Source organism: Megalops cyprinoides, chromosome 20 (genome assembly GCF_013368585.1).
Source record: "Megalops cyprinoides isolate fMegCyp1 chromosome 20, fMegCyp1.pri, whole genome shotgun sequence".
In the NCBI taxonomy this organism is placed as follows: Eukaryota; Metazoa; Chordata; class Actinopteri; order Elopiformes; family Megalopidae; genus Megalops; species Megalops cyprinoides.
In genome coordinates, this window is record NC_050602.1 from 25,873,815 (window position 1) to 26,012,786 (window position 138,972).

The following is a 138,972-nucleotide window of genomic DNA, read 5'->3' on the forward strand; positions in this document are numbered from 1 at the left end:
CAAAGCACTGCATCAGTTGTATTGTTTAAGTTTCCATGGGAATAAGATTTTATTGTGTTTATGAATTACTCATGATTAACTCTAAACTACATAACTGCCGTGTTTGTGGGCTGATAGTGTTTTTTGTTGCGCTTAAAGAGGAAATGGCTGCAAAGACATTCAGATCTCACTGGACAGTTGTAGCCATTCCCTCCCACACTTACCCAGCGTTGGACCACCTAAACACACCAGGGGAGTAATACATGGTTCACCAGTATATGTAAGAAGTTCCCCATCAGTAACTGCTCTTCCTCTGGCTCACGGCAGGAGTCAGGGATTCCGGAATGAACCCTTCACAATGGCTTGTTTGTGAGGTCATCACAGTGGGCCCGGAGAGGGCAGGCCAAATTGCTTTGCATACTGATTTTTTATTACTGAAAAAAAAAAAAAAAATTCTCATAGTCGCAATATTAACTAGGACAGGTCCATACTGCGATTAAGGATAAAATTGAATGGCTTTGGAAATGGTATTTATCATCTTTTTTTTTTTGTTTTTCAGCTTTGTACAGCCATCTTGAAAACCTTGAACCTAAATCAGGCTTTTTTTTTTTTAAATCATGCTCGTTATGAGGAGTCATCTGTTCGCTTTCTCTCCAGCAGAATCAGGATATTCATAAAGATAACACATTGATGGAGGTGTCTGGTGAGTGGGGTATGTGTGAAAGCGGCTGGTTCCTACTCGTTTGCACAGATAAGCGGCCCAATTTACAGCACTGTCACCATGTGCCATGTTTAGCTTCTCCATGCCAATCCAGGCCTTAAAACGGAGCGTTGCATTTGCGCCATCTCTCGAAAGTGAGGCCTATCAAATCTATCACCGTGTCTTTGCTCTGTCTTTATAGTATTGTATGTACACCACCAACTCAATTATCTTAATTGTAGAGTGAGAAAATTGACAGACGTACAAACTCAACTGCCCTTTTTCTCTCTTTTCTGCCTTCTTGACCCTGTCAGAGCTCCACGATCAGCTACAGTCTCCAAGGATATAGCCTACAGATATTTCTCAGTACACTCAAAAGTCTCAGGATCTTGTGTATATCTACTCCTGATGGCAGGGTGACATGTTGTAATGGTCTGATTTTTTCTTTTGTAGTGTGAGAGTTTTGAAAAATATCTAAATATCTGTTTAGAGAGTGACGCAAAATGCATAGAGTTCTGGGAGAGGTACTTTCTATTTAAGGGAAAAAAATCTATCATCTTTCATGACGCTTTGTTTTTTTGATATGTGTACCAACCCATGACAGCACCTGCAAAGTGGGCATTAATCTGGAGTTTAACTACTTAACTTTGGCCACCCTTGCAGCCAATGAAAGCTGCCACAGGGTGTATCAGGGAAGAGGTAGGGTTTGACAGATCGGTCGTGACCATAGTTAAACCCCCTCCTACCCCCGTCCCCTGCCCTGTAAAATAATGCATTAGCAACGTGGATCACTTACAGAGAGTAATGCTTAAATTTTCCATCTGGTGCTCCTCAGCTAACAGAAACAAGCTCTCCCTGATGCGTTTAAACTCTCGGAATGTGTGAACTCATTTCCTCTTGTCAGAATGCTTTGAAATCCCCCACTGCAGGGTTTTTGTCGAGGATATGAAGTGTGAGCGGTAATGTTCTCACATGGCAGACCTGGCGGTGGCAGAGAGGCATTCGATAGCATCGGTAGGATGCAGAACATCGTTTCTCTCATGTTACACGTACATCAACCTCCCCATATGAGGTGTGAAGCCACAACTATAAATCAAGAACCTGCAAAGAGCATTTTAGATCACACAGCCATGTAATTCCTGTGCTTCAGATGCTCATCACGTAAACATGCATAAAGCACGTTACTTCAGGTGCCTGAGTTCACTGTAGCATCCTAATCACAAGATAGATTTTTTTTAACTTGTGCGTCTTTCTATACAGTAGAAATTAAATTCTCAGTGCTGCAATATTCCTAGCTATTCCCTTCATATTACATTATGTTACAAGCATTTAGCAGATGCTCTTACCCAGACCAACTTATATGGGTTACAATTTTTACGTTATCCATGTATACACCTGGATATTTACCGAGACAGTTGTGGGGTAAGTGCCTTGCCCTGGGGTACAGCAGCAGTGCCCCAGCAGGGAATTGAACCAGCAACATTTCAGTTACAAGTTCTCCTCCTTACCACTATAACACACTGCTGTCCTTTAATATGGATATCTTGTATAACATCTGAGCAAATGGTTTTTGTTCTTATTTTCAACGGAACCTACAGAATCATTTATTTGTATTTATCATTTTGCTAGCAATCATTCATATCCATAGTAGGGTATATAGCTCACAGGTTTTACACACTGTCGTGCATGCTTGTGCAGGAACAGGTTAACTGAAATCACTCAAGTTAAATACCTTGCTCAGGGGTACAGCACCTGTTACAGCTGGGTTTCATCTCAAATTCACACCTGCAAACCTCCACTCACAAGCCAAAATCACCTGCCACCACTTCACAATGCCAAGCTGGCCCCGTCTCTCTCTTTCACCACTATACCTTACTGACTATTATACACTACTTAAAACTGATATCTTACAACACTAGCAGAACATACATTTCCCTTAACTTAAGGATGGAATTCCTGACTCGATGTAGGGAGCTGAAAGCACAAAGGAGCATTTTCCTGCACTGCAGTGAACTAGAGCCTATATAACAGGAAAAAAAGAGAAAATCTCAGCAGAGAAGATGGCTCCTTTCGGTTGCCCCGTCTACAGAGCCAGAGAGTAATGACTTGTAAGTGGCATGAGTTTAATTTTCCGCTTTAGAGACTTCTTGGCTGCCGAACTTCGGCTGCTGGCGGTGCGCTGTTGGCTTGTCCAGATGCAGAGAGGATACATTCGGGCTGATGAAGTGATTGCAGCCGGTTTGTGATAAACGCGCTTGTGTGTCTCTGAGGGAGAACTCAGCCCCTGCGGCCCCATGGTGGAGGGTGGGAGGGGTGTGAGGGGTAGGAGGAGCGTGACAGGCAGGGCGCGGGATGGAACTGGGGATCTGTGTGTGCTCAATCACAAGTTTCAAAAATGCACAGTTAGAGTCCACCACACCCTAACTGTCATTCTGCTTAATGACCAGACCCCTTGTGTATTATCCTACCTCTGCTTAGCAGATGCTCTTATGCAGAGGAACTTACAGAGCTCACAGTTTATACACAGTTTATGGATATTATCTGTTTGTATAGGCAATCCATGTTAATTACTATGTTCAAGGGTAAAACGGCGTTCGCCTTCTAGGGAAATGAACCAGTAACCTTTGGGTTACAAACCCTGCTCCTTATGATCACCTCACACCAGTGCCCGTACACTGAAGTGCTCTCCTCTTGATCAGTCATGGTTAAGGAACTGGACTTGCAACTCAAGGGTTGCAGACTTGAATCTCAGGTAGGGCACTGCTGCTGTTGTGACTTTGAGCAAGGCACTTGACCTGAATTACTCCTGCAAGAATCCCACTGTTTAAGCAGGTATGTAAAAAGTAAACCCTACAAACTGGCTGGGATTATGGCATCTCTTATGTAAATGAATGCCGCAACGGTAAGGCAAATCTGATGGTAATAAAAAGAGAAACGCTCAGTTGTGCCTGTGGGCCCGCTAACTGTTCCACGTTAGGGACGCCGCGCAATTTGTCATGAACTCCCTCATTTGCTGTATCCTCAAAAAGCAGATTATGCTTATTTTTCATCTGGACAGAAGAAGATCAAGCCAGGTGTTTGGCAGCAGCGGAGTGTTCAGGTGTAACTGTGGCGATGACGGGACATTACGAGCGGCGCAGATGAAGGATGAGGCGTGGAGGATTCGGGGGGGAAGAGAGGCACCCCCACGGGCCGCTCTCTCAAGGGCGCCCCCACCGATCAGACAGGTGCGGCCCCTCCGAGTAACAGACGCAAACTTTCTCTGTCAGCCCGCCTGCTCTCTCTGATTCCGCGGGAAAGAGAGTCGTTCTCTGCAAGGGGATGCCATTTCCGTCCGCTGTACATGAGGGCCGACGTTATGGGGGTGCTTGGGGGTGTGGACGGACCTCAGTGCACCCCCAATTGTATCATCACATCCCGATGGCTACATAATATTTATCACGTTTTTTTAAGATATGACGTGTTGTTTCTGTTTGCTGTTTTTTTACAGCTAAAGGAATCGTGTTCACGTGCAAAACGCATGCCGTAAATCTGCTGTGATTTCCAAACGGCCATTGCTCCTTGATCGTTTTTGTCCTCGGGTTTGTTAGATGGCTGCCGCCGGACATCTAAAGGCAATCAAGCGTATTAGTCCCGGGTTATTTCATCACGTCAAAACAATCAGCCCGCTGAGCGTTCTCTGTCATCACTTGAATTTAAATACCAATCAGATGGTATTCAGGTAAGGGCATCATTTTTGTTTGATCCGCCCACACAAATGATAAATGAATCAATCCCAAATTTCAATACCGGTTTGGGTAGTAAGTACAGCTCTTTTCCAGACACCTGTATTGGCAGGGTCAACGTTTTGAATTAATTCTGACCACAGACCTGCCATTAATCTGATTACGAGAGATATGAGCTGAGTAGTATGCTGTACACCAACGTCACAGCTAGTTGAATAGGAGCCAGGGGCATTCTGAGACTGAGGCTGGTACAGGATGATACAGAGTATTATCTGTTTCCTGCTCAATCAATATATCTGAGTAAATGGAAGCAATCTGTTTCAGAGTTATAGACGTTAACGGAAAGAGCAACAAAATAATTATAAATATGCAATCCCTCGATCATGAAATGTGCTGCTAGAGAGTGGAAGTGTTTGAATTTCTTGGGCAGAGCTTCACTTATCAATTTGCTTAGACACCCTTATCCACTGTGACCTCTGTACGTTATCCATTTGTACAGCTGGATATTTACAGAAGCAGTCTGGATTAAGTACCGTGCTCAGAAGAGTATTAGCAGTGCCCCTCCAGATATTCCAACCTACAACCTTCCGGTAGCAAGTTCTGCTTTATAACCAGTGTGGGCAGCACCGTGGTGTAATGGTAAGGAGCAGGGCTCATAAAGAAAAAGGTTGCTGGTTCGATTCCCTGCTGGGGCACTGCTGCTGTACCGTTGGGCAAGGTACTTAACCCAGTATTGCCTCAGTTAATATCCAGCTGCATAAATGGGTAACATGTACGAAATGTACCCTATGTAAGTTGCTCTGGATGAGAGTGTCTGCTAAATGACAATAATGTAATGTAATGTAGCCACTGCGCCAAGACGCAAACATCCCATTTTTTCCCAGCCACTGTCTCTGTCCCGATGAAGGTTCAGAGAATTTCAGTAGCTTTTCAGATGTCAGTACAGCCTTACCTGAGCTTCCTGAAAGTCCTGGAAAATGAATCTCAGCACCTGTCAAAGCTGATCAGAAGGTGCAATATATTCGTGATTCAAACCCCTGCTGTAGCGTTCCGGCTGCTTAAATGACCATGGCCGTTGTTGGAAGCTATCTCTTAACACCAATATTTCACTCCCAGTTCTTACTTCATGTAACTGTCAGTCATCCTTTCCTGGCACTCTCTTCTCTGGCAGTTGGTTTCCTTTCAATCAGTCTTCCTCTGATCCGAATACTTTGCATGGTTGTCTTCAGTCGTATCAACATTTCTGTCAAAAAAAAAAAAAAAAAAATTTGGTCCTTCTGTACATTTTGTGGTTGTCTCATAAGGTAGACTAAGAGCTCAAAACATGACACATTGACCCATAGATATTTATCTGGTGTTGGGAAAAGAGTCTTTGGTCTCCATAGTTACAAGGGATTGGGATAAAACATTAATATCTCTAATGGTTTCATTTATAAAACAGAACCAAATGCTATTGATTATAATTATGTCTCTTTTCTGTTGTGCTAGCGGCTCAGTGGAGATACTGTTGACTTAAAATATCGACTTTTATATCTCGTTTGAGAAATTTGCGAATTCCTTGATGGCAAATCCATATTCAATTTAGCCGAATGTCATTCAAATATGCAGGACGCACGGAGCCACCGTCCGTGCTTCTGGAAAGGAATTTCGCCGTCTTTTTATAAGCGTCTGGAAAGCAAGCAGACGTAGCCCATTCGTAAATGAAGGCCTGTTAAGCGAGTTCTTATTCTTCCACCTCTGGCTGCATTTCAAAGTGCAAGACACTGCAGTAAGTAACAATAAGCCCTAATGAATTTCGCTCTCTGAAAGGAGCTCGTGTTCCTTTCCGCGCGTGTGCGTGACGGTTCACAGATGTTCCCATCAGTGGACCGGATGCTTTTTTTGTTTGTTGTTTTGCCTCTGATTCAGTCTCCCATTTGCATTAAAGTCTCTTAATAGCATTATAATGGAAACATGACATTGGATAATGACTGCAATAAAAAGGGAGCCGGACAGCATGGAGGCGTGTGGGTGGGTGGAGGAAACTTTAAAGCAACGGCTCGTTGTAATTAGATTTTCTAAAGTTAGTCACAATCAAAAGGTTCCTTTAGGGAAACGGTTTGAGGTTAAGAGCGACAGGCTTTTAGAGAAAGGATTTTTTCTCAGTTGGAGAAAGGAAGAAGAAAAGACGGGAAAAAGCTAAAACCAACACTGCGCTAATAGATCCATATTTGCCTTTAGTAATTTAGAGGCATTTTGCCTCTGCGTATTGATCACGTTAGAAAAGGTAAACTGCATTAACATTTAGGGCTAAAGTGCTGTCTGAAAGTGCTCTATTACAGCCACACTCCATTTCAGTAATGGCGGGGATTAGAAGTACTGAGCGGAAAGGTCCCCCCTGCCATCACCATCAAAGTCATGCTGTTTTCATTTCAGATAGCAGTCAGCAGTATTTATTTCATTTGAAGTGACAGGAATCCATTGTCAGTGCCTGGCTGAATGCGGCTGGGTCCTTTGATTTTTCATACTTTCTGTTATGAACTTTCTTTCACCTGTGCTGTGTGATGGCAAAGGATTTATGAAATTAATATTATTTTATTTATTTTATTATAATAATTAAAAAGCTGGCTAATGAAAGTCATCCTTCCTCTGTCCTACACTCCTCTGCACAGGAGAGAGAGGAGTATCACCACACAGCTTTTCAGGCAAAAGGGGTCTCCATCATTTCTGTGATGTATTAATATTATGTCTTATAGTATGTTGTGTCTTTCTTGGAGAAGAGAATGCTCTAAATAGTATTATTTGTTGTGTGTTCTTCACTGAAGTTTCTTTTCTCAACAACCATAGCACATTAGTCCAAATTGTGTAATGTAAGTGTTTTTGCAATGTTACCCATTTATTTTCACAGTATTAGCTCACCGTTGTATCTGAGGCATGTGGAGTAGGTTATCAGAAAGACGCTGAAGTTCTAATGAAGATGTTACTGTAGTAAGGAGACAGAGAGATCAGAGAAGAAGAAGAAATGAAAAAAAAAATCCTCCTGAGTAGTCCTAGAAAAATACCATCTCAGATGTGATATAGAGTTACCCATATCATCCTGTAATGTTGTAGGTATAGTGTATGATGTATTTACAAAACCTCCATTGTTTCTTACCCTTTTCAGATCTCTTTTTACCCATAGCATATGGAAGTTGATTGTCCTTATTTTAGATGTGGCCACACAGCTGTATTTAAAACTGTGTTGCTGGAAAACTGCTAAATGTGTCCTGCGTATGATCTTTTCTATTTTCTGTGTGACGGGGCTAACATTGATTTGGTGGGAAATCAAAGAGGAGCATTTCCCAGTGCTGGGTTTGCAGCAGAGTTTTGACACGGAGGGGAAGGAGTGAGGATAGTTAATAAGACAGGAGTTCATCCAGGACCTATCTGTGAACTGTAAAAAATGTCTGTCCTGCCCGAAGAGCGAATGCCCTCCGTGTTTGCCTTGGCTCAGGTTACCACTCTCCTTATCTGCGTGACAAATGCTTTTTATTTTGCGAAACACGACCAATTCCTGCAGGGCCTCGCGCTTAAGTCAAGCCTAGATTTAACCGTTCCCCTGACCTCCCGGCTGGAATTTGGAAATCACTGGGATTTATAAACCTCGAGGAGAGGAAATTGGAGACGCTTATCAGCCGAAATCTTTGAGGACAGCATGGGTGGGGATAGCTTATCTGCGCGTCCGCTTGTGTAGGGTGGCTGAGTTGGTGTGTTTCAAGGGAAGGAGCAAGAGGAGATCAGGGCTGGTTAGGCCCGCGTAGGATGTATGCTATGGGGAAAAAATGTGCAAATGTTTTAAAAAAAAAGGTACACTGATCATAGAACAGTAATAGCTTTTCCTTGCACACAGATCTCTGCTAGGGGACAGTGGTACACTGGGAAGGATAAGCAGGAGCAGACCCTGCTGTCATACCCCTGGGCCTCTCACGCGACCCAAAGCTGCCTTCTACGGGGAGCCCCCCCCCCAGCACCCAATGTTCTTTTCTGTAACCTTGAATAAGGAATTAAAACAAGTTAGTTTTTCGCTGCTTATACAACAGTATGTGACAAAAAGCATTACTTCCAAAAAATTCTGGTATTTGCTTAAAATTCCTTATATTCTTATGGTTGCCATTATGTGAAGCACAAATTTTACACTAGAATAGGTTGTAGACGGCTACAAACCAGTTAGAATCAAGGCCTTCTGGTGTCACATATTGTTCTTCATTCTCAGGGTGAAAGAATAAAAATAATATTCGGGCTCATGCCGCACATTGAAATATTTTGCTCTTTGGCCTCAATAAAAATCCCACCAATCTTCTTCCAATTCTCAAGGAGTTACAGAAGTATCAATTAGCATGCTATGGGCACACATCGGAGGATAGAACTGCAATACTCCATTTACCCCTTTTTTTTTCTTCTTCTCTTTGCGTGCAATTTATTAATAGAAGCGGCTTGATTCGAGAGTGCTTCTGGGTGGCATTCTAATTTATTAACACCCCCCCCCCCCATTTCATTACACTAATGAAATCCTGATATTTTTTTTCGGCTTCTGCTTGGCACCGAGATCAGCTGTCAGTTTCGCACCTACACGGCTCTGTATTCCGGAGTGTCATGCTCTCTGCGTGAGCACAGCTCCGCCGTTCCGGGTCCTGCCACCTCAGGCTGCGGGGACAGCGGCGGAAAGCAACCGGCGCTCGAGACTTTGACTTTGCTGTGCTTTGATACTTGAGGACCTCCGGCTCTTCTCCCTGCTGGGCGTGAAGGAAGAAAGTTATGTTACCTTCCTCGTCTGCTCAGTGGACATTCTCTTTTTACAGCAAGTAAGGAGACCGGTGTTTTAAACGTTTGTACAGGTGGATGTCTGCTCGAGCAGCACAGCTCTAAGGAACGACAGCAGAATGCAGCACAGGAATGTAATCTGCAACCTTCTGGCAACAAGCCCAGCTCTCTAATTTGTGTTATTGGTGTGAGCTGGCTGTGGGCGGATTGGCTGTGCAGTGAGGGTCAAAACTTATTTAATAGGTCACATGACTATTCTAGGCTTGTTTGTGATTCATCCCAATAGGCAAAGCAGGCGCCATTTAGTACAGGCTCCTGCCCACGATCAGACTTATTATTAAATAACCAAAATATTTTTCTTCCATTATCATGGGCTTTCACGTGATATGCCATATGCATGCACTGTAAATCATCTCTGCAAGAGGTCAAGGGGGCTAAGTCTTACGTTCAACAGTGATGTAATAATGACGTTCCATTTTTAATATTTCACAACGCAAAACAGGAAATAGGGTGTCATTTTTACCGTGTATAAGGACACAAAGAGGGTGTCTGCTGTCCTCTTCTTCCTCAACCCTTTCCCAGGGCAGGGTCCTACGGGGGTCTAGGAGGTATCAGTCTTTAGTTCGGAGCATCTGTGCTTTTTGGGAAGGGCATCTCCAAATGATCTTACCCGCTATGTTAGCAGCATGGTTTCACTATCACAGGGCAGGTCAGAGGCAATTAGCTTCTCTTTTTTAGGCTGCTTAATTGTGGCTCATTTTCCTGGGGAGAGACCGCCTATTCATCACTCACTCGTCGGCGTCTGCGGCGGTCGCCAGGCCAGACTTTTCCTTTTGTCTGTTTCTGTTGTTTCTTTTCTCCGTTTCGCCGTTCCGTCGGGCTGTGAGCAGCGGCCGGGCGATCCATTATCGCGACCGGTGCTTCTTCCTCATGTATAAGTTATTGTAAACGCTGCGACCTACAGCTGCCGGTTTGCTTCACACGTTCAGTTTCTCAGCGCCTCATTAATATTGCATGGCTCTGTCACCGCTACTAACGCCCCCCCCCCCTCACCCTCTGTCCCCCCCCCATGGCCGAAAAGGAGGGGGACACCAGAGCACCGCTGAAACCCTTCCACCATGTCACCATCAGTCCCTCACTAGCGTGGGGATTGGGGTACTAGTGACCGGCTATCTCTCCACTGATACTAATTTGCCCCCCCAGGCACCCCCCACCCCCCTCCCCTAAAACTAATTACAAATATCTGTCTGCAGATGTGTGATGGGTGCCTCCCTTCCCCGGAAAATGCATTTTATGTACAATTTTCGACTTAATAAGCCAGGGTCCAGATGAATAGCTTCTTGACAGTTATGAATGAGGGGCCCGGCTACATTAAGGCAATGAGGGAGGAAACTGCAGGTTTTAAACCGTAGTTGAATAAATCATCATCAGGATGCGTAGTGGTTCCACAACTGCGGGCTCGGACCCCGTGGCCATGTGACCTCTTGTTGCCCTGGCAACCCGCTCCCCGACATTCTCCGGGAGGATGAAAATAATATCGTTGGCGATAAGTTTTTGAGCACGGGGCAAACTGGAGCCCCTGGACGACGAGCCTCTCTCACGTTAGGGGGAGTTCACCCTGTGTCCCCCCGGTGTTGACACCCTGCAGATGTGAGGAGAGCGGGAGGTGGGGGGTGGGGGTGGGGGGGGGGGCAGAGGAAGCAGGCGGACAGGGCAAAGGGAGGAGGAATGTCGCTACGCAGGCCGAGCATTGAAAATAGTTTCAATTTTCTGGATTATTAATTCAAATTCGCATTTGCGGACGCGTTCCGAGAGCGCACTCGAACTCCGGCGGTTTAAATTGAACATTATACTCCGCTTGAGGAGTTTGAATTAGACAGCTCACTCGGTGCCAGCTTTTGCCTCCGAGCCCATTAAGAGTAAGACGTGGCAAGCCCTGCGTCCCCTGGAAACTGGAAGGCTCCAAAACAGCTACACCTGTTTCGCTTGGGAGCTGGTTTATTATTGTTACAGAACTCACCTTTCAGTCGCGCGCGGAGAAATATGTCAGGAACAGGAACCCCTTTGTTTTGTCAGGAAAAAAAAAATTGCAGCAAATGACAGCTGGTGGAGCTCTAGGTGTGAAACACCGCAGCAAAAAATTAACTGCAATGGTAATTACTCTAATTTTACACCAACATGTGCCCTGGAAATTCATGAATAGTTTAAGAAAGTAATATTAGTGTTGACATAAAGTGGCTTGCATCGTGGAGCTTAACTGAACTGTTTTAATTACATTTAAAATTGAAGAGAGGTAAGTGTCAATTGACGTTAGCGGAGGGTTCCTGAATGACTAACATTAAGTGTTGTTGGAACAGTGTGACTCTCTTGATTTTATTTCCATTAAAAATAACAGCCTTTTTCCTCAGCGCCTGTTTGTCATAAAAGCTGCCCTTTAAAAGGAGCACTTAGTGAACTATTATGGTACAAATGTGATGTATTACCCTCAGTTTAAAAAAAAAAAAAAACTTTCCCCTTGTTGCTGTGACAATGAGAATTTACAATGTCATGAATATGGTTTTTGCTTGCTTGTGACCTGAGACCATAGGCACTCTAGAGATTAAATTGTATGAGATTTATAGATCCATTATCCTTAAAGCTTAACATTTAATGATAGGAGCCTTGTTTAGCATTTTAGATCTCTCCCTTTCAGCGGGACTGCAGTGTTTTCTGATTCTCTGTTGTCTACCTGTTTTTCCTCATATTTGGTTTCTTGAAACGACTCTCTTGCCCTTTCACAATTGCAATGCTAGCCTCCCTGACTGTCACCAGACCCATTGTGGAAATGTTGTGAATACATTATGCTTGGGGTCTTTTTGCTTGTTTGTCCCTGGTTCACACCTTTATCAGGTTTCTGTCATTGTCCAGTATGTGCCTCGGTCTCATACTATTACGTCACCTGAAACGCAGACACTGGCTGTCCTTTTGAGGTGACTTCTGTAGATCTGACAGAAGCCCTGAGGACCTTTTCCTCCCCCGCCATTTAGAATCAGCTCTGAATACTACAAGAAGTAGAAACATCTAACCAAATGCTACAGGACACAGCAACCTCTAACGGCATACTACAGGACACAGCAACCTCTAACGGCATACTACAGGACACAGCAACCTCTAACGGCATACTACAGGACACAGACACAGACCTTAGTCTGTTAAGAGGCCTTGGTGGATGGATAGTCAGTATCAATAGATGACAAGCAGGTGGAGCTGTGAGCAAAGCTAAACCCCAGGAAAAGATGACGGTAGTCCCACTCCTGTCTACAAACAGGACAGCATCCTGTACACTCCCACCTCATGCCAGGTCCTCACTAACAAGAGATGTGCCGGTCTCATAGCCGCATAGTGACAAACGCCTTGGGTAGGGATTTTCCTAATAATGCTCTCCATGGTGCAGTGATGCTTTCTGAAATATCATTCATAGATTAACTTATAATTATCATTTCACATGTATGTTCAGTTGTAGCTTTGATTGTATTCAGCTTTGTCTGGAAAAGCTCAAAGTAAAAAAAAAAGTTTGAAAATGAATTGTAGGGGGAAGTGTGTAATTACCCTAATTAGGAAAATCTGCACCAAGTGTGTCCAATCAAGTGCTTTCCCTGGGTTTTTTTCCACCAGTGTTACTTTTGCTATTCTTCTTTGCTGGTGCTGCAGTGACCTCCTTGCCATGTGTGAGGTTTTCAGGGGATGGCACTGCCTTCGTAATGACAGCATGGACCAATAACGGTCATTGAGACAATAATCATAACAGTTTGCACAACGTGTGTGTTATGCATGGCCCGGTATGTATGGCCTGTCATTTTTTCAATTACTTTGGCTATGGTTTAATGCTTGTGTACCGCAGTTAGCCGTGAGCTAAAGCACTGAGCCCATTATGATCCCTCCGCAGCTGTCCTGTCATTAGCTGCCCAGTTAGAGGAGGGGAGGCATAGGGCACTCTCAGGTAGAGCCCTGGTGTGCCTTCATAAAGGTGACAGGGAGGGCTGTTGGCGGTTGGCCCCTGGTAAAAACATTATGAACTCCCCCCTGCCTTCCTCTCAGAGAGTGCTTTGTGAAGCCTCTCTGTGGAGAGACTGGACCTAACTGACTCAAGGGTGCCTGACATCTTTAAAGGAGGAAATGCATTAGTCACGCTACTCAACCAGCAACAATGGGAAGGTTACAAATGAAAATGGAATTTCAGGTTCTTGTGGTCATCTGGCGAGCTATGTGGCATGTTTTTTTTAGGAAAATTAACTTCTAACTAGAGGCCTGCAAGTTTAAATTTCATGTGGGACACTTATTGAGCAAGGTACTGAACAAGGTGCAAGGTACAATTCACTTTAGTGAATGTCCAGCTGTAGGAATGGTTAATATGTGATGTGATGTAAGTCATTCTGGGCAAGTGTGTCTTCTAAGCACATCAATAATGTGATGCAATATGAGGTCTTTCAGATGAATTGCGTTCTCCAAGTGACCTTTTACTTTGGCTGTGCTTCCCTGGTGCCAAATACTGTGGGGATCTGTGATTGGTTGGAGTGATCATTTTCTCCCAGCATGCAGCAGCACAAACATAGAACTTTCTGGACAGGCAAAGGAGGTGAATGGCAATATTTAGTAGACTGCTGTCCTCTGATTGGTCCAGACCTTTTCGGCACACAGCTGCTGCAGCTTCCCCAGCCAAATGAAGGTCACGAGGAGGATGTCATCCATTACTAAGGCGTTCAATTCAAATGTCACTTGCCTACCAGTTGTTCATTTCCTTATGAGTGCTTTGTTTCTGTTCAGAATTTCTCATTGCAAACAGTGAAAGCATAGCATGTTCTGGTGGCCCTACCCGGTTAGGGCCTGTGACACTGTGGGTCATCCAATCAAACGGGATGAGCACAAGGTGGGAACGAACGCAAGGTGACACTCGGCCGCGTCTGCTGGGTTTGCGCTGCGCTCGGCCGCCATTGTGCTCTCTCTCTCCAGCCTTTTCCACCAACGAGTATCCTCTGGAGCTCCAGTCGCTAAAACAAGACTGATTGTGGCTATTTATCATCCGGCTTCCGCCAACATGAGCGTGATGTGTAATAATGTCTGTTTGGGGATTTCCTCAAGCAGAAAGCGGCAGGCGGCGGGGACGTCGCTGTGGCGACCCGCTCCGCGCTCAGACTCCATCACTTCCCATCCGCGGCGAGGGCAGGGCCCAGGTCCGGCCGCGAGACCCTCGAGACTCGAGCGCCCGGGGGTCACGTGACGCAGCATGGGCCGAGGGAACGTCCGACACCCCGTTACTCCTGCTCCTCTGCATCAGAGCACCGGCGCGAAATGCACCGTGAGAGGCACGCATTCCGCGAGGCGCACCTCCGCCCGGGAGCCGCGGAGAGGCACGCGGTCACCACGGGCTCGGACCGCCGTCCCCTCGGTTCCCTCCTGTCACCGCGACTCAGTTCCGCCATCCCTCAACCCCCTTTAAATTAACAAGTCATTTGTAAATGTCACTTTTTGTTAGGCGGCTCATTTTGTTTCTACACCACCCGTCCAGAGCCGGCAACTAATTTTTCTTGTCTTCTTTTTAATAAGATTTTCATTTATAAATAGAATTATGCTCTGCAAAATAAATGGAGGTAAGTGATGCGCAGAGATGGAGGCGACGTTCGTGTTGAGAGAACTCCAAACACCTCCACATCACGCGAGATTAATAAAAACACTTCAAAGGACAAATTTCATTTCAGCTGCAGACAGCTTTTGGTTAATATTTAATTTGAGTCCTGGAGATTATGGTCAGAAATGTATTTTTTAATATCTGAATTAATTTCGGCAGCAGAACCATTAATGTGACTTGATAGGTTCTGTGTTTCAGGAGTGTAACTAATTACTTGGCCAGGCATTAAAAAGAAGAGGTGCAAAAGCAGGAAGGTAATTTGTCTTACCTTTCATTTGCAAATCATCAAAGATAATTAAGTTAATTCAATTTGAATATGATCAGCCTTATTACTACGGGCAGTCTTAATGACTTGTTTCAGTTTTGCCCTCCTGTTTCATTTTATATTCCGAGGATACTGCAGAAATGAAATAGAAACTTTGTGTGAGGAAAAAGAAGCCTTGTTGACCCAGTTAATATTACATAATCAGCACCTGTGAGATTTGCAGACCTGGTTAAAAGAGTATTTGTTTTTTTAGGGGGGTGTTGCTTCCAAATTCTGAAATGCAGTCTAAATGATGAAAAATAAGACATTGCACTCCCAGTGTTTTGATCTTCTTACTTCAGCAAGTGGAGAGCTTGTCTATTGAGAGATTGCACTGTTTGAGTATTCATCTGCTGTGCCACCATGCAGTTCTCATCCTCCACTCTCTTAAAGGGTGCATAAGAATGTCCTTTGAGGAAATAAAACCCAGGGAAGATTCTTGGTTGGACATGCCATGCATTCGTTGACAAGCCTCATAAGGACTACTGACTTTGGGGCGAGCTCATCTCCTCCAGTTTAACCCTTTCATGTGGATTAATTTTCTAATACACACGGACTTCTCTCCTGAAAACATAATTTCATGCTCTTCTTAGTTATACCTGTTAAATGATTAGTGTAAGCCTTACTTATAAACATGCAGGAAAAAAAAAAAACTCTTGCATGCCCTATACAGGTTTGGATGGTCAAAACATTTTCACCCTGTTGCATCATCTGTTAAGGAGGTATCGCTGAGAGACTGTTGGTACTCAGAGTGTCTGCCTCATAAGCCTGGCATTATTGGAATCAATAGACACTGGCATACCAGCTGGGGGTATGTCCATTATTCTGATGAAAAGAGAAAGATTTACGTGCCCAAGCACACACACACACACACACACACTTAAAACTTAAAGAGCATGTTTATGTAAAAGAATACACACTATTTGAAAACCTAGAAAACGTCACTCTATATAGCATTCAACAGTATTAAACCCCTAGAAGTCATGTGTCTTGCCAATGACTTTTCAAGGCAACCAAAGCACGATTTCACTTCATTTTCTCTTTGCATTGTGCGGAGAAGGTGGAGTGGGATTCATCACTGACCAGGAGTGAATGTCAGCCATCAATGTTAACCGTTAATTCCAGGCACTTGCTCTGTTTATATCCTTCCTTCTACTTACTATTACTTGCCTAACTGATTCACAGGGTGATACTTGGATGAAAGGTTAAATTCGACAAGAGCTGGTTCTAGAGGTCAAAACTGAACTTCTGCAAATAGCTGCAACACAAGCTGATGTTCATCTTGTACCTGCGGGTGGAAGTGGAGTTCTGAATTCTGCGGTTTTGGCTTTTTATCAAATTTAGTTACCTCTAAATCAGTTTGATCTTTCATGAGAGCTGCCTAGTTGCGTTGACATACCTATAAATTATACAGTAAGCCCCGATCTTATGCAGCATGAAGCATTTAAATACTGTGCACATGAGGATATGTCCACATCAACAGCACTGTCTGTGGAAAATCACCTTAATTAGAAAGAAAGCTCTAATTTAAGTCTGCAACAACTGGATAAAAACTCGGCATTCGGCCACACATTTGTAACACCTTCCAAAGACTTTGGCCCACTTCTCAATATATTCAGGTAAGTCGTTCAGGAAACATGCACCATATGTTTGCCTTGGGGCTATGATTATGACCTGAGATTAAAATAATATATCATAAAAAAAATAGGCACAGTGCTGGAATGCTTAAAAATGTCTCTTTTAATATTGCATGATAGTAATGATTTGATTGTGTCTAATCTGGAGGCAGGAAATGGGTATCTGGCCTAAGAGGTTCATGAGTAGCCATGTCAATTCTACGGTATGGCTTCCATCTCCTTCTGCATACCTTTTAAAGTAAATAGCTTAAGGGAGCTTTGGACCTGAATTGAGTGGGGCTGTCTGTTTCTAATAACCCAACCAGCCCAGACATACTATATATGGTCAGTATATGAGGGACATACATATTTAATACAGTACACTGCCTGCTGTAACCGTGCTGACCGCCTTTTAATCATATCACAGGTTAATGCATATGTAGCCTTAGTTTATGATGTAATGGCTTCTGTCAGCATATGAATAGCCGGGCGGAGAGGAAATGAATTCTGGAGGACATGGTCTCTCTGTTATTTGACATACAGTAGTACTGGTGAGGGAAGGGAAAAGGCAAATACGGGTATGAGAACGGCTGCGTCTGAGATCCTGAAATTTCCATGCTGCGGCTTGGCGAGCTGTCACGTCAGGGTCGAGGCGAACGCAGTGCATTGACTTTCTGCATAGTTAGCGGGCAGTGGAATTCAACAGATCTGGACGGAACAGTTAACAATACAATATACATTTTCTCAAGAAGAACCCCAGAGTACCCTCAACAACGTAGCCCCCCCCTCCCTCACCACCACCATCATCACCACCACCACCACCATCACCATCACCATCCCCCCTCACCCCCGCCCCACCCCCCCCCCAGACAAAACAGGCTGTAATGGCAGTGAAAATCATCCTGGGGGTTTTGGATAAGCTTCCTCACGAATACATTACTGTTATCCGGCCAAATCAAATCGCCTACCTCTGATGTTTATATCAGATAGTCACAGTTATTAGCTTGTGTGCAGGCTGATAAAATGCTCTTGCAGGCTTTTTACCTGGAGAGGAAATGAGTATCCTCACCACGGGCCTCAGTTCTATTTTTTTTTCCCCGGAATTGACACCGAAAACAGAAAGCAGTGAATGAGGTTGGCTCCTTCTGACCCCGTCCCAGCAACCTTTCCCCACCTGCCAGCACTCCGGTTCCTGCCCACGTCGCTGGTTCGTTACACAACAAGCAATAGTCAAATTCGAGCACATTTTGTATTATCTTTAATGAAGAGAGATAACTAGGGGGAGAATGCGGGGCCCATGATAAGACTGTGCTTCAGATAAAGAGTGAACTAATGTGCTCCTTGTTCTGCACCACATTATCTGAGCTGGGGAGGGAGGTGAAATGAAGGCACGCTGCTCTCTTTCCTGTAAGGCGTAATTGGGTACAGTGAGTTTGAGGTTCCGTCTAATCCGGCCCTCAGGACTTGTGTCAGTTTTTTATTTACAGTATTTAAATGAGAGTACACAGTCCACGCGAACAAAGTGCCGGAGAAAGCAGCCGGTAACACAACAGAAACACATGGCTGTCCATGTTCGAGTGCCTGAGAAAGGCGGCTATGGTGATTCTGAGAGTCAAATATAACATGCTAACAGGGGAAGGTGTGTAGTTGGACGTATCGTTCATAAATCAGATTACGGCGTAAGGCACATTTACTCAGTGGTTGCTAGGTGCACTCAGCTGAACACATTCTATGGAGATTTATTTAAAAAAAAAACAGAATGAATTTTCTTGAGATCTTAAAATAAATTTCAAGCTTCAATTAGACATGCTTTATATTTTTCAGAGCACTGTTCTAAGTGCCTTTTAAGAAGAGTGTAAATGGAGTCTCTCGACTGCTTTCAGACGATCACGGCATAACACAGCAATAGATGGCCGGTGCCGATCGCATTTATTTGTAGAACAAATACATTATTCCAAACATTTACCAGCATAAGAAATTGGAAATTTGTATGAATTTGCTTGCTTTTCACACCACGGGAAAAAAATGGATTCAGTATTTATGGAAATAATGGTGACTGCCTTTTAGTGGCGTCTTCATGTGCTGCACTCTAAAGCATACATGCGTTGGCCCATTTGCCCCCTGAGATAATTATCTCATGCCAGGTGATATATTCTTCATCTTTTCTATTTCCATTGTCTATATTACCACACAGGTGGTCAAGCTGACCACCAAATAACCTCCATGATCACGAATGCATTAAATAAATCTGAGCCGGAAGAGTTTATTAAAGTGGTCTGGTGTAATCGGCATACTTATTGCCTCCCATTAATCTTTTGCTGATCTGCGCAATCAGGGCACAGAGGAAGCGAGAGAGAGAGAACACTGTTTATGGGACCTTTTAACAAACACTGCTGCTTAATCAAAGGGAATTTACTATGTGCGCTCTGAGAGGGCGCCAGCGTGGTGCTCTACCTGAGCCCGCCGTCTGGGCCTCGTCTTAAATCAGCACCTGTACTGTATGCTGAGAGTAGGCCGATGGATGGCAAATACAGAAGGATATCTCTTTAACATCCTAGTTATTCTGGGGTCAGTGATGGAATTAATTGTCACAATAGCACACTCAGAGTTGGTATGCGTCGTCAAACTAATGGCAAAGAGTTTAATCACCTACTTGCTTATTTGAGCGAGTAATTAAAAAATTGGGATATGAATTTGGATTATTAGTTATTGGATTTTCCCCTCTCACACCCCAGCTTTAGAACTGGCAGTCCTCCTGACGCCCTCTACGGTCACTCAGGAATGGCGAAGCGATTGAAATCCTTTGATGCTTGTCCCAAACAGTTGTTTTTCACACTATACATGCCATAGTGCACTACAGGAAAGGGCTTTCCCCATTGGAGGGTAGGTGCATCTCTCACTGATGGCAGCCTAGCAACATGTAAGCCCCTGATCAGTCACTAGAGGGTGCAGATGAGTCATCTAATGAAAATTCCTTGTTTATGAAAATTGATACCTCACAAGACAGACCTCAACTGTCACTAAACTGAACACCAAAGATCACTAAATTGTGAGAGGCCTCAATTCAGTGACCCCTAGCTTTCCTACTGGTCACTGTGCAACTGTGGAGGTGTTCACCAATTATCACAACTACTACTTAATTTCCACCACGTGTTATACTCTTTCACCAAAAATAATTGTCATCATTTCTTTCCTGAAGGGGCATATTACATGTCTCCATGTCAAGTTTTGTTTGACATGATACATTTATTGATTGGTTTGGAATATATTACTGCTCATCATTTGAAGGTTTTGCAATATGTCGGATATGATTGCATTGGCTGTCTGGTTGTTTACTTAGAATTTCCATATTTATTTGAATACATTAGATTGATTAACTGGAATCCCATAGAAAAAATTGATAGATTGAAAATATATTTTATAGTTCAATCAATATACAATATTTAAGATATGTTATTTAATATATATAGTATTTAACATTGCCATTTTGGTATATTTCAATATGTTTCTGATTTGCCATTAGACAGTATATTAGGTAGTATATTTTATGTAATGTATGTATTACATTCATCAATATATTGCAGCGCATTTAATTTCCATAGGATATTTTCGGATCCTTTAAATTATTAAAAAAAGTGCATGGGGCCCTTAAGATAACCCTAACAGTTGTCACAAACCAAAGCAAGGATTTACATGAGAAATACACCTCTTTAGTTACCCAAAAGCTTGTAATGGCACTGATCTGTACTGCTTGTCTAACACGGCACCTTTTAAGGGCTGGACTAGAAACATTAGTTTAATTAAAGGGGTCAGGCTTGGGTTCTCATCCTTGCCTAGTTACTTATTTTCATTTAATGAACCGGTGGATCTTATCTTAATCCGGCTGAAACACTTACCGAACACAGGAAGCAGAAGGCTTTGATAATGACATGTTCACCAAGTCACATTGCTACATAAAAGTCTGGTAGAGAATATAAATCAACATGTTTATTGCCTTGTTGTTAAATATTGCTAATCGCACTGATGAATAAGATTTGATCGTGGCAATACGCTCCTGTATGTGTAATAGCAGAGAGAGAGGGACCTGCACAGCACTGATTTATTGAGGTAGTGTCTCATCATTTACACAGGTCCTATCTCACCAGGAGCTGAAGGTAACAGCGCTCAAACAGACTGTGGAATCACGGTCAACAAAGATGATGAACTGGAGTTCAAATAACATGAAATCCACCTAGGGCGATTCTCTGGGAAAATAAAACCCTGTACTTGGCCGGACATGACAAGTATTTATATATCAGTCTTGTGAGGGCCATTGACTTGTTGCTTTAGTTGTACATCCGTAACCACTTTCCCTTCACGCCCTCCAAAAAAGCCGGCCTCATTTCAAGATCCAGTCAGATATATGCACTGCTAGTTGAAAGGTAAAATGCGGAGGGAGTTTTCGCAGAATGACCCAGGGTGCTCTTTCACTTGCTCTGTACATGCACCCATCCTTTGGAGCACCAGAATGCAGCTTGCAATAGAGGCCGTCTTAAGCACTGGGGGAGTGCTTTTAATGATAGCACCATCCTCGGTTCCATGTGGCCAAAATGTGAGCTGGCAGCATAACCTTGTTCCAGATCATTAGTTACTTTGTCGTCGGGAAGGAGAGTGTTGATGGACGATGCGCAGGCCGGCGAAACCAAACTTTCCACGAGCTTCGCAGGCCAAAACTTAAGTGCTTCTGCGTTCCAGCCGTTTTGATGGCAGGGCTTTTTATATTTATTACCCTGTCATCTGGCGCTCCCAGGAGACAGGATGGACACTAATGGAAGAAGGGATAGCTCGAACGCTGTGCCTTGAATGCGCTGGGCCACCCCGGCACCTGCAGCCCCCCCCCCCCCCCCCCCCCCACCAAATCCCCCCTACCCCGCCCCTGTAGCCTTGCCTCGTTAGGCCACACAGGTGCCAGTCTTGGCAGGTCCTGTCCAGGTGTTGAGATTCGGTCACCCTGGAGATGACCGTGTCACCCTCCCCATTGGGGTGGCCCTCTGCCAGACGGATGCTGGGTCTCCAGAGATGCCAAGCTCAGCTGTGAGCTCTGAAAGATCTCTTCAGTCTGTGAAGGGCCTTGGCTTCCCTCTTCAACTCAACATGGATGCTATTCATCACTTGGCTGCCCTGGCATATCTCTTGGATTTCAGCCCTTTCTGGATTTCAGAATTCTTTATTTCAGAAATTTCAGTTCCTTTTTTGCAAGAGGGTCATAGAGGGTTCAGTATGGTTTATTTTCGCGATGATCTCTGCTCACATCAGCTGTGGAAGTAGTTTATCTTATAATGTATAAAGTATACGATGTCAACACTTGCTCTTATGTACAAATTATGTCTATATCACAAAATTAAATTCATCCTTTCTACATAGGATCTCTTCAAAACCACGCCAACTCCACCATTTATTAGTAATGACTCACAATTCTTCTGTAAGACGATTTATTCTTTGTAAATTATGGAAAATTCAGAACATGTTACAACAAAGAATAACTTCAAAGTGAAGACTCTAAAGTTAAGTCCTGTACACTTACATACAGCTGGAACAGATTCGTTTGCAGTTCCATTGTCAGCTGAAACTACGGTTGATTGAATATTTTAAAATGAAAGCAGTAATTATTTTCCACGTTCCTTGGTGACCGTAAATGCAAACAGTTTGAGCTTTGTAAAATTTCACCCCTTGTGTGATGTTTTTTTTTTTAATTCATTCTGGAAGAACCTGTCAAATATCCAGATCAAACATCAGTGTAATGGGAGTGAAAACAGGCCTGTATCTGAGCTGAACCTCCCTGTCAAGCTCAGCTGAAGCAGAGACAACACAGCTGCCCACGTTACAAATCTTCAGAAATTTGCTTCAGGATTTTACAGCGTAGCGGCTAATTTTTTTTCTATCCTGTCTTACAGTGCAGGACTTCCACCCAATATTTCTTTCACGCAGACATGCACACACAAATATGGACATGCACGCGCACACACTTGACCGCCAAATAGACCTCATCTAATAAGCTGATTACATCATAACCACAACTAGTCATTCTTCATGAAATTTGATATGAGTTACCAGCTATTGAATTTTTTTTTATGAAGATGTATTAACTACTTATAAACCTTTACTCTAACAACAAAGCTGATTGCAGTGTATTCATGTTAACCTGTGTAGTATCACTACATTTCAGAGGAGAGGGGGGAAAAAAGCAAGTCCATGCGTCTGTGCCATGAGGGTAATACTGTATTAGTTCTGCTACATTTAAACATTTTTTTCCCAGACAGAAGGTAGAGGGAGCAGAGGTGAAATTAGATTTGAGTTGTCTTTGGCGGGATTGGCCTGCCCCTCATTTGTGAATAATGACAGGCTGAGGGGGCTGGCGAGGGTGACCTTCCCAGGGCTGGGTGAAATGTCAAAGAATTTTGAAGATTGCCGTAATCACATTTGAGATGCATCCCGTTGGTTTTTGCGTTCCCGTAATTGGCTTTCGGGTCTTCTCGATTCCATTAGAATTGGGATCAAATGATACTAATAAGATCTCTTTAAAATGGATCATGAGAAATGAGGAAGGACTTTAGAAGAAAAAAAAATACCCTGCCCATTTCTGATTGTTTTGTCTGTGCTGGACAATGCCTAATTGCCTGCTACACCAAAGCCTTCATTAGCGTTGGGGGCGGGGGGGTATGGGGGGGATGCCATTGATGGGAGAATTTTGGAGATCACACTAAAATCACTTAACCTTTATAATACTGAGGAGAGCGAGTAATTGGGTTTTTAATATAAATTATTCCAGGGATGTTTTTTCTTCAAAGTTTAGATTAATTATGTTTGACATTAGGAGTCCTTAATTAGCTATAGTATAATGGCATATTTCAGGTATTATGTGATGAGGGTGACTCATCGTTCTTTGAATCTGGAGAGTGCAGGGGCCTTTTCATGTGAAAGAGGCCTAATTAGTAACTAACTAACTCTGTTCGCTTGACATCACCAACACCAGAGAAATCCTTTTATACCAGTAAGAGCGAAGGAAAGCGGTCTTGATAAGAAGATTAATAAATAAAATTAATAGGAATAATAATCAACGGAGACTAAACAAGTATTTTATTTCTACTACAGCACTACAGCAAGCTAGTTTGTCAATGTGTTCACGCTACACACCACCGCAAGCTCGTCCGGCCAGACGCCCCCAAAAACGGCACAGCGGGAACAGCACTTGACCACTCCCTTTATACATGGCACCCATGTGCCCCCCCCCCCCCCCCCCCAGTGGCCCTCTCAAGGTGAACAGGAGGGAAATAAAGGGTGTTACACTGAAGTGAGCCAGAGGAGGCAAAATGGGCGTCTCCCATTTTACAGGGCGCCTCCTCACAGCTGGGAGGGAAGGACTCCTTCTCTCCTCTGTGAGGAAGGAGGCCAGACTGGCCGACACTCTGCTGTCAGGGGTGCTGCGGCCAGCATCGATGCTAAGCTCTCCCCTCCCTCAAAGACACACACGCTCTGGAAATTCAAATAAACTCCCTTTATTCAGGAAGGTAGCGGTCATCGACTCTCTGGTGGTCTTCCTCAATGCTCATGGGCCTGTTTCCCTCTCGTCACTGGGCAGTAAACACACGCCTCAGTGCCTTCAACATAATGGGATTGGACATCAGCTCGCTCGCTTGTGAATGGTTCACGGCCCCACACCTTAGTCGGTAACAGGCACCTCGCTGTCTGCCTGGCGAAGTGTGGGTCGTGGCCCGTTCAAAGGTACCCCTGGCCCCCGCCGCTCACTTCAGCACTCCGGGTGAGTGTTCCAGCTGCTTTTTTCCACCAGATGCTCCCGTTCGTTCAGGCTGGCTGGGACCACGGCATCTTCATGGCCGTTCCTCGGACGTGCGGGTCTCAATCTTTTCTGCTTGGTTTGGAACATGGGCTTGGAATCAGCTCGCCACAGGCCGCAAAGGCGCGGGGAGAGGGAGGGAGAGAGGACAGGTGCGCTGCATTTCCCCCTAATTAAGCTGCAGGGATCTCTGCATTCATTACAGTCCTGCCCTCCAACGTGCAATCATCTCATTTACTCTGCCTAACCCTGCCCAGTGGCTCAGAACTTTGATTTATCCCCAACCCCGGGATCATGCTTGGCATTCGTGTGCAAAGCTCAGGATCAAAACTGTAGTTTCTGTTGCATTTCACTTTTGTCAGACAACTGCCGGAGTCGTATGAAGCCCAGTTACTTGGAACATGGGAAGGCAGGGAGCTTTCTCGCGTAGCTCTGCCCTTCAAACGGCCACCAAACGCGATGTAGCCGCGACGGCACCGTTATTGAAATGAGAACGGAGAGCAGTGACTCAGTGCTCGTTTAGGACACCAGAACACAGACACATGTGAGAGGGGGATGAACCGGACGTCATCCGTCATGCTGGGCTTTTATGAAGATAATACACGGTACAGAAGCATGTCGGAACAATTACCACTCGTGATCTGACCGCTCGTCATGCGCAGAAACTTTCCTTTCAGTGGGTTAAGTCTGTTTGCCCCCGGTTTCCTCCAGCAGGGAGGCTGAGGTCCACTTATGAAAATTACTCATGGCAATTTTGATCGGTCTCTTGCGTTTCCACAAGACTGGATAAGAAAATGCCATCAGAAAAATTGCATTCCCCAATGACATTAGGTGCTCAGTGGACAGTCCGGTTCCATGTATTTCTGTTAAGACATTAGTGTTTGATACAATTTTGGGCATTTTTAAAATGACGCAATTGAATTTGCTTGATGGGATGGTCCAGAGGAGCACTTAAAAGAATACACTTCCAGAACAAATAGCTTTCACTCATCTCAAACCACATCTGAATGGGCTCTGTATCAGTGTTGTGCAATCTGGAAGCCTGTAGAAAATCTGATGCAGCCCTGCATGTGTGCATGGTGATGTTGAGAATTACATCACATTTCTTTGCAGACCTTGTATTGCTTGTGACGTCTGGCTTACAGCAGCTGGAAAGACCTGTAAAAGATAGACAGGGACTCAGCAGGAAGCAGACAGGTTGCAAACACTGAAGAGAGGCCAAAAACGTGATCAAAATGATTTATATTTCATCAAAGCAGGTCTGAAAAGAGCATGGCCTCTCTGTAAATGAAACCTGGTGCAGCACAGTACCTGAACAAAAGTACTCTATTATAGTGACTTTCAGGCACAGTTATAGTACTGGAGGTGTAAGCGATATATACACATGGCAGCTTTAATTCAGAAAGACTGTGCTCTACAGAACTCTGTGCAGTTATCGGTTAAATAAAAATGGATATTGCTGTGTTCTTTTTAGTGTGCAAAGAGTTGTGTGATTGAGACGTCTGCACACACACACAAGCAGAGCTGTTCATCAGGATAACGCTCTCTGTTTGAACATTGTCCACCATCATCTAGTCCTGCTCACATTCGTCAGTTTGGTCCAAATACATTGCTTTGCACGTGTGTTTCACAGGACTCTGGTTGCTTATAAATGTTGACATTTATGAATATGGAAATCCAGCTGACACAAAACAGACACTGGAATGACCTTCCTTATCCATAACAAGTCTAGATAATAACGTGTGGCATTATCCCCCCCTGTGTTGTCCTTTCTAAATTCAATTGGACATTAATAGGGAGGTGACTTTTAAGAGAAGATTACATTTCCTAATGTTCCGGAGGCGCCGCTTCCCGTCCTTTGAACTCGGAGCTTCTGCCACACTGGCGATTCTCGGAAGCGTCTCTCGTGTGCCGGGTCCGCCTTCATTTCCCGGAGAAATGTATCCTCCGCGAGGATCGCCACTGAGCTGGGCAGCTGTCGCGGCTTCCAGCGGGTTCGAGGGAGGTCACCGCGGGACAGGTGTATCCGAGGACATGATACGGAAGGCACAGAGGCAATGCCGCTGCCTGTCGGAAGCTTTGGCCCGCCGGTACTCTCAGGAATCCATCTACTGAACAGAGCACTTAAAGGATTTATTCAAATATACACGGGATATATTGGGGTCATTGTGAAGGGTGCCTGCATTAACTGCCAGGCACCGCTCCGACGTGGATTTCCAAGCCAGAGGCCAACTGCGACACTCGGACACGTTGTACCTCGCGCCCGTACCGCATTACAGCGCAGCACCAGTGAGCTCAGCGGCCTGTCCTCTCCTTCAGCGGCCTCCAAGGTCACTGCCTGAGCAAGTGGTGCGCTGTTTTGTTTTCATTTTGCACCAAGTCTGCGGCTGCTAATGCAAGCGTTATTAAATGAGATCAATTGTACCCGATCAGCGACAGATTAGTGGATGGACTTAGAGCCCACTTGTTGGGAAGTATTAGATTACACCACTCGAGTGTGTGGTGATGTACGCGCTGATTGCTGATGTTGTTGTCGATCAGACGTGTCTTAGTGCACTTTTGGCATGGCGTCTCTTTTGCATGTGGTTTCTCATGGCACGGTTTCCCCACAAATTTTATATTACTCAATGTTGCCTTGTTGTCTTGATGTCAACAATTCAATAATCTAACCTAAACAAGTTCCATACTGTACTGATTCGTTCGAAACTTTGATCTGTCACTCTGCTGACTAACTGATTACCAAAGACTGATTTAGAATTTACAATTTAGAATTTAGAACGCACACACTGCATTGTCCAGCAACAGGCTGGAATGTGGGTTGATCACCAAGCCGTACAAAGAAACAGCTCACTGTGACAGATGAAAGTTTTGTAGTTTTCTGTTCACACGTTAAGGTGAAAATACTTTACTCTCTGTATACAGCAAGGAAACCAAGACATTTATTCATGCATCCCAAAAATACCATCTGTGGTGGCTGGCAACCATTAACCTCAGAGCCTTAGACCTCAGGGCCTTAGACATTTGAAATAACATTAAAAGCATCACTTTTTGATTAAATGAAAGTTTTCATCTCAATGATAGTTCTAGCCTTTAAGGTGAAAACCTGTACATAGGTTTTTCATCAGTACATTCAGTGAAATGTCCACATCACGCACAATTAAAGAAAACACTTCCAGGTAACCCAGAAAATAAAAATCATGTAGAAGACTGGACATGCCGTGTGTTTCTCTGACAGCATTCCCATCACAACCAGGTTGTTCTCAAATGTTTTGCATGCATCCCCTGAGCAAACGGCAGTGAAAGAGCATGCATTTTAGAGGGGGAAGCTGCAGGGCAACCTCGTACCATAATTCCTCTGTGGCTAAAACGTAGCTGATGCTGCCTCTCAGCTGAAAACGGCATCATTCTTTTAATGCTAGGAGTGGAAACAAATGCTAATGGAGGCCAACGGTAATCTGCTCATATTTATGCCATAATGGCTTTATGTTCTGGCTTTAAAGGCACAAAGCCCTGGTTAAATCAAACCCAGCTGAGCCCTGGCTATTAAGCATGACAGGAACCAAGACAAAGTTTTGGCGGAAGGGCCTGTGTTGTTGCACTTAACTGATAGCAGCGATGATCCCGGGGCCCCAGGCCCTGAGCGTGTGACCGCCTGCGTCACTGGTGTCGGTCGGAGGGGTACTTAACGAAATAAAACACGCATGCTGACATCTTGAATGGTAGGAGCGTTTTTTTTTCTTCACACATGGCCTTGCGCTGAAAAATACTGATGCTGACTGCACAGAAAATGATTTTTTAGTCTGTGGCCAGCGATGATGCAATGCAAAACTGGGAATCGATGTGTTACGAAACTGCGCTCTGAGGAGGTCACGTGGCAAATGGTTCAACTGTTCATTGGTTCAGACTGCTGACTGCAAATATGTTGTAACGTGTGCTGCTCACATTTCGTGGCGTTTGCAAAAAGGTTTGAATAAGACAGTTCTAAGATTATGGTGGCCATGATAAAACATTTCTGCTTCTATTTTTTCTAGCCTTTTGATCTCCTGTTAACTTCAATTGCTTCTTAGTGCAAAGGATAATTGAATATGATGTTGGTCTGTGGTCTAACAAAACCCATCTATGTTTCTGATCTCCTTTAAAAATATAATCAAAATCAGATTGCACCAAATACCTTTGAAAATCTGGAGGGCCTCTGCAAAGCATGCTTCAGGCAAATGATACCGATGATTATGACAAACACCAAATCTACAAATCAAATCTAATTGCGGAGTCTCAAACCTTTACAAAGCTGAGGCTGTTGTGTGTGGAGATTTTTTCTCTAGACTGTGTGGTTGTTTGTGTTTGCAAGGGGAATATGTCTGATTGGATTCTCCTGATTAGGAGGGCTCATCAAGATAAATATCAATCTCTCATTACTGAATCAAGCCTGATGTTTCATACGCATAATCAATAACACAAAACGTATGTTCAAACTCCTGTCCCACAATATGCTGAAAGATGAACCATGCCAAACCGGGTGAGGTGTCTTGGTGACATCTGGAGGCAAGATATTACTTATTTCTATGATCAGCTGGGCAACAAATGCAATGTAACACAAGTTTATTGTTCACAGTTCAGAACACGTTTACTTATTGCATTAACACTTTCCCATACACTGTGAAATTCAAAACGTCCATGTAAGCAAGGCCAGGGTGACGGTGGCAAGGAAAAACCTCCCTCCACCGAGGATGAAGGAGGACAGTAACACAGGATTCAACCCTTCATTACAGTCCCTAACCATTGCAATCTGGAGTTTCATTATCATTCAAAATATTCATCACTTAGATTATTGCCATTTAGCAGTCACTTATTCAGAGCAACTTCCATAGGTTACAGTTTTTACATGTTATCCAATTTATATTTACTAAGGCAATTGTGGGTTAAATACCTTGCACAGGCTTGCATGCACGGCCCCAGTGGAACATTGAACCAGCAAACTTTTGGTTACGAGCTCCACTCCTTACCACTACACTACACTGCCATCCCACTGCCTTACTATGACAACTTAGCTGATACTGATGGAGATATGACAATCAGTACATTGCACACCATACGTGAGATTTTCATTGAATTATTATTCAATGTACTGGTTACTAATGTTACTAATGTCTTAGCATGACCTGTCTGCATAACTTTGCAGGCTGACTTGCTGTTTAGCTAGCTAGCTAGCTAGCTAGCCCATGTAACTAGCTGCTATACACATTCCTGCTGTTAAACTTCCACATATTTTTTTGAGTACAAAGGTAACCCTGTAGCAAAAGACTCTCACCGTTCATTGTGAGTGAATGGCATTAGGGCGGAACTTCTGTATGCTCTAGCATGGACATAATTACCATGGCTCTGGGCGGGGCTAAATTCTCATTATAATGCTGTCATTGTCCAATCAGAGCCAGATGAAGCATTGCATTAACTTAGACCACTTAGACTTGACCAATCCTACTCCTGGAGCCCCCCCTGTCCTGCATATCTCCTATCTATCTTTGCTCCAAACACACCTGATTGAAATGATTAACATGCTCTTGATTAAGTCAGGTGTGCTCAGCTAATCAAAAGTGTCACTGATGAGTTCAGTCAGGTAGTCAGAGCAGGGCCCCAGGAGCAGGATTGAGAATCAGTGGCTTAGACTGAAATTTGTTTCTAATAGATTTCAGTGGGAAGCCTGGGCTGAGTTGAACATTTTAAGATGTTCAATAGTTGGCTGTATTTTGCCACATTTTTCAAGTCAAAACGACATGCGTAAATGTGACGTTACTGCTTAACATTTACATATTTGTAATTATGGAAGGTTATGGAATATTGTAAAGTTATTTTATTAAATTTAAAGAAATCTTGGCTTCCCTTACCTCCACTGATCAGCTGCCACTGGTTTGTCATGATATGAATCCAATCCTCTGTCTGATTGAGTGTCATAATGGCACTTTTTAGATTTCTACATTGACACAGCATGAGGAAATCAGAATTAACTGTAATATTAAGTTATAAATCTTCTGTATACATAATGCTTAAATAATAGAGCTGGTGATTGACCACATCCAGTGAAATCATAGACTAAAAAAGTCAAACAGATAATGACATATCTTCAGCATACAATTAAGGGACAAAAATAGTGCAGTCTTATTTTCAGAGGTGATTTTTAACATGTGCTCATTTGCTTTTTTGCCTGACTTTTTTTGTGGTGGGATTGCTGATGCTGCCAAGCTGGGTTGCAGATAAATGCACGGCAGCCCCACTCTTCCTGCTTCTTTATGGCTGCTCTCATACCATTGGAGTCTGCTAATGATGACCTGATCATTGCTGATGCAGACAGCCCCCGGATCGTATGCCATTTCAAAGGGAAAACCTGAGAAACAAGACTCCATTTCAGTGATGACTCTCTCCTGGGTAGGCCACCACTTTATTCTGATACACAAACCTCTCTCACTGCCATGGCAACACAGCCAAAATTCACTCTCAGCAGGTTGAAAGTGGGCAAATTTTGTTTAGAGACCGTTGGCTCAAAATCCTAAGTTGAAATTTCCAGAAGGTTGAGAGGCTATTCTTGTGTCTCCGCATGATGAAAGCACGAGGTACGGCTTCTGCTCTTGCTTCGGCTGTTTCCTAATTCTGCTCGCTGCTCTTTCAGCAGTAAACTATTTTCAACCAAAGGCTTTTACCTCACTTCCTGTTTATACCTCTGGACCTTTATGATGGGAGCAACCTGGGGCTGCTGTCAGTCCCCACCGTCCAATCAGATTGGACCGAGCAGCCATGGCAAATGGGAACGTTCGCAGCTTTCCGTGTTCTTTTTCAACAGCCTGTCATTGTGGGCGCCTATTTTCAGACGTACTTCACTCCATTAAGGATCAATGTTACAGTCTCAGTACTGAAGGTTAAAGGCTTTTTCCAGCAGTTTTATATCAATTATCGGCCCCTGCAGAAGCAGGCCAGCGGTTGAGAACAGCCCACGAGGTGTTAAGTGGCGCTGCGGTTTGGTTTTAATCATCCAAAGAATGCAGGGTTGTTTGCTCTGCCTCGTATGGATGTCTCCGCCTGACTTTGATGACGATTTATTTACTTCTGAGGAACTTTCTGTTTCTGCTTTACTCTCAGAACATCATTGTTTTTTGGGGGAGAGTGTGTGTGTGTGTGTGTGTGTGTGTGTGTGTGTGTGTATGTGTGTGTGATAGAGAGAGAAATAGAATTTGGAACAGGGGAGCTATTGAAAAGGAAGCAAGTGGCACTCTGAATACATTTAAATAGTTGAAAAGGCTCCATCTGCGAAGCAGTATATTTCCTAAGGCAACTGTTGTAGAGCAAAAGATTTACTAACTGCATAAAAACCGCTCTCGCTCCCGGTTAGTGAATAACATTCAACATTGGGCACACACAGAATGGCATGAAACAAATTGCAATTGTTCTTATCCTGTTGTTTGCCACGTTCTTCTGAAAAGTGTTCATTGTAGAGGAAAGAAAAAATGTAGACTGAGCTTTAAAACCGAAGCCCTATCTAATGCTGAAAAAAGCAGAGAGGTGTCGTGGGGTCTTTGCTTAATAATGACTGAAAACAGCAGGGCTACGCTAAAACGGAATTTAGTGGATTTATCAATTAATTGATATGCTTAAGAGATGACATTGCTTATTCACTTACAAATGGGGAGTTGCAATATAGGTACCATACCATTCACAACCTTTATCTGAAATATAATATTTATTCTGTATAGTTATGAATATATTTAGCTGTGTGATGCTATTCGTGTATTGGTGTATTTGTGCTGGTGGTTTATATTAGATCAAACAAAACAGATACACAGACCTTATCCTATGTTATGCCATCTCTGCTCTATAGAGCTATACCTTTATTCTGCCTCAGTGCTGAATTGCTTAATTAGACTTTTTTTGGATATGAATTCAGCTTATCTGTTGTTCCATGTGCCAATCAATAGTGAATTTAATAATAACTAAAACCACCAGAACACTAGCCCTCCAAGACCAGATTCTACAAATAAACCCTGTTCATATAAACACAGTGCATCATGGGTACATGTTATGTTCTCACAACTGTAAACTGCCTTGTAGACCTGGGTATCTATCTGGTTGTACAGTAATTTTATACTTTTTTGATTGACGGTTGGTCTATTGAATTAAACCACTTTATTTGGTTCAAGGCCCCTGTCCCTGCATGGACAAAACAGACAGAGATGAAAAGTATTGTGAAATGACATTCACTGGCAGCTGTAGGGAATGGAGTTGGCCCTTACAAGGAGACATTAAATTGCAACATAATTATCTGATGAAAGGTTGCTTCCTTCAGCCAACAATGGCAGACAAGATCAAGCCATTATCAAATGCAATTAGAAAACCTTTTAGGAGGCCTGTCCTTTTTCTTCTGCACATTTCTTTAAGTAAAAAAAAATGACAAAGCTATCAAACCTATGCTCTGTTTGTTCTTTGTGTACCATTTTCATCATAAAAGCCGCAGCTTATAAAGAAAGACATTTGAGATGTTTTTTGGTTGTGAATATAAGGGTTCAAGTGTTTCATCTTGTCTGTCAGAAACAGAACACGATGTACTGAAAGCCTTGCCAGTGAGTACCCACTTAGATCACAGGGCATATTTTTGCTTTCAATATGTAATGTGAGGATATGTTTGGTATCTGATGAATAGTAACATGTTCAGCCATGGATAGCGGCTGCAACAATGGTTAAGAGTTAACACTAATAAGTTTAGTAAAATTAGCAAGAGACACACGGTAATGCTTGTCTCCCAAATGCACAGAGCAAAGACATGACTTTATTCAGTCCGTTCATGACATTGGCAATTTCATTCCACCATTTCATATTGAATGCATTTATTAAGAGTGGCTGCAGCAATTGCCGCAGAATGCCTTTCAGAGACCCTTTATTTCACAAACTAGTGTTCTTTTGACCTTTAGGACAGCATTTCAGCGGTAAGCGGTTCACCATCTTGCAGCTATGCATTTATGAAAAAGAACAAGAAAAAGGCTGCAGGGTTTCATCTGCTAATACATGCAATCCACATTATTTTATGTGGGAAAAGCACATTATTTTGTTACTTTCCTTGCCCATACTGTCAATCCTGGATGCTGTTTGTGAGTTATGTATAGTACAAGTGCATGTGTGTAACCACGTTCTCATTGTGGTGTGATTTAAATTAAATGAATTATTTTATTGTGACATGATTAACTTAAATTAATGCCACTGAGTAATAGAGTAACATGTGGTTCATTTTGTCATCCTATGAAGAAAGAAATGCACATTTGTTGTGACCAAAAGGCTTCTGAGCCTGTAGTTTTGCTTTAGATTAAGGTCACGATCACAAAGCTCATTAGAACTATACATTGCAACATCCTACAGCTACGGTATTTCTAATAATATGATATTATTATTAAAACTGATATTGGCGATGATCATGATAGTTTTACCTGTTCCAGGTAAAAGAAGAGCTGTCTTCCTACTCTTTGGAGCGAACTGACTGACCAAGCTTAGCTTATTATTTTGGACTGAAGAGGGAGCAAGGGATGTGGTCTCCAAACCTCTTGTTCCTGCTAGTGTCTGTTCTTTGAACCTCTTCCAAAGATTTGAAATACACAGTATGAAGTCCCAAGTGTATGGAGGCCCAAACATGGCCTTCATAGCATCAGCAAGGCAATGAGTGGGAACGACAGCCTCTTCCCCCTTTAGTAAGCCTGGAAATAAATCTTTGGCCTCTGTTTGACTTTTTGATGAGAAAGTGTAGAGCAACAGTACAACTCTGAAAGGAGAAAGCACTTAAGAGACTGCGAGGAAGATTAGCAGTTTGTAAGAACTATTTATAATCATAAATCTCAACCTATCAAGTTGCTCTGGTGTTTTATAAGGCTTGTTTCTGTTCCAGGGAGCAGAGAGCTGGTCTGAAATGCAATATCCTGAAAGACACAGCTGTTCCAACTTACAGCTGGAGAGTGCACGGGGGGGGGGGGGAGTGGGGGGGAGTGGGGGAAGGGGGGTGGTGAGGGACAAAGTGAGGAATAAAACACAGAATGAGAGGCTGACATAGAGAAAGGGGTGTGCATTTATACTTGACCTTGTTCAGGTTGACTGCACCTTGGCATTTAATGCCAAGCGCCCATCGTATCTCAGCGGACTTAGAATAGATCTCAGTAAAATGAGAAAGGCCTCTTTTTTATCTGGCTGCGTCTGCCTCGCTTTTGAGTGGCCGGAGTAATGTTGAAAGATTAGCATCTGATGTGACAGATTGTATTGTGACTTTATGACAGGGCTATCACATTAGTTTGCAAATGTTTTCAATCCCTCTTATTTAAATCTACTGCCTGACATGGCAGCTTTGATGTGATTATTAGTCATTGGAGGGACTGTAATTCATGTTCACCAGATTGGAGAGGAGCCCTTTTGGAAACCCTTGGCTCTGAACTGATAAAGTTCGACCCGATCAAAGCCTGCTGTTTTTTCACTCCTGGTATTGCACCCTTACATTCTGCTGAATTGATTTACATGTATTTAGCATTATTTTCAGTTCTATATAATGAAAATCACAACATCCTGCACATACAAAGCTGAGATTGGATGTGACTTTTTTTTCAAAATTAGTAGGCGTGCTCCTGAACTCAGAGGAGAGAGCCCAAGCCACAGTTCATTCACGAAGAGTCATTCATGAAGAGTATATATTCTAGTTGAACGGGGCAGAAAATATAAAAGGAAATCTTAAAAGATTTTTAAACTGGACATATGTGTGGAGTGCACTCTGAGATGTCCATTGGATAGATCTTGCTTCAGCTCACTGAATGCTACGCACATTACGCTTCTGTGTGCTGCCATATGCTGTTAGAGGCTAAGCTTATCAGGAGTTACGATGCCCAGGTGAATCAGAACAGTTTTACACAATGCAATACCTGATTCCAAACATGTGTTTCATGGTTATAATAATAATAATAATAATAATAATAATAATACATTTACATTTATTCATTTAGCAGACGCTTTTATCAAAAGCGACTTACATAGGTTACAGTTCTTTACAATGTTATCTAATAATGATAATGATAATAATAATAATAATAATGATGATCTTGGAGATCATAGTTAGGCTGCATATTTTTATGCATGTGTACATGTATGTATGCATGCTCTGTAGTATGTATTGTTAGGTACTGTCTCTGCTAGCTGTTTCACTGAGAACACGAGTATGCTTATTTTAGCATTGTTTACGCTTATTATCTGTGTCACTGATAAAAATGTGAAGTTTAAATTAATGTGTCAATATATTATTATTATATATTATATATCATTATTTAACTGGCTTAAGAACTAGATTTAGGTATATAGTAAAATCTAGTGGCATTTACTGCCTATAGCATGTGGTTTAAAAAAAAAAAAACATAAAGATGTGGGTTAGACATTGTTAAACAGAAAAATCTGTTAAGAGGTAAAGCACATACCTATTCTAGCTCCAGTATCTGAGGGCACAATGACCACATCAGTCTCTGGTGATTCTGACTTGTAATCAGCAGAAAGTGCTGAGACAATGAGTGAGGGTTTCAGATCATCTACCCCAAATATTCTGGCGTTAGCAGGGGAGTGCCAGCCGCCACAGGGTTGTCTTGTCTGTGCTTGGCGCTCCTCTGTCTTAATTAAAAAGCTATCATTACAGCAATGGGCTGTACCTGCCAATAGCTGAGCTCCAGGCCTCTGCCTCACACATCAATCTCCGGTGTCAGCTTTTGCATTTGAGCTCCTCTCATTTCAGCGGCTCTTTTAAGGTTGTTTGCTCTCTATTTTCTAATAACTGTTGTTGCCCTTTCAGTGACTAAGCACAAAGCTCTTATGGCTCCTAAAATTTTTTTTTTTTTTTACTCGATTTTGCTTGAAATTTACCTTTTAGTCAAGGCCCTCATCTTTGACCAACATGCACATTGCAGAAATTCAATTATTAAAATTATTATTATGAAATAAACATTATTATTAAAAATAGTATTGATATTTAACAGGAGAAGAAAACACTGTAAATGTAATTCCTAATAGTGTTGGCGGGAGGCGGAAAGGCTTTGAGGATCGTTAGCTCACATACATTGGGGGGGGTGGGGGGTGGGGGGGGGCAGAGCTTCCATTTGCGGGCTGGTGTGGAGGAGATTCCCACTACCAGCCCCCAGCAGGACAGCTCCCTGAGGAAGAGGCCTGCTGGCAGGTGACCCGGGACAGGAGTGATGCCACCGTCTCCGCCTGCTTGCTGAGGTGTGGGAGAAGACGGCAGGGGCAGAGCGGACAGGGAGCCCTGCCAGAAGAAAGCCCTCTGCTCTACTGCTGCAACGCTGTGCTCAGCCAAGGGGTGGCCCTTCTCCCCAACATTTGTGAAAATCAGCCCTCCAATTTGTACTCCTGCTCTTTATGTGTAAAAAAAAGCACAACAAACAAACAATCAAACAAACAAGCGTAAAAAAAAAAAAAAAAAAAAAAAAAAAACCAGAGTCGAAATCAAAGTCAAAGAATCAAAAAGTGCAGAATCAGCAGCTTTGTGTTGACGCTGTGGCTTGAAGCAGAAGCTTGCAGATGGAAATTGCAGGTGAAGCTCTGCATGGCTACCCCTGAGCGAGGTACTCAGCCTAAATGGCTTCAGCAGAAACGCCCAGCTGGGCCCCAGGGCTGATGTGCAATCTGTGATCTTACACAGGCGTCCCGGATTAAGGAATGCGGTAAGCATACAGTATAAATAATGTACTCGGTAAGTACAATCCTCCGGTGCTCCTTTTGTGATTTTTAGATGTTCCCTGGAAGTGAACAACTTGATGCAGAGAGGTCGGCCTGGTTGAATTTCATACTTTCATATGATAAGCCTGTCATTTTGTGAATTTAATGAGTTCGACAGACACAGTTCCTGATTAGAGTCCTTCAGTGTGATTTCTAAAAAGAAGCTTCCTCCTGCTTCTACTTGAGAACTTGGTTATACGTTGTTACAGCTGTATGCTTAAGTCTTTTTGTTACAGTTAATTAGGTACTCTATGAAATATGTCATATGCAAATGGTACACTATTTAGAAGGAGGTAAAAATAGCAACTGTCTTAAAATTCAATTGACTTGCAGCCAATGTTCAGATAGGCAAGAACAAGGACAGTAAGCACATGAACTTGGTGGAGGCCTTCCCTGACCAAGATTAAAATGGCTTTCCCAGAAGTCTAAATATTTTATTTCTTAATAGAGGAGCAGCTGACATTAATTTTATGGGACCTGTGAAGCTGATGTCAAATGGCAGGTGTCTTGACATTTATTTGCCAAATGAAGGAGGTGCTGTCCCTTCAACCCTTTTAAACAGTAGTCAGAATGCAGCGGGCTCTGGGGTGGGTCACCCCTAGTGATGTGTAGATTAGTGATTTTAGCACGCCCCATTTTCACACTGACCTGTATATGTAAGAGAAACAGTTTTTCGTGGGTTGTGAGGATATTATTTCTGTCTGACAGTGTCTTGCTTTTAAAGGTACCCAGGGCTGCTGTGACAACATGAAACCCAGGGAAAATTTTTGGTTGGACCAGACATGAAAATGGATGTACACTATATGGACAAAAGTATTCGGACGCCTGCCATTACATTGTATTGACATTGCATTCAAATACATATACTTTAATATGGTGTTGGTCCCCCTTTTGCAGCTATAACAGCTTCCACTCTTCTTGGAAGGCTTTCCACAAGATTTTGGAGTGTTTTTGTGGGAATTTGTGCCCATTCATTCTGTAGAGCATTTATGAGGTCAGGCACTGATGTTGGACAAGAAGACCTGGCTCGCAATCTCCGTTCCAGTTCATCCCAAAGGTGCTCGATGGGGTTGAGGTCAGGGCTCTGTGCGGGCCAGTCAAGTTCGTCCACACCGAATTCATCAAACCATGTCTTTATAGTCCTTGCTTTGTGCATTGGGGCACAGTCATGTCGGAATAGAAAAGAGCCTTCCCCAAACTGTTTTGCCACAAAGTTGGAAGCATAGCATTGTCCAAAATGTCTTGGTATGCTGAAGCGTTAAGATTGCCCTTCACTGGAGACAAGGGGCCTAGCCCAAACCCTGAAAAACAGGTGTGGCCAAATACTTTCGCCCATATAGTGTATTTTCAGGAAGTCTTGCTTCATTTTCTGATGCTTTGTGTGTTTTTACAGGAGGACACATTTAATTTCAAGTAGAAGATTAGACATTTGTGTTTGATAATTGCAAAGCGAAGTACTGATTTTTGTCAAAACATTTTTATCAAAGAACATCTTTTGGTGCGCTTTAAGTGTGCACTTTTTACAGGCTGAGCTCTGAGCAGAGCCTGAATAGAAGCTTTAGGGACAGTGAACACCTAAAATTCTGGTGCACACACAGGTGAGGCCTATGAATACCAAGCCCTTGCTTTCTAACTGTATTTGTTTATTCCAAACACTGAATACATCTGAAAGAGATCTCAAGTTCTTGAATGTATGTGGAAAAAACACCTTATTGCAGAAAAACAGCTCCTTGTAATTGTTTGTATCATTAAATATAATACAATATAATATACATCTTCAGTGGTTCTCATGGAGAGACAAGGAGCTGGGTATGGGTTGCATTGAAGAAATATTAATTAAGTCAATGTGTATTTTTTTTTACATATGAACATGACACTAACTATACCACAACCGGAAAAATACAATGCTATAAAGCAGTAATACATCCCTTGTGTGTGGGAAGGCCGGAGAGTGTACTCTTCAGTTGTGCAGATGGTAAAAAAGTGACTGGTTAATGCATTATGACCTTTGCAAAAGGGCAGGTCTTGTTTTGTTTTGTGACTTTCTTTCTCATTGGTTCTGTTACAGATACAGTCTTTATTTACAATTCAAGAGATGGGAAAAAGGCTCCCAGCAAGGTCTGTGCACGTACTTTTCCATGTGCTCGTGTTAGCTAATGCATCTTTCCTCCTCTCTTTTCCTTTTTTTTGCCACAGTATATTAACTGGAGCTGAGAAATGTAGGCTGGACTGGTATGTAGCTACTAATTTAGCCTTTCAGTATGCTATCCTGTCATCTCCTCATTTTTCTCTTAGCGTTTCTAATCTGAGATAATCCCAGTCAAATCCTTTGATTGTGTGTTTGGACCCAAGCCGCTTCTAAAGGCGGAATTTAATGGGCTTCATGGCACTTGGTGTAAAGTCATTTATCTACCCGAGCGGCTGTGGATGCTTGTTTTAATAAGAATGTGCTTTATGGAGAAAGAAGGGGCCTTGCTTTTTAATTAGCCAAAGGGAGGGCAAATCTCAATCAAACAACCTTGTCTCTGAGATATGAGATGAGCTTCCTGTTTAACTTTTTTTTCATACAAGACAGGGATCTTGTTTTTTCTTTTTTCTGAGCTCCCAGAATTCGCTCCCTCCCTCTGTTCCAATTCACCCCACACATACAAACTCCAACGCTGATCAGAGACACCTGCAAGGTCAGCACAGGGGGATTTATGACGCATTTACTGCGAATGTGTGGAAAAGGACATGCCTGACAGAGAGGCCTGACTTTCAGTGGCCAGACTCCAGAAAGCCAGCACATGCCGATGGACCTACAGCTTGCTTTGGAAGGCTTCTACCTGCATTTTAGTTGGGTAATTTTCTTTAACCATTAACCAAGTGGTGCCTGACATGGCATGCACAGTCATCATCACTCCCTGACAAGTATTTCTAAAATCCAAACCTCTCATTGAATCTGTCAGACTATTATGTTTTTCACACATTTGCATCATATCTAAGACAGTAGCCGTACCACACTGTACTCTCCTCTCGCCTGGGGGCTTAAGCTAAGCAGCGTTTTGATTGGTTAATGCTCGGAGAGGGGACCTCCTGGGAAAACCAGGTTGTTACCGTGCAGTAGGGGCAGCCTCGCTCCTGGACCCAGCAGAAAGCCAGGGCCCCAGTACAGCAGTTCCCTTGATTTGGGTATTTAATCATCCTTCAGTTCAGCTGGTGGAATAAATCCCTCCCTGTCCATCTCAGATGACACACGGTGAGTCCTTTGGTGCAAAATGGCTGTCATGCACCATCCAGGTGGGCGCTATGCCTTGGTGGTGGTGGAGACGAGTCCCCAACCCTTTCACTGCACAGAGCTTTCAGGTCCACTAAAGACTGATAAAATGCTGTATAAACGCAGCCTATGATCATATTGATCACTTACATTCTCTCTCCACTTTCTCAAGGGGCTTTGTCTTCATTTTCTCATATGGCTATTTTTCCTGTAAAGCTGAATGTTTGTGTTCAAATAATAACAAGACAATAACATGTATTATTTTGACCACACAATCAAAACGCAATATCAAGAAGTCTCTGTTGTTGGATAGCCACGCATTTGAGCACATTTTAAAGTCACATTTTAAAGTCAGTAAAGTTGTTGTTCTGTGTTGTGATGGTCAAGATGGTCACAGAATGGCCATCTTAGCTGGTGACAACTGATGACAATTGCAAGTTTATTTACATCATATCTGAACTGTACCCTTAATGACATTTTGACACCTTTAGTGTATTATAAAATTTTGTTGTTGATAGTGTTTATAAATCTTTTTCATACTCGCATATGAAAACATACATACACACTGCACACTATAGATACTCTACACATATATATGCACAGATATGGAGAAGCCACAGAGATGGGCTGGTTAATGGGACAGACAGCAAAGATCAGATAATAGAGGAAGTGGAGACCATTTATTCAAATCACATCTATGAATTGCTTTTCATATTTGTAACGCGTGTCTGAAGCCACCACTCTAAATACAGAACAGTGCCGGCAGCCCTTTTGCATCATCATTACAGTAGGTATTGGGAAAAGCAAAGAGGATTGGAACGATGAGCCTCATTGCTTTAATGCACTGAGCCACTGGGCTTTTATCCGTTGTTAATGAGGTAAGTACAGCCCTGGCTGCTGCCTGGGACATGCTGTTGTCTGTTCCAGGTTCCATCATGGATTGCTGTCCAGGAGCCAAAGAGCTGCAACATGCTCTGCCTGCAAGGGGAACTTTCTTTTATATGCTCAGTACTGTGCGTATTTCATTCCATACATGCTTTTTAATCTGGACTGTCAAAACATCACACATCTCAGCGATACCATTCTATACGGATGTGCTATGCATCAGTGTCAGTGTAGCATCAGGGCGGAAGTGTAGCATAATGGTAAGGTGAAGAGGTTGTAACCAAAAAGTTGCTGGTTTGATTCCCTGCTGGACACTGCTGTTGTACCCTTGGGCAAGGTGCTTAACTCAGAATTGCCTCTGTAAAATATCTAGCTGTATACATGGATAGAATGTAAAAACTGTAACTTATGTAAGTCGCTCTGGATAAGAACGTCTGCTAAATGAAAATAAGGTCATGTATGCATGCATGATTTAGAGAAAGGAGTACAGATCTGGCATATTGATTAAGTGTTTGTTCAGTTGATAACTTGTGACAGACCATGATGCCCTTCAGCGACTGACTGCTGCCTAATCATCATCTCATTGGTCAGTCAGGTAGTTATCCACAGGTGAGCTGAGGTGATTTCACCTTCATGGAAAACAGTATGTATGAGTTACAGTATGTGTGACTTAAATTATGTACTCCAGTATTTTTTAACAAAAGGAAAAACAACAACAACAAAAAACTTTTCTTGCTTGCAAATTTGTTATAGAAAACATGGCATCTGAAAGAGTGCATTAATAACATGTATTTTTATATATGTTACTGTTTTCATATATAAATATAAACTGTATTTACAGAATATTTCCATCTATGAACAGATGTATGTATTCTAAAATGTTATGGGTTATTTGTGCTACTGTGTATGTTACAATATATCATCTATATGTAATTTGCCATGCTGGCCTTGTAATGGGTATATAGTTTATGCCAAATGACAAAAATATTATTTTCATCATCACATTGAAATGAATGGAAATGTTTTCCTCTCCTCTCTTTCCTCTTGTCCACAGACAGGAGTGAGAATGCCAATTCTGTAATGTTCTTACAAGGGACTGCCAAGTGACATGTTCGCACTAAAAAATGTCAAATATTAAAAATTTGCGAGAATTACAGTGCTGGAATAAATGATTTTTTCAAATTATTATTATTATTTTTAAAATGTTTTCTCTTTTCAATATACAGGAGTGAGGCTGCCTATTCCGTAATACTCGTACCAAGGTTTGTCACCTGAAACTTTAGCACTTGATGTTAGCAGGCAATGATCAGGTCATGTATTTTTTCACTGAAACTATTTTGTTTGACCAGACTGTGGCCTGCCGCTGGTGCACAGAGTTATGAATGATTTGCTTCCTTTGTGAAAGGAGGAAGTCGCCATCATCTACATGGTACGGCTGTATTCTGAGATTCATTCTGATGTTAGCTATTTTAGATGCAGCATGATTGTCTCCTATGCGGTTATCGATTATAACTGTTAAAAATGTTCTCGGGTGTCCAACAACATGGGTTCCACAGAGGGTAGCCTTTCAAAGGCTCGCTGATATGAGCAGAGTTACTCAGGCACTGAGAGAACTCCAAATGGAGGGGGTACAGAAAAATTGTTCATTAACAGCAATGGAGAAAAATGTCATGCTAAGTGCCTCTCCTATGGAGTGGAAGCAGTGTTACAGCAAGGCAGAGAGCCAAGAGCCCTGCTCTCAGCTGGCAAACAGGGGGTCAGATAGGCTTGCATGCATCCCAAACAATGTTTTTTTTTGTGTTGCAGCAACCTCTTAGCTTCCAAACTAATGGGATACTGAAAAAAACACATCATGCTCTTAGAATTTGCCATGCATTAACAGGCAAATCTACTCTCCTCTCTTTAAATATACATGGTCTCACAAACCCAGAGTGGGTGAACAAATCTATGTAAAAAGATGTTTTTTTTCCCCAGGAATTAAGCAACAGTAGTATTTACAAAACAAATGATAATGTAAAAGGACCAGTGTTTCTTCACAAAATAAAGTGGCAATTAGATGGAGCAAGAAAAGAGAATTTGCTTTTGTCAAAGCATGCAACATCTGATTTCCATTTTTACTTTTCCATTTAGCCACTTTGACAGAAGTTCTTAACTGGGGCAACTTGCAAAGCAGAAGCATTGGTATGTAAATTGAAGCACTGCTTAGATGTAGTATTCCTGGTCATTCTGCTTCCAGTTCTTCCTATTAGACAAAAATGGAAAATATTAATTTGAAAAAGAAAAAAAAAACCTTATAACCTACTATTCAGACCTCTTGCTTTATAGTGATATAATAACCACATTGAACAAATTGTATGAAAGCATTCTACACCATTTGCGGAACACGCCTTGTTTACATGAATTAACATAATTAATTTGCAATTAATTATTACGCTTAATTATATTTATGTGTACATTCAGCATGATCAGAAGTGTAAAGAAATGGAAAGGATGACAATTAAAAAAAAAAATCATGTCTATCGGCAAAAACTATGTATGAAATGACACATCGTATTAAAATGCACATTCAGCACAGGCCTAGCCTGGGTAAGCATTAACCTTCCAGTAGGTCTGATGTCTAAGTGGGACACGGAGGACAATCTAGGAGATTAATGAAGATAGCCTAGTTTATTATGACATTTTACACAGGGTCACTTCAAACCAGAGGTACAAATATAATAACTTAATTGTGCAATGGTACAATATGCTTCTGTAAAATACTCCTGTACTTTCTAATGAGAGGATTGATGTGAAAATACTGTAGAATGAACAAGAGTGATGTATGGAATGTTACTATTGTGACATAGTTACTATTGCCCCCCTAACACCCTAGTTCTGTCAGTACTCCCGCCTCCTAGCCCTGCGCTTTTGGTTTTTTTTCCTTTTTTTTCTCCTTGTGTTTCTGCCCGGCCCTTCTCTCCGCCCTGTCTCCGCCTTATTACCTGCGCACCTGCATCTCATCCCCTCGTCGGTCTGTCCTTATTTATACCCTGCTCGCTGTGCAGTCATTGCTAGTTCGTCTCAGTGTTTTTTGCCTGTTTCGTCCCCGCGTTTTCTTTACCTCGCTATTCTTGTGATTTTCGACCTGCCCGTTTTTGACTCCGTTGTTTGCCTGCCGCTTTTGCTTAGTTTGCTCGATCGTGCCTTCCTGTTGTCTGACCCTGCCCGTTCTGACTATCCCGCTTTGGATTTGCCCACGGACTGCTTCCCTGGTTTTTGACCCTGCCTGTATTCTGGTTTTTTGATTCTGCCGTGTGTTTTTTCTCTGCCCTCGCGTTTTTTGGGGTCTGCGACTGTGTCCTACCCTGTGCTGCCTGACAAGTTCATGGTCTACGAAATGAATTGAAAACCACGCATCAGCTGGTTAATGAAAACTACTTAAGTTATGCATGCATTAAATTGCTTATATGGCAACAAGCACCTACTATATAATGGGAAGGCCTATTATTAGCATTTGCATTGTACTTTTTTTCAGCTGAGCACAGCAGTTGTGGTGCAAACTATTTCACAATCTCTGCAAAGTCAGAACTGTAAAAACTTTTCTCAGAGCCCAAATAGTGTAGCTTTGTATCCAGCAATATATGCATTGACACTTAGTGTATCTGGTCCATGCTGGTGTTTATTTTTGATGTAAACATGAATTCTTGTGGCAAACATGATGTTGCAATCTTATGAGCTGCTATTTCTCTTCCTGGCATCTGCATGTCAGAATTTAGAAGTTCCCTCTTGTTCTCCACCTCCTCTGACTGCTATGACTACAACTTCTTCTATTAACACCTTAGCTTTTCAATCTAGATCACTACCACCACTGTGATTAGTGTTAAAAGAATTCATTAAGTAAAATACAAGTTTAGTGTGCACGCTAATGTAGGTATGACATTCACGTAATTATTCTGTCATTATTGACTTATGAACTGAAAGTACAAGTACAAGTACTTATTTAAACGGAAAAAAATAAGAAAAAAGTGAAATCTGACAGAGTTCTGTATCTTTTCATTTACTTTGGATTTTGATGTGATTCCAACTCCACACGTGGTAAAGGCTAGGTGGACCTGCAGAGGATGTTTGTCACTCTGTCCGTCCCCTTTGATGATCCATTAAAACGGAAGTGGGAGTAGATTACAACCCCCTAATGTAGGAGCCCAGCCGATTAGAAGAGTCTTTCAATAAGACAAGACACCAAGCAGACGTACCGGCAACAGAGGCCACGCAAGGACATGACGAACAAAAAAAAAAAAAAATCACAAAAAGAGGCTTCCAAATGGAACGCGAAAGTGAAGTGCCATTAACAGGGTTTATTGACAGGCTGAATGTTGCAGACAGCACCTTCAGTCCCGCGGACGGGAGCTCCTGGCGTCTGATTACGCTCAGAGTAAATACCACCTACTCCCCCCATCTCAGCTGATTTGATTTACGGGGTGCAGAGAAATACAAGTTCAAGGAGTAGACATTTTCCATTTACTTTAAAAGCTGGATTGAATTTAAAATCAGCAATTACACTGTGGAACTTCGGGCCTTAATGGCTGACGGTGCATGTTTAATTTATGGAGTTCTGAGTCACATGAGCGCCGCTCCCTTTAAACACATCTGATGTCTCCACCAATCTGCACAAGCATCACTGCTTTCAAAAATCCAGTGACGACCAATTAAATATGCACCTGCTGGAGGGTAATGTAGGCTGGTTAGGGAGCATATCTGGTGCATTGTCCTCTCCTCAGTCATTCTAATTAATGACTGCATTAATAATGATTCATGTGCTACTCATTGTTGTTGCAGACCTATTGCCTCACTGTTAGGTGATGGTACTCTGTGTGTGTGTGTGTGGTTGTGTGTGTGTGCACATGCGTGAGCGTGAGTCTGCATATTTATCTGTTTGTTATTTATATGCTTTTTGACAAGGTGACATATTTTGCAATTTTCTAGGGTAATTATTATGTTAGACTTTGTTATGCAAATTGATTATCAATGTACAATACAAACACACTTTTATAACGTAGGAACCTTCACATGTTTTCAGAATTGTGCTTTGGTATTTTTTTAACGATTAACAAATTCTAATAGGAATGTGTAATAAAAAAGCAAAAAAAAAAAAAAAAAGCTCCTTTCCATCTCCCCCTGAAACTGAAATTATATCCAAAGACATAATTTTATGATCGAAAAAAAAAACAAAGTGCATAAAACACCATGCAACACCTTTCCTAAAAGCTGTGGACATTAACCGACATGCATTTCACAAGAATTTGGCACAGATGAACCTTAGCCAGTGCATGTCTGCCCATGGCTGTTGCTCAGCGCAGCTTGTTTAGAGACATTCTATTTGGCATTTCTACAGAAAAGAGAAGAGAGACATGTTCAGTCATGCATCATTACTGTGTGGTTACCATGTCAGTAACTGTTGATCTCCACTTTCATTTTTTTTCCATTCAGGCAGTCTGCCGGACGCCTAAAAATGCAGAACCGAACAATGTCTTCCTGCCTTGGCAAAGCTCGGCTCAAAACAAGAGCCGTGATTGGCTGACTGTTGCACAACTTCCTCATCAACAAAAAAGAAAAGGGCTCAGCTGACAGGCTCACCCTGTGCAGTGGCAAAACAGTTGGGAAGTCCTCCTCAGAGGGATGCTACAGGCCTGTGGTCTTTCTGTCCGGATATTACAGAAAATTGCAAACTAGATGGAACCTGACAAAGGAATTCTTTTGAAAAAGGGTGACAGGCAGTCATTCGAACAGACCGGTGAGACACCAAGACTCAGACGGGCGTAGATGTAAGAATGCTCAATAATGGACAAAGGCTATGAAGTTTTGACCAACCATAACACTCTGGATTCTTGTAAGGTTTTTGTCACGGGTGAGTTCTCTTTTTTCAGGCTGTGTGGTGGAATGTTTCTGGTATGGTCCCTGGCCAATGTCATGTTTTTAATTAGAGGAGCACTGGTGGTTTTATCTTCAGTGTTTTCTCTATGTGCATGGATGGAATGTCCCTTAACCATGAAAGAAGAGTGGATCAAAACTCAAATTGGCCTGTTTTTTTTCCTGCCTGATAAAATCATAACTGTAATATGCTTTTTATGTTGTATGTATGATGAGTTTACTGAATGGGTGGTCTGTCAGTTTAATGACAATGCTCTGATTGCAGCATCCTTCCTAATAAGACTGGGAAGTAACAGAAGAGGATGATTCCCTGTTTATTTACAATCATTTGTGAGATTCAACACTGTGTGTTTGGTAGAAAACCCAATCCATTTCACAAAGACACATTGCATATTTTTTCCATTGTATGGTACAAATTGACTCAAAACCAAAAGTAAAAGTAAAAAAAAGCAGATCAAACATTATATAATGCAATGAACATCCCCTTGTTGAAACAGTACAAAACAACATTTATGTATAGAGCATATTTAAATATGTAGTGTACATATATAAAACTTACACTGTCTTTTGCAGTTATAGTTTTTGCACATCTGTTCTTTGGTGCCATTTAAAAAATCTCAGCAATAACAACATAAGCCCTGTTTTCTCCTATGTGTTGGCTTCGGCGGCTCCCTGCTCTGTCTGTAACTGACCCACGCACTGTGAGTTTTACAGGAAGAGGAAACGCATCACTGTCAACACTTTTGGCAATCAGACGAACGTGTTAAATGGCAACACCCCTGGGGACCCCCGGCGCCTGCACTTCCTTGTTCTCGGGGGTTACTTGACCGCTGCAGCTGATTGGTGGGTGAGAGGTCCTGCCCGTTCTGTGGGCTGTGACAAGGACTTGGGGAGACTTAGAACTCGGGCCTCTTGCTTACCCTAGAGTGACCCCTCTCAGTCCGCCCATGTAAGTCCCATCCTTTACAATGCTGAGGGCTGTCCTTTATTTTTAGCCAGCTGTGCCCTACGCTGCAGTGTGAGGAGCACAGCTGTAACGGAGACAGGGGGGTGGGACCGCTGCGAAATCTGTTTGTCCTCATGATTAATATCTGTGTCAAGGGCACAAGCAGCAGCCCACTCTAATGGATGCTGTGGGAGAAACACAGGTCCAAGCTGGGGTATGTGGCAGCAGCTACCTGGGCCAGGGTTTGCTGGAGATCCTTCTGCTAGAGTGGGTGCAGGCGGAGGTGGTCTCTGACACAGCCCACAGAGAGCCAATGCTGTGACTCACCAAAGCAAAACAGGAAGTGACACAGTTAGGAATTGAAAACTGGCTTGCTGAGTCAAGCAAGGGGTATGAAAAACAGCTGACATAACTATAACTTTTGAAGATTCTACAGAAATATAAACTCTAATGTAAGCTTCAGTAGTTTAAAAAGCACATCCGTGTGTTCTGACTGCCTTTTCCCAGTGTGGCTGACACTAACAGTCACATTCCTCTGTCTCTGCCAGCTCTATTTAGTCAGAGCTGCAGGGCTGGCTGAATGACAAAAGCTCCTTATTCATATTTAGAAAGAAAAACTCAAGTCGACTCGTGAACAAAAGCTGGTGAGGTGAACGCTCCGTCCCGTCTCTGGAGTAAACCTCTCTCGGAGTGGACTGAAGTGGTTTAGGCTGTAATACAGCGCTGTGGAGCTGGTACTGCTTTTCAAGCACTGACAAGATCAATAACAGAAAGGGTCCTCAGTGTCTGCCAAGTTGGGATGCCAATAAACTGGTGCCTCTCTTGCAAATTGAAAGGGTGCTAAGGCCTGCTAATGGATCGACCACTGGAGACTGTTGCTATTGTGCGAACAGGCTGTTTTTGTCAGCGTCTCTCTGCTTGCTGCCAGTTTTGACAATGCATAACATGAAGGTAGCGGATATAAAAAAAGGAGCAACAGAATGGGGATTGTCAGAGGCCGGAGACATTGCACGGCGATTATCGGCTATCAGCGGGACAATGTGCTAGTCTGTGTTGCCAAAACACGAGTCCCACGGAATATCGCAGCCAGAGCTGTTCCTTGCCCATCCTGTTATTGCTGATAAGGCAAGATGGCTGACACACGAGTAACCATTCGGTCAGGCCACCAAATTTCCCATTATAATTGCATTAATTACCCATTAACAACATCCCTAGTAATCAAGATTACAACACCTAAATTGAGTTACTAGTTGAACACAGCCATGAAGAAATCGGCTAACAGTCATGGACTGTCCGGTTCACAAATCCCTCTTCTTCATGGCTACAGGTAATAGCTACAGGCCCTCCCCTCCAGCCCTGGGCTGGTCCCTGATTAAGCATTAAAATAAAGATAACCTGACCTTTGACCCTCAGCTCATACCACGGGAAGAGACTAGGGTCCTTAGCATCCACCACAAAAATGTGCTGTACACTGTAACCCGTATCATGTGAGATATCAAAACAAAAAGTGTGAAATGATGCAGAGGTGGTATACGTGCGGAGCCAGAAGCATTTTGTTACGTATAAATGAGAGCGCATGGCAGAATGTTAAAACAGGAGCTTATGAGATGATGTGACAGTTATGGAGAACGGCTCAAAAAAAAAAAACATGCATAACAATTAAACCTGCAAAAAATTAGTGCTGATTGTCCATTACTTCAGCTCAGATGATGAGTCAGGAGGGTCTAAGCGTTCCAGACAGACTCATGCCATGCGAGGGACTGTGTTAGTGTACAAATGCCAGAGAGAAAGGCCCAGCAATGTGCCACATGCTGTTTCTGAAACGTCATGCGTTATTATTATTACCGTTATTATTTAGCGTCCTGCTTGTAATGTAGATTAGCCTCGTTTCGTTAGAGACCTTAATTGAAATGCCACATGCACAAACAGAGCCATGCTGGGTTCTAAGAGCGCTGCGCTTATACGCCCGCGTCTTCGTTAATATTTCCACACACTCGTAATTAAAAGAACACTGTTCATGCACCGCGTGCGCATGAAAGGCATCGTATGCATTAAAAATAGCATGTTTAATAACAGCCAACATCATATATATCACTTTGATGGGTGGTGTGACTACCGTGCAGACAACTAATACTTTCTTATGGCATGTTGTTTAGAAAATTACTCTGTTTTTTAGAAATGCACAGTGACAACAACAACATAATGCTACTAATACTACACAATACTAATGCTGCTACTACTACTACTATCATTATAACTATTACTATTATTATTAAAAATGATCTTCTATATCATTCGCTAAACAAGTATGAGGCCACACTATTTTAATGTCCGGTACTGTTCTATTGACATGAAAGTGATGTTGTCATAGTTTCAATGATTTTAGCTGAGAGCTTTGTCTTGTATACGCAGTGTAAGGTACTGACATCTTTTTTTTTTTGATGAATTCTTATGTAAACAGATGTGCGTGGCACTCTTGGTGAAAGACTGGCACTGCCAGCAGGCCAGTGGTTTCCGATGGCCGTCCAGATGAGCGCCAGCTTTGCGTGGGCGGGTTGGCACACACGGACAGTGCTGGTAGCTAATTATCACAGCCATACTTCTCCTCACACATTGATTTTAAAATGTGTTGCTGTAGTGGGCTGCAATGTTTATTTTTGAATCATTACATTGTGGTTAAGCAATTTCCTGGCTCTTGCAAAGCATACATCTTATATGGGGCAAGTGTTGCCTAGGGCCAGTTTTAATGATGGGAAGGAACACATTCTGCATCCATGGGGGTAAAAAAAAAAAAAAATCAAGGTCCGAATAAGTTCATGCAAAGAAATGAGTGGCAGCAGATTGGAGCGTTCCTGAAGCACCAGTGTTAGAGGAGTCTGCATTTTTGTACATGCAGGAGAAAAAAAAAACTGATGACTATCATCTGATGTCTCTGATGTTCTGATGTTGCTGTAGGAAGCTACAGGCATATCTGGAGGAAAATATGGACAGAAATTAATGACAAAATCACATGTTTTAGCATGTTGATGTTTTTATTTAAGAGGTGATTACATATCACATGCAATATTGTATTAACAGCCATACTTACTGCAGCATGGTAGCCAAGTTACGACTTGGGAGCTATTAAGTGTATTTCTTTATCATGATGAATATATTTAATTTTAATAATGAATATGCAGCACTAGTTAGCTAGTCTATTGCAAAATTTCTGTCGATACAACCCAGAGGGACTCAAATTAATGATTATCTTTCTCTCAAGTAATCGATTTGATATAGCACTGAAGTGTGCTCCTCCTTTTGTTTTATCTACCGTAATATAAAAAGGATCATATTCTTTACCCTTCACTTACTGTTAGCTGGCTACATGCTGTCCCAGGGAGATGGCAGTAGCTGTTATAGGCATCCACATATAAATGTATCACTCCCCAGAACCAAATCTGCCTCTCCACTGAACAGTTCACGCAACAGAATCTTTTTGCAACCGGGATACTTAGCGATTTGTTCAGCAGTATGGTTGTTTTAAGCTGTAAATACGGACACACTTTTTCACTAGGTGTGTCAAGTGTCAAGGCTGTTCATTAGGAGGTTTGGAACATACAGTGTGGTTTGCCCCCAACACATGGTGACATGTCATGTCATTTGCATATTTCCCATCAACCATTTCAATTACTTCTGACCACACAGGAGTTAAGATGTCCTATTTGTTTCCTGAGGGAAATACAGCACTGGAAGTTGACATTTCTGTGCATACCCCTGCTACCTCCTACATGTAATAAATATAGTATCCAGCCCTTCACAATCATATTCAGTTACTCAACTGAAATTATCAGTGGTGACCGGTGGTGAATAGGGGGAGGAGCTATGGTGATGTAGTCCTATCAGTATCTAGATTTCCAATTGATAAACCCCTCATTTGATTGATGGAATTAGGAATTATTGGATGTTACAGCTATAGCATGGGTATAAATATAAGCTTGTTGCTAAGGAATACAGCTAATACAGTTTTGGCACATTAATAATTATGTTGCTGGCTTCCTTATGGCTTTTTTTAAAGCTTTGTCCAATTTCTGACCCAACTTGCCTCCACTGAGTAGTACACGGGATTGAAGGTGAAAAGTTGCTGATTTCACTTCACTCCAAGTGGAACTATGATCTGAGTAAATCTCTGGCCAGAGGCCAGCACCTGGAGTTTGACAACCAATATACTGACCCGTTCATCTCTAACTGGGCGCGTTGAGACAGTGTGCAGAGAACTGAGTGGGTGTGGAGAAGTGAGCAAAACGGCCCTGACAAACTGCCATTAGATGCCTGGTGTCCGGCTGGCCAGGCAGCATAGAGAGGAAGGGCAGAATGAGTCACAAAGGACAGCAGAATCCGTCCATTCAGTTACAATAAGCCCTTGCAACTGCACTGAAGACTTACAGTAATACATAAGCCCTTCCCCTTGAGTTAAAAAAACCTTTTCTGGAGGATCCACCTAAAGCAATTCAACTCATTCTCCAGCATCACAAAGAGACAAGAATATCTGAAACAGCAGTTTTCATTATTTCGTTTGAGCTTATGACAGGTTACCCTGCTGCTATTTTCCAGTAATTTTCTTTATAATGAGTAGAGGAAGAGCTGCAAGCTACTGTCAAATACTTTGGTTCAAAGTATCATGCTCAGTGATTTATAAATGAGGGACAGGCTGTAATGACTGCAATTGATTCAAAGTTGGAGGCTGCAGAAAAAAAAAAAAAACACGCAGAAAAACCCCACAGTTTCACACTAGCCAGAGGCCAGCACCTGGTGTTTGACAACCAACACACTGAACTGTTCATTTCTAACATCCGATAGATGTTTTGGAGGCCCAGATATTTCTCCACAAGGTTAGAAATCATTTCATGATCACTTTAAACGAAGGTGTGTAAGCTGATTGCTGTCATCACTCGTATGTTTTTTTTTTTCTTTCTTGCCAATCCTCTAGGTGGGATATTGAGGTACAAGCTGCTTCAAAAGCCTCAGATCTCCACCTGATCTAGCTAAATGTGCTGACTGTTTAGTTTTTTTAATTGACTTCCAGGTTTAATGACCAGTAACTGACTCTCACCTGCCAAGATGCTGGAATAAAAAGGAAAGATCTGAGAGATGGTGTTCAGCCATGTCTCGGGGTGCTGCTGCAGTCTTTGGATCGCATTTGAGACCAAACAGGAGTATAAATCAGAACTTTGATCGCAGAATAGTATCGGTTGAAAATGCAAATCACGCTCCAAACTGCTGATAAAGAGTTAGAAAACATAGTTTGTTTTTCAACAGTATATTGCACAAGCTGATGGACGTAATTATGGGCACAGTAATGAAATCAGGAGAAGAGCTGGCGATGACCTTGGTTACTCCTACATTTTCTTTTGTTTTGTTTTCTTTTTCATGTTGCTTTTATGCGCACCTCTGAAAAGACAAAGCAGAAAAGGTTGTACAAGGTTATGCAGAGAAATGGTCATTTAGGGATTAAAATGCATGTTGATTGAAAATGCAGTCAAAAGGAAAACATATTCCACAGCGTGAAAAGACTAAATAACAGACTCATTTCATTGTGAGCAGGTAACCATATTTAATCAGGTGATTGTGTTTATTCCTTTGAGAATCGGTATAAATTATTCTACTCTTCTGTAAATTGTCATTAATCTGGTCATGTTAAGTCACAAACCAAATGAACCAAAACTGATCCAAATAAACAAGTCAAAAACCATGTTTAATCAGGTGATTGCATTTATTTGCATTATTTGCATTCATTTGAGAATTGGTATAAATTACTCCGCTCATCTGTAAATTGTCATTAATCAGGTCATGTTAAGTCACAAACAAATAAAACAAAAAGTACTCCTGGCTATCATAAGTTTTCTTACAGTGCTGGGTTTAGTTCCCACAGGTTCCTGGCTGTACTATAACATCATTAAATTGTAAGAAGTATCAGCTGTGTGCTGTCTATTTCATGGCAAAGGGAATCCAAATTGGTAATAACATTCATGGTGTGGCTGTCCATGTTATTTCTCTCAAAAGGCTTGAGGGTGAGGCCAATGAGGGCCCTGGTGAAACTTTTGCTGTTGCTCTCAGTGCTGTGCCACTTAAACTCACTACACAGAACGCACAGCCGAACAAGCTGCAAGCTTTATGTTCCTGGGCTGAGAGCTGAGGGGCATAGTGGTAAGGAGCAGGGCTCGTAACTGAAAGGTTGCTGGTCCGATTCCCCGCTGGGGTACTGCTGCTGTACTCTTGGGCCAGGTACTTAACCCACAATTGCCTCAGTAAATATCTAGATATATAAATGAATAAAACTGTAACCTATGTAAGTCACTCTGGATAAGAGTGCCTGCTTAATGGCAATAATGTAATGTAAATGGATCAGTGCGGGTTGCCGCTAACAGCCAGAGTGTCATGTCTGCCTCTCATCTGTTTAATGGTGGAAGAGGAGCAGCAAGATGCCACTTGCACGTGGATTTTCGGTGCACTGCTGTGTCGATGCCCTGGAGCTGGGAGATCATGAAGGAAACGCAGTGGACTTGCTTACCTTTGGGGTGGTCGACCCCAACTCTTCACCCACACGCTCATTCAGCAGGAGGGGTTCCCCAAAACCTGGTCTACCCATTCTCATGGCAAATCAGATGCCGATGTGGTCTCACTGTATTTAGCAGTGTTGAACACAGTCAGGGAAAGCTATCACTGTTGCCTTCAATAAATAACCTTGTCCAACTGGCCCTGAATCGGACGTGACTGAAAGCAACTGAGATGGAGAAGGCCAACAGCTTAGCATTCTCTCTGTAAACCTTCAGATACAAAAGCGATGCATATAATCTCTGAAAAAAGATCACGGCGAAACCGTTTGCTTCTCTTCCTACTGCAGAATCGTCCGAATGCTTCATCTGCAGGGATGGGGAGCTGCGGAGACACGAAGCCCTGTGGCACTTCTGCGACTGCAAGAGTCTGGTGGCCCACCACAGCTGCCTGCTCACCTGGATAAAGAAGGTAAATGGCTGTCCAACTGCGCAGCGGCAGGTCGCCGGCAGCAGGGCCACTTGCCAGGGCCCTGCGCAAACCTGCGCAGTGATATATCTATGTATGCGCACGCAGAGAGAGCGCATTGTCGTCAATAGTCTCCCGGAATGATTAACGGTATCCGATTCTTCCCGTTGTTTGTTCTTGTTAATTAAAGTCAGTGTTCCACAGCCACGGGGATGGGGGGGGGGGGGGTATGAGCAGGGGAGAGTCAATGAAAAATCATTGCAACGAGGCAAACTTGCGACTGAACTTCCCTCGTACTCAGTTACGGCTGCAGTTGCCCAGGGAGAAAATATTACATCCAGGAACAGGTCAGGGGTGATGTCATTCAAAACCTGCACAGATGCACTTGGCAAATTTCTGAAGTGGATGTATTGAACCAAAAGCTATGTAGGTTATCGAGTCACTAGGCAGTGACTTCATCATTCATTTCCTCTCGTCAGGACAGGACAGCAGCACTCCCAAAGGCTTTCCTTTCTCCTAGTTCCTATTTTTGATTGCTGCTTTAGATAGTTTGAAAACTGATCAGTTTCTTGTGCAGTATGCATGTGCTTGTACTCTAATTGAGAGCGCAAAACTGTATTTTTTCTTTGGTCTCATAGCCCAAAAGTCCCCCACATTACTATAAAGCTTAATAAACAAAATTATGCATCAGTGTCGTAATGACAGATGCCTGAGCTACCTGCCAACAAAGTGTCAAACCCGGGGTCTCTCCCATCTAAATAAAAAGAGACTAAAACGTCCCTAAACATAACCACGCATAAATGACAAGCTGGTAAGGTGTGGTAAAAAAAAATAAAAAAAAATACAAAAACGCAACACAAAAAGACATGAGAGAAGTTGCTAGAGCATCAAGTGCTAAAGCCCTTTCTACAGACGACCACCTTTTAAAAGGTGGCGCACAGGTGATGGCAATTAGTGTAGTCTGATTGCAGTCAGCTTCTCGGTTGTCACTGTGGGCGGGGCCAGCAGCAAGGTGGAGACTCCAGCACTTCCACTTTCCACCACAACAGAAAGTTCCAGAATGCCCCAAGCATGCAACCCAGGCTGATCCATTTAGCTGCAGAGATGAACTCAAAACCAGAGGGCATTTTCACAGCATGGGCCTCCACAAAAAAAAAAAAAAACAAAATGGACCCAATCTTTTTTTTTTAAGCATATTATAGAATGATTAGAACCTCAAAGATTATTTGAAATCATTTTAGTTTTTTTTTTCATTTGTTTGGTGAATATTAAAAATAAAATAAAAAAAAACATAAATTCACTATGTGTTCGAATGGCACATAACTCACCAACAACCCTCTGTCACGTGACCAATACCCTGGAAAATGTATTGCGTCCCTCCCGCCATCTCTCCCTCCCTCCTGACTGCATCTGTGAGATATGCTTGTGTTGAGCTGCTGCTGGATCATTCCATAACTGTTTTTTTTTTTTTCCTGGTGATTTCATGCCCTTCTTGTTGCACCCCCGGCCCTCACCCCCCAGCCAGGCGGGCGGAGAGTGACCCATCGCTTGGGTCTGATAGCCATCTCCGAAACAGGTCATGCGTGTACAACTAAAGTGCTTCTTAACCGCATTTTATGAAGCCAGAAATGTAATCCGATAACGATTTGACTCGTAAGTGCTTCTTGATAGCCACCAGGGACCAAAGGCATGTGTTGCACCACTACTAAAAGCAGTTCAAACAAAAAAAAGACATAAATTCCATTTTCTTACCCAATGTCACTGGGAATAAACTCACGGAAACACAGTATAAAGCAGATCAGAGTCTGACTGCTGTTTTTAAACATTTCATACATCAGCATTATTATTCCTTAAAGAATGTTTTTAATGCTTTTGTTTTACAGGACTATATGATTACGCTAGCCATATGTCATGCTTAAAAAAAATGAGAGGGATATTTCAGTACCATTGTCCTTTTGACTCGCAGAGATAAAGCACATGGCCCAAAACTAATTAGTAATCAGGAACTAGTTAAGAAATGCCCTTTGAAAAACAAGCGTCCCCCAGGCGTGATTTAAATATAGGGGCACAGTCAGTTGGTGGGTGTGTCTACGCGGTCCAGGTGCTGGAGGCAGAATGAGACTTTGACCTTTGACCCTCATTATAAGCATGGCTTCCTGGAAGGGTGAGGCTCCCAGCTGTACACAAGGGCATTGAAGGAACTGCAATCATATACACACACACACACACGTACACACACACACACACACACACACCGCAGGACACACAGCTAATTTCATTAATGTCCTGGTTCATTTTACTCCCCTGAATTGTTGCCAAATTGCAAAGCTTGACAAAACACAGAAACTGGGTAATTCAATTTATCGTGCTTTCAAAAGCCCATGTCCAACTGCGGAAATCAATCACTCGATACACCAAGGTCTAAATATGTATTCCATTTTATAATACAATCCTCCATATGGTTGTGGTCTAGTGCAGTTCATGGAACATGTCTTATGTGCAAAATAATATGCTTTCCAAAAAAACAAAAATGTAATTTAATCCATATGAAATAATCCACAAAGATATTATAATTATAGTTGGCCAGACAAAAAAATAGCCTTAAATGATAATGCTAACTAAATTATCTTTTTTTTTTCTTTGTGATGATTCAAATATATCCAGCCTTTTTTGTTCACCGAGTACTTTGGGACATGTGTGTATTAAATCATAAGCCAATTCACCGTGCCAGTTATTCAGCTGAAGAGAGACATATATGTTGTTCTTGACTTCAGTCACCCACACCCATTGTGTCTGAGCATATTAGACTCAAATTCATGGTGCTATTCATGTGTGATGTTGCTGGCAGTGGCATAGCCATATCCCTATACACACACATCACATTACATACGACACCTGGATCATTCACATTAGGGCTAACAGGTCAATTATCAACATACATGTTTAATATCAGTAATTATATGGCATTAAAGAATTTACAGATTTAGATTTGATTAATGTTTTCATTCTTTTTTTATTCAGCAGTCCCCACCATTTTAAAACACACAGGGCTCATATGAGGGCCTCTGTAAACGATACTTCTAGAATATTCCAGCATAGGGTTTGCATTATGAAGACACCGAACAGCGCAATGACACCAGGGAGGGATTTCTGGGTAATAATGTGTGATTCTCTGCTGGGTTTCTTTGCAGGGCCTTGGGGCTAAGGACAGGCCAAGATGCACTGTGTGCCATGCAGAGGTAAGGGCTTGTGTGTGTGTGTGTGTGTGTGTGTGTGTGTGTGCACATGCGTGTGTGTGTGCACATATGTGTGTATATGTATCTGTGTGTGTGTGTGTGTGTGTGTGTGTGCGCGTGCGTGTGTGTGTGCGTGTGTGTGTGTGCGCACATGCGTGTGTGTGTGTGCACATACGTGTGTATATGTATCTGTGTGTGTGTGTGTGTGTGTGTGCACGCACATGCGTGTGTGTGTGCACATACATGTGTATATGTGTGTGTGCGCTGCCTGTGGGTTGCGGTGGCTGTATAGCTGAACTCCCAGCCTTTTACCAAAAGGGTGCAGCCCCTGCTGTGCTTAGGACGCACGTGTGTGCTGGTGGCCTCTCCCTGCTGACACACTGTCATCGAGTGCTCTCTCAGCTTTACAGAGTCATCCTCCTCCACGCTCAGGTCATAGCCAATCGCAGTGCATAGAAGGAATGGTGGGCGGAGCTTAGATATGGTACTCCCTCACCAGCTGTGGGCTTCAATTTTGAATCGTATGAAATGTAAACTTCTTCACCAATGGTGGCCTTCAGCCTACGTTTTTATTGATGCTTTGATATGTGTTTAATTGATCCAAGTGTACTAGTTTTTTCTAGCGCTAGTACTAATTTTTTCTGTCTTTGGCAAGTGTCATGTCTCATGTCTGCTGTTAGGATCCATGTCTTTGAGTGCCATGAGAAAGATGTACGCACATCAAGGCGAAATGCCGTGTTTATAACTATATAGAGCTACTATTAACGCGTTTAGAAAGTGAAGAACAGCTTCACTTGTAGTTCATTCTGCCAGTTAGAAGTGTTTCCATCTCTGTAGCTCTTCATGTGGAGAGGGACTTAGCCACTGCATTGCTAATGGGGAAACTGTGACTGTGCTAAGTACAGGTGCTGATTGGCAACAGTGGGTACAGCTCCTACATGGTTAATTGCTCATCTCCAGACTCGACAGGTCGAACGCCTAGAGATGACTGTGTTTCTTGTATCGCTAATGTCTGTTGTCGTTAGCTGACATCGCTGGCACATGGGACTGGGTCATTAGCATTGCTAGGCAATGAAGCTGTTTTGAAAACATTAGCTAACTCTAATTCCCAGCTTCATTATAATTGTACAAGCGTCATAATTTATTATGGTAAAGTAAGTACTATTTACATGCATTTACATGTTTCTTTTTTAGTTAAGCATGGTTATTTCTAATCCGTGATGTCTACATTTTAGGAATTTAGACTTGTTTCTGAAGCGCTTACTGTGGTTCAGGGCAGGGTATCATGTCATAGGTAAACATTGCCCAGAGGCTGAGTCATGGATGCCTTATTTATGATGTAGTAGGCCAACCTGAAAGAGGGAGACTGTCTCCAGACTGACTACCAAATATCTTCTACACTACATCTGTCTGATGGACAGGCGGACTGGCTAATGCCTTAGTTTAAAAACCATAATGCGTTATCTCCTGTGTCTCAATATTAGAATAATAATGTAACTTGGAAAATACGATCTCAAATCATCAGAGAGCCTTGGAAGAGATTGTTCAGTGCTGTGCAGCTGTTGCAGGTGGCTTCCATAACAGTCACCATGTACCTCATTAATGCTTAATGTGGGCTCATAGAGCAGAAGGATTTGCAGAAGATCTATAACACTAATGAGCAATCAGTCCTTTGTTTTTCTTTCATTTAGCTGCTTTTCCGAGTGGTTGTGTCAGTAATGCAGGTTAAGTGGGTTTTATTTCTTAATAATATGTCAGAACATCCTCCGAGATAGAGACATAAAGTACTGACAGACCCAGATATTTGCCGTCGGAGTCTGCCTGCGTAACATCCAAATCATTATTCCTTCAACGACCCCGAATTTATCACGTTTAGGCGGTACACTCTCAATGCAAATTCACAACTGAGGCCTTATTAGTTCTGCGTGCCAGTTCATTTGTGTGAAATAGAAAATATTGATGTACTCTGTACATGCAGTGCGGACAGCGTGCATCGCAGTATACATTAAAGAAATGTCCGCTCATAGTGTTAATAGTACAGGCTGGTTTCTCCGTGTTTGTCTGTCTTTGTGGCCTTTTCTGATTGCCTTTGCTGTTAGCAAAAAAAATTCAAATGTGTTTAAAGACAAAGATACTTCACGATTTCTAAACAGCAGTGGATTTGGTTCTCTGAAAGATTTGGTATTGTTAGTCTATTGTAAGTTGCTTTTTTGTTGGAGGGCTGTCAAAGTTGTTCCACTGAGTGTCGTCAACAACAGCAGCCTGAGTTAATCAATGCTTGGTTTACCGAGGTTTTGGTTGGAAGGGCTGCAGTTCGGACTCAGTCCCACAGAAAAGTGCTGTTTTCTCTTTTTGATCCTGCCCTGCTGTACAGCAACCTGGTGTAAACACTGATCCCGGGTCAGGAAGGAAAGAGGTTCCCCACCTTTATACGAGGAGTCTGCCATTGCTTGCTGACTGGAATGTTGTAAGTTTGTTTTTACTGCCGTTTCTATGCGCACATGAGGTCAGTGAATCTGCCCTCCTCCCCTGTTAGCTCTCAGTGTGAGATGCCTCGGCGCTACAGACAGACAGCGGGCCTCACTGTCCCGCCTTGGGTGAGGCCAAACCAATCACACGGCTTTCACCTGCACCCCTGTATCCGGCCCCCACCCCGGGGCCTTGTTAGAGATGTGGCAAGACACGACAGCTCGGTCATTAACTAGCGCTGCCGTGGGATGACATCATTTTACAAGGCTGGACTCGAGCGTAACATGGACCTGCTTTGGAATGACATCTTAACTTTAGCTCTGAGGCCTTCTGTTCTTTAGGCTGGGAGGCAGTACTGGCATGATGCATATTTTTATATGTGTGTGATTCACCTCTTCCTTCTAATGCTGTGTCACAGTTTAAGGAATTACAGAACCAGGGAGAATCTCTGTCTTGCTGTCCAATGTAATCACCACCATGAATGCACAGCACAGTGTACGCTGAAAAATTGACTTAAAAATACTTGATCACTGCTGGCATATTGGTGTGAAAAGATGCCTTTACCCGGCCAAACTTAGACTGATACTGGGATGAAACTCACACTGCTTAACGTGACTGAACAGCGCACCAACACATATGTTCAGGCCATTAATTCTGTTAAAGGCTTTAAATCATAAGGCAAGATTCCGGAATTCTGGGTAGAATACAGTAACCCTGTTAAATGTGACATCACCCCCTTCCCAGGTCAGGGGTCATGACAGAGGCCTCGTTTGATTGGTCTGCATTTGATTTGAGTCTGGCAAAGAGCTCAGCAGGACCCTGTGCTTGTTTTAAATTTGCCGTGGTTCAAACTGCGCTCAGTCCTGAGGGTCAGTTGGTGTGAACCCGTTTTGCCTGGACCCGTGCGGCCTGTCAATGCGACCCACACTGTGTTGCTTTTGCTGCCTCACGAAAACCACACGGCCCTCAGACCCGGTAATGGCTTCCAGATCCCTCCACCTGACCACGGTAATGTGAGCCAGTGCCCTGTAAATGTGAGTCATTTGCAGCTATTGTTACCGCGGCAGCCTGGGGGGAGAGGCGGGAGGGCCGACGTGCTGAGAAAACAATTTCTCGCGCTTCGCCGCTTCTCGGCTCCGCGTGCTAGCCGAGCTCGCCTCGGACCGGGGCTCTGCCGTCGCTGTCACGGCTGTTGAAATTCAAAAATTCCTCTCCCCAGCATGGTCCCAGTAAAATATTAATGTGGAGCGTTCTATTCGAATGGCATCCCAGAAAGTCCGAGCAGCCTGCTAACAGATAGGCTACCTGCTGACGTTTTTTTTTTTTTTTTTGGTTTGGGGGTCAGGATCATATACGTTCACAGCGTTCCCACGCAGCCTGTGTATGGATTAATCTAATGGGTAATGCATCAATATAATAACATTCCTATGATTATTGCGCGGACAGTTAAAACGCTTTAGGAAGACGTGCATCCAGATAAACGATGACAGTAATAATCATGATTGCAATCGGCAGCTCACGGATGCTTCTATGCCACAGAGGAATGCATTGCTGTGTTCACCGGTGGTTAAAATAAAGAGCCTTTAACCATTACGGCCTGACAACTCAGAGCACTTCATTTAATGCGGCTTCCCATTCAGTGCCTTTGCCATTTAATTTTTTGATATTTGTTGATGCAGCTTTTGCAATTAGGTCTCAAATGTGGGCCATTATGTATGAGTTATGCTAATTTGTTGGGGCACTGAATGCATTAATTTCATTAGCAAATGGCCTCAAAGCAATAATTACCAGAGTAGGTGTGTCACAAGCGATCACGTTAAAATTTGCCAGTTAATTATTAAGATTTTGTTGCAAGAGACCTCAATTTGACATGGGAATAGCCAGTAAGAAAGGAGAAAAGATGATTCCTGTCTGCATGGAAGGCAAGGTGTGAGCATGTGTGTGTGTGTGTGTATGTGTGTATGCACGTGTGTGTGAGTGTTTCCTCTGAGTGTGTGTGTGTGTGTGTGCGTGTGCGTGTGTGTGTATATGCATGTGTGTATATGTGTGTGTGTGTGTATAAAGGCGGGACACATGATTTTGCATGTTGACAGTTCACATTCCATGCTAATTACTGAAAACGGCAGTGGGCTAACTGCTGCTTATGTTAGCCAGGAGTGTGTAATTACTGAAGAGGGCCAGAACGGGCTTAATGGCTGGTTTCTGTATTGATCCTGGAGTCCAGTGGGAGCTTGAGAGACACTCTCCGGCCCTGATTAGCCATGTCCTGTCCGAGGGGAGGGGTGTGACCTTTTCCCCAACACCTGGTGATTAGCAGAGAGCGCAGGGCCTTGTCAGGGTCTGGGCCTTCCTCTAACAGGGCAGACAGTCTACCTACAGACGCTCGGCCTGTCTGGGCCTGTCTGTTACAAAGCTGTTTGTGTGCATGCAGCACCATCAGGAAGATGTGGCCCTCGTCAGAGGAAGCCTTAATAGGGGAGCTGGGGGGCAGTTGTTCATGTGATGGTTGTTTGGTTGCAATAACCAATAATGGGGTGGTACATATGGATCATGTATGGGAAGCTCATGCTTTAGCTTTGAGTCATACAACAGCCACCGATGCTATCATCTCGCATAAACAAATGACCTTGAATGTGTGCAGTCATATTCCTCTCACTGAGCTTTGCTTTGGTTACCAGAGCGGTAATAGAAATTTATTTCTAGATTTTGTTTCCTTTGAAACCACATAATTTGATGGCATAATTGAAGTTGCATATTTCCAATGTATCCAACAACATTTATTTTAGTATCGTGATTCATGTATGTTATTCGATTTTAATAGAATAGGTGCACAGTGCAGAGAGCCTGAGAGCTGGACGTCGGTTTTGTGGTAACAGGCTTTTAAGAGGCATTTTGCAGGGTAAATGAAAAGCGGTGTCAAAGATATAATTGAGTCCTTTTTGTTGAGTGTCCTGGCCTAAATACACCTGCAATTCTACTCCCCTCTTTCTGTGGGAATCTGAAAAGCCGTTAGTGTTTGACAAATAGCAAGAGATGCCCGTCTCCAGCTCGGAAGCATTAGCGTCATCCGCCTTGTTTACATCACTTAGCGGAACGTTACTGCGGCGGGTTTTTTAGGCGACTTCAGAAACAAAATGCACTGAGAGCTTTTTTTTGTCACGGGAGTAAAAGCTAAGTGGACCTGGCATTTCCTCAGACACTTAACCTTAAAAAAGTGTGGGAAATGAACTGAATAGCTCTGCTCTAGCATCCCTTTTAGAAGTAACATCTCATCACTTGACTGTGTGCCGTAAAACCCAATTCCAGCCCGCTGCCATTTTGTAAATAGGATGTACCGCGGAAGGCAAAACAAACCATTTTTTCCCAGAGATGACGGGACGTGACACATGTTATTTATTAGGGAAGAGCTCTTTCATGCATCAGCCGCTGTTTGCGGCAAACTGAATTGTCTGGGTGTTGTTTGTAATAAGGATACTAAAACCTATAAATCCCACAGGGTAAAAGACAAATGATTTTCCAAAGTGCAGTTGAAATGCTTCGCTCGTGCCCTAGTTTACATACTGTATACTCAACAATGCTGACCAAAACTAAAACCTAGACAATGTTTTTTTTTTCCTTTTGAATGCTGCTATTTTATCTGCTTCTGGAGAACTATATTAATCTGTCAATGTTTTATGATTCTAACAGCATTCTGTCAATTGTTTTCATCTTTGGTGATGTGTAGCTGTAATAGTCAGTAATAGTCAATTATACTATAATTTCTTTTCAATAGCTTCTCTATGTTGTGCTTTGCAAAGTAGTCTGTGATGACATAGATTTTGTTTGATTAATTTCTCTGATAAGTGTCAAATTGAGGTTTTTCTTAACCCATTTTAAGTTTTACGTTTATTTCACTGGGTATGAGAAGCAGAACTATATTATGTATAATACTATATATGTTACCAAGTTAGGTCATCGGAAAATGAATTAATGCTAGTAGCAGTTCAGCCATATAATTAATCACATTATGATTCAGCCTTGGAGCACTGGATGCTGTGATTACAGGACAATATAATGGGTCATTTAAATATTGATAGTAGTTATTCACAGCTAAAGTTCTTGATAAAGCCGGTGCAAAGGAAACTGTCTTGATAAGTCCTTTGAGGAAGACATCATTGGTGCTAGGTTGCTGTTGAGGTAGACATTGCAGAGATTACACAGTGGACCTTGTAAAATGGCAGTTAGAGCTGGAGGAAGGAACAGCGTAGGTCTTGCATTATGTTGGTCACATACACAGAAGCTGACATGCTGAGGAAGACTCCAGTTCTGCTGTGTCCGGTTGGCATGGCAGAGTTGTTTTGGCTCAGAAGCCACAAGGTCACCAAAGGCATAACAACTGAACGGGGTAGCTGGCCCAGCCGGATAAGGTCAGGTAGGAGATTTAAATTACATCAATAGCAGAGCGAGTCTTCGGCCATTATTCTCAGCGCAGAATTGAGCTCTGGTAATTTCACTCCTTTTATTTAACCCTAATGCTTCCCCCCCAGGCCGAATTCATTTGTGGACTTCCTGCCTGCTAAGGTCCCGAGGCTGATTCAATCAACCGCTTTTTAATTGGCTGTGAGGCATTCGGATTGAAACCGATGGAGAATTAATAGCGGCCGCGATTGATTGCCACACTGGTGTGACCTTGGGGACCCCAAGCGAAAACTCAGCAATGGCCAGCGCTGAAGCTCCCAACTTTTTAATTGCATTCTGGATATTTGAGAGCCACCCCCTTTCCTCATTTACATGTGCTCCACGCTGAGGCCACTTGATGACACAACTGTGGCTGGAATTTTAAATTGGTTCAAAGCCTTGCCACTCCCTCTGGTTGTGCAGTTCGGCTCCATGCTGTCACCTTCACCTCTCCTTCACAGTGCACGGCTCACACCTGGGTGAAGGCGGTACCAGGGAGCACAGCAGGGCCAAAAATCTAAAGCTTTTCTTCACCGCAAACAGCAAAAATTCATAATATGCCATAGTAGTGGTCCTAGTGAACCATTGTGTCTGTTAGTTTTGGTTCCATCTGGCCTCAATCGATAAGGTCCTTTTTATTCAGCTAATGTTCTCAGTTAATCTGCTATTTTTTAACATCTGCTGCCCCTGACAAATTCACCGCAGTGGTCTCGGTTTATTAAGTTTATTAACTAGCTGATTAATAGTTTGAAACCTAGTAAATCAATTGAACAGCCAAGCACTACCTAAGAATGTAATCAGTACTGTTAATCTAAGAGGCACAACGAACAAAAATGAGTTGAGACACCTTATTTTTATCTATTAATAGCATAAGCATACCTCCAACTACAAACAGATAACTGTCAAACACTGTCACATCTAAATCACCTGTGAAGCAGTTCAATCAGTCCTGATGAACTGAGCCCGGCTGGAACTAGACCCACCATCCACAGTGATCCATCGGGATGGGGGTTAGGAATCACTTCACCATGCGTGCCTTGTCAAACCCAGCGAACTCCCAGGGAGCACATATCGATTATCTGGAACTACTTTTGGAATGCCAGGAAGCCAGCGCCCAGCATAAAAATGTTATTCATTTAACGTCAGTGGCAGAGAAGCAATCACAGAGATTTGTTTTTTTACAGATAATCCTATCTTAACCACGTTTAAAGGTATAATATGGAGAACGGAGAAAAAACAATGCATTAGTGGCTCGACTCTCAGAGCTACAGAGGAAAAGAAATAAATGAATTCAATCATGGAATTATGGACGTCCTGCAGCATAATCCAACAGCCAAGCTTCCAGTGCTGGAATAATTTGGAATAATAGTTGGAATTACTAGAAGACAAACGGCAACGCTTTGTTTCACTGGAACGCGTGTCAGTTCGTGTGAAGTCACTTCACCGAGAACCGGAACTTGCCACCCCATTTACATGTTGTGAAAATTAGAGATTAAAATGGTTTTAACCCAAAACATTCTTACAATTAATACATGTAAATGTAAATGTATTTTAATTGTATTTGAGGCCAATGACAAAAACTAAAACTACACAGGAAGAAATCAAGCCAACATACAGCAAGATTTGCTTGATGTTAGTTTATAGAAAAAAAAATATAATTATAGGCCTAATACAGCCTAACTACAAAGCAGTTTGCCCTTACCTGACTGACAAATGTTAGTATTAACGTGTCATGGTTCAGATGTGTGAACGTTTCTGATCAGAGCTCTGGTTCTTGCATGTCTTCAAACAGCAGACATGTTTTGGGCAGCTGTCTGACCTCTTGGCTCTGGCAGGTTTGGACATGTGCGTTGTTCCCTGTGTGTGATGTTGAGTGAGCATACGTGTGTGTGTATAAGGGGTACAGTCACACTAACATGTATAGTGTATGGCCTATGTGAAATGCCTGGCTCGTGTTGGCAAATTGAATTATGGCCACTCCAATACGAGACAGATGACATGTGTAAGGGATCTTCAGGATGAGTGGAATAGGCCTGGAATTAAGCTGATTCTGTGTTTCCTGGATCGCTAGATTTTCCCATCGTACACTTATCGTACATCCTATAAGAGGTCACTCAAATCTTTTAATTTAAAGTAACACGTGCGAACAAGACACTAGCGGCCTCTCAGTTGGATTGATGTTGTTTGGTTAACATGACCCTGTATAAAACCAGACTTATTCAAATAGATTTCAAAGCCATAATGGTAACGAAATAAAAATTTTCATAATTAGGCAATGCTAGCATATGGCAGCTAATTATGATGATACATAAAATGGTATTGATCATAAAAATTGAAAAGTTTTTTATGACGACAATGAAATATTACATTATGATGATAATAATAATAATATTGTAAGTGATTTATGTCTCCCCCCCCCCCCCCCCCCCCCCGTGCTCAGAAATTAATTTCAAAATTCCAAACGAAATTGGAAACCAGCACAGGCATTCAAGATCAGGGAAAGTAAAGCAATAAGTAACAGACTGAGACTTAATTTATGATCTTCGCCTGTCTTATTTGAGATACAGTACATGAGCTGGCATATTTAAAGTGAAATATTGTTTGTTGTTGCTGCTGAGTGTAATTGTGTACACTGTGTATAAATTGTTTGCTCTCCTGCACTATGGTTGCTGCTCTGTAATATTAGCATCCATTGTAATGAAAACATAGGTGTTTCTGCTGTAAGATCCCCATTCCCCTTAATTAAAATCTCTAAACCGATACTTACTTGGAAAGGTCACATATTTTATTGGATGATAAAAAAGGAATTAGTGTTTGATAAACTGCGAGGAAACCGTTTATTTACACCAAAACAGCCCTTGGTGCATGACAAATGGCAGGTTTGCTTATGAATAATTCTACAAATCTGCTCTTCAGGTTTTAAAGTAGCTGTAAATCTGACTTAAATGGCTCCATTCATTATGCCACAAGAAGGGGAAAATATACTTAAAAAGTGTTACAGAAAATGGTCGTATGGTTCGTGTTTTACCAAACGACATGCCCCACTCCGCTAGACAATATATTATGCTCTTTCATTAAGGAGCCAAGTGAATTCTGAAAGTTTCTGGAGTTGCGTAGTTGCCTGGTTAGTATTCTGATGCAACACAGAATGGCATGTCAGATGTTTTCTAAATTTATTGCTTCATTTCCAACCCAAAGACATGGTTGAGGATTGCTGGGGGCTGTATTATAATGAAAATACCGATCCAGATTAGCTGCGGTTGCCACAAGCAAAAATATTAGTATCTCAAAAAAAGAAAAAAAACTTAAGGTGCGTGTAATAAACTTGCATTCCTAATTCCATTAGGGGTGTGTTGAGTTAAGTGCCATGTTGGCCTATGGACAGATTTATAAAGCAGCCTCTGGTAAATTGGTAGTGACTGACAAGGGGACATTGTTTTACAGGGCGATATTTACATAAGGAGAACCCACAGACTGCTTTGGCAGCGTTGGAATACCACAAACCGTTCAGGTGGATCACTGTTTGTTTTATTTAGGTCACACTCTGAGAAAACAAGGTTAACTCTGCAGGGACAATGCAGCACTTCTGCAGACCAAAAGAGAAAAAAAAAGTATATATTTTATGATGAGAAGACATGCCTCTGTAAGTTCCCCTATCCCTGTACGATGGCAGATGAAAGCCCTTTATTTTGCTGAAGTGTCTCTCTGAATGCTGAACACTAAATACCACTGCGGCCTCGAACAGTTGCTTCAAGCAAACTTTTTATTTTCTTTTTTTATGACTCATCAGAAAATGCCAAATGCTCTCATTCCCCAAATTACAGGATTCATTCTTCACATACGATGTTACTTGTTGAATCTTAGTCAGTAATGTGCTATTCATTATGTTTATAGCAATGCCAGTGAATATGATCCGGCTCGGGGACATGAAGGAATTGCCAAGTTCTGTGAGGTTCTTCTAGTAAGCAATTAACCAGTTAGAAACCAGAGGCTGGTCACGTGATCCACACCTCTACAAGTAAATTGCTTGTGCGGTGACAGTGTGTAAGAGAGATACAAACAGTACTTTTGTTGTGTTCCCCCTCTCTGTCCTTCCTCCCGTGGTTTCTGACTTTCCTCTCCCGTGTCGTCGTTTCGCACCGCTCCTTTCAAGCAGTGTCATTTTACAAATTTGTGCTGGGGCTTTCAGAAGAAACAGCCATTGTGCGGAGCAGCTGAAAGTGATATGTGGGTGGACTTTGCGTTGCCGTGACAGCAGATTCTGTCAAGATGTGGCACAGAGCGCGATGACAAGAGGGCATATCAGTCGGGCGTCGACACAGCGCGAAACACACCGCTCCGTACGTCTCCACGTCACACGACTGAAGCGGTATTAAAACACGCATGATAGGGGATTGTGTGTATTTATAGGAAAGGATTTAAACAAATCGTATGGGACGTTTTGGGGTGAAAATGAAAGGGTAGGACAGTGAAATGAAATAAGACAAGCCGGGCCAATGGCGCAGTGAGGAAGGATCACCTCAGCGGCCAGGGAGGGGAGGGAATATGAACGGATTATATACAGCTCAGTCAGACTTAGGTGGGAGGTTTGGGTGTTTGAAACGGGCCAGAGTGCTCTCCCAAAGTTTTTCAATTAGAAGCCATTTTACGACGAGAAGGTCCATTAAATCAGGTTTCATGCCAGACAAAAGGAGGATAGAGGTAATTACAGGGATTATTTACCTTTGTTAATTGAGGTTCCCTCTCTGTACCTTGTGAAAGGTTAACACCACTCTGATTTTTTTTTCTTTTTTCCAATGCCTGCCTCTTCGGCCGAGTGCAGCAGTGCAGTAGTGGTCTTGATTGAATGCCTGGAAAATTAAACCAACATTAAGGAAAGTAAGACAGAATCTCTGGCTTCACTCATGCTAGCATTATTTTGAATATTCCAAATGACTATTAAGAACTTATAAATCATACCAAAATTATAACATTTTCAAGTCTGGCATTACTTTATAAAATGTTTCTGCAGCTTAGATTACCCCTTTTTCATGTACACTATAAAACTAAATTGATTGCCTTTTAAATTGTGAATTTAAATTCCACTGTTCCTTCAGTTTAACATTATTTTGACAGAGGGACCTGTGTCAAAGTGTCTGTATCATAGTGCCTGATCACTTGGCCAAGAAGAAATACTTAAATGCATTTGCAATCTGGAAAATGAACTGGTTCAAGGGCAAAGGTATTTAGATTTTCTGCTGTCAAGATAATAGAATTGACTACTCCATCTACATTAATCTTTTGACAAATGGTGATTCAGGATCATGCCTGTTTTGTACTCATAAGCTAATACGTTTCTCCCTTACATAATGAATTACTTAAATGCTTGAAATATTTCTTGTGGTTTAGTGGTCTTCAGTCTTGCCAGCATAAATTGCTGGGCTGAGGAATGTTGTACTGTCTTAATGGCAGACATTGAGATAGATTAGTAATGTTTAAACCTAGTGTAAACAACTCATGAAACATTATGTGTTGAACATTATCAATAATAATTGTGAATATGACTAAATATTCCCACTGTATATGTGTATGTACATACATGTATATACATAGGTACTGCATATATTGTTAGTGGTTAGAAATAAACCACTTTCTCAATGGTTGTGCAAGTACACAGGTCCCATATAAAAGGAAGGCTCATCACTGTCAGCTTTGTGGTCATTGTTCTGTAGGCCAGCTTTCTTTCACCAGCTCACACCTGCACAGAGAGAGAGAGTGGAGGATTGCTGGTGTATCTGCTAACCTGAAACCACAGGAGAAACCCACAGAAACCGGTCCCCTTTTACCTGCTTCTCTTTTTTTCCACCCTGCGCAGACAAAAGGCTCAACGGCTTCAAGGCTTTGTGGGTAGGGGGGATATTGACACTTTGCCCTCCCTCTGAATTCTGACGTGAGCTTTTAAGAGTGGATTCCGTTACAAAACACAGGGACGTTTACCCTCCTCTGTATCGCCTCTCCCTCTTATAGGGGCCATTCTTTCCTACCCCCCCTCCCCCCCATGGGAGAGTGCATATCTGGATTCAATTAAGGGATTACTGTATGTCAGCGCGGAGCTCTCATTGTCAAAAGCAGGGTGTGTCTCAGGCGTGCCCTCCGACTCCTGGCAGTTGGAACAAATAACCCGCCGCGAGAGAGTAGCTCGCCTCGAAAGACGGCCGAGGCGCTGCCGTGAGCTCAACACCGCTTCTTTGTTGAGACGCAGGGAGCTAAAGGCGCCGAAAGAGGCCGTGTGAATCACGATGAGCGCTCTGCCTCCTCTCCACTTGCCTCTTGTTCCTCTTCAGCTTGTTTAGCGGGGGCTCTGGTGCTCTGTAAGAGGGTTGAGATAAATCGGGAAGAGGATCACCCGCTCGGCCCTGTAGAGCGCCGGTTAAGCACCATACCCTTTGTAGTGCACAGTTAGCCTCAGGGCAGCAGCTAATAGGTGTCTCAGTCCCTGCCAGCTGCCGGGCTGAGGCTGTTCCACCTGGTCAGCTCACCAGCACAGCTGTATTCCTGTGGATGAAGGAGAGACACTCTTCTTTAGATGGAGCTCGTGTTTTATAAGGCAGTTATCACTTTTTTTTGGGAAACCTGTAATATTAAGATGTTAGATATTACATGTCAAAATAAATTTCTCGGCATGGGGGTAACATGTAGTATTACTTAGGGTAAAGTTAAATGTGGAATGTCAGCCGTTAATGCTCTTTGATGTTAATATGTATTCCTGCAAAAGTCATTTAAATGACTTGGGCCTCTTGCACTTAGACATTGAGAGTGCTTGTTTTCATTTATTGATTTTTTTTAAAGTTACATCAGTGCAATAATGTCAACTCCTTCATGTCTCAGGCAGTCTTCACAAAAGCCTTTTTCTGTTCATTTATTTGCTGTCTGCATATCAAATTTTATCACAGTAAATTAACTGCACTAGGCTCTAGAGTGCTCTCTTACATTTTCGAAATACCTTCAACATCAAGCATGTCACCGAGGGACCCTGTAAACATCCCTTACACTAATCCCATTTATTTTATTATTCCCAGACTGACATCCTTTTAATGCTATTCATAATCTCCCATAACCTCTGCACTAATATCTCCTTCCTCTGTTATCACTGAATAGAAACTCGGATAATGACAGTCTCCAGTTAAGCTTGTGGGACCTGGGAAGGAATGTAACACACATGCATTAGGACAGTGCAGTACCGAGGCGGCTTTCTTTTTTTCAAGGACGTGGAAGATGGCTCTGTAACCTGACGAAAAGAGAAAAAAAAAAGATGGTCTGATAAACCTGGAAAAAAAAAAAACAAATACTTTTTAGTAGAGGTACCCACATAAAATGTTAACGGGGGTCTTAACCGCATTTGTCATCGATCCAAAACGATCATAGCCGCACAAAAGGTGCGCGAAACCCGCACGGAGGAAGACCGCACGTTCTGCTGGGCGTCGCTTTCATTCCGTCCTCCCCGCTCGGCGCAGCTCGCCCTGTTGTGCGCGGGTGATGGATCTCCTTTTGTGACCGAGTATTATGAAGTGTTGACAGTTTCTACATGCGAGACCTGGCGGGAATGGGGATGAATGAATGAGCCACCATAAACAACCGTCCTTGCGCCCGCGCCCCGAAAGCCTGTCGGTGCTGTGTTTACACATTAGCAGCCTGTCAAGCTAGCTTTCCCCCACACCCCAACTCCACACAGAGGCAAGACCCGGGAATGAAATTTCCACCTTGACAAAAGCAGACCTGCATGTCCTTATCCTTTGTTTGTCCAGGTGCTTGGAGTTGCAGTTGGAAAATGGCATATCCAAACACATTTCTCCTCATTAAGAGTGCATTAAGAGTGCCGTATTAAGCAGTCGCCGGCCTGAGGCACCGCTGTTTGCAGCAGAAGCTGGTAATCTCAGATCAATGCCTCACGCTCATTAGGCTTAAGATAGGGCATTTTGCAAGCGGTTCCCGAGGTTATTAAGAAGATTTACATACCGAAGATGATAAATTCACTTTGGCACCTGTGTAATTTACTCATGCTGTATGTCAGGGTTCTAGCGTGAACTTTCGGAAAAATACACTGTCGCGCCCAAAAAAGAAAAAACAATATTTCACACCGCGGAAAGGCAACTGCTCCTTGCAGGCTTTGACGTGCTTACTTCTCGCTTCATTTGCAAAGATGGCACAATTATCACGATTGCAGTGGATTTGTTTAATACATTTTGATGAGAATACCCAGCCTGCCTTGCGTCTTCCTTAACACAACCTGGCGATAAACTTCCCTTTGTACCTCTGCATTCCTCTGATGTTGAAGTGTCTTGTGACACGATCTCCTCCTTACACACTCTCCTCCGTTACATATGATCTCAGCATAAACAGGAAATATATTTGGTATATTTAACTTAATCTGCATTTCAACTTTAGGAGCTTTAGGAAGGCGATAGCCTGTAAACTTCGTCCTTTTGAGGAGTGATTGAGTTTTTTCTTTCGTAAGGATTGAGGTTTTTACAACAATTGAAGGCAGAATTTTATATTAGTGTCTAAATACAGCTTTATAACGTGTATTTTTAGGGATGGTGCCCACAACCGGAACATTCTCGACAATTTCAAACAAACAATAGGCCAAAAGCAGTGAGACTAGTGAGAGGAAGTCTTCTATCATTTAATTACTTAAAAAAAATAACATATGAAAACAATCTTTTATAAAAAAACAACTATCACCCTTCAGACTGTAGCAGGATAATGTGGAGAGAGATGTACAGTTACGATTAGAGCGTATGGTCAGGCCATATTCAACAGATAACTGGACGTGCCACTGTGATAATCTGAGCATCGCTGAAGAAAAGCAACATCTCTCATTATGAATTCATTTCTCTTTAGCTTGAGTGTCTGCCATATGGCCTTCCGTATCAGAAGATAATGATGTAGTAAGGAAATTAAGACTTTCATGAGGTGTGTTTTACAAGCGGATGAAAAGGAAATTGAAATGCATATAGGAGTGCAAGGTGATCCTTGACGATCCCATCTTAGGGAGAATAAAAGGTGAATCTGCTATCTATGTTAAAATGACTGAATTAGAGGATTTATCTTGTGCAGATTAGAGTCATCTTAAATACATTCATCTTTATGTGGCCGCTGTTCAACTACGATAACGGATTGAAATCTATGGCGGTTTATTGTAAAGGGTAATTATCCTTACACTCAGAGCTCTTGTGCAATACTGCAAAAAATTGGAAGGATATGACCCTTTTTCAAAGTATATGATGAGGCTGACTTCCATGGACATAGGAACGGCTAAACGTTGCGGACGACCGCACGTTCTGCCACACACAGATATTTAATGGCATCACGTTGGCTGGTGCTGGGGGTGAAACCACACCAACACGTCCCTGGTGAGATTGACCTCGGACGTCTCCCCTCACCGCGATAGGCCCCGGTTCATTCTGGCGCGGGGTGTTTCAGCGCCAGCGGACGGAGCGCAGCCTGGCGGTTTCCTGCGCCAGCCGTCGCATCGCTGTCCCGATGGCGCTGCGGCGTTCTGGCTGCGTTATCGCATTACCCGAAACCCTGCGACAGCCCTGGCTCGGGCTGGCGGAGAGTGTCATCATAATCATTAATACCTGACAACGGGCAGACAGCGTTTTTTTAGCAGGAGGGGAGGAAGGAGATTATTTCTGTTTATTTCTGCCCTTATAAACCAAGCTTCTGAATTTGAATTCTTGAATGTGTTTCGATTGAGTCGATTAATTCTGTCTTACTTGTCCTTATGCCTGCCCCCTCCCCCCTTTTTTTTTGGGGGGGGGTCTCTGGTCTCACTCTTTAAGGCTTCTCCTTAACAGAAAATTCAGAATGGTTTTGGTTTGGTCCTCTGGAAGGAGATGCACAGGATTCAGTGATGTTGTTTTTCACCTGAATCCTGAATTTTGCATGAGGACATGCCATTATACTCCCTTCTCTTCTCCGCTGCCACAGTTTATGCTTACATAGAACAGCTAATTCATCATTTTATATTTTATCAACAGAGTGAATCAAAACACGTATAAATCATCCTACATTTTTTACGCATTTCGCCGGCGTTCTGCTGCGAAGAAGAAAGAGTTAATGAAGGAGAGTATTGCGTGGAATGTTTTCTTAACCAGTGACAGCTTGCAGTAATAGGGAGGGCTTCAGCTCTGAGTTAAGTCTAATGGTTCGCCCGGGGTTCTGCCTGCATTTGAACAAGCGTTGCTAATGTTTGGGAAGGAATTGCTCCGGCAGAAAAGGAAAGATGCATTAGTTATGGTGTGATGGCATTGTGGCTCCAAGTAACAACACTCAACAAGTTCAATTCTTTGTCCTTTCCTCTCTAAATGCATTGAGGTAAAAGGGAAACTGAATTAAAAGTTATGGTGACACAATTGTTAAAATGCAACAATGAAAGCTGCATTGCAATTACCAAGACATAAAAAATGTGTACTGAATCAATGCGCCAGAGGGATTTTTATTTTTTTTATTTTTACATACCTGAGTTCTCATCTATGGCCCACTTGCTGTTTCTCTCCATTCATCATCAGTAGTATGACATTAGGGCCTAATTAAGAAGCCCATTAATACAGCCTGCTAGAGAGCTGAAACACCAGGCTCGCGGGAGTACCTACCTTTCCTTATCTTGAACTGTAACAGCGAGGGAGAGCCAGTGAGAGGAGAGAGAAAGAAGGGGGGGGGGGGGGAGGAAAGACAAGTGAAAATGTAATGAGACAAATCAGCCAACGCTGGCACATCAATGTTTGAAATGCCTGTTGTCGTTGCCTCCTATTTAAATAATGCAGTAAATTAAAGGAACTGTGCCTGGGAGCTCTCTGGCCGCATTTATTTAAATGAATTAGGGTCAGGCTGTCAGCCGGAGATTAGCCCGCGCGCTCCGATATCATGTTCCCTGCTAGATGGATTGTTCGAACAGCATGTCTGGGCTCGGCTCTGTGACCCCTGCAGCAGAACTGACTCCAGGAGCTTGCAGGCCGTTTTTCCCACCGGTCCTAAGGGTGTGAAGGATTGGGGGGGGGGGAGTGGTGTGTACCAGGGAAATCTGTGACGGGTCAGGTCGATGAACTGTGTTGTGCTTCCTGTAGACTGCGTGCATGTGTGTGTGTGCGTGTGTGTGTGCAAGCATGCATGTGTGTGTCTATATGCAGGGCGTGTACATCTGTACTCTAGATATGGAACATTACTGTATATCCTTTCTAGTCCAGTCCTTAGTAACTATTGTAGTTCCATCAAGTACCTGCTCGCTTGCTGTGTGAATGCTGTGACGGTTTGTCTGAAAGTGGATGGATATTTCTGGTCTGCGATAATCCGTGTTCTGTATGGACATGTCAGACTGGTGTGTGGGGCTTTGTGTTCTGAGCTCAACTCGCTCCCCTGTATTTGCATATAATCAAGAGCATTCGGAGAAATGTCTTGCTTCATTTTTATGGCATTTATCCCCTAACAAAGAAACCGACTGGCTAGACCTCATGACACGCCATCTGAGAATGCCTGTGATGATAACTGAAATAAAAATATCTAAAAATTTGGAGACAAAAATGTAATAATTTTCTTTGAATGTCTATGTATTTATACATGAATATTTTCAACTATGGAGGCACTTTAAAAACTAAATGCTATTGAGTAATAATGAATGTGGAGCATGTGTCTAAACTGTACATTGCCATATGGTAAATTATCTCCCTACCTCCCCACCCCCTCCCTGCCAATGAAATTTGCCAGTTCAAGCTCTTTCCAAATTTGCTGCACATGGATGCACATGTATTTAAAATTGGTACATGGAGTGAATTTGGTACATGTATCGTTCCTTAACATGAATGTATACATGATACATACATGAATGTATTTTTGGATAAGGTGATATGCACGATTTATGTCCATTCTTAATGCCTCAGTGGGTATTGAGGGTACTGTGTATGTGTATTTTTAGAGTTCTTGGTAGAGCCTCAACACCAATCACCTTACAGAGTCCCAGGTAGGACTTCTGTGAAGTTTTCTTGCAGGTGTGAGTACTGTCTTTAGGGCGTGGTTTTCTGCTCAGTATCTGTTCACCGCATGTTGGTTTATACCCCATGCTGACTTCCTTTGAATTTAAATCCCAATGCAAAGCACCTTGATTTAAAATACAGGAAGCTGTGTTGGATGACTCCCACTCCCGAAAAGGAGATAAATCAGCTTTTTAACGACTGCCTGTGGGGTTGGCAGGGCCTGGGCCAACTCCTCTGATCGTCAGGTTTAATCAAGTTTGCAGGTTGATAGATTTAATTAATTCATTCATTTACAGGCTGGAAAATCAGGGATAGGCCTCCCTGAGAGGGCATCTCCTCCACACAGCCTCCAGACGGGAGGAGGAGGGGGGGGGGGGGGGGGGCACTCTGCCGTATCCCCTTCAATCCACTGCAGGCTTGGCATGTCGTGTCCTTGCCAGCCCAGATACGTCCAAGAATTCTTACAAGAATTTAAAAACTTAAAAAAAGTCAAACAGGCCATTCAGCCCATCTCAGCCAGCTTCTCCTTAGCCTGTCACCTGAATGGGTTCAGGCAGCATTTTGGTGCAAGGCTTGTAACCAAAAGGCTGCTGGTTCGATTCCCTCCGGGGGCACTACTGTTGGACCCTTGGACAAGGCGCTTAACCCAAAAATTGCCTCAGCAAATATCCAGCTATATAAATGGATAATATTGTAACCTATGCAAGTTGCTCTGGGTAGGAGAGTCTGCTGAGTGACTGCAATGTAATTATTTCTACTGTGTCCAGTTTGGTTTTGGAGAACCCCAGAGTTGCTGACTCCACACCCAGTTCTGACCAGTTGCTTTTGAAACTCTGTGTGGCTGCCCCCTCCATTCCTTTAACACCGTTGTAAAATTGAGACGAATAACAATAATAGCAACAATAATATTCAAGTGCGAGCTCGACAGTTTTTATTGAAACATATGAGCTGTGAACAAATAAGAGCATCTGGATTTGATTGCTTTGGCTTGGGGACAGTGAGTAATTGGCAGTGCCGCTCAGGTAAACTGTTGCAGATGTTTGGTAATTCCTTGCTCCGTGTTAGAAGTATATGTGTGGTTAGTGGGTAAACAGGATGTGTGAGAATGTGTCAAAAAAGCTGGTGGTGGGCTGGGCCGGAGCGCCGGACTTCTGCTCTTTAACAGAAACACTGTCTCTGCTTATTTTAAAGTAGAAAGCTATGAAAGTGCCTCCACGCTGTAGCCTTTTAATTACAGCTTTAACTATGCAATAATTATCTATTTTAGGGCTGTCACTTGACACTGGTTGCTGCCCATGTCTTTGAATGTGTGCTGAGTCGTCCTTTATCCGGTTTTAAGGGCTATGCTCACTCTGCCTTGATGGGGAATGTGTTTATTTATAATTATGCATCCCTACAACTTCCCAAGCAGGCATAAAAAAAGGATTTTTTTTCTTTTTCCTCTGGATTAGAACATTAGTTGATTTGCCTAGATGATAAATGTATTAATTCTTACAACCCCAAATAATTCGTACACTCATGTTTCTCAGTCTGAAACAGAATACAACATGAAGGAAACAATATGGTAAAAAAAAATGATGAGACAGTTACTACAGACGTGGACTAGATGTATTTGAAGATATTTTCTCACTATTGTAAATAATTGGTTTCTCCTCTGAAACCCTATGGAGAGACAGTGTTGTGTCTGGCTTATAGGGATACTCTTACTAATTGGTACCTTTAAAAGGCAAAGGCATTTTTAAGGTCCTTAATTTACTGTTTTCGCCTTCAGAACCGGTTTGAGTGCCAAAACTAATTAGACCGTTGCTGATTTCTGAAAGGCACTAAGGCTTTTCAGACAACAGAGATAGTGTGCCAGGGGCTCCTCTCAGAATCCAAATTAAAAAGAAAAAAACTCTTACAACTTACAAGCAGTATACCTTTTGGCTCACACAGTACACGAAAATATGTGATAGTTTTGACAGTATTTTCTTTTTTTTCTGCTGAAATCCCAAGAGCCATTACTGTTAAAACAACTGTATGTTTTCTGTGCTTTGTAAAGAAAAACTAGATATTTGCATGTGATCAAATATTAACCAGTTCCAGAGTACAGTGGTGTCCTCCTCTGCACTGAGACACTGGAGGGGCTGGCTTTGATGTTTAGTAATATAATAGACACTCATGTTGCTGGTACAAAGAGGCTCCAGCATGTTTGTAGGAAGTAACAGGCCCTGCTTGTGTCTGGATTAAGAGGTGCACCTAATCCGCCATTTCATTGGCTTGTAGTGCAGTTCAAATAGTCATGGAAATTCAACTGAAACCGATCATAGCTTTGAAATTAAATGGTATCTTTTTTTGTCAGTGCTTTGTGTAGGTAGATTAGCTTCGATTTTTGTTATTTTGTTTTTGATTTGATTTGTCACTGTTTGTTTGCCATATGTATTGTGCTAATGTCTGATCTCTATTGCTCTGCAGTTTAGCGACTAGATTTATTACCTAATTATTAGTTTTTTATATGTTATCTTTTTGTGTCACGTATACGAGATGTGCAACTGCAACTACTGTAATCTGTATTGTACTCTACCTCACTTGTAAGTCGATTTGGATAAAAGTGTCTGCCAATTGAATAAATGTAAATGTAACTATTGTGACCACATAATTTTTTTGCGGAGGGTGCTGCACTGAATAAAAATTTATCGATAGATGGACTGAACTTGTCCCATGATTGGCCAGGATTGACCTTTATTGCCGTCTAATATCGATGCAACTGAACTCCCTGTTTCAGCTCTCTGTTTCAGCATCCATGTCTGCAGCACCCATATTATGATCTTACAGTTTTAATGGCCAGTAATTTAACTGCCAAGTGTGTCTTTGCAGCCTCGTGTGCTGGTTGTAGAGATGAGACGGCAGCGCATGGTGAGGGCTGCCATACGCTAAATTCAAATCCACAGCAGCTTGCGAGCAGCGGCCGTTTGCGAGTGTAGGTTTGGAGGCGACGCGTCTTTGCCTGGGCTGTGGGAGTGGGCGGTGGAGCCACGTGGGCTTGTCCTAGTAGCCCCATTCTCCGTGCCGCCAGAGCGCGGCCCAGGCTACACCAATTAATCAAGCTAACGTGCACTGGTGGGCACAGCAGGAACAGCCATTAGGACAGGTGCCTCGATCCATCACGGCCCGTCACTTACTCCACCTTGTCGGGCAGCAGCTAAATTGAGCTTTTGGGAGAATTGTAAACAACTCTCGGCGGACAATCAGAACAGATTTACCGTAGGAGAAGCACACTCCATAAATGAGTCTCCATGCCACTCAAACGCGAGTCCTTTTTTCATAAATGTGTCCTTTTTCTTCAGCCTTTTGCTGTGTCTCACTCCTGCCTGTTCTAGTGTTTGCAGCCAGAGCTTCTACATGAAAATACAGCAGTTTCTTTTTTTTAATTTTTTTCTTTTTTTTTTTTGTTCTGTGTAACTTTTATAAGTAAACAACAGCTTTGTAATGAGCAGTGACAGCTTTGCAGTTCCCTTCTCTCTAGGGCGTCTGTGTGTTTATTACAAGAGTTAATTTTTCAAATTCAGAGTCTTTTATTTTAAATTGATTAAAATGTGAGAGGAGGAAGGTGGCACAAAAGATAAACGCAATTATCTTATTCTCTCTTGAGATCAAAATTTAGACGTGTTGTTCTTTCGCTGTTAGAATAACTAAGCGGGCTGGGACACGGGCCCGTGCCGCCTGGTGATGGAACCGGGCCCTAATTAGTGCTGCTTTAGAAAAAGAGATGAAACAGCCTGTGCCTGGGTGACTTTACCTATTACTACACGCTGCGAAGTCCAATTTGTGACTAAAGCTCGGTTTCAGAGAGACGCATTAAGTAATTCCATCGCCTCTAAGTGTGCGTTTCTGAGGACGATCCATTTTAACCCGAGGCCTCTATTCAGCCAGGTTTCCTACCAGCTACACTGTTCAGCCATGGGCACAATGGAACAGATGTTAATTACAAGGCAAAAAAAGAGAGAAAGAAAAAAAAAAAAAGACAGGAAAAGGTACAAAGAAGCAAATGAAGTGAAAGTCTGCAGAATCGATTGGGATGATAATTCCAATCCCCTCCATTTAGGTGTGGGCAAATTGCTTGTCGTCTTCTCAGATAACTGCATTGAACCTTCCTTCCGCTGGCCCCGCACACCACAGTGGTGCAAGCCCACCTCAGCCATATGAGGACATACGTCAGGCCTATTCGAGGGCTCATTCTGGGGTCCCATCAAACGGTGTTAATCATGATCTGAGATGATGTCAGCCCACTTGTGCAGTGAGCATCCCACAGCCCCCGAGCTGCTGAGAATTCAATTTCCTACAGTATTCAGATGACCCTGCACACCCCCCCCCCCCAAAAAAAGGGAACATGATTTAATCTAATCAATCAGAATTATGATGAAAAATCTAGAAAAGATCTTCCATGCTCCACTCTTTAAATAAACTAGCCTTCTTACTCCGTGTCTTTGTTTTCCTTAACACCGCACTCATTAACAAAATAAATAAATGAAATAAAATAAAAAAGAACCGCAGAACATACCCTCTGTGACTCCCAGCCCAGGAACACTCTTTTAGGGAAAAATCTAATTATTCTAAGTATGATCATTGCCTAATAACATATCAGAGCCATGTCAAACCGGCAACGCCAAATCTTGTAAATATTTTGTGTGGGCAGAAAGAGGGTTTTGGTGTTGAAATAATTTACCTGTCTAGAGCATGCGTTTCTAACCATATATTCCTTTTCCTTGAGGTGACTGAGAGCAGGCGATGTAACGTACAACCCTCTTTATAATTACCCTTCGTAAAGGAAGCTTAGGCGGCAATGTGTTTTTTTGTTTGTTTCTTCCAAACAGAGCATACAGGCATAAAGACATAGCACAATACACGGCGAACTGAGCTGAGCGCTACGCTATCGCTATGCTAACAACAATGCTATTTTTATGTCGGGTCGTTAATTATTCTCGCGGTGTACGGGAGGAGTATGTGGAATGTACGTGTTGATTAAGTCTCATCACACAGCTTTCTTTGTCTCCGCGGCTGCAGGCTCATCTCAGAGCGAGAGCGCGGAAAGCCAGCGAGCGTCTGTGGCGGCTCTTTCAGCGATGCGTCGGGAGGGGATGGCCATGCTGCGCGTTCGTACCGATGCAGGAATTTGCACGCGGGATCACTAATGTAATCCCGTGAGTGCAGGCCATCGCAGCTGTGCAAAACTCCCAAGACACCACAGTCTGTGCCTCACAGTGTCCTAACAGCTCTTCTCTGGAGACCTCTTTATATACCTTACATGCAGGTACACACAGACACACACACGCTGTATATACCTTCAGACTTTGAATGCGCTCTAATGTTTGAGGCAGTTGATGGCAATGATTGAGTGTACTGCAGATGTTTGCAAGGACTGTAGTGAGGAAATCCAAACTGATGTTTCTGTCTGAGGACCAGTGTAATAGAAAGTATTTCTGTGGGGGGTCATGAGGGACCAGCTTTTTTTAACCCAAAATATTACTTCCACTATAATCTTAGCAGACAACTGATGTGATCATTTTAACAATGTGATCATCCTACATGCTGGTGCATCCTAGATTTTAAATTGTGTTGTTGCTCAATAGCAAACCCCCCTCCCCCCATAAACCTTGTTACTTCAAAGAAGGCCCAATTCCTCGTTTTAATCACTGATTAATAACACAAGATTAAAGCAATCAACCCATTGCAGGATTATTGCTGCTATTTTTGTTCTCAGATCTCAGATCATATGATCCATGCATTTTGGAGTTTTCGCTGAATTATTTTATCTGAATTATTTAATTAAGTTTCCTCCCATATACAAACTCACAAGGTCAGCTTCACTTAGGTGTCACTAATGTTTGCGCTGACAACACCTTTTTAAATGTCGAGTTCTTGATCAAAGAAAGGCCAGGGATTAGTGCAGACCTTCCGCTGGTACCGAAGATGCAGGAACAAGGATAGGATCTAATGTCTCCAGTCTCCCTCACTAAGCTCAAACAGATTCTTGAACAGTCTGTTTAATAAATTCTCCAGCACTGTGCAGAGTGAGTAAGAAGTGACTCTCTCCCTCCTGCTGTACCTGGCTGTGAGCCTCTACAGTTTTCTTCTCCCTCTTCTGTTGTGTATTACCACATGTTTAAAGACCAACACCTCCCCTGTTCTGCTACCCTTATTGTACTGTTGATATCTGAGGTGAGTTAGCAGCTGCTTTCCCAATGGGAAGGGGAAATTAAAAGGAGAATATTGTATATTCTACACACACACACACACACATACACACACACACACACCAGATCAGATGCTAGGTGCTAAGAACCTGGCCACTGGTAAATGAGAAGAGAGAGAAAAAGAGAGAGAGTGAGAGTTCTACAGGAAAATAGAACACATTTCGATGGGCCGCAACAAAGGCCCCAGTTGAGACAACTTCCCCCACTCTTCCCCTTTTGATACTTGCACCCAGCTTTTCACGCTGGATTGATACACCTATTAGCATGCTTTCACGTGCGAATCATGCGTGCTTCATCTAGCAACGCAACCTGGACAATGAGCGTAAAATAGATCTAAAAGGAACGAGTGAGGGCTTTGAACACAATTTGCCTGGAGGATTCTGACCGAGCCACTTTGATGTGGTGATCTCAGCCCATGAAAGACGGTCCATTTGGCCCGAGGTGGTGTTGAAAATTACACACTTTAATCATGCGCTCGCTACCAGGTGTGCGCTTAGCGCAGGGCTCCCTCCCCTTTTTTTTTTTTTTGAACAAGGTGTCTCTTAACTGCCTGCGACAGAGGCGTGTGAAATCACTTCCTGCTTCGCAAAGAGGATTTAATTATTGCGCTGGCACATTCTCCTCCCTCTCCAGAGAAGGCCCGAGCGAAAAAAAGCCAAAGCAGTTGTTGTTTTAATGCTTTAGTGAGTCCTGAAATGGAAGGCCCTGATTATCATCAGCAAGGCGAAACTGAAAGGTTAATGATAGCCCATTGACATTGGAGAAGGCTGGGAGGTATGTGTCTAACTGAGACCGATGAGATTTATCCCTCTGCACACATACCTAAAGAAGGTGCTTTTTAGGGTGTTCAGAGATGGGCAAATGCGTGCTGTTTCTGATTAATTGATGTCAGTGTGGGCTGTGAGACTACTCGACCCCATTCCAAAGCAGGAGAGCGCTTCAATGGAGCTGCCGGGGGAGAATCACAGTGAGGGGAGTCATCATACTGTCACTTAAACAGGATTAAAAAGGGTTTTTCCTCACTCGCTGACACACGCACACACACTGGTGCATACACACACACACACACACACACACACGCACACACACACACTGGTGCATACACACACACACACACACACACACAAACGCACACACACTGATGCATACACACACACACACACACACTGATGTATATACACACACACACACACACACACACACACACTCACACAAATACACACACACTGATGCATACACACACACACACACACACACGCATACACACACACACACACGCATACACACACACACATACAGATACACACACATACAGGTTGCTGAGGTTGCCAGGTAGATACCCGTCTAATGTTCTTCATAAGGCTCTTTGCTCTAATGCTCTTTGATAGCCTTTATGTTCATTAACCCTTTTAGAAGACCAAACATGCAATCTCATCTTTGATTTTTTTTTTTTTTTGTGAAACCCATATAGATAGCTTGCTAATAAAAAATACAGCTGAAGAATTGTAATGAAGGCTCATAAGTTATTGGCTTTTAAAAAAATAGTTTTTTACATTAATTGACAATAATAGCATTTATGTTATTTGGGTTTCTTCTGGTTTGAAATGTACTATAATGCAACACATGGTTGAGAGAGAAAATTGTCTGGAGAATTCATTACCTTCCTTTTTCCCTACATATACTGCTGAACAAAACATCAGAAGGCTGATACAGAGTGGTTCTTAGTGTAAGAAAGCAATTACCGAACCAGAATACATGGCTGATTGGATAATTACATTGATTAACACAGTACATAGATTTATCAGTTTGCTTTGTGTTGAGGTATTCATATTTTGAGCAAAAATAAATGAATTCAGACATAATAGCAATTGCAATCGACTCTCAATACCAAAGTTGCCTCTCTGCTCAGAAAGAAAATAGCTTAGCCCGAGGCCATTTGTTTCTCCATTCAGAGGAACAATACTTTGTCTCTCCGATCGTTACCTGCCTGGAATTGGTGTTGTTCCATTACTGCAGGACTTAAGAGGGAGGTACAATTAGGCTAAATTGCAATTAGTTGGTCCCTTATGAGGATGGTAGAAATCAGGCCGGGATCTCAGTCTAAGAATGCCCCCATAATCAGTCCTCGGTCGTGTAGCGAAATGCGAAGAATTAAAATGACACTAATGAATAATTGTGTAATGAAAATGGAGAAGGCGAGTAAATTGCATGTTACACAGGGCACCGCGAACGCCCAGATAACCTTGCGTTCTAATGCTATTCTTAGTCTGACTGGCGAGGCTTTCTCAGCGCCTTCTCCCAGCAGGAAGTCATTAAAGCCATGAGTAGATAATACCGCCACGCTGGAACCAAAGTGGCGACAATCTAACAAGAGCAGCTTTCTGGGCTGCAGTCTGAGAGGCTGTGCCGAGGCCGCTCATGCGGCCTTCGATTGGAATTAAAAGGTCACGGCCACAAAGCGGGCCCCACTTTCCAGGTTTCCTTGCCCGGGAGATGTGGGGGTGAACGGCCTCCCATTAGGCATGTTTGAGACGGGCCGTGCGGCGGGAAAGAGCAGGGTTCCAGCGTTCTTTCAAGGTGGGCCTGTCTCACGCCATTAACGACAAGGGTGTCTAAAGGTGGGCTCTGTCAGTGGCGGGTTTCAGCGCGATAAAGACTCCGGCACTTTGAGGTCGTTTCAGTTGCCGTCCCGGAATCTGAGGGTGACGTGTGCGTAGACTGGTGTAAAAAGGTCGCTCTCCTTAACTTCGGTCTCTGACAGCCTGGGGTTGGGGCGGGCCTTTGTCTGTGGGTTTCGACGCATTTCAGAACAATGTGGCTTTTAAGGGGCTCTAATGCAGCGGTGAGGCAGAGCGAAGTACACCGCCAGCGGGCCCAGGTGCATTCCCCTCCTGGCGACAGCTGTGTTTGAACTGAGCGTGCGTTTGCTCCTCTGGTTTTTTGATTTATTGCCTCTGAGAACGTGGGGGACGTCTGGCCATATGGAGAATAGGAAAGACCCATTAATAAACTCTATTTGCCTACAATGCAAAGTCATTTGAGGTTTTTCTTTTTTTGTAGGTTTTTTTTTTTTTTTTCGAACTTCTAGAAATTGTTTTGTATCAGGGGTCCTCTGCTTCATATCGAGTGGAACACACTTTGGTTAACCTTTAATGACCTGAAATGTTCTCAATAAAAAGAATTGTCATTCAGATAATTACTATGAAACCATATAACTGCTTGTTTCATTTTATTTGAAAGAAATAACAAAAGAAACAAAAGTTTATTGGCTGTGCTGCTTTCCTTAGTACAGTACTAGAGTAAAGCACAGCTACTTTTAGCTTAAGAACTCGACAAAGAAACACAGCTGTTTGTGGGTCTTGAATTGATCCAATCTTCTGAATTCCTTCCAGTTAACTAAAGTCCTGCTATCTACTTTTTCTCTGCTGGGGGCAGGCACTGTGTGCAGCCTGCAAGTAATTCTATCAACGTGTTCAGCAGATTCTGCTAAAAGAGCCACCCTCCGTTAGGAAGCTAAACAGTTCTTCCAGCCAATGTCTTTCTTCACCAGTCATCATAGGAATTGCAGTCCCTGTCTCTATCGGTTTGGTAACAATGATTAGTTACATTGCAAGTAGAATTTCCCCCCATAGCTGAGTGTGTGGATGAAACATACGTTCACAGAGACCCTCCGGGAAAGCAGGGCAGCAGTTGATCAGAAATGACGCCTTCTGGGTATCATAAATAACGCGGTGCCACATTGGCGTTGCGTGGTAGGCAAAGATGTTATGTCATCAGAGGGGGATCAGTGCGTAACCCATTGCGTAATTCATTTGGGAGTGAGAATAAATCTGTGGAAGACTGGTGGGCTCCCCTGCGCCCGTTTCAGGGCGTGAGACTCATCTGTTTGATATTACCATGACACATGACTCCATAATTTGGTGTCCTTCGGAGAAGTGGGATTACAGCGGGGCGAGGGTGTGGGCTGGTATGAGCGACGGGACTCCAGATGCTAAATGTTTGAGATTCGGTGCCCATGTGGGAAATTCAGAACGCACATCCTGATTATGATGGATTTAGCTGACAATAAATTCAGTATTTCAATATCAAAAAAAAGAAAAGAAAAAAATAACAAGAATCAAATGTAGGATAGGTCCAAAACTGAAGATGTTTTATGCAGATTATTTTTTGGTAAATAATTTGCAGGGATCAGGATCAAAAACAAACAAAGATGGCAAAGATGTCACTTGCCTTCTGAGGAGTGTGACAGTTGTAGCGCTGGTATCACTTCCTGTTTGCCACCATGCTATCTGCTAACTAGATCAAAGGAGTCAGTAGCAGTCTCTGGATTGACTGCCTGCTGTTCTTTTGTCATTGTTTTTAATAGGGTCCTCACAGCAGGCAGTGATGTAACAATTTGTATTTCCAAGCCATATCTCTCAGTTCCTCTGTGGTCCCCAGGCCCCCTGTCCTATTTCTACAGATGGGAAAGGACCAGTGTGGTTTGCTCCTTTGACCTTGCGTTTGTAGTGTAGGCCTTGCCTGAGTTTGATCTACAGGCACACGAGTTGTGGCAAGGACACAGACTGAAAACAGAGTAAGCACATAGGACACAGACTGAAAAAACAGACTGTAAGCACACAGGACACAGACTGAAAAAACAAGCCATATTTCCTGCAAGCAACTAACACCAGTCGGAGAAATATGTGAAAAGTGAGGTCTGTTCTTCCAATTGCAGAGTGACTCTACAACAGCTGGATGGTCTGATGTACTACCCACCAGTAAAACCATATATCTACCTTTCTGTGGGCTGTTTTTTTTTTCTTTTTGTGTTAGCGGCTCCAATGGATTAAGTCATAAATAAGCTGCATTTGTCCATGTTCCTGATGACAACCCAATGTTACAACAAGATACCTGCAGAAGAAAGAACCCACTCCTTCTCACTTGATTCTTATAGAAGAGGCAAGACAAACCAAAACCAAAAACCTGCAAAGGCGGAAATGTAATCCCTCTAACCAAACACCTGCATTAGAGGCAACCTGGTCACTCCAGCCACATACCAAATCCTCCAACCACAGTCCTGCAGTAGGAGAAACCCAATCCTTCTAGCCAAACACCTGCAGGACAGGAAACCCCCTTTCCTCTCCGCTGTTCGAGTGTGCGGCGGCACCGTGGAGGAAGGAACCGCAGGGAAGCCCGCGTTGCAGAGCTCCTGGGTTTAATTGAGGGACAGGAAGTGCCTGGAGAGTCACGGTGAGATTGGCCACCGGCGCGCGGCCCCACACAGGGCCACGCTGTACCCCATCCATCAGTCCTGTCCGTCTCCACGGGGACGCTCCCGCTCAGAGTCACACTGCCGCGGGTTCACATTCCCGGGCTGCGCGGACCCGGCTAGGACGCCCTCTCCTCGAGCGCTAATTGCGCTAATCTGTCACTTAATTGGGTTATGGAATGCAAGGGCCTGTCTTTGGTCCAGCGTCGGTGGCATCATTATTTATCATGATTATCATTATTTTCTTAAGATTTTTAATGCCTTTGAAAATGTATTTTACCGTCTTCCATGATATCTGGCTCATGTGAATAAAAATAGCAATAAAATACAAGAAAAAGCAAAAAACATACAAACACATACATTTTTATACATACCCAGTAAAGATATACATGGTGATTAAAAGCAATAGATCTACACCAAAGTGATTACTGCAGGCAGCTAGGAGAACAGTAACTCTTCTCTTGTTCCCATGGAAAACGTATTCCAAATGAACAGTCTGAGATTCTGTCTTCATGCAACAGTGGTGCGGTGGTTTTACTTTGTGCAGTAGCTGTAATTTGCACTGATGAGGAAAGGGAGTGGTCCTAAAGATCCTGCCAGTTCAGTGCTTGCACCCGAGTGAGAAAAACTCCATTCAGCTCACCTGACCTCCGCAGAGGGAGACTGGGGTCGTGAGTCCAAAACAGGACAGGAAGACTAATGGTGATATGAGAGGCCGTTAATGCAAAGTGGGTGAGGCAACACATGCTCTACTTTATGTTCAGCACTTAGCTTGTCATGCATGGAAGCATTCTGACAAATATGTCTGAAAAACTGAATCTACACAGTAAAAAAGCATATATTAAAGTATGTAAATGTCAGTGTTATTTTACGTAAATGTTACAAAATTTCAACGTTAGCAAAACTTTTCAGACCTCCCTCGGATGTGAAAGCTGCAGTGTAAGCAAGCACAGGTGTCCGAACGCTGAATGTTAGTGAATAATTTCGGCTCCATCCGTCCGTTTATGCGCCGTGACTAACAAACAGGGCCCTGTGATTAACAGTTTTAATTAGAATTGTAATGCGATGCTGTCTGACGGTTTCGCCGTACAATGAGGACGTATAAATCACTCAGCGGAAATCGTCAGCCTGCCTTCTGAGCAGCATATGCTCCCGAGCCGGGCGCTTTGTGATGGAGCTGCGCGGTGAGCCGGGGCTGCGTGCAGACTCCGCCCCTCCAGATCCCACCCCCACCCATTGCCATGGCTCTCCGCCGCTTGCTCCGCATCTGTTCGGACATATGGCCGATTGTCTCCGTTTCGCGTGCTCCCTGACGCTCCTCACTCCTCCGCCCCACCGCCTGACCTCTGACCCCTGCAGGAAGCGCACCGCAGCAGCGTGGCACCCGCGCATGCCGGAACAGGCTTCTTCCACCAGAGGGCCCCCACGGTGGGAGGAGCCCCGCCGAGTCTAGCCCCGCCCCTAGCGCCCACACCCGCCCCCGCACGGCTCCTCTTAAATGCCACCGTCCCCTGGTCGGCAGCAGCGGGGGAGCACATGAAACGACTCGTTCACATGCTGTCAGACATGCTCACTTACAACCCCTCATCCAAAAGGGCAAAGCCCCCCTTCGGAGATGGAGGGGAGAGGATGCAAGGGCTCCTTACCCAGAAGCCCTTTAGGCTTCCCTTTGACAAACAGGAAGTGGTCTCAAGAATAATACATATACATATATTATATACATATATACATATACATATATATATATATATATATATATATATATATATATATATATATATATGTATATTTATATCACTGTCTGTAATACTTTGTTCTCCACTTTGGGCTGCAAAACGTTTAATGAAAAGTGAAACATTACGAGTGTTATTTTTATATAAATTGTTCCTGTCCTGCAGCAGTGACGCTGCGTGCAGGAATTTCCGCATGCCCTGAGGTGGCATAACCACAGGAGCTAAGCTGCAAACTGCCACATGCTAAACGGCACGACCGCCGCCCATCCTCCTTAAATACTAGGCAAAAAGATCGGCCTACCAAGAAAAAATTACTCTCATGACACTGTTGACATTTTTGCTGACTGCTCTAATTCAAATGACCAAAAATGAACTCTGTCGCTGAAGATGGTGCATATTTGTGGCGTTAAAATTGGGCCGTGGTCTTTGCTCTGTCAGTGATCTTAAGTCGAGTCAGGCTGATGAAACGCTGGTTTCAGTTGAAAGGGATTTATTTATAATGTTGTTCATTGTTTCCTCATGTCAGAACCTCCAGGCAAGCTTGCCCATGTCTCACTTTGACCAAGGAACATGATTCCCACTGGGATTTTTTTTCTTTTCTTTGAAAACAAATGTGTGAAAAGCTTGAATGAAAACACAAAACTTCAATGGAAAAGAAACACTCATATGGCTAAAATATGGTAACAATGGAACCTTGTAATTACCTGAACTTCATGTGGAGTGTATGGGTCATGACACAGCAACAAAGTGCAGTGTAACAGTTACTCTGACACTAAGTGGTTTTTGAACTGTAAAGTACCACCCTCTTTGTCCTGTAACACCCAGTATTTTCAGGTATTAATCACATATTTGAATTAATCAGTCTCTGAAGTGAACTGGTGAATTTATTTTTTATTGTTTCATATTTATACTAAATCTGAGCTTGTTTTATGAACAGAGAGTGGACTGTTTTATTTGTCTTTGTTGATAGATTTTAGCCAATGGGTTCTAAATGTGTGCTGTTGTGTAGACCAAGTCCTGGAGTGAGGCAAGTGTTTCAAAGAATCCACATTTAAGCATAAACATTAGGGTGAAAATGGTTGAACCTTGATCCTATATGCTGAGGAACTGGTTTGTACCAAGAGGGATTTTTCTGCTGGGGCATTTTGGAAAATATTGCACTCTAGCAATGTGCTCTACTGCAATAACACTTTTTTTATTCTAAAAAATGTCAGACAAAATGGTTTAAATTCATTGTCCGTAATGTTAATCTGTGGGCTGCCCATGGTTAATGGATTGCACACACACACACACACACACACACACACACACGGAAGCCTTCCCCTCCTGGAAGACAGAAAGTATACTGCTGATGGCATGCAAAGTTTAATCAGTTGGTGGTTCAGACCATAGACACTGGAGAAGTGCGGTTGAACCCACTATAGACTGAAGTACTTTTGTTTAAGTTTTCTGCATTGAAATAGATTCCTCTCTGGCCACACCAAGTACACACCAATCCGACCCTTTCATATGGAATATTCTGTTTTTCACAATCCTAAATCAAAATTGAATGGATTTCCACCATACTGTTCCATATGCCTTTACTGACTGATTTTCTCGTCAGTTTCAAAGGTGAATTTGCAATTACCCTGACAAAGGGGGACGTGGCTCAGAGGGTTTTGGAATAAAAAAGCCAACATGTCTCAATGAGGTGAAGGGATACGGTACGTAATGTCGTTTCATTCGACGCCCGTGTTGAGTGAAGAGGAGCGCCACCCTGCACCTCCGGCCCCTCACCATCCCATTGAGTCTGCTTAGCCAGCAGAAGTTTAAGCTTAATTGAAAAGGAGATTATTTATGTAAGCACTTGTGCTGAGACAGTGTGAATGACAGAGTTGAGAACAGCTTTTCCAGAGGTTATAGCTTGTCCAGGCTTGATTGAATTACTCCTGTAATGTATAGAAGAAAATGACATCAGGCATGCAATCTCCATCCATTCAGGCCCAGAGCACAAAGATCTACTAATTCTTTATATACTGCGTTTATTTTTCACTCCCCCATCACTGAACCTCTCCATACTTTGATGAAGGGGTCAGAGAGGTTCATCATCTTTGCTGTTCCCCTTTAGTGAGTTTTCTGTTAAAGGCAATTGCTTTTTTTCACATCGCCTGTCAAAGCACACTGCCAACCTCCCTTACTGACAATGTGGCTAACATAATACAAACAAAACTTCTAATGATGTGCTTTCAGATAATGTCATGATTGTACCTCTGCATGACCTACAGTGGGCAGGGCAGTGTCTGTATGTGTGACTCATCTCCTCGTTAAAGTGCTGTTTTTACCCCGCTGAACCACGCCCAAGCCGTGCTAATGCAAGGGGGGTTGGTTTGGGCACAGCGGAGGATAATCTCTGTTTAATGAATACCGTGGATGCCGTCTGCAGACAGACACCATTCCATTCGCATCGACTTTACGTGAGAATAAAGAGGGAATAATTCAGCTGCGAATTAAGCGGATCTTTCACACAACCTGCTCAAAAAGCAAAGAAACCGGGTGACGTGGCGGCGAACAGCAAGTTTTACTGCAGTTATTCAATAGGAGACTGATTGCCTTTTATCTGTGTGCGTTTCTGCCCGCGACCGTGCGGAATTAAAGCTCTCATTTAGACATAATTCCCCCTCCTTTGTGAGTGCACCTGCTCACTAACTGAGGCGGTGCACGATGGCAATCGAATCAGCTTACCCGGGTGTGGTGGAAGGGAGGATCGGGCCTGGCCGTGTCCGGGCTGCAAGGCCGACGAGCTCAGCAGTAAATCTGAAGGGAGCTCAGGACCTCCGATGTGGGAGAAGATGGAATTAGCCGCGGTATCTCCCTCCTTTTTGTCCTCTGCTTGTCGAGACAATTGATCAGCGAGGGTGGCGATCATATCATTTAACAGCCAATAGATTCCCCACTTCGCAAAGCGGCACCCCTCTCTCTCTCTCTCTCTCTCTCTCTCTCTCTCTCTCTCTCTCGCGTGTTGGAATTCTAACATGGGACCTGTTCCCTCTGCCACACCTTACAATAGCGCTTTCTTCCCGTAAGACCTGGGGGAAGCGCTGCGTGTCCATGACTGTGTCTATGCACTGGAGTGAAAGTAGTAAGCAACATGTTTAACTTCAGAACTGAACAGAATGACCACAGCACTGATAATCACGCAACCCAGAGATAGGACCCCTGCTTCATTTGATAAGAGGTGTGAATCTGACAACAAAACAATGGATTTATGAAAATCAAACTCTTCCTTGAGGCGTTTTGCCCCGATTCATCTACAAACAAGAATCCATCATGCACCAAAAAAAAAAAAAAAAGATGTAATATGTATCTTATGTAGCGCAAGCGATGTGGATCTGCTGTGGTGATAAATAAGGATCAGATTCGAAACACAGTTTGCCTGAACAGCTGAGATATTCTCAGTGTGTGGCATATTAATCGTCTTATGTCTTTCAGTGGATAATTTAATGTCAATTTAATAGCTTCCTTGAAATGTAAATGAAGATAATTATAATATACTGGTGCAAATGACAGATAGGACATATTTTGAAGATGGGAATTTTCCAGCGAGTCTCTGTGTTGATAATCACAGCTATGGGGAGAGTGAGAGAGATATGTGGCAGAAGTGCTTGAACATGGAATAGAATTCACTCTCTCTTTCTCAACAACCTCTATCATAATATCCGGAGGGTAATGTTTTGCTATAGCGAATGAAGTTGTTTGAATGCTAAAAGGTAATACTGATGTTGGTATTCCTGGATTAATGGTGTCGAGTGAGTATTTATTAATGTCCTGACGTTAAGAACATGTTTACAACAAAGGACACGCCATCATGAGAGTGTATTTCCTCACATTAAGTCTGTATTTTCCCCAAAAAACAGGAGTTTAAAAGGACGATTTGAGAACATCAGGACAGGACGATCATTCATTTGTCCATGTGCAGAATATCACACCTCCATCTGTCGGCCTGCGAAAGAGGCGATGAATTTGAGCTGTCAAGCGCCAAAAAAAAAAAAACCCTTTCAATCTGAATCCGTTTAAGAGGGATATGTTGCTTTTATTGCTCCGGCACTACAAATCCTTGCCTGAATTACAAACATGTCATAGTCTCGCTCAAATATTGAGTCGAAGTGAAACACCTCCAGGATCACTAAAAAGGGTACGGCTTGTGAACTGCACTTACGTGTCATCTGTGCCTTTTCTCATTGCCGTTTCCGTCCTTACACCGCCGCTCTGAAAGTTTTTACTCACCAACACAAGTCTGGCTCATTTCAGAGCGATTAGCATATTGACTAGCACGTTGGTCTCGAGCAATGATTTCACAGATTGAATGTGTTGGAGAGTGAGGTCAATGGTCTTTCTTCATGAGAAAAATGGACTTCATACACATGGATTGTAAAACAGAGTGCAATATGAGGTTCAACACCCGGTGTTAAATCATCAGTTAGTCTCATGTTTAATTTTTTTTAGCCTGGGTGTGTAGATGCGCTATGGACCATTCAGTAGCTCAAAGTCTCAGGCCATCCGGCTTGGAAGTTGACTGCAGCCCAGAGGCTTTTCCTTGTTTCAGATTCGTTATCATTAAAAATGTCAAAAATGTTACAGGCATGAACGTGGTAGCCCATTTTAGATATATTATACTGAAAAGAAGTAAGACATGATCTATCAGATAGATTTATGACTAGGTATAAGTTATTATTCAAGAGAAAAAAAGTTTTCAAATGAAAGTTCAGTGTCCATCTCAAATAATCTGCTCCCCACAAAGTAAACACTTTGTGTTTAATGTCAATCATGTAAAAGCTGAATATAAACCACAATGCTTATGATTTATTATGTTATTTTGTCTTAATGGGATCTTATGTTCATATCAGGGGGATCATATATCAGATATGTCTGAAGGGCCCCTGAACCCAGAGACAGGCTGCTTCGCTCGCACGCTGGCCCAGTAATGCGTTTCTCTCATTGCATTCTGCATTTCTCCGCCAGCATCCAAAAGCATGTCCCCTCTCCAAGCTGAGTTTAATCACCTTCAGAAGTGGATCTCGGAACACAGATACATTAATTATAAATACAGACGCCTGATAGGGGAGGCGCACTGCACACTCTCTGCTCCCTGATCAGATGCTCCAGCCAGACTGGGAGTTTGGTAATTATTTATGACCCCCCCCCACCCCCCCACGAGCCACCACGGCAGTCCTATTTATCCGTCCAAATATACAACATGCGGCAGGGCGCAAAACAAATCGTGTTTCCGCTGGGCCTTATCGTTAGCAGGGATCTTCCCGTGTTCTGCAAAAGTAAACAGCTGCTGAGTTTTGAGCCGCACCCCCAGGGACTGATCTCAGTACACTGGGGAGCGTGTGAGTGCAGGGGCCAGATGTGAGAAAGTGATACCCAACTGATCCTGGAGCAGCCGTAGTGTCCTGGTCGATGTGCGAGTGACGTGAGCGCTAACGCCGTACGCTAACCCCTTTGTACTACACGCAAGTGAGCGCTGTCCCAGAACCTTTGGTGGCATTGCGCAGGGTGGAGGTGCAACGAATTGATTTCTGCAAAGCGCTGAAGTCGGTGTGGATCTGTTATCAGAGCTTCGGTCTGATGAAGCCGTCCCTGCGTGTATCGCAGCTCCATTAGACGGAGCCGGTGCCGGCCTGACCGGGAAGCTGGCTCCTACGTGAGAGCACTTTGCAGCTCTCTCCTTTCAGCGTTTCTGTGTTTCAGTTTGCTAATCTTCGTATTTTTAAATAATCAATCACATGCCTTTATTCTAGAGTCGGCAGCTCAGAAAAAAAAAAAAAATCTGGAATTCTGCCTATCCAATCAAACCCCCCCCCCCCCCTCGCATGCTCTGTTCTAAGCTGTGTGACACCATCATAAAGACATATCACCTTTTTTTCGGCTCCCACACTGAGTTTTTATTCATTTCAGTGATTGCTGGATTGTTGTTTTAATTGCTGTGAAAGAAAAAAAAAAGGGTTTGCTACTCAAAGGTAAGAAGAAAGAGCACATTGCAGTTAGATTGAACAGAGGCCTTGGTGTGGATGTGCATATCAGGCTGGTGCATATTGCCTGGAGATGAGGCGAGAAGGATTTTTGCAAAGGGTCTCTTGGCTCCCGTTTCCCCGGCTACAGGAAAACCTGCAGCTGCCTCTCTCACCAGCTTAGCGACAGACACTTTCAGCATCCCTTTTTTCCTGCGAGTGAGACAGAGCAGAATGGAGCTACTTCGCTGCTGAAAGCAGTGGACTTGATCCCTCAGTGCCGAGTAAATGTAGCAGAGTTAGAGAGGATGTCTATTGATCACATCTATTGATCCCGTTCCTCAGTTTGAAACAATGGCTTCTCTCCTGCCGCTGTTGGAATGAAGAGAAAGGAGTAAATCTTTAACTCGCGCCTGCCGCTCCATGATTGATCACAGGGCGAAGGTTTGGAGGCTGTCCTTATCTGGATCGAGGAACTTATCCGACTTTGGAGGCGGTGGAGAACCAGCTATTATTAATTTAAAAGCCAGGGCCAGATGAGGTTTTGGTGATAAGGTCTGTTTGTTTCAGATTTAGCCAAAGTTTGACATTTGGTGGGGCTGTGCTGAACAGATTTGTTTGGAATTGCACAGTTGACCTCTTGCTCACTGCTTTAGCATGCTGTCCCTGTGCAGGGAGAGCAGCTGGCATCTACCACAGCGCTAGAGGCCCACTTCCTCAGCCCTGAAAGGTGAATCGGACTAAGAAGATTTTGCAAGCCAGGGAAGACAGGTGGCAATAATCCCGGAGAGGGACGCATCTGAGACCACACGCACAAAACCAGTTTCTTTCAGCCATCAGTTTCAAACTCTCTCTGTGAGCATTCAGGGCAGTGCTACCTCACAGTGTCAGAATGCAGAGAAGCTGGCCACCACTTCTCTCATAAATGAGCCAAAAACAAATGGTTAAAAGCCAATAATTTATTTAAAAAAAAAATTTTAAACCAAACAGACAAAGAAACCAGCCTATGTAAACCAACAGCAGGGACAAAGTGAGCCTTCTCCCTGCTCTGCAGACACACCTGTATTTAATCAGGCCTCAATCACTAAGGTGTGGCTCGTTAGCCAATAAATTGGTTGCCTTACAAATTGTGGGGAAGGTGGGAAAGGTGGTAAAGGCTCTTGTTCACACAGAAGTAGTTACTCAATCCACGCCACCGGTCATCAGCTTGGGGCGATTTATCCCTGGGGGTGTTGACTTTCTCATCTTAAACTTCACCTTTGAGCCATCCCCTCCCCCGGCCTAACACCTTTCACCTCCCAGACACACAGGCCCTTCTGTACCTCCGTCACCTCGTTAGGCCGGCCCCAGTGCACCGCGGAGCATCTTTAATGGGAGTTAGCGCAACTCCCAAAACGGAAGAATTCCCACAGGCCCTTTCTTTCAGCCGGTCCCAGGAGTGCATGAGCTCACTGTGTGCGAAGATTAGTGCCCAGAGCTTCGATTGAGCCAGGTTGCTTCCTTTCTCTCACTCTCCCTCTCTCTCTCTCTCTCTCTCTCTCTCTCCTAAATAAGGGGGCAAAACTAATTTCCCAGAGATTAATGTACAAGGTAAATATTTTAGTGCCAGTGCTTATCTCCTCAGAAACTGTTTTTTTTCTGGCCCAGGCTGGAGTGGAATGTGAAGAGCGGGGGTTAATAAAAGAGAAGATTCCAGCTGGCTGATGGGTCCCATCAATCACCTCCCCGCTTTGGAAGTGTAATCCAAGGGGTGAAGTTGAATGTGAGAGGAGGCATCAGGCTTTTAATCTTTATAGGTTAATGGACTCACTTGCGTGGCCTCTCTCCGAGCCGCGTCTGAACTGAGCAAACAGAAGACAGCAAGAGCCCATTTCGGCTCTAGTGCCACATAAGGCTTCCTTTATGAATGCCATAATATGATTTGACCAGCAACCTATGTGAACTAGGCCAAGCAAAAGAGAGGGGGAAAAAAATCACACAAAGATGTATAACAGAAAATATGGATTATTTACTTTGGATTATTGATGTTTATGTGCCAGTGCATGCGATTTTTGGAATATGGGGATCTGGGAAAGAAAGCGATTAGATATTTCAGTACGGCATTAATGCAGAACGAAGCTTCCAAAGGCTTTGATTTGATGTCCATGGGTTCAACATGTTTGGGAACAAATTTAAATACTCTATTTAAATGCTTAATTTTTCAGTGTTTCCTAGTGAATCTGACAACATCTGGAGGTATTTTGTTGGCAGGGTGCGTGTCCCTAAATGACCTCATTCCTACCCAGCAGCCTCAGCGGCCACTTTTGTCCTTTTACAGGGCCCGCGATGTTAATGAAGACTGGAGCACAACAGATCCATCCTAGACAGTTTCACAGAGTTACATCCATCCAGTTCAATTAGAAATTAAATTGGCTAACGAACCGTGGCTCATTACGGGAATCAATTACTCTCTTGACCAAAAATGTGGAAAATAAGAAAATAATGATCGTGCTTTGATATTCCACATTCTCGGGAGGCGGAACTCGCTCTCCCGACACCCGCCCCCATCTCCGCGTCCACACGCCCATCGTTCCCTAACCCCCTGTGCAGAGAACCACGTTTTCAAAGTGCCCATTTTGTGGTCCGTGCAGATTTTAATTTGAGTTGGGTGGTGGTGAGGTGTGAGAATTAACTCGGTGAGCGCTCATTGTTAGCCGTGTGCCGGCTCGGCACTTTGTTTCACCAGACAAAAGGCCAACCCCCTCAGCCCTGCCAGCGTCAGCACATGAGCAGGCCTCTGAACAACGCATGCAAATATGCCGATAAAAGATCCGTCTTATTTCCTCTCCAGTGGCATTACTGCAACAGCCTTTTTTTCTGTGTGTCAAAAGAGACTTACGGGACTCGGAGTCAGGAGAGGCAAAGCGGTTATTTTGGAATTCAGTCTGAGTTCTTCCTGCCGTTTAATGTCATTCCAGTGACACTTTTTTTGCTTTCCCTCGAGTTTCTCTCATGTGACTGAGGAATGAGGAACGAGGTGAATACCCAGCTAATGAATTGATTGGTCTCTCAGCATTCCCCTGTTGGAGCCTTCGTTGTGGCTATTTTGATGTTTCTAACGGCCCTTGTCAGCGGAGACATTGTGTTAGCTTCCAGCTATTCCTTCTGGTCTTCACTCAATACTTTACATTTCAAACTCTGTTCTACATGTATTGTATAGGAAGGTTTGGTCACTCTGTCCCACAGTCTTACAAAGGCCTTCAGAGGCCCACAGTCCTACAAATTTTCCGATTCTCCCTAAATATGGAGAAGCAGCTCCACCGTACTCAGACTGGGAGTACCAACCCCTGCAATTTAACAAACAGGGTGGGGATAGATGGCGTGGTTTTCAGAACTTCCTCTGGTATGTTTTTTTTTGTTTACAGTGAAATAAAAACATTATCATTAAGCTGTTCGCTCTGAATTTGCTATTCAATCTGAAATTTGACCAAATACCAAAACATACCAAGTCAAAGAACAGACAAATTTTCTCGAAGACATGAATAGACCAAAATTTAAACACGTGCTATGTTTTAATATCTAACTGATGCCCAAAAAAGAGTGTGGTACCTCCAAAGAGATTAGCCTCCTAAGGCTAAAAAAGCAAAACAAATCAAAACTCTTTCCAACTAATACTCAAAATGTATCAGGGCTGAAACCAGGTTTGTGCTACCTTCTGCATTTTTGGTTTGAAATAATCGCGGCAGTTTTCCTGCTGCTTATTGGTAAGCCTGACTGGTATATGAACAGGCAGTGCAAGGTGCTGGTACCTCTAACCAAAAGGTAATGCATTCTGTTCAACATGTTGCTGTGTAATGACAGCATTTTTGATCACATTTTATTGTTTCATAGGAGCACACTCTTCCATTTATAAACATTTATAATCTCAGTGTATGTATTTATTTAAACACAGTGTATTGTCCACTGTTAACCAATAGAAGAGGTCAGATATGGAGAAATGCCATTTAATCCTTAATTTTTTTTTTTTTTTTACATAACATAGTAATAGGTTCATAGGCATTTGTAGGGGAAAAACACACATAATTATATTTTTAATCAATCAGTTTATATTTGGCACCCATTAGTTTAATTAGAAATTTGAAGTTAATGAGTGCAATGTTAACTGAATGAAATAGACACATCTGTAACTGTGCTTGTGTGTATCAGATGATGCCAGCCCTTAACAACCACTCTGCTATTTTTAATTACATCCAGTTAGAATAATTAATTTGCCTTACTTCAGATGGATATTGAAAGTATCACATTTAACGTGCGGACAAGTAGTCGGGTAATTGCTTGTGTAGAAATATAGGCCTATCAGGAGATGTTGTCATGACAACACGGGGAAGGGCCTGATGCACCTGTTGAGAGATGAGGAGGGTATCAGGCAGTCATTTCCCTGGGCACGCCTGCCCTTGACTCGTGAGGAGTTCAGGCTAATTGGGATGAGTTGTCCTCCTGTAGCCTCTCTCTTGACACAAGCGGCATTCTCTGGCTGCAACTTATGCTGGAGTACATGGTCAAAACAATACATTTTCTGAGGCAACTATCAACCTGTTATACCAACAACAGTATTCAAATCTTGCCATGCTCAGGGAAGGTGGTATGTCCAACATGAGAGGACTTACAGTATAAACCTTACTGTAACACGTTTCGTATAAAACCGTGGTTCTCATTTATATTATCATTTAGACCAGTGCATAGGCTACAGGTTTCAGCAGAATCGGGAGTGTACATATTAACTAAGGAACTATGCAGAAACGTTAGATTTATTCTGTAATTTGTACATTCAGTCCATTTATTTATTTATCAGCCTGTCTGAATATCATTTACAAAGATTAAATTTGAAATAATTTATGCAGGTGAGAGAAATAATGTATTATCAGCAGCTTAGTTCTTAAAGTCATTTATTCTCCCAGCTATTGCTTTGATTAGAAATTATATTAAATCCCTTATAAAATGATACGATCCATTTAAACCTTATTAGCTATGAAACTCAATTTGTCAGTTTCAACAAATAGGCATTGCGTAGACCACCATATACCAAAAACAAGATGGGCAACCTGTCTCACACATGTCATTTAAAATGTCATTTTTTACAGGTTTTGTATCAATGGTCCTATTGACCTAATTGTACTTGTAAGTGTAACTAGTGATCGTAACAGTCCTGATTAAAAAGTAAACCAAAAGACTATCAGCAAAGCTCTTAGAACAAATTCAAGCAGGTCATTGGCTTCAGAAAAGAATAAAATGTATCATGGGAAAGCAATAACAGAGATATGTCCTCAGTTTATGGATTCCGTATGGCCAGTCTCTGCAATCAAAATGGTTTACAAGTGGTCTGTGGTCTTCATCAAGATATAGATTTCATGATGGCCTCCTTAGATATTGAAACAAACTAGGCTGCACCATTTTAGTCCCTTTCGATCTGCCTGCTGTAAATGCCATTCATGGGAAGAGATGTATCTATCAGAGACATCTTTACTAAACCACAGCGGTTCCTCTCAATAATGGTGGTATTTTGTCCAGTCTCCGAGGATAAATTCAATTCCCCAGTTACCCTTTTGAACAGCCTTGACCCTCATAAATTTGCAGTGGCACTGATAGTGGCGTTGTTTAATACCTAATGAACCTTAAAAATCATTTCAATCTCACGAAATGAAGGTACAAAAGCAGACTGAGAAGTCGTGCACTTTCTTGAGGTCTTTCCATCAAAACTGGCAGCTTCTGAATGTGATGAATTAAGACCTCTCTAGTGCGAACTCTGCTTCCCTTTCCATATCTCTCACCATATAGGCTTTTATTTTCATGCTTAACTTTGCTCTGAATAACAAGCTTTCAGTGCACCCATGGCAACATGCAAGCACTTAGAAGCATTTAGGTTTGGAAATATGGAGAGATTCTGGGGAGAAATACATTTCCATTAATCAGGTCATCGCAGCGCTTTTTGAGTATAAGAGGTTCACAAAACAACAGAACAACCTTTCTGTGGCTCAGACATACATGGACACATAATTGCTGTATGTGGGGTCTTTCAAAGATGTTGCAAAGGAAATCATACACTCAGGCAGAGATGTAGAACTACAAAGCTGGTCTGAATTTTGTCTACCACAAAGGTAGTTGTGTCATATGAGTCATATGAGTTGTTGTATCATATATATAAAATACAGCTGGATATTTAACTCAGGTAATTGTGGGTTAAGTACCTTGCCCAAGGGTATAGCAGCAGTGCCCAGTGGGGACTTGAACCGTCCTACTCCTTACCACTGCCACATATATATAATATATATTACTTATATGATATATATGAGTATATATCAGTAGCAAACAGCATTCTGTTGGAATAGTTATATGAGCGGCCAGGATCAGTTGAATCTGGAGAGCTGGAGAGACTCAGCCATGTGGCAGCGAGAATGTGGTTACATGCGGTGGAGAGACCGCGTGGGAGGGCACGCCATGCTCTCCAGGCATTTGGAAAGGAGCTGAAGCAGGATCGTTTCGTATTTTTAAAAAAAGCACCTCGGAACGCTCTTAAACCAGGGGAGTGTTTTTGTTGGGCCGGGTTGGACATGGCAAACAATCATGCATCAGTCTGGTAGGGGCTATTTACAAGGTGTGTGCTGGGTACGGCCAACTAAACACGTTCCCTAAGGTTAATTCTTAAATTTCCAAAGTCCTATTAGAAGAAAAAAAAATGCTGAATTATGATGGCTGGGAAAAGTACCCTTCTACTTTATCTTCTGATGATGCCAAATCTGGGACTTTGACATTTCCTGACTGTTCATTTCTGCTCAGAGAATTTGAGATTCTGTAGTGTCCAGTGGTGGACAGAATAAAACTCTCAAGGGTCACTTCCTCAAAATAACAACTGGCTGTAGTGCAATATACTCTTACTGCCATTGAGTTAGGCCCAGTTTTAGTCCAATCTTTGCCTTTAAATAACACATGTAAGAGTTTTATTGTTGTTGCTGTTTTGTTATTTACTTGATTTATACACAATCTTGTTCATTTTTTTTTACCGTTTGGTAACCTGGGTCATAGGGCCATACTCCTCAGCCTTCATTCAGGGAAAGCACCTTAACTCTTTGAGCCAGTGGGCAAACCGCAGCACATTTCACTTTGATTGTATCTGGCGCTGACTAAATTCAGAAATTAATTTATTTGTACAACCAAACTTGGGCGAGTAGTGTAATAGGAGGAATAAAAGGCCTTTTTGTCACTTAAATTGTTATTGGCAGTCCTCTATTCAACGAAAGTTCTTTGAGCTGGCAGTGGTTTTTCCCATAAGTTAATTAGAGCTAGTCATGAGGCGGAAAGAGGCAAAAGTTCAGAGTCTGGTTGGGATGAAAAGTTTTAATTCCTGGGTTCTCTCTGACGCAGCCCTTAGTGGCGGTGGAGCGTGTGCGCGCAGAAATGGCTAAGTAATGAAGATGAATGCTGTCTGTTATCAGGCAGCCGTGTACCCGGGCTGGGTGTAACCTTAAACACTGCAGATAGCTCAATGGCACTTGTCACAAAGAATCTAATTAATGAATAAGGGCCTGGGAGGGAAATGAGCTTGTGTGCCGTTTGCAGATGGATTCCGGACACCAATTAAACACTGTTCAAATATCACGCGAAGTGGCCTGTTTTTTTCCGCTGCGAGAAACACAGCAGTGGGAAAAACAGGGCTTTCAAAGGGGGTGGGGCAGCTGTGTGCCAACCCCCCCCCCCCCCCCCCCTCCCCACCCACTAAATTCTGGTGATAGCTCAGGTGCAGCTTTGTATATAGCGAGGTCTTGGGGGGGGGGGGGGGGGGGTTTGCAAGGTAAGGTAACACTATCACCAGGCCCTGTAGAGCCTGTTTAATGTTTGTGTAATCGCTGCTGATGCTTCATGGTATTACCTCGAAATCGAATTTAAAAAAAGTGGAAGAATGCACATTGGGTTGTGAAATTCTGACAAATGCGTGTTTGGTGGACACAAAATCATTAAAATGGGGTATGGATTTAGGCAGATTCATTCCCTCGAGCACGGACTATGTGAAAAACAAGTGAAAAACACCAGGCATAGTGGTGCCGGAGTTGCCTGCTGAGAGTGGGGTCGGAGGGGTGAAGAGTTGCCCAAACACCGTTGAAAAAGTAGAAATTTTAGATTGTATACATGCTGACCCAAGCCTGCCTGTTACAACCAGCTGCAGATGTGACCGACTCAGAAACACAGATTACACAGAGCTGAAACACAGGAGGTCACCGGCCGGGCATGACAGTGCCACATCTGCCTCAACAGCCTAGCTTTGTGAACCTGCAGACGACCCGGTGCGTTCCGAAAGCCACCTGTAGGGGCCAAGTGTTTATTCTTAAAAGGGGGGCCTGGTGTTTCCTTGCGTCTGTACCCCCCCCTCGGCTGTGCGGGCCCATTTGCAGCCGACCGCATCGCACACGTGGCCGGGGGGGGGGGGGGGGGGTGTCTCTATCGGACTCCATCCGTGTTCTTTGTTTTGGGACAGGGTATGTGAAAATTTGATAGCGTTCCAGCGAAGAACATTTTTAACGCAACAGGGCTGCAGACTGTTACATAAGCTACAACCAGTTTTTATGAACAATCGTATGCCTTTGTCCAAGGGCATTATTTTTGCAACTTGGCCATTGAAAGTCCTTCGATCAAGCGGTAGCTCAACAGCAGTGTCCTGCCTGGCACTCAGACCCACAATCTAGAGCCTAGTGCTTTAACCCCTGCACCACACATTGCTGTCACTATAGGGGGGGTGTTTCTGTTTACAAGCATCTAGGTTGTTAGCTCATGTAGGATGTGGCCATGCAGATAGGACCTTTAAAATACACTCAGCTGCCTTTTAGACAAAGGCTTTAATTTGTTTTTGGGTTTTTTTCTGACAGATTCAAATAATTGCTCATGTTATTATGAATACTGGTTTGGATTGTGCAGTGCAATTTCCTCCGAGCTCACTGGAGACCTTTCCCTGAAAGTGTTTATTGTTTGAACCGAAAACCTGAGCAACGTCATTTCTCTTTTTATTACCTGCGACCACGGCCATGTGTGAAACTTTGTCAGACTGGAGTCTGAGACTTGCTTTCACTCAGCGCAGCAGTCCTGCAGCATATTGTCCGACACAGCTATTTGGTGACACCACTTCCATGGTGATAGAACATAGTAATTTCCTGTCTGCTCTGGGGGAGGTGGTAAACATGGCCGGTCATTCTTAAACAACAGCGTTATCCCAGAGTAAACAAGATCTCATGTCTGGAAGGAGCCTCGGCAGCGCAATACTCTGCTTTTGTCTCTCTCTCTCTTCGACAGTACCAGCTGCAGAGCCGCCCGCCCTGGAGGGTGGTGGCCAGCCAATGGCAGTCCTGGCTGGTGCTGGCTGCCACGGCGACGCTGCTGGGCCTCGTCCCATACCTGGTGGTCAGGATGATGACAGCTTTTAAGAGCCCCCCCCCGCACCCCATGTTCAAAGCGGCGGCTGTCTGTTTCGGGCTTCTCTCCGTGACCCTCCTGCTCAAGTGAGTTCTGTCGGGGGGGGGGGGGGGGGGGGGGGCTTTGTGTTCGAGTCAGTCTTTTACAGCTTAACACCTGAAGGAGGTGCCCAGGAGACAGCCTCAAACTGCTGGCGGTGGGGTGGGGGGTGGGGAGAGGTGGCAGGGGGAGAGGGGCAGAGGGAGGGGCTCGGAAATTAATTTAGGAGTCGTGACTCCGGGGTTGCTAGGGGTGTGCACATCTGTGCTTGTTTAATTGCTGGGATGGGATGTCGTTAAGATCATGACCCCCATCTGGGAGGCAGGGGATTGGTGGTATGTTATTGTTGTCCCTGAGAATTTTACACTTTCGTTTTGCAATAGGTAATGACTATTAAATGTTAGAATAAATGTCATATAAATGTTATAATAAATGTTAAATGTCAAAAGGCCTTTTCTTGAATGTTATTGCTGGTTATTGCTGGTTTTTATTATCGGTTTTTACCCTCCTGTCTGACAAAGAAGGGAACACACCCTTTGCCTCCTTAGTAGCTGATTTCGAAAAATACGCTGAAACTTAAGAGTGATAGGAGGGAGGCTGAGCTTTGACACTGTGTGACACCAGATGGCTGTACAATTTGTGTGTGGAATTGTTTACACCGCTCTCTGCTGCCTTGATTGGACCGTTGAAGAAGCCTGATGAGGCTGAATTAGATTTCATTTGATTTCATTTGATTTTGTTTCTCCAGCAATGTCATTTGAGTTACCCCCCCCAACAACCCAATCACAACTCCAGGCTTTCATTTCTCACTAAGAAATAAATTTGGGAGAGGCAAACGTAACTGATGTTGGCCAACTTACTCCCAGGTTTGAATTCGTAAGAGCGAACATTTAGAATCAGCTGCAGTTTGAGCTGGGTTTGAGCAGATAACCCAGATGTTGATCAAGGGGATGCAATACAGCAGTGACAATGTGTAGATGGGATTTTACTGTCTTTCCAAGCCTCTTTGTCTATGAAGAGTTCATAACAACCCGAAGCACACCTGCAGATAAGAGAATATGAAACGATGTCTTTTTTAATAATGTAAGGGTTGACATATTCATTCGCTCTTTTTATTAGTCTCTCCCCGGAGCCGGTGTTTGCATGTTACAACCTGTGCGGCCCATTTAAAACCATGGCAGGTTCTTAAACACTGCAGAGACAGAACATGCGATATAACACAGCCGCAGTTGTGATTGAAAGAGTGTGCCCAGTATTGACATAATCAATCATGGGTAAAATTAAATACCGCATTGATTTTTCCCCCCTTTTTGCAGACTGAAGTAATTCAATCTCTGTCACTTTCCAGCATACATCATTTTTGTTTATATATCAATTGATGATATGAGTTTATTAAAAAGCTGTTCCTTAAAATAACACTTGGGTACCATTCCACACAATTAAGTCCAAGGACAAGTTAAATGATGCAGTTATTCTGCGAATATTGAAATAAGTGTAACATATCAACCAGATGTCACAATTGAACATGTGCTTTCTGTGCTGTCAGTTTATCATTTACTCTTTGCACTGTTTGCATTAATAATCAAAACAATTTCATGCATTTAGCTGGTAATTAAGTAATTTGTCCACAGAACTCATCAGAAGTCTAGATTCTATTGATCCTAGGCAATCTTCTCTGCAGGTGCAGTGGATCTCTAATTTGGACGGGAAAATAATTGTCTTTTTTTTCCGCAATGTGCCGTCAGTCTCGTATTCATACGGGAAGTCGGGCAGTCCGCTCTGGGTTTGATGAATGAGCTGAAGGCCCACCTCTCACTGCCTGTTTTCCCACACTCCATTGGCTCCACGCTGAGCCAGGCCCGGCGTCTGTCCCGGGCTGTCAATCACCGTCGCCCGGAGCTCCGTGGCAGACACACCTAGGGGAGAGGGCGGGACTCCGCCCAACTCTGCAGCCATGCATGGCTCAGCACTTAATGAGCAGAGCGTGCCCATAATGAGGAAAAAGTCACAAATTTAAAACACCCATTACAGGCAATTAAATGCCTCAGCGGCTGATTTAAGATAGCCATTGTTCATTTCTAGCACACGGCAATAAAACCCGGCCGCTGGGAATACACAGGACCAAAGGACCAAATCTGATTTAGGGGTTGTTATATTGGTCCGACCTGCGCTACGGCTTACAAAATAACTCGCCCGGCAATGTTTCAGCTCCACGATGGTAGCTTTATGCACTCGTTCCCTCTCTGGTTTCCATTGATCTGCATGCATTAGACTGGTATTTTTCATCCCTCTGTTCCAGCACTGGCCATGTCTTTGGAAACAGCTCACTCCATTCTAGCTGCTTTGTCAGAGCTGAGTGTAACCACTGTATTTATAGAGCTTTTTGGCTCAGGTCCATTTAGACCGTTCCCCCCAGATCTCTTAGGCCCGAGCTGTGTGAATACACTTGAACTCTCTGTAGTGCCAGCAACTCAGAGTGGAAAAAAAAAAATCCATTAGAATCTCCTTCAAAAGCAATATGCATCGAGAATCTTTGTAATGTTTTCATCATGTGCATAGTACAGCAGCCCTTGCTGTGTTTTTGAGTACAGTAATTACAGTGAGGTGCATTAGCGAGTACGCCCGGCTTCCGCATAGCAAAATGCACTAAGCCTTCTTCTCTCTTTTCCTCTGGAATATTATATTATATATATATATATATATTATATATATATATATAGACATGACACATCAATGATAATTTCTGAACATCAGATGCTGCTGTTGACCCTGAAAGGGACTCGGGATGAACAGAAATGGCGGCCAGGGTGACACCCGTGAACCCCCAACATTTTCTCAGCTGCATGACCTCAGGGTTGACCCTGGCCCATCTGATCTGACAGACATGATTAATTGCTGCATCTATCACTGCGAGTCCTCGTACCTGAAAGGCTGAGAAAGCTCCGTGTTGTTTTTCTTTAGGGCTGCGGTCTCAGACAAACGCAGTGCTGGAAAAGGTAGAGCTCACATTGTTGCCCGAAACGCTGCGACCGCAGACGGGCTGATCGCTTAAACGAGAGAAATGCTCACATTGCCAAATTCTGTAGCTTTGTTTGGGGACAGAAACATACTGTAATGGCCATGAATGCAAAGCAAATTCATCTTGCCCTTCAAACTGTTAATGACCTGTTACTTATTCACAAAGAAACACAGACTCAATTTTAACCTGCTGTCCAAAACGTTACGGCACTGCAGAGGCCAGATGTATCAGCTTTGTGTCTGACAGTCCAGCACAGAAGAGGCCATTTCTCATATCAGTGAAACCGAAGAGGAGGCATAAGCTTTATTTACTGTTTTTAATTCCTTACTTTTGTTGTTGTTCTTCACTTTATTTTCACTTCTTTTTTTTCCATTTTTATTAAAACTAATTGGAATAATGCCTGGGGTGCTCTAAATCATTACTAAATGAACAGTCTGTTTTTATTAGCGTTCGACTTGTAAATAATGCATTAAATGCCTGGCCTAAACATCAACTCTGTGCTCTGAGCTTTAACAATGGGGGGAAAAAAAGATGTTGTTCAAGTTCCCCGCCGAAGTACAAACTCAATATGACAGATGATATTTGTGGAAATGGTGATACGATTATGAATCACCTGAAGCTCTTTTCCATACTAACAATGGAAATTAAAATTTAATAATGTGCTCTGCGTTTCTTGTTTTCTTCCTTCGCTTAGTCAAAAGTGCACAGTGGAAAAAAAAGCTGTTTGTATTCAAAGCAGTACGGTTCATAGCGTTGCCCATTAAACCATTTCGAGAGGAATGTGGCCCATGTACATTTAATTAATATTGTGGCTTCGCTGGTAATTTGCACAAGCACTGTTATGCTGTTGTTCAAAACTCTAATTCTCATCGGTAATGAGCTGTAATTTTATGGAGGGAAATTGGTATGTGTTTAAACAATATATTAAATAGCTTGAGAGATCCCAGGGCCCCATGCTAGCTGACCGTACGCATCGCAAACTGAGTTTCGTGAGAAAACAGGTCGGACAGCGGCTGACGAAACGGGACGGAGATAGAACCGCGTCGGAGCTGCTGGTAAGGAACTGTTTTGCGCTGCTCCGATAATGAGGAATGTGCTTTTCTCAGCTTCAGATCACCAGGCCTGTAATGGCACCGGACAGCCGCATTCTGCTGTCAAAAGGTGTTATGATGTCCGCGGTCATTGTTGCAAAAATGGATAAAGGTACACGTTGATATTCAAAGGTAGAGGATGCTGTCTAATATACCCATGGGCATAAATAATGAGAGCCGTGGGTAAACCGAGGTCTATTGTGGAGCTGCCGGGAGCCTAAAACTGTGTATCTTGTTACATTAAAGGTCAAACACAGACTGTGTTTTCCCATAGGAATCTTTAATTATCCCCTCCATGCAGACCTGCTGTACAGCATGTTAACTCCAATTAAGTACCCAGCTCTCCCCACACACGGCTCGGTCCGCAACCAAAGTATGCTATCATTAAAAGGGCTTTTGGATAACAGTATCCAGGAAACCAAAGATAGATGTACTTATTTAAAAAGGAATTACGGCGGCAGCAATGTTGAAACGGATGCGAGATTGCGCCGTATTATTTTCTGCAGCGATACTGTGATAGTGGAGCTGCTCTTATTTCCGTATAATCGTTATCTCAATTTGTTGCAGGCCAGTCAAACTCAGGCTGTAATCAGTATTGAGCCATCTGTGAAAGGCGCGGTGCAGTACCATCAAATAATTTATTTTCTCCCGGAATTATCTTAATTGATAACTGAAACAAATTACACAACCCTGTTCCATGTGAGTGAATAAAACAGCAGAGCCTGCTTTCAATAAATAAACCAATAGTGTGTGTGTGTGAGTGTGTGTGAGTGCATGTATGTGTGTGCCTGTGTCTGTTGGGTGTATAATGGCTAAATGCATTAGGGCAAAGCGATGTTTTTTTCCCACATCGTACCTCAGGTGCATTTTGTACAAATCTGCAGTGATTACAACAGAACCTTTTTATCACCAGGCAACAAACCCACACCTTTTCATTTCCTCACCCTTCACATGCCTCTGCCTCTCACCACCCGATAGGCCGAAAAGACTTCATGTCACACCGTGTGTTCCTTCGCTGATAGTAGGGGGGTTCACAACCCTGCTGGAGGGGCGTTTGAATCGGGGCCTGTGTCCGTTTCCTTCCTCAAACCCTCACCCCTTCTGATCCTCCACCGTCCCCCCTTGTGCCCCCACCCCATCCTGTGTCAGTGGTGGTTTGGGAGGGGGTGCGAGTAATGTAGCTCCGCCCTATGGTGCCGCTTCCTGTCCCTGGACCCCCAGCCTCCTGCCGTTCCCTGTCACAGCTCGTCTCGGTCAGCGTCGGTCCCCCGGAGGAAGTGACACAGGCAGGCCGCTGCTGCAGCTCGCAACTGAGAGCACCTGACCTTTGGAAAACTACTCTCAGACAGCGTTTTAAAAACACCCCAATCTCTCGTGACCTTTTGATGCCGCTGTCTTTTTTTCAGATGTTTTTTTTTTTGAGTTGTTGTGTTTTATTTATGGGAGCAAAGTAGGCATTCAGCCAGGAAAAGCTCCTTTTTTTCCCATCAAAACCAGCGATGCCAGCAGCCATACCACCTTGCGGTCCTTTCGTGCTGTGCAGTTCAAGCGAAGCCGGGCTGGGTTGGATCTTGGATAGGAAACCTCAGAGGAAATTGGAGTTGCTGTTGGAAGTGGAGCTCATTAGCCAGTAAGAAACACTCTCCCCTTTGGTCAGAGTGAATCCAAAGCCCGGCTCAGTGACAGGGAAGGAGAGAGGATCATGAGACTTACATGTCATGCATGGTTGGGATCTTCTACCCAGCCCCCATTCCTCTACACTACCTGGCAGTGAGTGGGTGTAGCTTCAGCACACACCAGCAAAATGATCCAGGTAGGCACCAGAGAGCGAGAGCAGACATCTGACACAATGCCCTCTTTACACCAGGCCAGATGTTCACTCCAGTTCATTGGTTTTATGTGTCTGCTGTGGTCCACTCTGCAACTGAAGCCATCTTGGATTTAAGTTGGACACGTTGCGTTTCAGAACCATTCACAGTATCATTTTATGTATAGCTGCACTATGCACACGCTCTTTGGGGTAAATGTTAAAAGACCCAGAGCTGAGGGGTCCAGTGAAACCCCTCGTGCCCATTTCCGTGGTTCTTTTTCAGGTTTATTGCAATTTTTGTGCCTGTCTCTTGAGAGGCAACCTCTCCATGGTCTGCTCCGGGAGCGTTTTCATCGCGCCGTTGCTAAGCGCTTCAGCTCTCCGGCTGCCAGAGTCTCGGTGTCCGTGTCCGTGATGACCCACGATGCGCCGCTATCACAGCAAAGAGGAGGTGTGGGAGGAAGTCAGACGAGTAACCGGCGAAGTTAAAGGTGGGTTTGGCCAGATCTGTTAGCCAAGAGAAGTGCCATTTCCCGTGTCAGCATTGCAGCAGATGGAGGCGTTGGGACCGGAGGCACGCTCTGCCTCACATAGTTCGAGGCCAACGTTTACAAAACCATAATTTCTTCCCTCAAATGGATGCACCCATTATAGTTCCTCCCTTAGGCCTCCAGTGCTGACCGCTGGGTAACAGGCTGTCTTCTCTCTCCGTGAGTTCCCACAAAGATTAGGGCAAAGGCATCCTGCCCTACAAAGGGCCCAAGTGTTCTTTCGGTTGTATGATAAGGGATGGGCAAGCTTCCAAGCAATCATTTTTCCTTTGTTGAATACATGGGCCGAGGTGAGCGGTAAATAGCCCCTTTAAGGTGTTTGGTTCCTGCCCTACTGGGCTCTGTCTTCGCCTCCTTCCTTGTCCTTTCGGGTGGCTGCGCTCGTTCGGTTTCCTGTCTCCAGCATCCCCAGAGAGAGAGAGAAGAGGGTCTGGAATAGCCTGGGGCAGCCCCTGCAACGCTACCCAAATGGCCTTGTGAGATTAACATAAATATGATTAGGAAGAGGCAGCCCAGCTTTCTCAACAGACTGCACTGGATTTATGAATTTGTCCATGAAAAAATCATCATCTGTTTTTTTTTTTTCTCAACCACAGGCTCTGTGCATTCGGGTGGTGGCCAGTGAGATAAATTAACCATTTATACTGAAAGATGTGTTTAAGAGAGCACCCCGTTATTCTTTACTTACACCTTTCCTTCCAGTTTCTCCAGCTCAGTAGCACTTTCATAGTGCCGTAATACAAAGTTAAAGGCAAAGCATATTGCGCTGGGATCAAATCTAGGTCAAAGTGCTCCTAGTTTGGGGTGACATTTTGGTTTAACAGCAGTCCTTGTCCACACAGCTCTGAAGTCTCTTCATGTTGGTAGTGTTGTTAAGGTTAGCAGTATCTGTCTTTAGTTCACATTCCCCATAACCTTTTGGGTATCAGCTTCTGTTAGCACCACAATGACGTTTCCCTGGTTTGAAAAATGAGTGCCCAGCAACCATGCCCCACATAGCTATAGGTTGTAGTGACCGCGAAGTGGACCAAACCACTAAAATAAAACCACGTTGCAGCGGGCCAAAACGCTCTGATAATTTTCGGCCCAAAATGTCCCTCCCGCTGCCTCCGCGGCCACCAACTGGCCGTGTTTTTTTCCCGCCGCGAGTCTGTCACTTCGCATGGCCGGAAAGCCATACGACGTTTGTCAGGGCCGAGTTCCCTTTAAAGGCAGTGTCACACGACATATCCCCGCTCCCATTTCTGCTGTCAGAGAGAGAGATGCGGCGCAGAGAAGAATGCCGCCAAAGAGAAAGGCACGGTGCGCTCAGAACTCTCATATCCCGCCGCCTCGGGGAGAGAACCCCTCATTATGCTGCCTGAGATTTATTAGAATAGATTATGGAAATGTTAATTAAGTCATTAATTACATTATTTAAGTAGCACTGACAGATAGTGCAGTGTGAAGGGGATGTTCGAGCCCTTACGTGCGGCTGAAAGGAAATGACTGGTGACAGTAAGACAGGGCGGAGACCGCAGCCAATGTGGACGCCGGTCCAGGGAAACTTCACATTGCATTTGCAGGTTCCGGCCCTGGCATCTTTTGGGGGGGTGGGGGGGAATCACATGACTAACTGTGAGGAGACAGATACTGGCCCCCGGCCAAATTCCAACAGTAAGCCATACTGCAGGATGGCTAATTAGCAATGATTAAAAACAAACTCACAAACACAGAGTGAAGACTCCATGGCATCTGGAGATACTGGGATGTTTAAGAATTATTTGTTGTTTAGGTGTTTGAAGATAAGTGTCTGTTGCTGTCGTTGTTTTTGATTGTGTATCCATGGGTTTGAGTCGGAAGCCACCACAAACAGGTCTGATACAACATGGTGCGCAACTGTTGAGGTGTTCATTTGTGTTTTTTACTCATTATTTTCCTTATTGTTTGAACATTTGGAGGACATATTTGGACTGATATTTGGGCGAAGAAGTTAAACTTTCCTTTTAAAACTGTTTCATCCCTGCTTTCTCAACCCGTGTTAGCAACTGTGTATAAATTTGATCACTTCTGAAAGCTGCAAGTTACCATGGTTGAATACCTATTTAAATTTATTTTCTAGAAATGTAAGTATTTATAGAAACAGCATAAATTATAATGAACTAATCACTTAAAATGGATTGTTACACCACAGTCATGGCCTCTGAAATTAGATTGCCTTTAATCCATAAGAGAATTTACCATTAGGATGGTGCTAACCACTGACCAGTGGCACTCGGTGGGGGACTGCATGTGGTGGTGTTATGTAAGGCTGTTTAAGCAATATCATTGGGGCCTGAAGCTCATTTTCTAAATCCAGTGTCACTGCCACATCCTGTCACATGATCGATGTGTGATTAATTCATGTTATCCATCCTGTCTCTAAAAATGTTAGTGTTCTCACAGTGATCAGGCTTGCCAAGACATTTACTGTTTTTCTTCACCTTCAGTGCCAACAGGTTGGACTGCAATGAGCAAACAGTATGATCAATCAATTTGAATATTTGTCAGCAGGAATGCTTTCATATATAAGCTTGATTGTAATGTAATCAGGAGGAGACCTCAAAGCGGTACTTCAGTCTTGACATCTTCACTCAGGTTTGAGGTTGCCAAGCAACCTGGAGTGTCCTCGAAAATTGTCCTGACACTTCACTTTGAGTGGCCCTTGATTGTGATGAGTGATTGTGCAAATAAAGCCGGGCATCACTCGAGCTTTCAGAGGTGGAACTGAGGAGGGATAGAATGTGTTCTCTAGGCGATCCATTCTAATTCTGGGAAAATACAGTATAGTCCTTGGTGTAGTCATTCCAAAAATGGCTATGATATGAATTCTTCTAAATATCCAGACACCATCCATTGGCAGTAGCATCCTGGCAAAAAAATGTGGTTTATCTATGATTTTATATTAAATTAAGTGTGTTTTCTCTTATTACACATTGTGTGTTCAGGAGTTGTCTAAATTTCAAATTCCAGTTTAAAGACAATATTGAATGAGGGCCCTATAATAGTCTAAATACAGTCTAAACTTGTTAATAATCTATTCTTTTTGGGATGATAAATGACCATTTTAGCTTTTCCACTTACTAAGCCCTTAATGTCAATGCTCTGATGTCTGGGAGTCTCAGCAAAGTCAGTAAATGTGACTCCACTCAATGGAATCATTTTGTTTGAAATCATCAGTGGGATCAAGCATCAACTCTAGTGCAACTGACAATTCAGATCTCACGTTCTCTGTCAAGTACCCCACCACTTGCTACCAGACACTGAACTTGACAGGACTGTTCCAGACAGGAACTTCCAGGGACAGTGCAAAGGCCATATCTGCGCAAGTCTCACAATCAGGCACAGAGTCACCCGCACCAGTTTTTGGATAAACACTAGGATTGTGTCTTTTCAAAATAAGCAATGCTGAATTCTCTGAAGCACTGGCCTGCATGAACATGAATCTCTTCCACCTCACCTTTCACAAAGTATGTGGACTGGTTACACTTCTAATGAAGTAAAAGCATGTTTGCCAAAATTCAAGTGCTTAAGGTAAGCAATGCGGCATAAAAATATTTAAGGTAACTAGTGGTCTGAAATCTGCCCCCTTCCTTCTCAGCCACACAAAGGGTTAAATTTTACCAATTGTGACATCACGATAATGCCAATATTAGCAAACAAGACAACTGAAAATAAATTAGTATATGCACAGTGAGGTTTAGCAGAAGCAACTGTTGATGTTATCGCAAGAATTAATCAAAGTCTATCCTCCAGTGATTCCTTTAATGGCATTGTGATTACCAGCACTTCCTTAGAATGCTATTATTATCTTGAAAAGTATATAGAAAACAGAGCTGGGGAAAAAAAGTTAGAAAAGGCTGGTAAATACAATACAGTATTTATCAATTCAACGTGCATAAGTTCTTATCCAGCAACACTGCTGTGCTCCACTCCATAAGACTGCTTTATTAGAGATTTTTCAATAACCGGTACTGAAAATATAACTTCAGAAATGAACAGCAAGATAGAATCTGTAATTTCAAATGTTATTCTTTATGTTTTTTCTTTTTTTTTTTTTTTTCCTTTTTCTTATCTCCGGCACATCTCATGTTTTGCTTCGGTGCTTTTAAGTTAGCTGCCTTTATTTAGCTAAATGCACTGAGCTGCAGCGGATATAATTATTTTAAACAGCACCTCTCAGATCAAACGCCGTCCAGATTGGCTTGCACACCCACATCAAATATATTCCCAACTGTTGGAGGTGCTGAGGCGGGGGGGGGGAACAGTTGAGCGGAAATATTGTCAGACGTTAATAGATCTCGAGAGAGTTCCCCTGCCTGGCGAGTGGCTTATGGGGGAGAGGCAGGCCGAAATAGCGCTGAGATTAAGCTGGAGTAATTATGAAAGCTCGGATACGTGTGCAGGGGGGGCAGGGCGTAGCAGGGAGGGAAAGGAAGGCCGAGCCGCGTGCTGTAATTTTGCCAGGTCCGGATGCAGCTCTCCTCTCCCCTTTCTGACCGCTCTCTGCCATACTAGTGTGTGTGTGTTTTTTTTTGTTGTCATTTCCGCAGATGCCTGGTGCACTACTGCGGCAGCCGGTACCGTCAGGCCAAGCTGTCCTCCTTCTCTGTGCGGGCACGGGGTGCGGAGGGGGGTGAGACCCGCCCAGGCAGCGGCTGCGGACATCGGTGGCAGGAAAGAAGATCCCAGAGTTCCTTGAGGCCTGCGCCGGAGCCTCGTCCTCAAGGTGATGGAGGGACCAGCAACCAGCAGGCTGCGGCCAACAGAGGATAGCCCAGCAGCCATGAAGAGAAAAAAAAAAAAAAACAGATTGACTCTCGGTGACTCATTTAGCTTCTGCATCGGGCAGATTTCCTCCCTGCTGGCGAATCTGGCCACATTTCAACGGGACGCAAATTGGAGGGGAGAGGTGGCTTATCAAAATGAATATCGGTGGTTTTATGTGAGGGTGGGGGGGTGGAGGGGAAGTGGGTGGGACCGGGTGGATATGACCAGAAAATGTAAAAAGAGCTTTTGGGTTATTACGTGATCGTAGGCCCCCGCACTGACGGACTACTGAGATAGAGATTGATTTTATTGTTGGGGGATTTGGTGAGCGAAAGGGAAACGTTTGAAATCACAGATTTGTGTGTCTGGCTTTGGAGGCCCTTTCTGCACATTTCTGGGGGATTGATTTGGTGCAAAAAAAAAAAAAAAAAAACACTACTGCAATAGAATACAATACAATAATCTGCTTTCTGTGTCTCCGTGCCATTCTGTGAGAGGCCCTTGTTTATCCTGTTGTGACTTGGACCAAAAAATTCTGATAACCTCCCCTTTCTATTTGTCCATTCTTCCTACATCCTAAAACTTCAGGCCAAAGGGTAAAATTTTTCTTACACACATATTTAATTTTCAGACTGGCTGATAAGAGTGTCATGAGAATGCAGGTTTCTAAGTTTTAATAATATGGGAATTTCAGGTTCCAGTATCATCTGTCTTCATTATACAATATACTATAGGAACAAATATATAGGAGCAGTTGTTGCCTAATTCTTTATATAATTTTTTTAGTTTTTTTTTTTTGTGGAAAAAGCAAATACGCATCTCTGGCAGTATATTACACGGTGATGCAATGCAACACCCCGCTGTTCAAACCGGTTCCATTACAGCAATAAGATGGTGCTGAGCGACAAGCAATATTACTGTTTCAGATACAGAGCAGAGCCGCACCCCCTCGTCACTCCTGCTTTGTGACATTTTAAATGCATTTATACTTCTTTGCTTTGATAGCATCTTTCTTCTGGTTGCCCCAGCGAGCCTGCCTTGCACATAAGTCTGCCAAGCACCTCCGTGTATATATCATACGGGCGCTATCAGCAGGAAGAATGAAGCCGGAGCAAATGTTTCCCCACTTCCCACACGCTCTGGGAAGAGACGCGGGGACTGCGCTGTCCCGTTTGCCCGAAAGTCTCGGGTTTTGGCATCACTGTCGTTATTAGCAGCCCGGTCTGTCACCCAAACCCAGTCACGTTATTTACAAAATCGTTAGGGCCAGTGGAGACATCGTCACGTGTTTCGAGGGGAATGCTTGACCTGTTGGATATGTGGCTCAGAATGAGAGAGAGGGCAACCTCTTTATTTGCACAAAGGTAGAATAATTTTCCATGGTGCGGTGATCAACTCTCGTGTCTGTCACTGCAAAGTATCTCCAGCACACGCTTGCATATCCTTTAACCTGCATTATATTTCAGTCACACGTTAAATGCATGTGAATCAACGTAGTCCACCTTTCCTTATTGTCTCCTGATTTCACACGCTATGAAAATAAAGAATAGCTCTTTTTTCCCTCTGACTCTGTATCGAGTGTGGGGTTTCTAATCGGTATGCTCCTAGTGTTTCTCATCTTGTTTTTCTAATATACTTTTACCAAGGATGGACTGACCTTTCCTGTTGGGGGCCACTTCTGCCACATCCACAACTATGTCATTCCTTGATTGAAAAAAGTCTTACATCCTGTGTAAGATGCAGATGGAGAAAAAGGGGGGAATTTTTTCAGTTTTCAAATGATTTTAAAAATGACCTTGCACAATTTTTTGTAGTCATTTGTGAAACACTTTGCTGAAAAACTGTTTTTTTAAAATCAGTATTACAGATCCAAAACAGTTCTGTTGAAATTCATGGTTTCATTTGTACAAATTAAAGATGGGCCTTTGTACATTCTAGGATGTGTTCCTTTGCCATATTCATTAGGTAAGGAAAGTTTTATTTATCTGGAGGTCAAAGGGCAAATCATTGTATCGCCACCTTCCCCCTCTGCTGTTCATAAGCACTGAGTCAGAGGGTATAGCCCTGACGTACGCGCTCAAATGTCTTTTCAGTTAACATTATTTCAAACGAAGCAGCAAATGAAGCATCACACACCTAAACACAAAGAATGTCTCCTGTGTGATTGGAGAGAAGGGAATGTTGTTAGCTGTGGACGAGGTCACGGCATGTGTGCGCGCATGCAGAATGCCTGTGCAGGCCTTTTGTGAAGTCTCAATAGAGACAAGGCCACGGCGCTCTGATTAGTGTCACCTGTCCTTGCGCATCTCATCAGATCCATTAGCTTCCACACGCTTCTCCTTTTCTCCTCATTTAATAGCCCATGAAGTGACTTTCATTACTGCGTTTCAATGGAGGTCTAAAGCACGCTTTTCCCGGTTTTATCTCTCGCTTGCGGTATCCTTAGAGTGCCTCTGTTACAGCAAGAATGCAAAGGACTGAAGGATCTTTGTAGCTTTACAGGGATGCTGTACATACATGCCGTGTATATAATGTTGGTTACATTATATGCTGCTCATCAGTGCTCATCCTCTCTTCTGTACTCTGTGTGTGTGCGCGTGTGTGTGTGTGCACGCGTGTGTGTGCTTGTGTTTATAATAATTTGCATGAGCAGAGTGTGTGTGTGTGTGTGTGGTGCATGTGTGTGCATTATAGTCATTTGCATGAGCAGAGTGTGTATGTGCGTGCGTGCATGTGTGTGTATAGTGTGTGTGTGCGTGCGTGCGTGTGTGCGTGCGTGCGTGCGTGCGTGCGTATAGTGTGTGTGCATTATAGTCATTTGCATGAGCAGAGAGCAACAGCTTTATCACTAGCACGGATCATGCAGAGTGCAAAATGCCGTAACAAAAGTGAGCTCACTCCTGTGTGGCTGCGGGGCTTAGCGTTTTGGATGGACCAGATGGGCGTTCTCATGAGTGTGGCAGTGTGTGAGTGTGGATTATTTGATGTGGGCCTGCACATGGCCAATCAGGGAGCTTCAGAAAGGCCTGCCAGCAGGGAGGGCAAAGGGTCCTACCTCCAATCCCTCATCCCCACACCAGGCAGCAGGGCTCAAATGGCATCCAAAAGGTTACTCTTGCCAGAGGTCCTTCATAAGATAAGCTTTCCTGAGATATCGTTTTGTGAAATGCTCGCTTATGGCTAGACAGGTTCCTCATTCCTATCTGTTCTTTTTATGACTTTTGTTTTGTTTTGCTTTGCTTTGCTTTGCTTGATCTGCTTTGTTGCTTGCTTACTTGTTTTGAAGTTCCTTTTTTGGTGACTTAAAGAAAAATTTAAACAATATGGTTTCAGGTGGTAGATTTACTTAATTACAGAACTACTTCATGTCAATGTTCTCATTTTTTTTCCTTTTCTTTGTTACAATAAATAAACTAGAATGTTTTCAAATTTATCAAGTCATTTTTTTGACATGGTGCAGAGAAAGTGTACTATGTAGCTGTCAGCAGGAGAACAATCCACCACGTCCTGTCAGTACTGATGAAAAGCGTACAGTCTGTGACTGACAGAAAGTGCCAAAGTCTCCCTCCTTTGTCAATGACTGTGTGATATTGAATGAGAAACCATCGCAGCCAGCTGTATAGAGCCTTTGAACAGCTGCACATGGAGCATCTGAGTCAGGGCCCTCCATGTGCAAGATAGCCGTGATCTTCCTCAAATTACACCATTAATAACATGACTCAAAACTGAAGCACTGTCTCTCGCTCCTATACATCAGCGGAGAGATTCTGGGTTCTGTTGTGGTCCCTCAACAGAATCGAATACATAATTTCTTTTGTTTCTAATTTTTTTTTTGTCCCCTCAGCTCCTAGTGAGGTTTAGTGTTGATACAAGCAACAAGCTAGCAGCTAGCTTGCGGTGCAAATCTCCAACACTCTGAACGCATTGTCATCTTACCTTTTGGAAGTGTAACAGAAATGTTTTCCCTGTTCAACCGTGAGTCAAATGCATAATCTCCTTTGTCTGGGGCTGGGATCAGACACTGGAAGTGGCTGTTAACCCACTGATGGCAATCTGTTTGGTAGGGAATAGAGGGGCTCTTGTTTTCGCTCTCTGGTTAAACACAAAGAGCGGGCGGTTACACCCTCCTCAACATTGCCGCTGGCCCCTCTTTCCTCTTATCACAAAAGGGATTTTGTGGACGTCAATTTGCTCCAATTCACAGATCTGTTTGTCTTTTCACAAAACCATGTTAATAATTACAAATATGCAAAGACAAACACCGCTGTCTTTTGCCTCTTTCTGTTACTCTGACTCATTTTGTGTTAATGTGGAAATGTAAACAAATTAATGATGATGTTCCTTTGCTTGTATTGTAGTGGTATTTTGGCAAATAATACCTTCTTTTCAGCAACATTTGTGCAACACTTACAAATGTATTGCATGTGTAAGGGGGTAAACAACTGTAACCTCAAATATGATTTTAAATATGTGTTATTTTCTGTGACAGTGCAATGTACAACGAACAGGTGAAATTTGCTACCAACGTTTAAAGCACAGTCGGTAATTTTTGCAAATTATCAATCTTGGTGCACGGATCATACGTTTTTATTTTGACTAGCCCAGGTGCAGAGGCCGGCTCTAATCAGGCATTAACATCAAGAAGTTTTGAACCAACAAAGACTCGGCTGGCATGGCCACAGAACCAAATGTGCCAGTTGTGGGAGATTTTTAGTCCGAGGCTCAGGGCGATCTCTCCTTTGGGCAACCTGTTGAGAAGAACAAACAGGACCTGGACACATTTGCATTCATCAAACAATCAGAGCTTGTCCTGGTGCCAGGAGAACAAAGCCGGCACATCACAGACTCCCCTTGGCATTTGGAGTGGAGACCCCAGCCTCGCGCGTGATACACCTGTCTGGACCAATCATCACCAGGGCCGAAGGGAAGAGAACCCCGAATCAGCTGGGGCCAAATAAAATCTCCCTGGGGTTTTCTCATAACCTGTAGTCTATTCCATCTCTCTTATTGTGTCCTGTACCACTGCATCATTTAATCTGTGGTCATACCCTGCCGCCCGCTACTGCTGTCAACCTCAGTGCTATATCAACACTTTTATTATAACCGAATTCAGTATTACAAGTAATCAGAATCACTTGTTGTTGTGAAGGATGAAATAAATAAATAACTCTGATTGATTGATTTATTGATTGAGTGATTCTCTGTCAGTAGGGATTTGTTACACTTGATCAGTGTTTACACTTGCACCAGATGATGCCAGCTGATCAGAACGACAGAACTTCCTAACGCGAGGGTACGAACTGGGTTTGCTGAGACGTGCCACCTGGCTTTGTGGGAAGGATTCAATGTGTCCTCTGTGTGAGAAACAGGAGAGCTGGCTCACACGTTGACAGATGTCAGGAATATTTTCAAATAGCCACTTTTAAAAAATATGCACTCTAACAAAGCACTGAGAGCAAGCTGACAAAAACACATTTTTACACGAGTATATAATTCACAAGGGATGAATTGGGATGCGAATGGAGAGCTTATTGTATCATGCAGTCATATCCTGTAAGCCCTTAAAAGCTACCACAATATGTAGGCCCTTTCATTGCATTGAAAGGAAAAATGGTTCTGAATCCCATTTCTACCACATAAATGGACCCAGTCATTTCCAGGAACTCTCCCGAAAAAGGGGGACATAATATCCCCCTTTTTCATAGAAATAGCTGTTTTCTTTTTTCCTGTATCAGTATAAAGCCAAACGCAATTTCCTGTTCAAACTACGTCACGCAAAGCTATACCATCAGGATGGAGCTGAATCGGTTTGGTGCTGGAGGTTAAGAGCAATCGTTGTACTCCTATTTACATCTCCTGCTATGAGAGTTTCCTCTCTCCATCACCTATGAATTTTACAGTAGATCTATAGAACAGAGCAGATTTTTTTGGTGCAGTTGTTGACGTTTAACAGACTGAGACCCTCTGAAGCCACTGAGGTCCACATAAACAGCTTTTGGAATCTGGCACATAGGAGTTTTTTTTTGTAACAAAGATGATTTACCCCAAGGTAAAAGTAGTGATTTGGAACCTACAGAAAAGGCCACTGTGTGCTGATACATTAATCATAACATGCATTATACAAATACAAAGAGAAACCAGCCAAAGCATAGCCCAACAACAGCACATTTGCTTAGCCTTGAGAAACGCCCCTTGAAAGAGTATCTGTAGCACTGAATCATCCCGGGGGCTCTGGTTCAAGTGAATCACTCTGAATCCCTCTGAAGAATGCATAATTGAGAACCTTTTTTTTCCAGGGCAAAATGTCTGCTTTGGACTACCCTGTTCCCCAGATACTTGGATGTTTTTCAATGGGAAAGCTGTGAATTTGTTTGAATGGGATGTTTTTTCATATTTTATTTTTTTAACAGTTAAAGGCACAATTGTGAAATAACAGGTACTTCATTTATAAAGTACCTCATTTATTATATATTATAATATATATATATATATATATATATATATATATATATATATATATATATATATATATATATATATATACACAGCCAGTGTCAAAGGTTTCCAGATCAGAAAATGAAGAGTGATACCAGATGAGACAATGAATGAGAGTGAAAATGAATCCTTCAAAATTTCACCTCTGATCTTTGATTCTGACCACCAAGGGCTCGTGTATGCATCTGTAAAAATAAACAATGGACTGCAGTAAGAATATGTAGAAATTCTTAAAGTAAAGGATTTGTAAATTGGAGTCAAGGTCACTGAAGTGAAATATATGTGTACATGTGTGTATTCTCACCAGTGTAATAAACCCAAGAAAAAATTCCAATTTTACTTTAATTTAAGTAGGGCATGTAAGTGTTGAGCACATCTTATTATAGACCCTGCAAACTGAGATTAATTAACGAAATGAATTTCCCACCTTGTTGGAAATTGGATCTGAGAATACGACATGGTGGAGGCCAGGTTACTGCGCTTAATGTCAGAGCTATCCGTGTTGTGCCATGCTAAAGGAGCTCAAAATGGCATCTGTGGTTTTCCAGACAGTGTGGCAATTTGGCAAGCCGCCATAATGTAAAATGTATTGGGACACTCATAAAGTGCAGGGTTTCCCCCACGCCAGTCTGCTGTGAGCTTCTGCACGGCACAACATGACGAATCTGGCCCTATTGTGATGTAAACAACTCACTGAAAGCATGAAAAGGGATTTTTTTAATTTGATATGACATAATGAACTGACAATGCAGAATAAGCTCTGACCAACACACTGTCATTTATGTAAAAACAATAGGGGGAGGGAGGGGAATATGGTGTTCATTCAATAGAGAAAATGCTGACCTCAAAAATTATGTACATGACCATCACTAGCAGCGTACAACTATGTCTGGGACTGTTCCTGACAGTAAAGAACCATTCACAAGAATAATACAAAACATGATAATAATAAAAACGATAATATAGATTAGGATGAAATATAAGGAAAGTTATAGCTGTGTTTGTCTCAGGAAGGTGTTTTACATTCATTGTTCCTACTTTAAATGTATAAGTACATACACATTTTCCATTATACTACAGCAATATGACAGTGATATGGAAATGACAGGAGACTGTTGCTGTCCTTTAGAAAAGGCACACCGAAGGCCACGTACAATGGATTCTGCCACCCAATGTTCTCACTGAATAAGGAATTGTGTGCTATTCAATTAAATGGACTCTACATTTAATTGCAGTCCTTGAAGGTTGGCTTTAAAACACAATGTTTCAAAACCAGTCTGTATCATGTTACTTCGTAATGAGTGCGTTGTGATGTTATTAAGTTAAATTATTCTATATAATGTACTTGTTTACTGTATGATTGTTTAGCATATATATTTTTTGTTTTTCAGTTGCCCAGTAGGAGCAAACACTTGAGCAAATGTTAAGTCTTAAAGGTCATGATGAAGTGATGATGAAGTGTCATACCATTCACTCATTGGCTACTGCCAGCTTTCCCCTGGGGTGCATTTCCAAATGTTTAAGGGGTTTTAAACCACAGGGGTGTAGCGTGTACCCTCCCCGACAAACTCCTGTTCCATCATTACTATTTCTCAAGTCTTAATGATTTCTGTCAAAAAGTGTAGCCTGGATGCACAATCATATTCTCATAACATAATGTTCTTCCAAGATAAATTTCACCCTCCTGAGCGATCGTACCGTGACACCGACAAATTTAGAGTTGAGGGAATGTCAAGAGAAAGCTCTCTTTTTTTTCATTTATCACAAATTTGCCAGCAGCTCAGTTCCTCTGGGAATCTATTAACAAAGCAGTTAATTCTCTCATTAATTAAAAAAAGGAATCACAACTCAGTGAACACTTCAAATTAATCTGTTGAGATTTGCTGTCACACTTTGCTTGCATTTGCATTCCTTGGTTCTTATCAAAGATGTGTTTGACATTGAAGAGAAAGTTACTCTGTTGTAATTTAGACTTGGCCACCTTTGGCAGGTAGGCAGTAGAGAATACAGCAGAAGGCTATGAGCCCACATTTCACACAGACAATCCTATCATGTCTTTAATATAATCTGTAGCACTGTGAGAGGAACCCTGCTGTATGAAGTCAGCCCAGATTCCGCCTGTTAAAAAAGATTCTTCATTGAGAAACAATGGAATTTGAAATACAGCATGTCTGCTTGCCTTGATGGACCAACACACCGTAATGTTTCATTTATCCTGTTTAAATATCTCAAATGAGGCCAGCTTCATGAATTTCGTGTTCGTGGTACCTTAATTGGCTGCCTTGCACGGTTCACCATGGGAAGATTAAAGGTCATGGAACACTCTCTTCATAACCAGGTGCCATGAGTTTAACAAACAAGCCATTGTTCTAAGAATACAAAAATGTGTGAAATGTATTTCTTCATAGGGTTAAACCATGTCAGTCTAAAATTTGTATATATATACGTGCATCCGTGCATACGTGTATATGTGTGTGTGTGTGTGCATGCGTGTGTGTGTGCGCGCGCCCTAGTGTTGTTGAATTTTTTTCTGTTAAATTATATTTTTGCTGCAGTTACCCAAGGAGCAACAACCTGAAAAACAAACCAATGTGCCTCGTCCGCATGCAGCAGTGGTGCCACTAAAGGAAAATTCTTGTATTGCTTCCCTTAACAAATAAGATGTATGGAAGAAGAGAGCCCTTGCGAACACAGAGATCTCTCCCGTGGTGTTCGCAGTGGGGATATTGATTGCTCTCTGAAATGTCTGCGCCCGTGAGGTCAGAGATTTGTGGGCATTCCTTTAGAACACACTTCCCAGGTGGCTAAGTGGACACTTTCGGGTGGTGCCATCCAGCCACTGCAGCAGTCAGAAGACTGGGATTAAAAAAAAAAAAACAAAACAACTAAGACTAAGGCTTCCAGCAGCATGGTTTTTCTGTCAATTTCTGTCTGATCGTTATGTATAAATAAGTATGTGTTGATGTCTCTTTTTCGTAATTACGTCACATTCCTTTTTATATTTCAAACTGGAAGACAGCACGGTCCCCCATTGCCCCTCAGTCAAAGCAACTACTCACTGCACATGGCAATGGAGAAGAGGGATGTTAGAACAGGTGCATTTGGTTCTGTGAATGGACAAGCATCTTTTCAAGATAGCCAGCAAGCTAACTATCAATAGCCAGGTTGGCCTCACTTAGCTGGCTAGTGGATTAGCTAGTGTGATTACTGTATTTCCTATTGCCAGATTATTAGCTAGGTAGATAAATAACTAGGTATTTTCAGTCAGATTTGTCCTTTAAAAGGTTATACAGGGAGTTGAAATTACGCTCACACCAGTTGCAGGAAATACACAGATATTAGTTAGCTGGGCAAGAACTTCATGGGTTACAATTTCAGAACAACAGAGATTTAGCCAAACTAAAATTGGATGATGCTTTCCAGACTGATAAGTAATTATCAGTTATTACAGATCTGTCTGCCAGACAGGGTATGTAAGACCAGCTTTATTGGAAATAGACCACTGTGTCTATGTATTAAATGTTCTGTTCTATACCAGCAAAATTGCACGTGATCGTATTGCCTGAAATCTGTTTATGTATTTTTTTATTGCGTATTGCTTTGTGTAATATTGGGTTGACTATTTGTCTGATTATAGGTGTTATTTAGCCTCTGCAAATACTAGTCACAAAGAATAAAACCTATTCTAGGCTTGCCACTGAGTGTATGGAGAATGGCCCTCTCCCCTTTGCCTGCTATCTGTGAGACTGGAAAGATGTCCTTATTTACGCAGGGAACCAGAAATCTGTTGTTTACCAGCCAGCCCACTATAACAAATTAAGCCTGTGGGGTCATTAGATGAGAGATAAGAATTTATCTTTTACTTTGAGACAGACTTTTGTGTTTTGTAACTTTCTTTCTCCCTTTCTCTCTTTCTCTCTATTATATATATAGACAGAGAGAAAGAGAGAGACAAAGAATCTATTTCTGCTGTGTGTTCTACACACAGTAGTATCAGAGCATTAATTATGAATCAAATGTATGATTGTCATATTTGCCCATGCTGGATGTGATTCACCAGGTAAAATGTGATGTTGGTGTACAATCACTTTAAAAACGGCATTCAATCAGCAGCTCTTGCTTTAAGAAATTCATCAAAGGTCCTCTGAAAAACACAAGTCCATTGTAATAAGCATCCTCACTGCTATATCAAGCACTCACAGTTTCCATCATGCTTTCAATTTACCAGCACTATTACACGGCCGTGTTTCCCAGGTTCAAATGAAGCCTCGTTCAACAGTCCGATTTTAATGGTCGAGAGCGCTCGAGGATTCCCCCCCCCCCCCCCCCCCGATCTATCCCCACACTGAAAGTCAACATTCATGCACCCAGCTCTAATCAGGCATAAATATAGTGAGCTGGCCAGTGATCATCAGTGATTCAGTGATACCCATCCTCAAAGTGCAGGCGAGGGGATTGACGCTGTGCCATCCTCCCCCTCTGAGGCCTTCCAAACCCCAAGCCCCCCCCCCCCCCCCAAACCCCAAGCCCCCCCAAAACCCAAACCCCAAACCCCACCCCCCAAGCCCCAAGCCCCAAGCCCCAAGCCCGCCCCCCCCCCACCCAAACCCCACCCCCCCCCCTCCAAAACCCCACCCCCCCCCCTCCAAAACCCAAACCCCAAACCCCAAACCCCACCCCTCAAGCCCCAAGCCCCAAGCCCGCACCCCCCCCAAACCCCACCCCCCCATGGGACCTCTTGCATTCTCCAACACACCTGCAGAGGCCAGGTTGGCATCACTGTGTGAAGGACTTGTTAGCTGAGATTACAGAGCTGACAGAGCGGCTGCCATTCCAAAGTAGGAACTCTTAAATAATTAAGGGGAAAGACATGCATTACCATTTTAATAGAGTTTAAGTCAGAAAAAAAAGAGAAATGTCCCGCATACAGTGATGAAAAGTATCATCTTCACTGAGACAGAAATGGCAAGTGTAGCTTTTGGGCACTGGGCTGGCCCTTTGATGTGAACCCTAACTAGTGGTATGTGAGGTGATGTCTGGACACTGAGTGATGTGTCTGCTTCCTTTATGTGAGGACACATGCCTAGCTGTTTGTACATTTTGTACAGATTTATATATCATTCAAACCGAGTATCAATATAACAATAGCTTCTGGTTTCCAGCATTGTAATGTTTTTGTTTTTTTTTTTTAAAACCAAGAGTCCACATTCATATCAATACAGCTAAATCTGGCATCCATATTGCAAGGAGAGGAAAAAAAAATATATAAAAAGATTTAAAAAAGGTCTATTTTGACACAAGCAAAGTCCATGTCAGTTTTAAAAATGGTATGATGAGATATAATTGAGTGTTTTGTAAACAAAAAAAAAAAAAAAAAACCTCATTGATATGTCCAGTTCCTCTTGAAGCCCTGACTGTGGTGCTGTTGGTCAGAAATGTCGCAAACACAGAACAGCTAACTGGGACAGCCAGCCAGATCTCCGCGCATAGGTCGCCAGAGCTTCATAAGCGACCCTTTCATACCATCTCGCTGTGCCTCTACTCTGTCTAACTGCTGAAAAGCTGAGGACATTTTCTGCTCTGGCAGAATGAATTCCTTTACAAATGTGCATTCCTGAGGCCCTGTTCTTCGTCTCCTGTCTACTGGTATGTTTCATCCTCACGGACAGAGCAGGAAGAGGAGAGATATTCGCATGCCCAGAGAACGCTTGACAAGAGGATCCAATAAAAAAGACATTAACTAAATCCTTAAGCCCATTTGCACCCATTAATTTGTCATTAATAACATATCAGTAAACAATATACTTACATATTTAACAGGCACTTGGAGCTATAGCCTGTCTCTAACCTAGCTTTTAAAATCTTTTTTTTCCCCCCAATAATGTTTGGTGGGGAACTGCCTTTTCTGAATAGACTTGTGATTTTAGACTTGTGAGTTTCATAAACATTTCTTCTGAAATGCAGGCTAATATTTCCTGTGATGAATGACGCCCCCCCCCCCCCCCTTTTTTTTTGAGTTGGCCCCCTTTTCTGTCGATGGCAAACATTACAAAACAAATCCTTCCCCAAAAACCCCCGTGCTGAATTCGGAGGAGCACCCTGGCTCTGGCCATTTGTCTGAGCTCTGAGCCACAATAGGGAGATAAGCAATCCCGGAAAGCTGTGCTGCTCTTTGAATGAAACTAAATTATAATTTGTATCTTGAGATTGTATCTATGAAAATCCAAGCCTGGAACAGCATGGAAACCAAAAAATAGATAGCAAGTGCTCCCTTTTTATGCTTCATCTATGGAGCCTATAAATGATAGCAATCCCTGCAAACCGTCTCCACCTCATGCATGGCAATGCTATTAGATGCAGGCCTTCTCCAGGCAATGACCAGCACGCTGCATATACCACATACCCCTGTGTAGCAATTAAGGGAAAAAAGAAGCAGGCAGAGTACAATGCAGCCTTGGTATTTAATTAACCTCTTAACTGGAGAGCTTATGAAGTCTAACTCCCCGAATGCCTGACTATATCAATTATACAGGAACAGAGCTTAACAGCACGAACCAGAAATATGTTCGGTTACTTATCACGTTGTCCAAATGGTTTGCGCAAAAAAAAAAAAAAAAAAACCTTAGACCGACCTCGTCTTGACCTTGAGCCGCAGACGGCAGAAGTGCGAAAAATTCACCCAGACGGGTTAAATCAGTGTTACCACGGCTCCCTGCATCAGGCCGGTTTATATGCACTGCACATCCCAACTATTTTAACTAGCTGCCTTTGCGATCCTAGATTTAAAGGCGGAAGCCCTTGGCTCAGATAGATCTACATGCTCATCCTCTATATGAAGAGAGACACATACTTAAATAGTGTTCATTACAATTGTAAATTCCTGCCCCGGGGCTCTTAGCCCAGTGCTAGATTACATGAGGTCCACATTCACGGACAGTGCTTGGTGTCTGATTGAGGGTCCAGCGCAGCTAATTAATTTCATTAGGAAGTGAAGTCATCTTCTAGCAGGATTTAATATTTCGAGCTTGATGTTGCTAATTCATTTCCACATTTAATTAGCTTGGAGAAGAAAATGTTGCTCGGGCAAGAGGACTTTTTAATTATCAGCTTGGATAAATTTGAAAATGTTGATGCCTGGGGGTTGAGTTAATTAAAACCTGCATTATTTTAACTTTAATTAGCTCCCATCTTTGTTTTGCTTCGCCATATGGCCATGTCCTGTAGTCAAATTTAGTTAATTAAGCTAATTAAGCTAATCATTTTAATTACTCAAGACAATGTGATTGGATCGAGGATGACTACAAGTTTATGGCCAAGTGCTTGTTTTTCATTAAGCTGAAGGGACAGAGTTATTTCTGATTGCGTCTGGCAAGCACCACTGAGCAGTTCAGGGATGTGACAGCCTCCAAGATATTAAGGCTGAAGCCTAATTGCGTTCCTTGATAAACACAAAATGTCACCAACACAACTCTTTTAAAGGGAAAAATAATTTAGTGCTGCGTCTACGAGCACTCTGTAAGACTTCACACTGTTAAAGCCCTTGGCTATGCTTTAATGGAATCCAGCAGCATAGTGGTACACACGCGTTCAAGCAAAAGAGAGCGAGCTTTTTAAACGCTCACGTCTTTTTCAAATGCAGCTCGCTTGCCGACGCCTTTTGTCCGTAACGTGTAATAATGACAAAGAGATCATTTTACGTTACGTTGTAACACATTCTTCAGAGTACGAAAAAAGGAATTCAGTGTAATAAGTATAATTCATAAATTGTGTGTATTGAACTACATTTGAATTGAATTTATATTCCTCAAGAGCGATGGCGGAGCACTACATCATCAATCCATATGCATTGCGTTCTTTATATGCAGCTTTTATAGATCCATTTGAAAAGCTCACAGGCAGGCAGATGCATTACTCTGGAACTTGTGAACACATACTCATAATGGAAGGGGTTTGGAGCATTGCAGTGCAATTTCAGGTAAGAATGCAAGCATTCAATGACGACACTGTAAACTTTATTTATACATTAGTAAGACATGTATATTTTTTTTTACTGTCTTGACATGTGTTTTACATTTTTCCTTCCTAATTTTGACATAATAAAAAAATATTTATATCATCTCTTTTTTTTTTTTCTTCCATTTCTCCATTGTCCAGGGTTCACTAAGTCAATCAAGAACCATGAAACCCCGTTCAGATCTTTCTGAAAAGCATCGGGTCTGTAGGAATGGGTCTGCCGAGGAGACCAGTCCAACTACAGACCTTTGCTCTGCAACGGACTGGTCTGCCACCCAGAGAAACAGAGATGCCGCTAAATAGCAATATAGCAATAATGGAATAATGCAGGTTGCCGTCATGTCTATGCTTTCCATTACTGTGGTACCCGAGTACCCCTCACTTAGGTCATTCATTTTTTTACGTAATCCCATTGCCCTCTATCAAATTAACCAACTGGTCATTTTGGATATCAGTCCGTAAATAACTCTGTTGCCATGGGCATGGGCATGGGCAGTGGTGTGTGTGTGTGTGTGTGTGTGTGTGTGTGTGTGTGTGTGTGTGTGTGTGTGTTGTGTGCATCTGATCAAGGTGCTATGCTTTTATATTTACATAAAAAAAGGTGACTTTCATTCCCAGATGACCTCAGTGGCTGGTCACATAGTCCTGCATCTGTTGAACCACTGATATCTCCACCTCTTTTGAGATTCTCTACTTGTATTTTCTTTATTTTAGGCCATTTAGATTGCTAGTTGGTTCCAGAACTGACCTCCCACTCACAGCCACCATAATGAAGGTGTCCTGACAGACAGTAGGAGCTATAAAGACACTGGCAATGATTGTGAAAAAGCAGAGACAGCAGTTGACTGTGTCTATGTGTGTCAGTGGCTCTGGGTCTTATCTTGAGTGTGTGACTCACTGGGTGCTCATGTCAGCCTGTAATGGGTTAAGACAGATGCATTTGAAAAGAGGCCCCGGAAAAAAAAAAATCACCCCCAGGCAGCCAAAAGTGTAGTGTGATGGAGGAATTAGTCATCTTGCCTTTACTGCATTTGTGGCAGTTTTGGTCCTGCAAGCATGTGGGCCCGCACCTCTGGCCATAGCTGGAAGAGTGGAGATGTGTGTCAAACCAGATCTTGGCATCCAGCTCACTCGACACAGAAGCAACACACATCTAACCATGGAGGAATGGGGGCCCAGCAGCTAAAGCCCATGGTCCTCCTCACCACGGTGCACACTGACACCATGGCCTCTTAATTAGCCACGAGGAATAAGAATATCCTCCAGCAGAAGCAGAAGACCTCTGTGCGCTAGATTCAAGCCACTGACACACCGGCGCAACAGAGCAATGTGATGCACTACTTTGACCCACGTGCACGCTCACGTGCATGCTCACGTGCACGCTCACGCTCACGTGCACGCTCACGCTCGGCTTTTTCCTATTTAACATGGACATATTGAGGTGCTTACAATTATATTGCATTTGTAGATTTTCACTATACCCACACTCTGAATTACTGTGTGTCAGACACCTCAGTGTTATTTTGTGAGGGTGGCCTGGAGCAGCAGTGTTTGGATCCATGGGTGGTTCCTTTATTGGGCCTGCCATGCTGTGCTCTTCCCCCTTACCATCCCTGGGACATCATTCCTGATTCAGGGCATATCAAACCAAACCCAAAACCTACACACACACACACACACACACACACACACACACACACATACACAAAATCCCAGCAAGAGCCAGCTTAATAGATTAGGTGACAGGAGGGAAGTGGAGCCACCAGGCAGAATGAGAGTGAGAGGAACATCTGCTCAAAGGCCATCTCCCCACAGCCAGGCCGTGATCTCTGGAGGAACCCGGGCTCCACGCCTCCGTTCTGGCTCCACAGTCACTCCGCCGCTCACCCCGCTCGCATGGCTAATGTGTCGGGGAGATGTTTATCCATTCGCAGGCTTGGCAGCGTCGTTGGTACCAAATGTCGCTTCTGGTGGAAGGCTGGCGACTGCCCGCTGCGATTCGGGTCACACGCTCTGATCTGATGTTAAATAACGACCACAGAATTAACAAACAAAAGAGCAGGGAAGAGGCTGTGGTAGAAGGCTCCAATTGGACCTGCTTGAACTACTGCAACGGTTTAATTACGGTGCAGGCTAGTGTCAACATGGCTAACACAATCAGGCAGGGTTATGGATGGCAGTCAAAATCTACCACCCATTTGTGCTTTTTGCAAGAAATACATTCACTGAAAGAGCTCATAAGAAGAAATGCAATCATTATCAAGCGGCCATCTTAGATTATGTGGGAAAGGAATCTTGCATCAAATCAAAATTTTACAAAAAAAAAAACCCACATAATTAGGACTGGCAATAAGACTTTTTATGGGGCTTGAAGAATCTGTCAGCGTAAATGTCTGGAAAGTGCAAATTGTGCCCTCGAACAGAAGTGTGACATCCAAACAGTAGGGTCCTGGACAGATGTTTCTTTAGCACAGCATGCTCTCCACCTCCATCCATGAAGTTGCATGAAACCTCTGTCTCCCCAGTGTTACCCAAAGAAATCTGCTGTTATTACGGCCAGTGTAAATGACCCAGGCCTGCTGTACACAACCCAGGCAGTTTCAAGCTCAGAACCTAACAAACAGAGAGGAATTTTTTTTTTTTTGGATGGAGAGTGGGATCTGTAGAGCCTGGGGTTGGGGGTGTGGGGGGAGTGGACAGACGATCTAAAGCAGATCTCGCTCCCTTCCCTGTAATTGCCAGGGCAGTGCCGGCTCACAGAGGCACTTGAGCAGACAGCCAGGAACTTTGTGATTTACTGCGTTTTAATGGCGGAAATTTCAAAGGCCTCCAAAATCATTAATAAATACAACAATGTGAATACATTAGTCACTCTTAGGCTTGTTCACTGCTACATATCTTTGGGGGGAGGTTCGGGTGCCGCATTCCAAATTCTTGTTAATACGTAATAACGGTTCTCTTAATAAGCTGTTTTCCCTTTACCCAATGAGTAAAACCAGACTGAAAGGACGTCTTGTCAGACACATGGGGGCATTAGCAGAGCTGTTAATGCTACTGACAGCATAAAAAATGCTTTTTTTCCCTGACTCCCTTCAATTCTGTTATTTGTGCTTACTGGTAAAATATATTCCTGCGATCACACTGCATAAAAACCTCCACGAACACTTCCTCGGTACAAGACTGACTTGCTCAGCAAAGGGTATTTTCAATTAACACATGGATGTAATTGGTATTCATTCAAAAGTCATTATCTTAATTCAAAGGGCGCTCCATTGTTTGGCCTTGTAATATGCTCGAGCTCAGCTGATGCCGAGAGGAACCCGAATGAATGTTCTTTCTCTGGGTGCCGCCCGTGGCGGTGTAGTTCACTTTGTCTTCTCTCAGTAAGATTAACCGACTGCCTTTCTGATTATGACTGCATTTCGCTGTCATTGGGTGGGACGGGTTCCTCAGCTGTGATATTGTAGCTTAGCAGTGTCTCTTTAGCAGCATGCAGTGCGCCGTCTAACCAGCATGTTCAGCAGGCCATGAAAGCACACAGGGGTTTTTAAGGTCAGCTGAATCCTAGAAGGCAAACTAGTGTCTCTTCACTGTCATATCCAAGGGTAGCCCCGATCTCTCATCAGCCTGGAACATCCCCCCCCCACTGCTTCAGTTTGCTTCTCCTTGGTCCAGTGCAAAGAAGGTTGTCAGCATTAAAAATGTAGCAGCTACGCTTTGGAATAAAGCCACTTCATAGCAACAGTAGCTAACCACTTTCTTTGATATGCCAATCCTTTTCATCTTCGTCAATTAAGATGCTGAGGAGTTCTTTCGAGAGGAAATGCAAATGTCAATCTTCACTTAGCGCCATTCCAAAACATGTTAGAATTCACATAATAGATTATGTGCATAACCACAGTGTGTATCCTGTAGGGACGTACCCCAAGCATACGTTACTCCAACACGCGTGAATAATACATCTGCCTGAATATTAATGTTTACCCAATACCCTCAGTAATATTCACATTGATCACATGCATTTTAAGTCTGTGTTAGCCACACCAAGCTACACGTGAATGTGACTGTGAATGCAAGGGAGAGGAGAAAGAGTAGCTAACAGACCATCACCTGTTACTCCCAGTGTCACTCTGTGTACCCAGCCAGAACATGCAGACATGGCTGAGAACATAGTTTCAATAAATGTGTCCTGTTTTCAAAAGCATGAACATCATTACCTGTACGTCGATGTCAAGGATCTTCCATTTTGTTCTCCCCATACTTACATGTAACAACTACTAGGCTAAAGCTTGCTAGATGGGAGTGATATTCCACTAACCATCTTATCTGCTGTCAATCTGACTGTTACCTGTTTTATTGATCAATTTATATTCCTTCTCACTATTCATTTTCATTGTTCGCATTATTTGTGGTTTAAGACTAGAAGATACTAGTGTCACTGACCTTCAATTATTTTTTTTTTCTTTTCATGAATTGACTGTGGTTAACTAGGCTAAAGCCTTTTATGTAATGCTACAGAATTGCTACATTATGGAGTAAAACACTGAATGAAACCTTGATGAAACAGAGTTTCATCTAGTTAACTCAGATAGTAGATTACAAAGATGAGATTAATAATTGTTTAACAGAGCAATTGATGGACCTATTGAAATTAGAACTTCCTATCCCATCTCTTAACAAAAAGTCCATGTTCAGGTCGAATTATACACAAGCAGTTGCCCCATGAGGCCCCCCACTAAAATTCTCAATTTCCAGCTAATAATACAGCCACATCCGGCTTTGCAGATCAATTGTGTTAACCATACCCATTTCCAACTTACTGCAACGACAGATCCAGGTAATGGGTTCTCTGCACACCTGCAACGATGCCACCTGATGCACTGCACACAAAATATGCAGGAGGAGGGAAAAGAACCACGTTAAAGTGCTTGATGTTCACAATAACATTTAACAGTTAAAACTACACACGTTAATAAAACAGTTGTTTTGGGGTCAGGTGAAGGCTGTCCTTAACACCACCATTAGTTTCCATTAAAGGCCAGTGTAGTACTAATGCACGGAGATTTAACTACATATGGAAAACAAACATCCTCTCCATAGATATACGAAATTAGCAGGGTCATTGAGGGGACCTGATATGTTTCATAAAACCGGCAGTATAAGGCATGTCCCGTGTCTAAAATCCAGAATTCCATCACCCACCGTCAACCCCCGCCGCCCCCACCACCCCCCCCCCCCCCCAAAAAAAAAAAACATCCTTCTGTCCTTCACTGTAATCTTTTAAAAATTACATCCCTCTCAACCTTTCAAATTATGTGATGATCTCCACAAAATGAGCTCGCAGAAAAACTGGAGCAATCAGGGGACTGTCTTTGTGGCAGTTTGTCCTTAGATCCCTGTGTTGGGGTGTCCTGGTTCTTGGTCAGGGATGCACGCTGGCCTAGTAGCCTAATCAGTGGAGTTTCTGCCTCTGATTGATGCGATTAGACTGGGCCGGGTCTGGGGTGGCCATAGCCATGGTTCCGTATCTCGAAGTCATTTGGCAATTGCAAATTTGCATGAGTCAGAGCCCAGCATTTTCATCCAATAGCCCCTGGCTCTGAGAAACCAGGTTGAACCTAAGCAATCCTTCATTAACATTCATTCCCACTCGTGTGTGTGTGTGTGTGTGTGTGTATGTGTGCGTGTGTGTGTGCGTGTGTGTGTGTGTGTGTGTGTGTGTGTCTGTGTGTGTGTGTGCGTGTGTGTGGCTCAGTTTTTTATTTCTCCTTGGGTTGCAAATGCCTTATGTATTGATGCATGAATATATACTCTGTTTTATTAAACTGGTGCAAATTAGCTTTGCCACTGCTGACGCCATGCAACAATCCACATAATTAAAGTGTATTTGAATTTAAATAATTAAGAATATATTTACACTAATATTTTTGTGGATTTTTTTCTTCACTTTCCAAATATACTGATATTTAGGGCTGCCTTCATTTTCTTACCCCTCTCTGCACATGCAGTGTCTTTTTCTCTTTAAATTCTGTCTAATTGTGAAGATGTGAGCCAAGTATTTGTTGTCTGATTGCAGGATCCAAAACAAATCTGCGCCCTGCCAGAGCAGCTGCCGTCCCCCTCCACACGCTGCCCTGGCTGTCCCAGCCTGGCAGGGCCACAGGGCACCATACCCTCCGTTAGCCTGGCACACCCCCCGCTCACCTCTGGGACACCACACATTAGGGCGGCCGGCCTATTCTTTATCCCTGCTAATCATTCACAGCCAGCCATGATGAGGAAATGAAAAAAAAAAAAAAAATCACTTTCCCGCAAGTGCTGGGTGAGTGTCCTACCCTGCAGCTTGGAATCATTTTACCCCCATTCAGTTTTCCTTTTTCCCTTTTTTTTATTTTACCTCCGCTTCTAGCGATGCTGCGTTTTTTCCTCTGCAATTACTCCGGGTACGTGTTCCTGGGTTCTCAACGGGGTCCTCGTGTGTCCCACAGAGCGGTCTATCCTTCAGCACACAGGCTGGCCCGGCGTTTAAAAGGAAGCAGTGAGTGCCATAGGGCCGCACAGCTTGCCTAATGCATTATCATTGTTAGCACAGCCGTCTACAAAATGGTGGAAGGGGGTGGGGGCGGTGGGGGGGGCACAAAAATGCTTTTCATGAGTCTGATGGGAGACCAAAATAGTCTGTCCCTTGACGAATATGAGTTGTTTACAGTTTGCGGGATCAATGGGGTCTTTTGTGGTCCTGACAAAGCAGGAAGGAGGGAGTTTGGACTGTCAGGGAATGGAGCAGCAGAAGCCGTATGAAGAAACAGACTTTCCGAAGCAGAAAGTTCAGAAGTGGAGGGAGCATTTTGATTTGATTACCTTTTAAATGGCTCCCCTTTGAAGGCCTCTGGTCTCACACACCTCCCAGCTCTGCAGAGTTTTCTGACAGTTTTATCTGAGCTACACCTCGTTACTTAATTTACTACCTTGCTTCTGTCTGTTGTCATTACA

At 43.1% G+C, this 138,972-nt stretch overlaps 1 protein-coding gene across 1 annotated transcript; it reads left to right on the plus strand.

Moving 5' to 3' along the window:
- Nucleotides 1-47,161: 47,161 nt before the first annotated feature.
- On the plus strand, nucleotides 47,162-117,611 carry LOC118795967. Its single transcript, XM_036554791.1, has 5 exons — nucleotides 47,162-47,407; nucleotides 55,257-55,378; nucleotides 58,567-58,614; nucleotides 106,054-106,259; nucleotides 117,255-117,611. Exons 1-5 carry the CDS (start codon nucleotides 47,341-47,343, stop codon nucleotides 117,475-117,477), a joined length of 666 nt encoding a protein of 221 aa, XP_036410684.1. The 5' UTR covers nucleotides 47,162-47,340; the 3' UTR covers nucleotides 117,478-117,611.
- Nucleotides 117,612-138,972: the final 21,361 nt, after the last annotated feature.

Bases quoted from the DNA above. Each gene is read 5' to 3' on its own strand.
- LOC118795967 (XM_036554791.1), top strand. From the start codon at position 47,341: ATGGACAAAGGCTATGAAGTTTTGACCAACCATAACACTCTGGATTCT. The intron at 47,408-55,256 runs GTGAGTTCTCTT...TTCCTACTGCAG, and splicing joins TTGTAAGGTTTTTGTCACGG to AATCGTCCGAATGCTTCATC. The intron at 58,615-106,053 runs GTAAGGGCTTGT...TCTCTTCGACAG, and splicing joins GCACTGTGTGCCATGCAGAG to TACCAGCTGCAGAGCCGCCC.